Consider the following 139,507-nt stretch of genomic DNA (forward strand, 5'->3'; position numbering starts at 1 on the left):
CAAAGGGGCAGGGGGCTTTAATGGTCTGTTTTCTTTAAAGGTTTCAGTAGAGGGCAGAGGCAGTGCCCTTGCCCCTTTCTCTTCTCCTCCCTGTGAATCAAAAGGCCGGGGTGGGGCTGTGCCGAGCTCCAGGCCAAGTACTTCTGCCCCTTAGAGACCCTGGGCCCACCGTTCACAGCTCTGCAGGCTGAACTGAGTTTCAGAGCCCTGAGGAAATCAAGGTAAAGAAAGTGACCTCAGGCCGCAGGAGAGACCCCCGCATCCTGTCTGTTCCTGGGCCTCTGACGGCTCATCTGCACCAAGAAGACGTGGATTGCCCGTTTCTCGGCTCATAAGCCCTAAAAGAGGGTGCGCGCAAGTGGCACAACTGGGCATGGGAATCCGTGGTGCCCATCCTTTTTCCAGACCCGTCTGGAGAGGAGTCGGCCTCCCAGAGGGCCTACAGGGAATGGAGGCCTGGGCTGCCACTCCCCCAGCCCCAGGTTACCCGGGTCCTCTTGTAACTAACTTCTCTACCAGCAGGCCAGATTCCCAGAGAAAGGCTGCCAAAGACCCCACTAATGTCAATGCCTCCAGCCTAGTTTGATTTTATTTTGAAGAGATAAAGGACCTCTGTGAGCAACGAGTCTGTGGTATAGTCCGTAAGGGGTCTGGGCCAGAGCCAGACTTTCTGGGTTCAAGTTCTGCTCTGCCACTCTCTAGTTTGTTAACTAACTAGTTAGATTGCTTGACCTTTATAATTCAGCTCCTCATCTGAAAATCTGGGATACCAAGGCCTCCCTCTTGGGAAGTAGGGAGAATTAAATGCTTAGAGCCAAGCATACATCAAAGGCCCAGGGACGCGGGCCCTGGGATCGCCTCCAGGAGGAGGGTAGGAGCCCACAGGTTTCATGTGGAGGGCCAGGCTCAAGTCACCAATGAGAAGCCCACAGTCCCTTGAACCAACAGGGAGGGAGAGGATCCTGGAAGCTACTGGCGAGGCATGCCAAGGCCATGACGTTTACACAGCAGGAGGGAACGAGGCAACCTGCTGGTTTGAATTAGGCCCCCACCCCGGCAGCTGTAGCCTATTAGTGTGGCGCTCAGTGGAGGCAGAACACAGGGGCAACACCCCCCGACTCCACACTCGGAGCTCTGTGCTCCCGTCCCTGTAGGGCCCTGGGTCAGCCTCTGGTGGCTAGCTCGAACATCCCTTTCCATCCCACCGACTTCACGCTGTGTTATCCCCTTCGGTTTTCTGACACTGTCCACTCTTGTCCTTCCCCATCCCAGCTACGGCAGCTACACAGCCTCCTGCACCCCAGGGAGGCTGGGTCCTGTGCCGTGCAAGTGTGCGTGCGCACATCCCCCCAACCACCTCTGGGCTGTTTGTTCTCTCCAGGATCAGAAGAGGTGGGCCTGGTGTCCCCAGCCAAGCTTGGGGACTGCCCTAGCACAGTTTGGGTGGCCCCATTTGAGCCCACCATACCGGGCTCTTCAAACAGCCCCTTGCTGCAGTCTCATGTGACCCAAGTGCCAGTAGCCTCTCCCAAAGCTGGTTGCGCCCTCCGGCTTCCCCAGTAGATGGGCTGTAGGCCAGAGAAGCAAGAGGGAAACAGCTGTGGTCTTCAGGGAGCCTGAGCCCCCATTCCCTCTCTTCTCACCCCAACTCCAGCCCCTCCTTGGCTTGACCGCCACAGCCAAAGCCAATCCCAAAGGGGCCAGGGGCCCCACCTTCGTTACTTAGGCTGGCCACACCCCTTGCCAAGCTTTGGCAGAAAGTGGACCCATGAGGGTGTCTCGTGCAGTCCTCTCTGCCAGGATCCTCCCAGCCCGAGGGGAGGCCACACTCTCCCAGCCTCCCCTTTCCCTGGCTCCTGACACTGGTGCCTGGATGCATTATCGGTACTCCTCTGGGCCTCACTGTCCTAATCCAAGCAATGGGTACACAATCCATCCCTTGCCCCCTCCCAGGTCAGTGCAAGGACCCACTGAATCAGATGAGGAAGCGGGTTGGAACCGAGGAAGAGGCAGAAAGCAGCCCTGAGGTGACCAGCTGGTCCCACATGCTGGCCAGCTCTGGCCTGGCCTCAGCCTGAAGCCTCTGGGAGCTGAGCTAGCTGGCTGTGCACCCACCATGGCCACAGAAACGCAGGGTGTCTGCAGTGGCCGCCTCTGGGGGCATGTCCCCAGCTGTGCCCCCACCTCTCCTCCCGTGTCTTTATTCACTTGGGGTCTCTCCCACGCTGCATCTAGCTATGTGCATCCCTCCCCTTCCTCTTGGCACTCTTTGGTCGCCCCCATCTTTGCCCCTGAGATGTCTTCTCCCTGGCCCCAGCGTCAGGAGGCCCTTGCAGGAGGTCTTGCAAAAGGCCATCAGACTTGTTGACGGTGTCGCCCTGGGATCTTTGCCTCTGTTCCATTCCCCCTCCCGGCACCCAGAACCAAGTCAATCTGAGCAGGCCCCAGAGACCCTGCCCACTCACGAGGAAGATGGCAAACCCAGGGGATACTGCGACAGCTGGGCAGGGGCTGCTGTGTAAGCACAAGGGCACATGTGTGAGGGGTGTGGGTATTGCCAGGACAGGGGCACTATCACAGTGACCCAGACGGGGCAGCAGCCAGCTTGGGGTGGGGCGAGGGCACAGAAGGGCCCCTGAATGATGACATGGGCCACACGAGAGGCCCACAGAGGCCCCCTCTCCACCCTGGTGGCCCAGCCGCCACCTGGGCCCTGCCAGGCCAGCGCCCTGCGGTCCCCACCCTGCCGCCTGCTCAGCCTGGCAGCGTTCCTTTGCAGCCTCCTGCCAGCACAGCTAGCCCCCTGCCCCCACTGGTGTCCGTGCCAGAGCAGCATTCCGCAGGCCAGCAGAGACTGAGCAGGGAGGCTACTCAGCAGTGGTCAGGTCACACGGCTGAGGGGCACAGTGGGGCCTGGGCCTCTGGCCCCACTCCTCTCATCTTGCGTTTCCCTAGTAGCTGGGCCGGCCACCGTTAAAGGCTTGGTCGCTGCAGCTGGGGTCGGGTTCTTGCATCTCCTGCCCTGGGCCCCTGCCCCGTGGAAATCCAGAGGAGGCCACCAGGTAGGTATGGGCCAACCAGCACAGAGTAAAAAGAGCTCTGGGATGCCCTGGGGAAGGGGGGTGTGGGGGGCAGGGCTAGCTGGAGATCCTAGACTCACCCTCAGATCAAAGCAGCTCAGGCCAGAGGGTGGGGGTGGTGAGCGCGGCTGGGGTACGGGGGTTCGGTCTCTCAGCTGGGGTCGCTCAGGGGAGCAGGTGGAAGCATTTCTGCAGCTGGTTGGGGAGTGGGCGCGCCCAGCTTCCCCATTTCAGGGCCGCCTCCTACTCCGACCCCGCCTCTGTGGCGCAGCTGGAAGGCACCGAGATTAGACTCTCGGACGAACTTCCCGGCAAGAAGGGGGCTCGGCGCGAGAGAGTGAGGCCGGGGCCCATCCGCTAGGATGGGAGCAGTGGGACCCGGCTGGGGTCCCCTGCGGCCCGAAGCAGAGCAGGCTGCACCGGGACCGCGCACACCACGCGTGTCCGCGCCCCCCGCCGGCACGCAGGGCGGCCTGGCCCTTTAAGCGTCCAGACGGCGGCCCCAGCTGACGCGCGGGCTCCAATCGGCGCCCCGCGCCCCCCGCCCGCCGCGCCCGAGGCTCTGGGGCCGCAGCTGCTCGGCTGCTGGACTCGCCGCGGCCCTGCGCCTCCGCCCGCCCGGCCGCGCCCCCGGGGGCCATGGTCGCGGGGCCCTGCGCGGGGGCGGCCCCCAGCGCGGCGCTTCATGGAGCGGCCCCGGCCCGGCCGCCGGGGGCAGCGCGATCCCGCGGGGCCCTGTGAGCCCCCAGCGCCACGGCACCATGGTACGCAAGGCCCTGCCTGTCCCCCCGCTTATCCGCCCACCTGCCCGCTCTGCCCTCCCGAGCGCACGGCCCGCCAGCTCAGGGTGGAGTTGCTGGAGGGGTCTTCCCCCTCGCCGGTCTCCCCGACCCCTTCTCCCGGGTCCCCGCGGGCCGGGAATGCGGCGCTACGGCGCGGCCCTCGGCGGGGAGGGGGTTAAATTCCTGGGGTGGGGGCCCAGGCGCGAAAGGCTGAAGTCTTGCTAGGCGCGGGCGGAGGGGGGCGCTTCTCCGAGCCTGGGACGCCGCCGCCCTCGACTGGGTGATGGGGGGGAGGGGGGAGGTCGGATTCCCGCCTGGGCCTTGGGCCACGTGGGCGCTGGAGCCGCCCTGTTTGGGGATTTGGGGCGACTGGGCCAAGCCGGGTGTGTTGGGGCGGGACGTCCGCAGCTCCCGTCCAGACTACTGTGTGACCTTGGGCCAGTCCTCTGCCCTCTCTGGGCCTGTTTCCTGGGAAAGGAGTGGGGCCATGAACGCAGAAGAGGCTGACACAGACACCGCCTCTCCAAAAAGAGGAGCCTGGAAGTCATGAACCTGTGCCCCCTTGCTCAGTCTGGGCCCCACCTATGGTTACCCGGCAATAAAGATTGTCGTGGGCGTTTGGGGTGTGTGTGGAGGGGGTGCCGATGCAAGCCCAGGTTTCATCCCGGGGCCTCCATGGAGGTCAGGACAGGGAGCCAGCGGCTTCATGGCGCTGAGAGAGGGTATCCCTCAGATGCAGAAGGCTCTGGCCCTGGTGAGCAATCTCAGCAGGTGTCCCTGGCACCTGGGCTCCTTCCCTTCCTTCCCCCCCCCCCCCCAATCCCCAGCCTGGCTTGCCGGGAGAGTTTGAGGGCAACAGGAGTGCCTGACCACTTCCCTGGTCTTGTATCTTAAATAGGCTGACCTGGTCTGGACTTGAGGATGGAGTGCACCTGGCTGCAGCTGGCACAGCCAGCGGGGAGGGATGTCTGCAGTTTCAGGGAACTGGCACATCTGGCTGGGGAGGCAGGCGCAGCTTGTGGGCCTTGCATGGGAGGTGCCAGGCAAGGGGGTGGCCGAGCCCTGCCGAGGTAGTTGACGGGTTATGGACTCAGGCTGGTTGGGTGTGCCCTGCCAATGAAGTCCAGCCAAGGTTCCTGACTGTGAGATTCTCGGGCCCCTCAAGGGTGCAGGGTGGTACTGGCTTGGGAGGGGGGGTACTGCCGTGGGAATAGCGTCTTTAGGGGCACCAATACCCTCCAGGCTAGCCCCTCCTTTCCTGCGGAGGCCAGAGGGCCCTGGGACCAGGTCTGTACATGGGAAGGTCGGGCACTGCCCTTTTTCCCAGTGCCAGGTAGGCACCGGAGGGCATTCTGGGAAGGGGGATGCAGAGTGTACTGGGGCCCTTGTGGCCTAGGATGTGCTCCCCTCAACAGGCCTGGCTTTAACAAGCCCTTATCCAAGCCACTTCTGCCACTGTCTGGCCCCTGGTGGCCCTTAGGGGCCCTCTTACAACCCAAGTTGCATCCTGACTCCTCACTGACCTGCAAGTGGTAGCAGCTCTGGGGAGGAGGCCACAGGTTGCAGAGGGTAGTGGTGGGGTCTAGGGAAGCACAGCTGGTCCCCTGAGTCTGAGGTTCCCCAGAAGCCTCTTAATGCTCTTTAAGTCATTGCAAGCCGAGAAATCCATCCACATGGAGTGGCGTCCAGTCCAGCAGGGAAGGGGTGGCCTCAGCAAGGAGCTGGAAGTCCTGGGGCTCTGCTGTTGTTCACTTGTGGGATCCTTCCATTCTGAGCCTCGGTTTCCCCATCCGTGCGGTAGGGTTTGGTCCCAGAAGATGAATCAGGATGAGTCAGAGGAGGGAGATGGGAGGGACTTGGCACCATCTCCCTGTTAGATTGGCCAGGCCTGGACAGGCCAGCAGTCCTGAGACAGAGGGGCAGATGGTTGGCTTCTTGGCTGGGAGGCAGGAGGCGTGGGAGAACTTGAGGAAGATGGTCTCCATGGTCAAGAGTCTGGCCAGACTGGGATCTGAGAGAGCATGGGGTGGATGCTGCCCTGGATATGCAGGGTGGGGCCCAGGGCAGATCTGGAAGCAGGTTGCCCCTGTGGCTCCTTGAGGTTCATCCTGACGCCTGGAGCAGATTCTCATAGGTGAACATAGATACCACCCCTGAGCCCAGACTGGGCCCACCCACTGCTGCCCTATCAATGGAAGGACTGTCCTGGGGCGTTGGGGCAGGCTCTGGATAGACGGAACCAAGGTTTCATCCCAGGGCTTTCAGGGAGGTGCTTGGGGGAGAGGAGCTGATGGCTTGTCGGCAGTGGGGCAAGGTAACCCTCAGATACAGGCGGCTCTGACCCAGCTAAACGGGGCCTGAGGAGGGCCCCGAACTGGAACCTGTGGAGTTGGTCCGGCCAGGCAGGTGGTCGGCAGATATTAACTGAACATCTGTGCACTGGACCCATGCACGGGACTGGGCAGCCTGCCTGTGTGCTGTCTACCTTTTGGGGAAGCTGCTGTGGCGGAGCCAGGGATGATTAAGCCAGCCCTTATTCTGGACAATTCACAGGTGCCGGATGTGGCCCAAGGACCTGATAATCTGACCCTTCAGACTTTGAGGGCCTCTCTGAGGCTTCAAAGTAGTGTGACTTCCAAGATGGGGCCATCCTAGAGCCTCCGGGCCTGGACGGTACCTGACCTGGGGTCTGGGGGCCTAGAGGGAGGAGGGTCTAGGACAAGCCCTGGGGGGCTCCTGTCTCTAAGCACAGTGGACAGGTAACGCAGCTCTGTCCTTCTACCCCCACAGAACCCCTGTGTGAGGGGGAGCTGCTGGCAGCCAGGCCTGAGGCCATGGGCAGCAGACTGGTCCCGTTAAGAAGGGGCTGGCTGGATCCCACCAGCCTCCTCCAGCAGAACAGTGGGACCAGGCTCTGGGCCTGGATTTCTTCACAAGAATTTCCACCTCTGCAAGGCCTCAGGCCCAGACCCTGAGGCCTTCCGCTGGTGAGGTGAGGGGTTTCTGAGGTGCTACCCCCAGGGCGCAGTAGCAGCCAGAGGCTGAGCGGTGAGCTAATGAGCCTGACTTTCGTTCTTGAGGTGTCTGGGCTTGGGCAGGCATGGTTTATTTCTACATGTGAGTGAGTATGAGGGAGAGAATCCACGGAGCTCAGGAAATGCTGAAGCAATGCTTGTGTCTGAGGTGACCACCTCGCCCCAGTTTGCCCAGATCGGCCCTGGTTTTAGCACAGAAAACCCCCACGTCCCAGGAAACCGCTAGGTCCCAGGCACTCCTGGACAGTTGGTCACCCTAGTCCCTGTTACTTCCTCTTTCCTTCTCTTCCCCTTCCCTGTCCAGGATGACTTCCTGTTTTGCAGGGAAGAACCGGGGTCCCAGAAAAGCTAACCTACTAACCCAGGAGCCAAGTCATGATTGGAGTCTGAGCTCTAAGGGGCAGCTGGCTCGGGGCTTGAGTCCTGGTCCCGCCCCCCACCCCCACCAGCCCCGCCCTGCATCCTTGCTTGAGCCTCAGCTCTTTCTCCCTAATGTGGAGCCGGGAGTGATGGGCAGGCTGCCTCCCCGGTGGTGGGTGCTGCCCGGGTTGCTGGCCTTGACCTGACCTGTGCCCTGTGCCCCGCAGTTGCTGGTTGAGAAGACGACAGACTCACCGGCGGCCGAGTTCTCGCTGGTGGAGGACGTGGCATTGCACTTTGCCTGCTTGATGGGCCGCCTGAATGAGCAGCGCCTCTTCCAGCCTGACCTCTGCGACGTGGACCTGGTGCTGGTGCCCCAGCGCAGCGTCTTCCCGGCACACAAGGGCGTGCTGGCTGCCTACAGCCAGTTCTTCCACTCCCTCTTCACCCAGAACAAGCAGCTGCAGCGCGTGGAGCTGTCCCTGGAGGCGCTGGCGCCCGGCGGCCTGCAGCAGATCCTCAACTTCATCTATACATCCAAGCTGCTGGTCAACGCGGCCAACGTCCACGAGGTGCTCAGCGCCGCCTCATTGCTGCAGATGGCTGACATCGCCGCGTCCTGCCAGGAGCTGCTGGATGCCCGCTCCCTAGGCCCCCCGGGCCCCAGCGCTGTGGCCCTGGCCCAGCCGGCCACTGGCTGCGCCCCGGCCGCACCACCCTACTACTGTGACATCAAGCAGGAGGCAGACGCCCCAGGTCTGCCCAAGATCTATGCCCGCGAGGGCCCTGACCCCTACTCTGTGCGTGTCGAGGACGGGGCAGGGGCCGCAGGTGGCACGGTGCCTGCTGCCATTGGGCCAGCCCAGCCCTTCTTCAAGGAGGAGAAGGAGGGCGGTGTCGAAGAGGCCGGTGGGCCCCCTGGCAGCCTGTGCAAGCTGGAGGGCGGGGAGGGGCTGGAGGAAGAGCTAGGGGGTTCTGGCACCTATAGCCGCCGGGAGCAGTCCCAGATCATCGTGGAGGTGAACCTCAACAACCAGACTCTGCACGTGTCCACGGGGCCCGAGGGGAAGCCGGGCACCACCCCGGGCCCGGCCACCATGGTGCTGGGGCGGGAAGACGGGCTGCAGAGACACTCGGAGGAGGAGGAGGAGGAAGAGGAGGAAGAGGAGGAGGAGGAGGAGGAAGAGGAAGAGGAGGGTGGTGGCAGTGGAGGGGAGGAGGAGGAGGAGGAGGAAGAGGAAGAGGAGGGTGGCAGTCAGGGAGAGGAGGAAGATGAGGAGGAAGGGCACAGCGAGCAGGAGGAGGAAGAGGAGGAAGAAGAGGAAGGGCACAGTGAACAGGATCAAGAGAGCTCAGAGGAGGAGGAGGAGGAGGAGGAGGGGGAGGCCGGAGGCAGGCAGGGGCCGGCGGGGCGTCGGGGCAGCAGGGCAGAGCCCCCTCCCCACGGTCGCATGGCCACTCGGTCCCGAGAGAACGCCCGGCGCCGGGGCCCCCCTGAGCCTGAGGAGACCAGGCCACGGGGTGGGAAGAGGCCCAAGCCCGCGCCGGGAGCCTCTGTGCCGGCCCGAGGGCCACAGGCCACTGACGGGCTGGGGGCCAAGGTGAAGCTGGAAGAGAAGCAGCACCACCCATGCCAGAAGTGCCCTCGCGTCTTCAACAACCGCTGGTACCTGGAGAAGCACATGAACGTGACCCACAGCCGCATGCAGATCTGCGACCAGTGCGGCAAGCGCTTCCTGCTGGAGAGCGAGCTGCTGCTGCACCGGCAGACAGACTGCGAGCGCAACATCCAGGTGGGCCCCGCCGGCTCCGTGGGGGGGGTGGGGCAGGGCTGGGCAGCTGACGCCACACGGCCACTGAGGCCAGGCACCCCGCGTCGTGCTGCCTGCGTTGCCCAGACAGACAGGCTGGGGAAGCCGGACTTACCCCTGGCCCCTGGAGCTGGCCCAGGCCCAGGGTGGTGGGGATAATGCCAGTGCCTTCCTGGAGGAGGCGGGCGGAACCGGGCTTGGCCTGTGGAGACACGTGCAGATAGGACTGAAACAAACAGTACCCTTGGCCAGAGGGGCGAAGGGGAGCATGGGCTTTGGAGGATGAGAGGAGGGAGTTGTCTGAGTACTTGAGACTGGCGGATAGCCAGCTGCCAGGAGGGATGAGTCCGTGTTTTAGTAAATCCTACGGCTGCTAGAGGGCCAACAGGTCCACCACCATTTATAGTTTCACAGACAAAGCGGGGCAGGGTTTGCCCAGAGAGGGCGCCATTTCCACTTGCCACAAGGGCTGAATGGAGCAAGGGGTGACCGAGCAGGAGAAAGCCCCTGCTTGCTGTCAGCGCTTTGGAGATGCCAGCTGGCCTGGGCCTGGAAAGAGGGATTGGATGAGAAATTTGGGAAGAGCAGGGGCTGCTGGGGCCAAGCAGGGGAGCTGGGCTGGTGGCCAGGCCCCGGGTCAGCCTGTGTGCCAGCCTGGCCTCTCAGGGTGTGGGCAGCACAGGGCCAGCCTGGCTGCTTTTGGCTTGTTCTGACCTGGGAGGGGATTGATGGGGCAGCAGGTAGGCTGGCGCTAATTGCCTGAGCTAATTGCTAATTGCATGGCCCCGTGGAGAAAGTGTTACCCCGGGGGTTACCTGGTCTCCTGCCCCACCCTCCTGCACCTGTTCCCACGTGCCTGCCTGCTGGGCAGCCCTCTGACTCTCCACCTGCACACACCTGAGCCTTCCTCCTGAAGGGGAAAGACGCATGTGCCTCTTCTGAGCTGGGCGCCCTGACCCATTTCTGCCCAAGCCTGACCTACTCCAGCCCTCTGGAAGAGTGTCCTGCAGGGATGTGTAGGACAGGAGGAGGAGGGGGGGCCCCCAGGGTTCCCACCACCCTCCGTTCCCTCGTGGGGCCTGGTACCTCCCACAGTCTCCCCCACCTGGCCCTTTGGCACCTATCTCCTCGAGGATCCACGGGGTCAGGGCCTGGGTCCCCCCAGGGGGAGGCAGCAAAGATAGTGCCCCAGCTCCGCCAGACCTGTTACCATGGCCCCTCAGTAGAGAGATGCTTTGTTAAAATGAGCACCGAGGAGGGGCTTCCTCGTGTAGGTGGGCCCTGACCCTAGTTCGGTTCAAGGGTGGGGGAGGGCCCCAGGCTGCAGCCCTGGGTGGGTGGATTACCATCCCCAACTCCCAGAACATCCGATTTGGCTGGTCGCTGGACATCCGGGGCTCTCTCGCCAGCACAGGTGAGGTGAAGAAATGGAGGTCCAGAGAGGGGCAGCTTGTCCCAGGTCACACACGGTCCTGACTCAGGACCTGGGGCCTAAAGTCCTCTTACCCCACAGTGTGTGACCTGTGGTAAAGCTTTTAAGAAGCTCTGGTCCCTCCACGAGCACAACAAGATCGTGCATGGCTATGCGGAGAAGAAGTTCTCCTGTGAGATCTGCGAGAAGAAGTTCTACACCATGGCCCACGTGCGCAAGCACATGGTTGGTGAGTAGGCCAGGAGAGGATGGGGCCCGAGGTCAGAGCTCGGCCAGCTGCTGGCTGTGCTGGGAAGGACTTCCCATCCAAGGGTGGTGTGAAAGCGTGAAAAGGCCCCTCTCAGCTGTGAAGCCCGGGGAGCCTGCTTGCAGTGGCAAGCGTGGCCTGGACAGGACTGCAGAGGTCAGGACTACCATGTATAGTTGGGCAGGTTGCACGTTGCACCAGGGTTCCTGGACAAGATGGCAGATGGGGACCAGAATCCAGCTGGCACGCTGCTAACCGGACTATGTGCCACAGCATGGGGCTGTGGCCACCAGGGAAAGGAGCGCCTTTTCCTAAATCACGCAAAGTGACGTATGGGCAGACATAGGCCCTGTTTCAGGACAGGTGTGCCTCTCATTTTTTTATCACCTTCTTTCTGGCCCTCAGGGCTTCGGGCTTCTCTGAACGCAACCCATGATAATGCGACACAGTAAGGAGGCCCCCCCCAAGTGTGTGTTGGGTTACTCTGCCTCGGGCATGGCTGTCCCTCCCCTCTGTGGGCCTGGCTGGAAGTCTGGTGTCCAGGTGCCCCTCCTTTCTTTGCCCAGTTGGGGCCTGGGGCTCAAGGGAGATATGGCCCTAGCCAGGCCCTCCCCCCCTTTCTCCAGCCACCTGGGAGCTGGGGCCCCAGGCTCCAGGTCTCAGCCAGGAGCATGCGGAGCAACCCAGAACTGGTAGTCTTCCTGGGCTCGAGTTTCCCAGCTCTGAGCTCTGGCTCCAGTTATTTCCCCCCAGATCTTCCTTGAACAGTTCGTTAAGTCCTCACCTCTCCGGGGTTTTAGGGGAGCACAGCTAACTCCCTCTGGACTGCTCGGTGTCACCCCTGTAAGGCCCACCTTTGAGGTTCAGTACCACTCCTAGCCTGTCTTTATAGAAGGGCATGCTTGAGGCCCACAGAGGCTATGCAGGGAGCCAGTGGCGGGCCAGGGTTTGAGCCGAGGCCAGTCCTACTTGGGAGTCCTTCAGTCTCTCCCCAAAGCTTTGGGAGTGAAGCAGCCTTGGCCAGAGGCTGAAGAACGTGAGGGCCTCCATGCTAGTCTGACCAGACTTGAGAGCAGACAGACAGACATAGCCCAGAGGGAAGAGCCCTCACCCTGAAGTCAGCCCCAGATCCTGGACCGAGGCTCTGAAGCAGACCTTAAAGTAGGTGGGCCTCCCGGGAGGCCCTTTGTGGGAGGTGGTCAGGCAGCGAGCCCCTGGGAGGAGCCATGGGGGTCCATCCCCCCGAGACATAATGGCCTGCCCCACAGCCCACACCAAGGACATGCCCTTCACCTGTGAGACCTGCGGGAAGTCCTTCAAACGAAGCATGTCTCTCAAAGTGCACTCACTGCAGCACTCTGGGGAGAAACCCTTCAGATGCGAGGTGAGCTCCTTCCTCTGCCTGCCCTGGGGGCCACCTGGACGGACAGGGAGCAGGAGCGGCAGCTGCCTAAAAACCTGGGAGTTGTGGGGAGTGGAGTCCGGGATTCAGAAAGAGGGGGGGGCCCACCCTGGTGTCTGCGGCCCCTGCCTCCCACTCCATCTTTACCTGGACGCCCACCTGCCTGCCCCCCCCCCGGCCCCCACCCTCTGCCACCCCAGCTCCAACGCAACCCGCACGCATTCAGGGTGGGCAGTCTCCTTGGGCTGGAACGGTACATGGGGTGGGCTTTCTGGAGAGGTGGAGAGAGGAACATCTCAGAGCAGAGACAGGGCTGTGGACGGGGATGAGGGGGGCAGGTCTTCCAACAAGGAGGAGGGACGGAGGGGTGGGCGGGGGGAGCTCAGCTTTAAGCATGAGGACTCCCTCCATTCTGTGGCCTTTTTCCACTTCTTGACCTCCATTCCCGCCTGGGCCCTGCCTGCCCTTGGCCTCTCTTCTGCCCGTGTGCTGCCCCACCCCAGGACCCCCTCCCGGTGTGTGTGTCCTCCCTGGGCCCTGCGGTCACAGGCAGGTGCTTCCCTTCCTGAAGGCTGCTCCCTCCTCTGCCCCTGGGCCTCACCCTCCCCCCCACCCTCAGAACTGCAATGAGCGCTTCCAGTACAAGTACCAGCTGCGGTCACACATGAGCATCCACATCGGCCACAAGCAGTTCATGTGCCAGTGGTGTGGCAAGGACTTCAACATGAAGCAGTACTTCGACGAGCACATGAAGACCCATACAGGTATGGCGGCCTCCAGGGAGGGACCCCTTCGCAGTCCTGCTCCGGAGGCCTGGGGTGGCCCCAGCCATGCCCCTCTTCTCAACTCTGGGCCTCAGTTTGCCCTTCTCTATGAGGCTCGGTGCCGTCCTCCCTGCCTCCCCGGGTAGGGAGGCCCTGCGGATGCCGGGACTGGGCCCCGCTATGGTTCTCTGGGCGTGGGGAGGCTGGTGCAGAGCTGGGGTCTGGGACTCCTCAGTGACTCCCCGGTGCCCGTCGCCAATGCCTAGGGGAGAAGCCATACATCTGCGAGATCTGCGGCAAGAGCTTCACCAGCCGACCCAACATGAAGCGGCACCGGCGCACGCACACCGGCGAGAAGCCTTACCCCTGCGATGTCTGCGGCCAGCGCTTCCGCTTCTCCAACATGCTCAAGGCCCACAAGGAGAAATGCTTCCGCGTCAGTCACCCCTTGGCCAGCGACGGCCCCCCTTCTGCCCCAGGCCTGTCCCCCACCCAGCCTCCGGCTCACGCACTGCCCCTGCTCCCGGGGCTGCCCCAGACCCTGCCGCCCCCGCCCCACCTGCCGCCCCCACCGCCACTCTTCCCCACCACTGCCAACTCCGGCGGGAGGATGAGCGCCAACAACTGACTGCCGAACCGCGCGTGCGCGGGGCCTGGAGCCCGGGGGGGCGGCGCCTCTGGGAGGGACCCCCCCCCCCACCCCGCCCTCTCGTCTTTCCTGTGGGAGGGCAGCAGCACTGGCCTGGCGCTGCCGCCCTCACCTCCAGAGGCGGCCGGACACCTGCTGCTCAAGGCCCCTGGCCCTGGGAGTGTTGCAGGCTGGTGGCCCCAGCGTGGGGGAAGGACACCTCACTCCCAAGGGCCCCCCCCCCCCTTCAGTGACTCCTTGAAGCCTTTACTTTTTTTTTCTTGGAAGTGAAGGAAAAAGAAAAGAGAGGAAACTATTTCCAGCACCGCCCTCCAGGTGAGGGGGGTGCTGGAGCAGCAGGTACAGCAGGGAGGGAGGGGCTGGGGAGCAGGTGTGACGGGTCACTCTGCTGATGCCTAAGCCGGAGGGGGGTTGGCCAAGCCAAGCCTGGGTCAGCTTCGGTGGCTCATCTCTGCCGCCCTTGTGCACCCTAACTTGCCCCCTCATCCTGGGGAGTCTGGGGAAGAGTTGGAGTGCCAGCCACCCCCCACCCCCGGAAGGAGTCGTGGACCCAGTCTGAGGGCTGTGGACACTGAGGCACAGAGCTTGAGTCTGGATGCCTGTGAGCGTGTTGTGGAGGGAGTGGCGGAGTGTGAAGGCTGCAGACCCAGCTTTGCACCGTGTGCAGTGGGGTAGGCAGGGGCTGGACCCCAGGCATTTGCTCTCCCGCCCACCACCCTGGCAGCAGGCACAGGGACCCTGAGCTGTACCAGGCTGCATTGAGGTCCCTGAGTCCAGGAGAGGACATCCCCAGAAGCCGCTGGGCCTCAGGGGGCTGGGGGCTAGGCCCTGGGTGGGCAGACGGGCTGGCTCCCGCAGTGCCAGATCCCAAGGGCTGCAGTCGAAGTCCCTGCAAATGGGTGAACACCAGGGGCAGGGCCCTGAGAAGGAGGCATAGACAAAATGTTTTAAGGTTTCAAGGTGCTATCAGTGGGGCAGGGGGCAGGGCTGCTGTTCACAGAGCACCCCGTCCCTCACCAGCTGCCCTGGTCGTCTCTCCCACACCAGAGATGTGTGTGTGTCTGTCCCCATCCCTGCTCTGAAGGCAGAGGCCTCATCTTCCTAGGTCTGGCCACAACCCGGCATCCCTGTCCCTCCTGGGCCTCTGCGGTGTGGGCAGGGCACCTGTAGCACTGTGGGCGAGAGGAGCCTGCACATTCAGGCCCCAGGGTGGGGGCAGGAGTTCTGGGGAAGCCCCAGCCTGTGCCCAATGCTTGCCCCCACGAGGCTGGCACTAATAGGACACCCTTTTTTGTTGTCATTTAACGTCTTTATTCCTGCCTTTAAAATGGGGAGGAAGGTTCCATAAGCTACATGTTTCCTAGTTAAGCTCTTTCCCTTTGTGTTTATACGGTTTTGTTTGTTATACTCTGCACCTTAAACCCCCACGACTACCCCCACACCACCACCTTCCCAAGCATGGCTGGAGTGGGTAAGCCCAAAGGGGGACAGGGGCAGGGGGCAGGGGGGGAGTGGGCCCCATCAGCCCAAGGGCTGAGGGGGTTGGAACCCCTCTGACCTCCTTGTGAGGCCCATGGCGCTGGGGTGGGGGCTGGGGACATTTTAATCATCAATAAACGAAGCACTTTATTCTGTACAGATGTGGGCAGCTCCAAGAAGCCCGAGTGATTTGAGGATTCGTAATCCAAGCTACACAGCCCTGATTGTTCTCTGGGCACAGAGCGGGCAGTGCCCTGGCCTAGTTGCATTTGGGGCCGTGGCAGTAGTGCAAGCCAGAGCCTACAGACATGCCCTCAGACACCTCTGCTGTCCTCTGGAGAGAGAAGGTGGGCCCCTCACTGAGGGAGGAAGGCTCCCTGTCAGGCTCCCAATCGTGTAGCTCCCTTACCCCAAGGCTGAGGGTTCCAGGCTCCTGCTTTATTATAGCTCCCTCTCCTCTACCCCTTGATCTCTGGGCTTCCATGACGTCCTCAGGGTCTCCCCCCCCCCCTTCTGTTTCCTCCTCTTCCTTGCTATTTCTAACCTCTGGACCCAGTGCCTGGCAGCTCTTCAGAGCTGGCTCATGTTTTCCCCAAAAAAGTTGATCTCCCCCAATGTGCTGTAGGTCGGGACCCCTTTGGGTTCCCCCAACCCCCCGTCGCTGACACCAGGGTCTCCCATGGGGACTGGTGGTCTTGTCACCAGCTAGCCCCACTACAGCTTTAGTGAGTGAGCTGGGTGGGGAGAGGGCGGGGGGGATGCGGGGGCTGGCCAGATCAGGTCCCCGTGAGGCCACACTTTGATAAGCAGAGGCTGGAGATGGCTGTTGTGGGGGGAGCTGGTGTTGAAACCCTGTCCCAGGATTTGGGTTTCCTGTTCTCATACACCTCTCCTCTGAGGGTGGGGATCCAGACAGCAGGCAGCCTGGGCTCTGGTCAAAATGGTCCTTGTAGCTGTGGGTGGGCATGGCCAAGCCCTCTCTTGGGAGGCCCCTGTCCCAGTGGGGTCAGGAGTCCTGGTCCCTGGTGCTAAATGCTCTCTTCCCCTCAGGCCAGTGTGGGTGGGAGCTCCTTTCCAGCCAGATCACAAGGGTCTGAAGCAATAATGGAACCTCAGCAGTGCCAGTATGGGTAGGGGTTCTTGTTTTACCAGCTTTTCCTTTTCCTTTTTATTTTTAAGACATTAACAAGCACCTGGATATTGGAGTAAGGGGACTGGGGCGTCATACCCACTTCCCAGGGCCTGTGGGGAAGGGGGCAGGGGATCATCACATCCCACTAGAGATGTACAGGGCGGAGGGGGTGGGGGGGTGCCCCTCAGTCCAGATGGACTTCTCAGCCCATTTGTCCAGAACTTGGGTCTGGAACCTGGGCCTGCCCCCTCCCCAGCTCCCCCTGGGCTCCCTGGTCTTGGGCCAGCTGGAGGTGAGCAGAGAGATGAGGTGGGCCTCAAGCCCCCTGACCACAGGCTGGAGTTAGAGCCTCAGCCTCTGAACTTGGCAGGTGCTGCCACTGCACTCCTCATTGGGGGCCCAGAGGTAGCTGTGTCAGGTGTGTGTGTGGACCCTTGGTGTCTGGGGCCCGAGTGCGTGGGGGATAGCAGGAGGGTGAGGACAAGAGTGAAGGGGAATAAAGTCAGTACAACTGTCCCTTGGCCCAGCCTCTTCTTTACATGTTCCCCGCCCTGACTACTGGCTGGAAAGACCCAGACCAGAGCAAGGGCAGCACGGAGCCTGGCCGCTCAGCCGCAGACCGCACGGATAGCTGTACCCTGGAGCAGCTGCAGACCCTGTGTCTCTCCCTTAAGGGCGGGCTGGGCTTTACGAACACCCAGAGTCAGGAGCTGAGGCAAGAGCAGAGATGTGCCCCCAAACTGGTGTTTGGTCTTGAGCTGGATGCAGAAGGGGATGGAGAGAGGAGAGGTCTCGGGGTAACTGATGCCGAGGCTCCCAAAGGAGTGCCCACAGGAGGCCAGGCCCCCTCCCGTATGGTTCTGCGTGAGCCCCAGGACAGCAGGGACAACTCCGGCTCATGTGCGCAACACTTGGCAGGCAAGGGTGGTTTGAAGGAGCCAGCTGTCAGAGATGCTGACGTGGGCACCAGGAAGACGGCTAGTGGCCTCCAAGGAGGGAACAGATGGCTTTCTCTGGGGACCTCTAAGAATTATTAATATCATTGCACAGGTAATATACAGAGCCCTGGCTCTGCGCCAGGTGGAACTCTAGGTCCTGGGGGGACACGGCGAACAAGGCCCCTGTGTTTGTGGCAACTGGCTCAGGATACGGGAGGAGGGGTCTGACCCTGAGCAGCTGGGTGAATTCATGAACCAGAGAGGAGGTGCAGGTTCTGACAGGCAGAGGCTGGAGATGGGCGTGGGGGAGCTGGTGGTGAAACCTGTCCCAGGACGTGGGTTTCCTGTTCTTACGCACCTCCCTTCGAGGGCAGGTCCAAAGAGCAGGTCCCAGAATTTGGGGGCCGGTACCTTTCCGCACAGCCCTCCTTCTTTGAGCAAAAGGAACAGGCTCACTTAGGTCGCCCTGAAAATGAGGCTTGCTGATGAGGTCGAGCTGAAAATGAGGGCCTGGCTGCTCCCCTGCTCTCTTGGTATTCTGCCTCTCTGGTTCTGCTCTCCACCCCCTCTTGTTCCCCATCTGTGTGCCTGATGCCTCTCTGCACATCTCTTCCTTCAGCCCCACCGCCAACCCCCTCATTCTCATACCATTTCCAACTTCACATTCTGTCCAGAGCTGCTCAGGCATGAGTCACGCTGGGCTCGGAGGAGGACGTTGGGTGGCGGAGGGCACCATGGCTGGCATCTCTGGAGCACTCATTCTTCCCCAGTTTTGCTCTTTGGGACCAAACTGCTCATTAACACATCGCGTCCTGGAGTGCAGGAGTATTTATACCCTAGTTGCAAGGGAGGCTGGGAAGGTGAGCATGTCTGGTACTTCAGGCAGGTAGGACTCACAATCAGAAAACGGCTGTCCAAACACGCTGGGTGGCCACAAAGGGTCCCTCTCCCACCCCGATTCCTGGTCCTGGGACCCAGCCATCCTGAGAGAAACCACGGCCCACGCATACACACCGGGCACAGGTCTGGAGTGGACACTGAATCCTACAGGAAAGCCCCAGCCTGGCAAGGCAAATCTCTGTGCTGGCTCCATAATTGATTCTTCCCTAGACAATGTCACCACTCCACAGCATCAGCTGCTCCTGGGCACTGGGTGAGACCAGTGTGTGCTGTGAGCACCAGCCCAACACCACACAGCATTGTTTTCTGTAGAATCCCTTTTTTACAGAATTAAAATTTTTCAATTAAAATTTTACAATTAAAAATTTTCTGGATGTTTAAAAAACCAAATATTTCTGGAAGGCCCTTTAAAAAAAAAAAAAACAAAAAAGCAAGGCTTGCAGTTGCCTGTATCTCTTCCTTTCCAACTCCCAATGGGCAACCATTTCCAATTCAATTGGTATTTTTGGTGTTTACCCTCATGCCTATGAAAATCACGCCTCCGCAGCGTTAGGCATCATTTATTGATTTCTTTAACACTCCCAACACACGCACACACACACACACACACACACACACACACACACTACACACGGCTTCTCTTCCCCTTTCTCCACGTATAGTTGTAGTATTATTTTGGGTGAGATTAACATTCAGTGTATATATTATTACGACTATTACGACCTCAACAAAGTCACATCATAGAATATGATTCCATTTCCTTTCTTGTACAACTTCTTACTTTTGTCACTTTTTAACATGTTATTTCAGTTTCTAGGCATTTATCACTTCTGTGTACCCAAAGTCTGCCGTAAATGCAACTCTCCTGATATGTGCACACCCATCAATTTCCTCTTGGCACTGTGTTTCCAGAACCCTCGCTCGCTCGAATCTGGGCTGGTTGATTTCCCCCAGCTGTCATGGTGGGATCTCCCACCCTTCTGAGGATTCCCTCTGCTACTTCCTACACAGATCTCCCATTTTCCTGAATCCTCTGTCTTCCTTTATCTGGATTTGTTTCCTTGATTTGGTGAAGCACATCCACAGGGGGCTTCCTGCAGACAGGCTCCTGGGCACGTGGAGACCTGTGGCCAGGCCCAAAGTGATCGGTCCTCCCCAGACCTAGTAACACAGGAGGCAGTGGAGCTAGTGACCGTCTTCACGAAGCTCCATCCTCGTTATAACAAGTGGCCAGTGTGGCAGACAACCTGGTGTGCACAAAAGTGAAGCCATCTCCCATAAGGACACTTACTGCTTAACAACATCCCCAGGCCTCTGTTCCCTGTCACACTTTGCTGAGACCGTGTCCCTTGAAGTTTCCTACAGAAAACTAACTTCTAGAAGGTTTATGACTTGGTGGACCACTTTTTTCCTAACCCTAAAATGTAGCTTCTCTTCAGAACCACTTCAGGGAATGAAATTCTGAAGGTCTTGACTATTTTTATTCTAGTCTTATGTAGGGATGAGTTTGCCTGGGTAACAACTCTGGGTGGGAATTCATTTGCCGTCAGAATTTTAGATGCCAGTGTTTCCCCATCCCGTTTTGACTCCCAATGCTACATGTGTGCTGTGCTTCCTCCCTCTCTGAAGCCTTCAGGCCCTTTGCTTCACCTCCAGCCTTGTGAACCTTCAAGCCGATGATGTACTTGGTGTGAATTTTTCTCACCCACTAAGCTGGGTACTCGGTGAGCTCTGTCAGTCTGGGAAACTTTCCTGAATTATGGCTTTAAACCATTTTCTCTCCAAGTTTTTCTCTGTTCTTAAGCTCCTGTTATTTAGATATTGGACTTCTGGGCTGCTTGTCTCATTCTCTTACCTCATCTTTTTTGTTCCTCAAATTTGAGATTTCCTCAAATTTCTTTTCCAACTCTTCTATCAAGTATTATATTTTTGCCATTATACTTCTTAATTTCCAAAAGTTCTTCTTAATTTCTCTGGAATTTTTTTTGTGGTGTTTGCCGCTTTATTATGTAAGCATTTTTTGGACATTATTACTAGCAATGTTTGAATTTTTTCTGCGTCCTGATGTTTTTTCTCTGTTTCCTCCAATTTCCCTTCCTTTCATTTGTTTCTCATGAGACTTTCCTTAGATATTGGGTAATCTTTGATCTTTTTCTTAGTGGAAATTTTTATCAGGATAATTACAGATTCATACACAGCTTTAAGAAATAATAGAGAAAACACTTGTACATTTTACCTAGTTTCCCCCAATGATACCAGTTTGCAAAACTAGTACAATATCACAACCAGGGCATTGAAAATGACACCCCACTGCTCTTATCCAGATTTCTCCAACCTTACTTGTCCTCATTTGTGTGCATATTTGGTTCTATAGAATTTTATCACATGTGTATGTTCACGTATCCACCATCACAATGGAGACAGAACATTCCACCACCATAGGGTTCCCTCTCTTGTGCTTTTATAAATAAACAGAACCCCCCCCCACCACCCACTCTGTCCCTAATGACTGGCAGCCACCAATCTGTTCTCCATTTAAAAATTTTTGTCATTTCAAAATGTTATCTTAATGTATATGGTATGTAATCATTTGGGATTGACTTTTTTCACTCAGCCTAATCTTCTGGAAATTGACCCAAGTTACTGTGTATATCAGTACTTCACTCTTTTGTGTTGCTGATTAGTATTCCATGGTTTGTATGTACTACATTTAAAAAAATTGTTTTTAATGTTTATTTATTTTTGAAAGAGAGAGAGAGAGAGAGAGAGAGAGAGAGCACGAGTGGGGTAGGGGAAGAAAGAGAGGGAGACACAAAATCCTAAGCAGGCTCCAGGCTCTGAGCTGTCAACTCAGAGCCCTACACGGGGCTCGAACCCACGAACAGCAAGATCATGACCCAAACTAAGGTTGGACACTTAACGGACTGAGCCACCCAGATGCCCCTGTATGTACTACATTTATTCATTGAGGGAGAACAGTGCTGTTTCTCATTTTTTTGCTATTACTAATACAGCTGGCATGAATATTCCCGTATCACTTCTGTAGGAACATAAGTTTTACTTTCTTGGGGATAAATGCCCAAGAGGACAATTGCTGGGTTATATAATAGTTGCAGGCTTAATTTTACAAGAAACTGCCAAGTGTTACCTATGAGGCTATGCCACTTTACGTTCCCACCAGCGATGTATGAGGGATATGGTTTCTCCTCCTCTTCAGCATTTTGGTGGTGTCATTATTTTTTATTTTAGCTACTCTGATAGCTGCGCAGTGATGTAGCTTTAACTTAGATTTCCCTGATGAGTAATTATATTGGACATCTTTTCAGGAGATGATTTGCCATCTGACATCACCTTTGATGACATATCGGTTTAGGTCTTTTGCCTGTTTTCCAGTTGGATTGTTGGGGTTTTTTTTGTTTTTTGTTTTTTGTTTTTACTGTCGAGTTTTGAGATTTCCTTGTATGTCTAGATGTTGCAAATATTTTCTCCCAGTCTGTAGCATATCTTTCCATCCTCTTCACATGGGCTTTTGCAAATCAAAAGTTCTGTACTTTGATGAGGATTAATTTGTCAAACTTTCCTTTTAAGGATCGTGCTTTTGATGTTGAGTCTAATAACTCTTTCCCTAGCCAAATGCCAAAACTACTGTCCTGTTATTTTTTTTCCCTAGAAGTTTTATAGTTTTGTTTCACATTTTTTAAAAAGATGCTCACTTACTTTGTTCTTTAAGAGCCAAGTCCAGGGGCGCCTGAGTGGCTCAGTTGGTTGGGTGTCCAACTTCAGCTCAGGTCATGATCTCCCAGTTCGTGGGTTCAAGCCCCGTGTCGGGCTCTGTGCTGACAGCTCAGAGCCTGGGGCCTGCTTTCGATCCTGTGTCTCCCTCTCTCTCTGGCCCTCCCCCACTCACACTCTGTCTCTCAAAAATAAATAAAAATGTAAAAAAAAAAATTAAAAAAGAGCCAAGTCCAGTCTTGGACTGACAAAGCTCTCTCTTTTTTTTTTTTTTTAAGTTGTGGTAAAATATACATAACATAAAAGTTAGCATCTTAACCAATTGTAAGTGTACAGTTAGTGACATTAAGTACATTCACATTGTTGTAGGATACCGCCACCATCCATCGATAGAATTCTTTTCAATCTCATAAAACTGAAACTCTGTGACCCACTAGGCACCAACTCCCTATGCCCTCCTTCCTACCCCCAAGCCCTGGAAAGCACCTTTCTCCTTTCTGCCTCTATGAATTTGGTTATTCTAGGTACCTCATTTCAGTGGAATCATACAGTATTTGTCTCTTTGTGATTGGCTTTTTTCACCCAGTATACTGTCGTCAAGGTCCATCCACGTTACAGCGCGTGTCAGAATTTCCTTCCGTTTTAAGCCTGAATAATGTCCCATTGTACGTATATACCACATTTTATGTATCCATTCATCTGTAGATTGACACTGGGGTTGTTTTCATCTTCTGGCTATTGTGAATGATGCTGCAGTGAACACTGGTGTACTTGTTTTTAATACCTTTGGGTATATAACCAGAAGTGGATTACTAGATCATATGGTAATTGTATTTTTAAGTTTTCGATGAACCGCCATACTGTCTTTCACAGTGTCTGTACCATTTTACATTCCCACCAGTGGTACACAGAGTTCCAGTTTCTGCACATCCTTGCCAACACCTTTTTGGTGTTTTTTTGTTTGTTTTTGTTTGTGTTTTTTTGTTTGTTTTTTTGTTTGCTTTTTTGTTTGTTTTTGCATAGCGGCCATTCTAATGGGTGTGAGGCGGGATCTTGTGGTTTGGGTTTACATTTCCCTAGTGATGAGTGATGCTGAACATCTTTTCATGTGTTTATTGGCCATTTATACACCTTTTTGCAAAAATGGCAAGTGCTTTGGCCATTTTTTAATCAGCTTGTTTTGTTATTGTTGAACCTTAGGAGTTCTTTATATTTTTCAGATAGTAACCCTTTATATGATTTGCAAATATCTTCTACTATCCGAGGGGCTGCCTTTTCTGTCAGTTGTGTCCTTTGATATACAGAAGTTTTAAATTTTGATGTAGTCCAAGCTGTTTTTTCTTTTGTTGCCTGTGCTTTTGGTGTCATATCCAAGTAATTGTCAGTTCCGGTATCATGAAGCTTTCACCCCATCTTTTCTTCTGAAAGCTTTCTGGTTTTCACTCTTATATTTTGAGTTTATTTTTTATATGGTGTGAGATAAATGTCTAGCTTCATTCTTTTGGATATGGGTATCCAGTTCTCTGAACACTGTTTGTTGAGAAGACTGTCCTTTCCTCATTGAATGGTTTTGGTACTCTTGTCACAAGTCATTTGACATATATGTGAGAGTTTATTTCTGGGCTTTCTATGCTGTTCCAGTCGTCTATATGTCTGTCTTTATGCCAGGACCACACAGTTTTGATTACTGTAGGTTTGTAGTAAGTTTTGGAATAAAACTGTGTGAGACCTCCAACTTTGTTCTCTTTATCAAGATTATCTTAGATGTTTTACATTTAAGTTCACTTTGAGTTAATTTTTGTATAAGGTATGAGATGTAGGTTGAAGTTCTTTTTTTTTTTTTCTTGGCCTATGGATGTCTGATTGTTCCAGAACCATTTGTTGAAACGTCTCTGTCCTCCATTGACTTGTTTTTGACCCTTGTCAAAAATCAGTTGAGCACATTTGGATCTATTTCTGGATCCTTTATTGTGTTCCATTGATCTGTGTGTCTGACTCTTTGCCACACAATCCTGATTACTAGAGCTAAACAGGAAGGCTTAACGTCAGGTGGAATGATTCCTCCCCCTTTATTCTTCCTTGTCCAGATGGTTTTAACTTTTCTAGGGCCTGTGCCTTACCATATACATTTTATAATAAGCTTATCTATGCCAATTAAAAATGTTTCTAGGATTTTGATAGGCATTGAATTAAATCTATAGTTCAATTTGGGGAGAACTGACATCTTTACTGTGCTGAGCCTTCCAGTTTATGAACATAGTATGTTTTTCCATTTATGTAGGTCTTCTAGAATTTCTTTCATCAGCATTTTGTAATTTTCAGCATAGATCCTGTACATGTTTTGTTAAGAATATTCAATTTATGGGGCACCTGGGTGGCTCAATCAGTTAAGCATCTGACTCTTGATCTCTGTTCAGGTCATGATCTCACAGTTCGTGGGTTCGAGCCCCACACTGGGCCCTGCACTGATGGTGCAGAGGCTGCTTGGGATTCTGTCTCTCTTTCTCTCTTGGTGCCCCTCCCCACTTGTTTTCTCTCTCTCTCTCTTTCTGAAAATGAATTAACTTAAAAAAATAATATTCAATTTCTTTGGACTGATTATAAATAGTATTAAGTTTTATTTCTACATGTTCATTGTCAGTAGACAGAAGTGCAATTAATTTGGGTGTGTTGATTTTATACCCTCCAGCATTGCTGAGCTCATTTATTAGCTCCTGAAGATTTTTTTTTTTTTTTTAGATTCCCTGGAGTTATTTACCTTTCGTTCCTGATAGTTTCATTGGATATAGAATTTACCTCTGACCATCCTTTCAGCTCTTGAAAAATGTGACACTTTCTTTTGGCCCTATGGTATCTGATGAGAAACCCACCCTCCTTTGAATTAGTGTCCCCTATAGGTAATGTGTTTTTTCTTTCTGGCTGCTTTCAAGATTTTTTTTCTTTGTCTTTAGTTTTAAGAAGTTTAATTATGATGTGTCTTGGCATGGGTTTCTTTGGGTTTATCCCTGTTTGAGGTTTGCTCGGTTTTTTGAATTTGCAGGTTTGTGTCTTTCACCAAGTTTTGGAAGTTTTTAGCCATTCTTACTTCAGTTACTATTTCAGTAACCCTCTCTCTTTCGCCACTCTTTCTGGGACTATCATGATACAAATGTTGGATCTTTTGTTATTGTCTCATGGGCCCAAGATGACATTATTATTATTTTTTTCGCTCTGCTCTCTTTTTGTTCTTCCGATTAGGTAAATCCTACTCATCTACCCTCAAGCACACTGATTTTATCCTCTGTCATCTCCCTTCTATTGAGGCCATCCAGCGGGTTTTTATTTCCGTTTTATATCTATTTTATTTCCGTATTTTTCAGGTCTATGATTTCCATTTGGCTCTTCTATATAACTTGTATTTCTTTACTGAGATTTTCTTTTTCAAATGTATTTTCAAGAGAACTGTATTGATTGTTGAAGCATTTTAATGAAATATTTCATGAAGCTTTAAAATCCTTGCCAGATAATTTTTTTTTTATTTAAAAAAAAATTTTTTTTTCAACGTTTATTTATTTTTGGGACAGAGAGAGACAGAGCATGAACGGGCGAGGGGCAGAGAGAGAGGGAGACACAGAATCGGAAACAGGCTCCAGGCTCTGAGCCATCAGCCCAGAGCCTGACGCGGGGCTCGAACTCACGGAACGCGAGATCATGACCTGGCTGAAGTCGGACGCTTAACCGACTGCGCCACCCAGGCGCCCCCTTGCCAGATAATTTTAACGTCTGATTAATCTCAGTGTTGACATCAGTTGATTCTTTCCACATTCAAGTAGTGATTTTCCTGGTTATTATTATGACAGGTGATTTTTTTTTATTGTATCCTGGACATTTTGGCTTTGTGTCAGAAGACTCTGGGTTCTATTTGGTTCTTTTTTTATAAGGGGTAGTTGCCCTGTTTAGGTTTGGCATGCGGGTGCTGGCCTACTTCTGTGGGCTGCGGTTCCAATGACAATTTAATTTTCAGAGACTTTGCCATGTTATTTTCACCAGCTTGGGTTATCTGGTGCTGCTGGGGTTCCCACCTGTTCCTGCTGCTGCTGCCAGAGAGAGCAGAACGAGTTTCCCCAGGCCAGGTCGCCCGGCGTCCCTTGGCAGGGAATGTGGGTCTCAGGCCAGGTGTGGAAGGAGAGTGTTCCACTGCCCTCCACCGGCTGCTTGTTGTTGGTGGGCTTCTGATGAACTCCCCTTGCTGGCGGGGCTGCATTCGTCTGGTGTCAGTGGGACTCCTGTGCAAGTTGCGAGAGGAGTAAGCCTACCTGGGTCATCCTCTGTTGGGTGGGAGTATATCATCCTTCCCTCACTTTTCAGAGTTACTCTCTAATCGCCTCTTGCATATTTCCATGGTTTATCATTGTACTTAACAGGAAAGAGCAGGGAGAAAGGAGTCCCACATTGTCTAAGCCAGAAGTCATCTTTTCAATAATTACAAAATTAGTGTAATAATGGCACTGTGGGTTTTTGTAAGCTTTTTTTTTTTTAACGTTTATTTATTTATGTTGAGAGAGAGAGAGGGGAGAGAGAAAAAGCACGCAGCAGAGAGCGTGCTGGGGAGGGGCAGAGAGAGGTTGAGAGAGAGGATCCCGAGCAGGCTCCGTGCTGTCAGCAAAGAGCCCAATACAGGTCCTGAACCCACGAACCGTGAGATCATAACCTGAGCCAAAATTAAGAGTTGGATGCCCAACCAAGTGAGCCACCCAGGCGCCTCTCAATAATTTTTAAAAAGTGGAGCACCAAAAAACCCAATGGCAGTCAGCATGTGTGAAAGGACTTGTGAACTGGAGGGCCTCACTGTCCACTGTCTCCTTGAGGTCCCTCGGTTACTGGTATCTTTTTTTTTTTTTCCTTCTGGTCAGTGAGGCTGAGAAAATAAGTTCTGGCTTCTACCTTGGGGAAGGACTATAGATGTGTGACTATCCCACGCATAGAAAGACCATTTAGGAGATGTGAGGAGACTACTGAGCGTGACAAGTATCTTGTCATACAGCACGACTATTCCAGCAAATACTCGGCGGCCGAGGTACAGTCCCAAGTCTACATCTGGGTGAGGCCTGCTCATACGATGAGGCTTGCAGGCATTGTTTGGTTTCTTGGCACATTTGCAAGGGGTTTGTTCTCTGACCTTGGTGAAATGAGTGTACATTTTCTCAAGAATTTTCACTTGGCCAAAAAAAAAAAAAAAAAAAGAATTTTTCACTTGGCATTTTTCTTAAATAACCCTTGTGATGTGCTAAGATTCCTAATGAAGGCAGGACATGAGTAGACAAACTGGATGAAGTTCAAAATAGTTGTCTGAGTAAAAGAAGTCAGAAGAGAGAGAGAGAGGACATACTACATAATTCTGCTTCTATAAAACTTTAGAAACTGCAAAGGAATGATAGTGACAGCAGATCTGTGACTGTCAGGCTGGGGGTGTTGTGGGGAGAGATGAGGGAGGGATTAAAGAAGGGCACAAGGACACGTAGATCTGTTCTCTAACTTGATTGGGCTGCTGGTTTTGTGGGTGTATATATATGCACATCAAAACTTACCAATTGTTGGCTCAGTCCTTTGCGCATCTGACTTTGGCTCAGGTCATGATCTCATGGTTCATGGGCTCGAGCCCCACTTCAAGCTCATTGCTGTCAGCGCTGAGCCTGTTTTAGATTCTCTGTTCCCCTCTCTCTCAGCCCCTCCCCCACTCAGGCTCCCTCTCCCTCTCTCTCAAAAATAAATAAACTTAAAAAAAACTTCTCAAATTGTACACTTTAAATATGTGCAGTTCATTGTACGTCACTTATGCCTCAACAAAGCCATTAAAAAAAAAAACAAAACATGAGGGGGGGGGGCCCTGGGTAGCTCAGTCGGTTCAGCATCCAACTTTGGCTCAGGTCATATCTCATGGTTTGTGAGTTCAAGTCCCACATCGGGCTCTCTGCTGTCAGCACAGAGCCCGCTTGACGATTCTCTGTCCTCTCTCTCTGCCCCCCCCCACTTGCATTCTCTCTCTCTCTCTCAAAAATAAATAAGCATAAAAAATAAAAAAAAACATGATAAGACTGATCCCTGTTTGCTGGCCATTTAAATTTCAGCTTCTATAAGGGGGGGGGCGGGTAATTCCTACCTCATAATTTGGGGTAAGACTAAATGAGTAAAAATTTGAAGGATGAAGTGAGATGACATCCTCCCTGATTCAGCTGAAAGCCATGTGCTTTGTCCCACTCTGTCCTGTACTCGCGTCCAATCCCCGGACTTCTCCCTGAGTGACTTGCAGACTGGCTGGGGCAGATGAAATGGGATTGGCCGCAAGTTGGTGACTCAATAGTTGCTGAAGTGGGGAGATGGGGACATGGGAGACTGGCATGGGAGACTCTTTACTTGTGGGTAAGTTTGCATTTCCCACAATTATCATTAAGAAATAGGGGCGCCTGGGTGCCTCAGTCAGTTAAGCACCCAACTTTGGCTCAGGTCGTGATCTCGCGGTTAGTTTGAGCCCCGCATTGGCTCTTCATGGACAGTGTGGAGCTTGCTTAGGATTCTCTCTCTCTCCCTCTCTCTGTGTCTCTCTCTCAAAAATAAATAAACTTTTTTAAAAAAAGTCCTCTTTAAAAAAACAAAACAAAACAAAACAGTGGCTCCCCATTTCACCAAAGAGAAAAACCAAAGTCTGAACACTGGCCCACATGGCCCTACTTGATGCCCCCACCTTACTCCTCTGCCCTTATCTCCTCCTACTCACCTGCTCATTCATTGCTTCAGCCTCACTGGCTTCCTCCCTGTTCCTGGAACATGGCAGGTGTGCTCCTGCCTCAGGGCCTTTGCTCAAGCTATTACCCCTGCCTGGAATCCTCCTATCCCATGGCTTGAACGTGCTCAAATGGAGTCCTCTCAGTGAGTCGACCCTGACTTATCTACTAAAATTATTACCACTGCCACCTGTCCCTTCCCATGACCTCTTCTCTGCTACTTGTCACTTAGCAGTTATCATCTGACATTCCGTATAACTGCTTGTAACTGTCTCCCCCCAACCGCCCACTTTGGCTGCACATAAGCTCCATAAAGACAGGAATTCCTGCCTGATGTGTTCACTGTTGAATCCTCAACACTGAGAAGAGTGCACAGTGGGTTCTCGATGAATGAATGAGCCACATATAAATATGCTAGCGGAATGCCTGGTAGGCAGTGAGCACTATGGGATTCATCATAATCTAAAAATACGTCATTGAGTCATATGATAAACATAAGTTAATTGTTTGGTATGTACTTTCTGTCCTGGTCTTTGAAAAATGAAGCTACCACTAATTTGTTGTTGTTGTTGTTGTTGTTGTTAATTGGCGGGAGGCAGTTTGGTGGGGAGGGACTCCCACAGCCTTTGGAGGTGGGCAGATCTGCCTTGAGCCCTGGCCTGGCCACTTGCCAGCTGAGCAACTTGGCCAAGTTGCTCAGCCTTGCAGAGCCTGGTCTCTTCACTGATGGTGCTTGTTGGAAATGCCCTGCAGCCCAGGACCGTGCTGGGAGCCCCGGGGTGAGACTTTGCCCTTTCTGCAAGATGGACAGGACCACCTCCAGGACGTGCCCGGCTGCTGTGCCTCTCTAAGACCTGCCGGTGGGGTGAGCAAACGATCGTTGAATGCGCTGCTCAGGAGGGACAGGAGGTGGCATCTCTGAGATCGCCAAATGGGAGGTGACTCAGCCCTGGCCTATCCTGAGGTCCCCTCTCCAATCCCTCTGCCCCTCAAGCCTGAGGTTATAAACAAGTGACTCAGAGGAATGATGGGAGAATGCCCCATAACAGTTCACACCAGTGTCCTGGGGGCTAAATTTAACCCACAGCTGCAGCCTCTGGCACTTTGGGAGCAAGTTAATCTTGGTGGCTGAGGCTGATGTGTGTGTGTGTGTGTGTGTGTGTGTGTGTGTGTGTGTGTGTGTATGTGTGTGTGGTGGGGGGGGAGGTTGCTAAGGAGGTCAGAGAAGGCTGGGCATAAAGACTGGCTATCCTTGGCCTCTACTCTGACCCCCTAAATGGTAGACAGGGTACAAGGGCCCCAAGGCCACGTAGGCTCAGGTCAAGCTTAGTATGGACCAAAGACGGTGAGCATAGACAGCTGTCTTGGAACATTAAACTCTTAAGAGTGTTAACGTTTTGAACACTAGAATCCACAGTGTCACTCCTCTAGAATGCTAAAACCCTGGGAGTTTTTATACCTAGAATAGTTGAATCCTAGGAAATTAATTTTCTAGCGTGTCTGACGCCTTACAGTGTTAAAACCCTGTGATAGTGTACTCCCAGGAACACAGAACCTCAGTGCTTCTGAGCCTCAGCAGAACTGTAATTGTGGCCCTTAGAATTGAACTCCTCCAACGCCTCATGTGTAGAAAGGGAGACTGAGGCTCAACAGAGCCATGTGACCTGTACAGGCCCTTCGGAAAGATGGTGACCTTCTTGCTTCCTTGCACAGTCTAAGGAGGGTCTCAGATCTGGAGCAGAAAGGGGGAAAGGTCCTCCCATTTTAAAGATAGGGCACCAAGGTCCCCAGTGAGTGAATGCCATTCCCAAGTTCATTGAGCAGGAAACCCAAGCACACTGAATCCAGGGGTGGCTGGGGTGAGATATACTCCAGGGAAGAAGATGGAAGCACCCAGACAGAAAGGCCCAGAAGTCATGAAGGAAGGGAGACCCTGGAAGAGGGATACCAATGCTTCTTCCTCCCTGGACCGAGGGGCAGAGCTTGAGTCATCCCCTTCCTTCAGGGGTATTGCCTGACCAAGGAATGCAGCCTTAACTGCAACGGAGCCTCGGTGTGCTCCATTTAGAAATGAGGCAGCGAGGCTCTCCTAGGCCCAGACACCCCACCCCCGTCCCATGAGCCCCTGGGGCTGAGTCAAGGCTGCTCTGGGAGGGGGCCTCCACCCAGCTGTCCCCTCTGCGTCATGTGCAGGAAGCCAGGCGGCTCGCCTTACAGGGTCTTGTCCACCTCTATATATAGCTCCGTGAAGACAGCTGCGTAGACTGAGAGTGGCCCAGAAGGAAAGCAGAGGAATAGAAAAAGGAGGCCCCCCTGGCCAGGCAGCGGCACCCCAAGCCACCCACCATGGCGCTGGGCTTGGAGCAGGCGGAGGAGCAGCGGCTGTACCAGCAGACGCTGCTGCAGGACGGGCTCAAGGACATGCTGGACCACGGCAAGTTCCTCGACTGTGTGGTGCGGGTAGGGGAGCGCGAGTTCCCGTGCCACCGCCTGGTGCTGGCCGCCTGCAGCCCCTACTTCCGGGCGCGCTTCCTGGCCGAGCCCGAGCAGGCCGGCGAGCTGCGCCTGGAGGAGGTGTCCCCGGACGTGGTGGCCCAGGTGTTGCACTACCTGTACACGTCGGAGATCGCGCTGGACGAGGCTAGCGTGCAGGACTTGTTCGCAGCAGCGCACCGCTTCCAGATCCCGTCCATCTTCACCATCTGCGTGTCTTTCCTACAGAAGCGCCTGTGCCTCGCCAACTGCCTGGCCGTCTTCCGCCTCGGCCTCCTCCTCGACTGCGCGCGCCTGGCCGTGGCCGCCCGCGACTTCATCTGCGCGCGCTTCTCACTCGTGGCGCGCGACGCCGACTTCCTCGGGCTCTCGGCCGACGAGCTCATCGCCATCATCTCCAGCGATGGCCTCAACGTGGAGAAGGAGGAGGCGGTGTTCGAGGCGGTGATGCGGTGGGCGGGCAGCGGCGACGCCAAGGCGCAGGCGGAGCGCCAGCGTGCGCTGCCCACCGTCTTCGAGAGCATACGCTGCCGCCTGCTGCCGCGCGCCTTCCTGGAGAGCCGCGTGGAGAACCACCCTCTTGTGCGTGCCCAGCCCGAGTTGCTGCGCAAGGTGCAGATGGTGAAGGATGCACACGAGGGCCGCCTCACTGTGCTGCGCAAGAAGAAGAAGGACAAGGGGAAGGAGGCAGCCGGGTCCAAGGCTGCTGACAAGGGCACAGGCGAAGCCAAGGCACAGGAGGAGCAGGTGGAGGAGGACGAACGTATCATACCCGGGATCCTCAATGACACTCTGCGCTTTGGCATGTTCCTGCAGGACCTCATCTTCATGATCAGCGAGGAGGGAGCCGTGGCCTATGATCCAGCAGCCAACGAGTGTTACTGTGCTTCCCTCTCCACCCAGATCCCTAAGAACCATGTCAGCCTCGTGACCAAGGAGAACCAGGTCTTTGTGGCTGGGGGCCTCTTCTACAACGAGGACAACAAAGAGGACCCCATGAGTGCTTACTTCTTGCAGGTGCCTGCCCAGCCCTGGGAGGGGCAGCCAGCTCTGGGTTCTGGGAATGGAGAGGGGCAGACTTGGGGCCCAGGAGAGGCTTGTGTCTACTTGTTGGGAGTGGCCATTGGGTCTAGGATGAGAAGCACCCCGGGCGGGTGGGGGGGGGGGGTGACTGAGCCACTTGCCTGAAGGTTGAAGACAGTTATAGGCAATTGACAATTAGTTACATAACTCCGATGTCTCAGTTTCAGGGGGATGTTGGCCCCAGGATGGTCTGATATGTTGGAGGCTCTATCTCTGCCCAGGAGTTGAGGTCAGACACAGTGAGAAGGGGGAGCAAGGTCAGTGTAGGGGTCTGGAGCCAGGGCCTTTGCATGAAGCCAGGACTGGAATAGAGAACAGAGTGTCCCAAACAAAGGGACTTTCCTGCCTAGTCTTTTCACTGTACAGATGAGAAAATTGAGGCCCGCAAAGGGCCAATAGAGTGGGGTGTCCAGTCCAAATGGTAGTGTAGTGCGGGATCTCGGAGGGCAGAGATGACGGTTTCCTGGTGACTGGCCGTGTAGGTTTGAGTCTTGCTATTTGGGGGGGGATTTGGACGCGTGAAGGGGAAGTTAGGGTGTTTCTGCCTGGGGAATGGTAAGCAAGGGACAGAGACTGGAATGAACCTAGCCAGTGGTGTGCTCAGCGAGGCCTGACCAGGTGTGAGAAGGGTGAGGGGCAACACGGTGCCAGGGTTAAACCAGGGGCAGGGTGGGGGCACCGGGGGTGGCTCCACCAGTTACCAACCAAGGCATATGGCGGGCACATTGTTTATTTTCTCCGGGCCTCTGTTTGTAAATGGGGATATTATTTTGCCTGCTTGATAAGGTTGTTTGAAGGTTACTTGATGGTGATAAAGCGTTCATCCTCACACCGCTCAGCCTTCAGAAACTTTCCAGATAGATGAGCCTCTGATACCATTGTGTAAGACTGTGGAGGTGGTCGGGGCCACAGATTTACACTGTAGATCTTAAGAGATGAGTGGCAGAGCTGTATTTGGAGGTTTCCTGTACAGTGGGATGTGGTGGAAAACAGGGCAGGCAGGCCTCACTTGCAGAGTTGTACTGGGGAAGGGACAGGACTTCGCGTGGGGTGCCCCATCCTGGCGCTGTAATGGTGGTTTCCGGGCGCCTAACCTCCGGAGGCCTCAGTTGTTCTTCGCCTGGTAGGAAGAGAGGGCACTGTCTCCAGGGATGACCTCCAGGCTGCTCTGGCCCCACCTGGAGGCCCGGGGTGGCTGGGCGGGGTGGAGCGGGGCCGGGGACGTGGGGGCCGGTGGCTGACTGGACGCCCGGCCCCGCAGTTTGACCACCTGGATTCCGAGTGGCTGGGAATGCCACCGCTGCCCTCGCCGCGCTGCCTCTTCGGCCTGGGAGAGGCTCTCAACTCCATCTACGTGGTCGGCGGCAGGGAGCTCAAGGACGGCGAGCGCAGCCTAGACTCGGTCATGTGCTACGACCGGCTGTGAGCGCGGGCCGGGGGCGGGGCGGGGCGGGGCGGGGCGGCGCTGAGGGGCCCGGCGGCGGGGGCTCGAGCGAGAGCCGGGGCTGCGGGCGGGCGGAGGCGGGGCGGTCGGCAGGGGGGTGCGAGAGGGACCGTGGGGTGCCGGTAGCGCACGGGGTGCGCTCCGAATGTGTGTCGGGTGGGCGGGCGACTGCAGAGACGCGGACCCAGCGCACGCCTGACCCCGGCGCTCGCCCTACTCCCGTCCCCTTCAGGTCGTTCAAATGGGGCGAATCGGACCCGCTGCCCTACGCTGTGTACGGCCACGCGGTGCTCTCCCACATGGACCTGGTCTACGTCATTGGCGGCAAGGGCAGTGACAGGTGAGGCTGGGGCCTGGAGCGAGCGCACGAGCGGGTTTGTAGGTTAGAGCGGGAGCACAGCCTCCCCAGGCTCTCCAGGGCTGGTGCGGGCTGCAGGGACCGAAGCCGAGGCCGAGGAGGGGCGCTGTGCTCCCGAAGCCGAGGAGGGGCGCTGTGCTCCCGAAGCCGAGGAGGGGCGCTGTGCTCAGGCTCCTCCCCTCTCACTCAGTGTCCCCCACCTTCCAGGAAGTGCCTGAAGAAGATGTGTGTCTATGACCCTAAGAAGTTCGAGTGGAAGGAGCTGGCACCCATGCAGACCGCCCGCTCCCTCTTCGGGGCCACCGTCCACGACGGCCGCATTTTTGTGGCCGCTGGGGTCACAGACACGGGGCTGACCAGTTCAGCGGAAGTATACAGCATCGCGGACAACAAGTACGACTGTTTCCTGACCCCTTCGGCTGGGCAGCCAGGGACCAAGGGCCCCACTGTAACTGCCTGGCTGTGTGGCTTTGGGCCTGTTGGCCCTCTCCGTGTCTGTCCTGGCAGGACCCATAGTTGCTGCCCCGGGCGTCTGCTGTTGAGCTTGGACGTCAGCACAGACATAGCCTCTCTCCCCTGATCAGCAATGAGGCGGGCTTCCCCCACGAGGTGGGGCAAGGGGTATGGCCAGCTTGCTCTGCAGGAGAGAGCTCCCAGGAGTGGGGTGGGAGGTGCCAGGTTCCTCATTTAGAGACTCATACCAGGCAGTGGCCTGGTGCCAGGGATACAACGGTGACCAAAACAGATGCCGCCTGGTCCTGGGAGGTCGGGAGAAAACTGAGTTGGAAGTCCATTTGGACTTGGACCACGAAAGGGATGGTGGGAGAAGGATGCCCCAGGCAGAGGGAAGTTGGTGCCAAGTTGGGCCTTGGCTCAGGTATGGTGGGTGGGCTGGAGAGGTGGCGAGCAGGGCTGCGGCACTTTATCCTGAGGGCGGTGAAACGCCTGTGATGGGTTTTAGGCTCACATCTGTGTTTTATTAGATGACAGCTGATGTGGAGAACAGACGAAAGATTTCCCAGGAGGCAGGGGTGCAGCTGTATAGCAAGGGAGGGTGGTGGCCTGGAGATGAGGGCACAGCAGAAATGGGGCAGAGGGGATGCACTGGAGAAAGACGTAGGCTAGGGCATCTCCCACTGTAATGCACACACGAATCTTCCAGGGATCATGTTAGAATGCAGATTCTAATCCTCAGGCCTGGGGAAGGGCCTGAGTGTGTCTTTGTAATAATTCCCCCTCCGCCCCCAGGTGATGCTGATGCCTTCTGGTCTACAAGCCACACCTTGAGCAGCTAGAGTTTAGGAGACAGAAGAAATAGAATTTAGAGACTGATTGGATGTTGGGGATAAGAGGGAGAAGTGGACGCCTTGGAGGCAGGGTGGGAGGCCATTTATTGGAGAACAGTTGGCATTAGATCAGAAACGTGAGGGTCCACTTAGGACCTGTGGATTTGAGGGAACTGGGGGCATCCAGGAGGAGCCCACCAGGGCAGGGAGAACGCTGAGCAGGAGTCAACAGAAAATGGAGGGGACGAGCTCCCTCGGGAGAGAGAGTGTAAGAGGGAGAAACTGAGGCCCGAACCCCAAGGGATGGTGAGGGCAGATACATCATCCAGGAAGGAGCCTGAGGACAGGAGAGGGTAGGCAGGGGGGAGGTGAGAAAGGCACATCAGCAGAGATGCGTGCTGTGCCTGGATTTTATGCTCTGTGGTGGCTGGGGACCTAAGTGCTGTTTTGGAGGGTAGGGATGAAGGCCCAACTTCAGGGCCAGAGGAGGGGAGTGAAGACACCCTGAGAATAACTGGGCAGTGAAAGGAGAAGAAGGATGGGGCAGGGGCACCAGGAGAGGATTGCTCAGTGGCCGCTGAGGTAGCGAGCAAGCAAGAATTAGTTCAGGAGCAAAGGAGGGATAATGGGGATATCTGTGGTAGATTTCACGGGACAGGCTGGATGCAATGACCAGGGGTCCGTGAAGGGAAGTGGCAGGGGCAGGAGAAAGGGGAAGACCGGCGGGAAGTCCTGGGAGGGTCAGGACACAAGAGGTTGTGCTGGGAGCATGGGTGTCTGGGATTCAGGTTTCAAAGAGGTGCAGCTGAAGCTATGGGCACTGGGGCTCCTGAGGCCCCTGGGTGATGCGCCTCTTCATGCCCCCTTCTCCCCACCAGGTGGGCACCCTTTGAAGCCTTCCCACAGGAACGCAGCTCACTCAGCCTGGTCAGCCTGGCGGGCACCCTTTATGCCATCGGTGGCTTTGCCACACTGGAGACCGAGTCTGGAGAGCTGGTCCCTACAGAGCTCAATGACATCTGGAGGTGAGCCTGGCCCAGGGAGGTGAGGGGAAGCCTGAGCAAGGCTGATGCCCCACAGCGGGACTGGCAAGCTCATTTGGGAGTGGGGCGATTCCTCTTCCAGGGAGTCCCATGGAGAAGGGGCAGCAGACACACCCTGCTCGGCCCCTGGAATCAGGTACTCCAAGAGTCAGTCTCTCTGTGTGGCTGGCAAAGTCTGGGTTGACTCACAGGGTACCAAGTCCCACTGTGGAGCATCAGCTGTGTCTCAGTCAGGAACTGACCCCAAGCTTAGGGCAGAGACCCACAGAAACAGGCCCCAGGGAGTAGAGGGGGCCCTGAAGAGGCAGCCAAGCTTTTCTTCCCTGCTCCATCCTGGAGAACTGGGGCCAGGATTGAGAAGAAGCTGGACCCCAGCTTCTCAGAACCATCACTTTCCATCTGACCCTTCCTGGGGGTGGAGGGAAGAGGTTTCCGTGCCTGGAGCACCTGCTGCCGGCATGGGGGTGGGTGGAACTTGGGGACCGGGGCTTCTGGAGTGCTGAATACAGAATTGTCCAGAGGAGGGGCCGTGGAGATGCAGGCCTTCCTGGAGGAGTGTGGCATTCCTTAAGAGGTGACCCTTCCTGGAATGTGGGGTGGCTGTTCTTTAAGGGTGGGCCTTGTGGCAGCCCCCTTTCCCAGGGCATGAGAATTCTCCAGGACCAGACCTTCCTGGAGATGGGCCTGGGGCCGGAGGGACAGTCCCCAGGGGTGGGCCTAGCATACCCAGCCACCCCTCCCTGCCGGGGCCCACTCTGCACTTGGCTGACCAAGCTCTGCGCTCCTGTCCCCAATCCCTCCCACCCCCAGATATAATGAGGATGAGAAGAAGTGGGAGGGTGTCCTGCGGGAGATTGCCTACGCAGCCGGTGCCACCTTCCTACCTGTGCGGCTCAACGTGCTGCGCCTGACCAAGATGTGACCAGCCCGGAGGGCCTGAACTTAGCATCCCTCCTGTCCTGTGGCCACACAGGCCCGCCATGTGGGGACTCCCGAGAGGAGGCTGGGAGAGGCCAGAACCCACCTGGATCCCGTTGTGCCGCCCGGGCTGCTGCTTTGGCAAGGGAGGGAAATTGCTGCCCAGTCCTAGCCCTTCCGGGCAGGGATGAGGAACTTAAGGGCTCATAGGCGTCTCCATATCCTTGGTGTCCTTGTTCCACGAGCCAGAACCACAGGGAGGTGTCCCAGGCTGCATTCTGGCCCAGTCCCAGCTTGCGTGTGTGCGCGTGGGGAAATTTCCCCACGGGAAGCCATCTCCGTACCTGTCAGATGGGGAGTGTCCCCCTCAAGCACACCCTGCGGCCTGGATAAGTCACCTTCCTTAAGAAGAATAAAGTGCCTTCTGAGCAAGTAGCTCAGGGTCTGGAATCAGGTACTCCAAGAGTCAGTGACCAAGTGGTTGAAGATTCTGGGCTTCAACGTTCAGCTGCTGGGCTGGCCAGGTCAGCGGCCTCTGCACTGCACACAGGTATCTCCTCCACAGTCTGTGTGCACCAAGAGCCTGCCCCCCACTCCCTGGGGCCCAGAACCTCCACCCCCTCATCCAGCATGGACAAGGAGCCAGGAGACCGCTGGGGGAAGGGACAGGGAACAGCCAAACTGTGGTAGAAAAGTCTTTTATTCTATCGGTCAGGCCCCATCTGGCCTGGTCTGGGCCCGGGCCTGGGAACAGCTGAGCAGAACCCATCCCTCTCCCCTCTTCCTCCTCCCACCTACTCGGGCTTCTCTTTGTCCTGCTTCTGCTCCTCCTCTAGTGCTAGGGTTCGCTCTCGCTCCTTCACCAGCTGGACACCACAGTAGGTGACAAACAGGATGGCCAGAGTGGTCTGGGGGAACCCTGTGTGGGAAAGAGGTCATCAATGCGCAGGAGCAGGACCCCGTCCTCAGTGACTCTTCTCATGCCTGTCCCCACTTGACTAGCCCTCCCTCTGAGTCCCCAGGGTGTTGGGTTGGGGTGGGGGCATTTCAGAAGGGCCAGAAGGTCACAGTCCTCAAGGTTGATGCCTGGCATTTTTTATAGCCACACCCCCCTTTCCCTCACCTGTGAGTAGCAGGCGCCTGGCAACCAGCTCTGTGAACTCCAGGCTGTTCAGGCTTACAAGGTTGTACATGATGATGGCCCAGAAGTTCATGGCCCCAAAGAGGGCCCGGACCCTGCGAGACATCTGCTCCGACAGAGAGGCCTGCCCAGTCCAGGAGAGCAGTGGCAGTGGGGCAAGAGGGCCAGAGGAAAGAGGACATGGTTGGCCACAGGTCTTGCCCACATGGCCATCCCAGGTCCTGGGGATGGGCTTGGGTCTCTGAGAGCCCCCAGGTCAGCTCTCTCTTTTTTTTTTTTTTTTTTTTGATGTTTGTTTATTTATTTTTGAGAGAGAGACAGAGCATGAGAAGGGGAGGGGCAGAGAGAGTGGGAGACACAGAAGCCGAAGCAGGCTCCAGGCTCTGAGCTGTCAGCACAGAGCCTGACGAGGGGCTCAAACCCACGAACTGTGAGATCATGACCTGAGCTGAAGTTGGATGCTTAACTGACTGAGCCACCCAGGCACCCCAGCTCCCCCTCAGTGTTAAAGATGAGGACACAGATGACCAGAGAGAGGGGACGGTCTGGCCCAACACAGCCTGGTGCAGGTGCCCACTTCTCATAGAAGGAAGTGCTAGATACCCAAAGGGGGAGCCACTGCCCTGACAACAAGGAGGGTGTGCTGAGAAAGTTCTGGACGGCGGGCCACATGTGGCTGGAAGACTCTAGAGAGCAGCAGTGCCACCCCCTCCAATGACCCAGCCAACCGCTACCCCAGACCTTCCCCACTCACCTCAATTTGTGCTAGGGGCCCCAACTCAGCCAGCTTCTGCACCCAGAGCTCAAAGTTGAGGCCAAAGCAGTTAAGGAATGACCACAGGTAAACAATATCACAAGGTCCAAGCCACAGAGTGGTGATGGCAAATGTGGCCACAGTGGCCCCCAGCTCCGGGATCACCTCGGAGTGCTCCCCACCAATGTGATCATACACATACCTGCAAGAAAGGCAGGAGAAAGGACAAGCAAGAGTGTGGGTGAGGGCAAGTAGGAGAGGGGCAAAGGATATGCAACAGGGGCAGCCCTCCTCAACGCTATCACCCCGGGCACATTTTACCCAGAGGAGGCTGCCTCTCCTCTACCCGACTTCAGAAGGTGCAAGGCTCAGCTTTGAATTCCCTATCTCCTATTCATTCCCTAAGTGATCCATCCAGACCCAAGACTTTGAACACTGCCTCTATGCTGATGAGCCCCAAATCTGTGTCTTTAGCCTGCTCCCTTGATTCATACAGCTCCCTGTCACTAGACATCTCACTTGAATGACTGATTCCCCCATCCCTGTCCAAACCCGCTGCATCCTTATCTCAGATAATGACACTTCCATTCATTCAGTGGCACCCAGAAGCCTCGGTGCCATTTTGGACTATCAAGTCCCCTCTCCACGTCCAAGCCAGCAAATTCTATAGGCTCCACCCAGTCCTGACCACTGCTGCCACCCCAATTACCACCCTCATCCAGCCGATCATCTCCTCACATAGATTATTGCAAGAGCCTCTTAAGCCATTTCTCTGCTTCTCCCTTTGGCCCCCTACCGTCCATTCTCCCCCTACAGCAGCTAGAGGTATCTTTTAAGAGTGTAAGATCACATGACTTCCGCGATCAAACCCTCCCCCAGCGGCTCCCCATCACATTTAGAATAAACCACCTCTCTACTAAGTCTAGAAGATCCCTCCCTGACCTCATCACCTACCATTTCCCCCCTCATTCATGCATGCTTTTGCCTTACTGGCTTTCCTGCCCCTCAGATAAACACAGCTGGATCCTGCCTCAAGCCTATGCACTTGTTCCTTCTCTCTGGACTTCTCTTCCTCAGATTTCCTTATCACTCAATACTCTATTCAAATAGCTTCTCACAGAGGCCTGCCCAGACCACAGCTGTAGAAGCTTCTATCCTGTGGCCAGCTTCTATCCCATTACACTTGTTTTACTTTTTTCGTAACGCTTACCACTCTCTAAAATTATCTTATTTATGTGTTTGTTTACCTGTTTATGGTCTGTTTCTCCCCACTAGACTGTAAGCTCCATGAGTTCAGGGTCTTTGCCATGTTCACTGCTGTATCCCCAGTGCCTAGAACAGTGCCTGGCACATAGTAGGTTCTCAATAAATATTTGTTAAACAAATTCAGTAGAAGACCCCTTGAGTAACTGGCCTCACCATGCCTTGACCTCTTCATTGCCAATGGCTTCTTCTCCACATCAACTCAGCCACCCACTCCCATGGACAAACTCCAACTTTGTCACCTCTTGAAATTTCACTCCTTCCTAATTACCATTCTCGACCAGCCCCTCCTGATGTGGCCTCCCACCTCCACTTCTTCAATTTCACTGACCCCTCTGCCCCTTCCTCATCTTAAGACCCTATCTTTACCACCATCTTTAATGGGCTTAAATTCAATGAGTCATCATTATAAATAATCTAAAACCCTGTATCCTTCACTTCTTTCTTCTCACCCGTCTGAGAGAGCCCAATCCCCCACTTTCTCCTCACCCGCACCCAAGAAGCTAAGCCCTAATAAGGAAAATCTCACACCTTCACGTATTAGTGTCCAAAAATCCACTACCTTCAACCCCACCTGGGCTCTCAGCGCCACGGTTTCTCTGGTCAGCTTCGTCTGCCGTGCTCTGCAGTGGCTATGCCACCCTTATCTCTCCCACAACTTGAATGGGTGTGGTGGGCGAGCTAGGCAGGAGGAAAGCAGACACAAAGATGCTGCCTCCCTCCATGCCCAATTCCGCATCTCTCAGCTGGTGACCTTGCCTCCCACTTCATGGAGAAAACCAAAGCCTTCAGGTGGATCCCTTACTTCTCTACACTCATCTGCCATTCTGCTTGCATGATGGCTTCTCTTCCTCCTCCCTGTGCCAAAGCCAAGCTGCTGCCTAGCTCTGGTTCCATCACCTCCCAGAGACCTTACGCTAACAATCACCCCTGTATTCTGCCTCCCCAGCTTATACTTCTAGCAAGCAAGCATGTCCCATGGTTTGCTGTCTTAAGACACCTCACCTCTCCCTTTAGTCACTCCTCTGTGTTCCCCCCTCAGTAGCTTCCCCAGCAGCATCTCACCCAGCTGCCCCCACAATGCCTGGTTGGTCTCCCTTTGTTTCCAGGCTGTCATGTGGTCTTGACTGTTCTGCTCCTCTGACCATGCCTTTCAGTCCCTTCTACGGTTCTCCCTTTTCCCCCAACGGGAGTCCTTCCAGCTCCAATCTCAGCTATGCTTAGTCTCCTCTTCTTTGCTCTCTCTCCTGGAGACTTAATGCACTCCCAAGGACCAAAGACTACCCTCCCACATTCATGACGCTCAGAGCTGCATCAGTTGGCCAGACTTCTCTGGACCCCAGACCCTCAGACCCAACCACCTCTCTGAACCTCCACAATGATGTCTCCCAGACCTTACCAGACATTTCTCACACAGAACCCCTCTCTGGATGCCGCACCTCCCAGATAGGAATCTGGGAGTCATCACCCTCTCCTTCCCAATCCCTCAATCTATGGCCAAGTCCTGTCCAGGCTCCCCCTGGTGTGTCTCCAACCATTTCTCACCTCCAATGCCCCATCCACGTCCAAACCTCTTTCACCTAGACCTCTGCGACGACCTCCTCCTTGCTTCCTCTGGCCCAGGGCTGATCTTTTAGAACGTGGACCAGTCTCTGCACTGCCCTGCTCAGACACCTGGCAGTTTGATGTGACCATTGCCCCACCCCACCCCAACTCACTTGCAAAGCCAGTCGTTGATGCCACGGTCGAAGTGCCTGAGGGAGAAGAGTGGATGGGTGTCATCAGCCAGTAGCAGAGCTCCAGGGGAGTGGGGGAAAGAGGCTACGGGAAAGTGGGGGTCCCCGTGGCGTGTCCCCGGGATCTCGCACTCACGTTTCCGCGAAGACGTAGAGTGCGGTGATGCACTTGGGAGGCTGGGGCGGGTCCAAGTGGTCAAGGCGAGCCACGGTGTTGACCACGCCGAAGAGCACGGCCGCCTTCACCCAGTCGTACACCAGGTTTGAATAGGCTAGGCCAGCTGGGGACAGGGTGTCGTCACTGCCTGGGGGGCGTCGCGCGGGTCTTCGCTCCCCGGATCCCCAAATCCCAGGAGGGGGTGGCGCAGAGCCAGGGTCTCCCCTACACACTTTCTCCACAGTGCGTAGGGGAGGTCCTTGCACCCGGCCAGCCCGCAGAGACCCCGTCCCTACTTCCTGGGGGAGGAGCTGGACTGGGCCCGCCCAGGGGAGACCCCTTCCCGGTTGTGGAAGTCAACCCGAAGGCCCAGTGGGGCGGGCTTTAGCCCCAACCGCTCTGGCCTCGCAGAACAAAGCTATCTCCAAGTCCCCCGCATTTCAAAGAATAAGTCCCCGTCCCCCCACCCTTGGATAGGTGCTGTGCCCTCTCAGGGTGTCAGCTTCCCCAGCTGTGACGCCATGGGGGCGCAGAGGGTCTTTTTGTCTTTCCCAGCCCCTGTTCTGGCCCCACGCGCACCCACCGAGGGCGCTGTCCGGGAGGCGGTTGGCAAACTTGAGGTCGCTGGGGATGGTGAGGATGTAGAAGAAGTGGAAGAAGATGTCCACGGCCATGACGGCCACCACGCTGAGGCCGGCCTGGGCCCGGATGCGCCACAGCTCACCCTCGCGCCTCACCGGCTCCACCTGGCTCATCTGGGGGATGCCAAGTGTCTGAGTGGGGAGGCAAGCCTTGCCGGAGGAATCCTTTCTGAATGAGGAGGCACCAACTGCCCGGGGATCCGAGGCTGAGGGGAGACGCGGCTTCATCCTGGCAGCCTTGCCCGAGAGTGGAGACACTTCTCCACCCGGTGATCCTTGTCTGAAGGGGGAATGTGGCCCCGTGCTGGGGTCTGAGGAGGCAGGCCACTACGGCTTCATCCTGGGGTCATGCCTGAGGATGGGGACACAGCCTGCCCTGGGAGTCCTATCTGAGATGGGAGCCCCTCTCTGAAGACCGGGCCCCAGCCCTGCTCTGGGGGCCCACAGGGTGTCCTCTCACCTGGGTGTGGAAGCGATCAAAGGTCATGATGGGCCCGAAGAAGAAGAAAGGCAGGTAGAAGTTGTACTTGAGCAGGTCAGCTAGGGAGTAGCGGCGATCGGGGTGGGCACAGCTCTCCAGCGCAAAGCTGGTACAACGCAGCACTGTGAAACCGCTGCCCCCGTGGAACAGCACCTCTTGAAGATCAAAAGTGCCTGTTACAAACCCGCTCTGGATGGGAGAGAATAGGCCGCCAGCTCACCAGGTGCCCCTGTCTCTGGGAAGCCCACCCAGCTTCCCACAGGGGCCCAGCCTTGTCCTGCCCCTTCCTGTCTTGCCCAGAGTCAGTCAACACTGGCCACTGAGGGCTAATTCATGTTAAGTGCTTGGACAGAGCAGGAAACCACCTGTCCCTGCTGCAGTGGATGGGGCCACTTTGTGGGCAGGTCTATGCCACAGTCCAAGGCTTGGAGACAGGTGGGAAAGTGAAGGAAATGCTTGGGGAGACTCAGGAGGTAAGGGCTCTGGATGGAGTGAGAAGTTTGGGGTTCTATTCCTGCACCCTCCACCCTTGCTGCTCCCCATTGCACACCTGCCAGGAGATTAGAGGATCAAGCTTGAAGGAGGCAAGGCTGGCCAGGCCAAGGCCGAGACAGAGCCAGGGCTGGCCCAAGAGTGAGGCCACATAGAGGCTGACACAGTGGCCAAGTAGCAGCAGCAGGTACCAAGGACCCATCGTGCCCAGCACAGCCAGGGCCCCATACACGGCATACATCCAGGAGCGGAGCTGTAGACAGGGAGAAGGAATGGCTTATCTATCCATACAAATGGAGGTGGGACCCCAACCCTTGTAGCTGAGGGGGAGTTGCAGGGGAGGCTAGGGTGGCCCAGTCCAGCTCACCTGGGGGGCAACCATCGTGCAGAGTTTAGCAAACAGCACATGTCCAGAGAGGGCGAAGATGATGACATTGCGGAAGGAGGTGAACCACATCACCCACTCGAAGTCAGCCACGTCCTGGGGCAGGCCCGGGCAGGTTAAGGAGGGTCAGGGGGCAGGATGGGCTGGCACTTTGGCTGATCAGAGTCCCAGCACCTCTCCAGCCCCTGTATTCTTATGCAGTAGAGGACAGCAATAGCTGAGGTCCTTGCCTTCCCCAGCCAGGTAGGTAGAGAGGAGTGAGGGGCACCATGTGAGCTGCCCTGCCCCTCAAAGCTCCCCTTCTGTCCAGCATATTGCCTCCCATTACACCATTATTGCATTGTTCCTGGGAAGGGTGGTGCTGGAGGCCCCTGCTGAAGCATGTCTCAATTTATTTGCTAAACAAACAGTGTCTGGGTCAGGCTTGATGTGGCCCCAGGAGGACACAGGATGGGCCAGTGGAGAAACTGAAGGCATTGAAGCTCAAGCCACAGACCCTCCCCACTGTGAGTCCTCTGTTACATGGGAATATCTGGAATAGGAGAGTCAGGAAGGGTCTGGGATGGGAGAGACATGCCAAGGGTAAGGGACCTCAGTCAGGGATCCTGGGGCGTGGGACCTACCATCTTCCGGCCAATATACTCCCAGCCAGGTCGCACAGACTCCCGGAAGGCCTTCCGGTGGGCCCCATCTGAGAACGGAATGCGGCCTTAGTGGGGGCTGGGGAGGACTCCACACACACACACACACACACACACACTCACGCCTGCCCCTACAGCAAGGCTGACTCCCACCCTAGAAGCAGGGGAATGGGTCTAGGTCAGTCTCTCTCTCTCTCTGCCTCTGCTTCTCTCTGGGTCTCACTGCGTGTCTGGGGCCAGGTCTCTGACTGTATCCCCGAGTGTCTGAGTCTCTCTCTCTCTCTGTGGCTCTGTGTGCAGGTCTCTGTAGTGTCTCTGCATCTGTCTCTCCCTGTGACTACGCCTAGCTCAGCCCAACCCCCTGGGCCTAGGGAATATGTTGGCCTTGCTGGGTGGAACCCTGAGGCCCCAAGGGGAAGAAGGTTCCCACCCTCTGCTCCAGAGCCCGGCTGTTACCTTGTGAAGCTTCTAGGAGGCCCCGGCCAGCATAGGCCAGAGCCCCACTCAGCACCAGGGAGTACAAGCCCAGCTCCGCCGCGGGCAACGCTGTCTTGATGCCCATAGCCTGGATGGTGCTGGGGGAGACAGATCGAGTGAGGGCACTGCTGCCCCCCTGCCCTGCCTAGCCCCATCTCATGGTGCCCCACAAAGGTGATGGGGATCCCATTCTGAAGACAGATTGCCCCTCCTGCCCTTCAGAGATCTCATGCTATTATCCTCCCCTCCCCTCTCCCCATTCCTCCCACACCTGCCAACATCCTGTGTCCCTTCCTAGCTGCTACTCCCACTCCCACCCTGCCCATTGAAGGCTCTTGAAAACATAAGCTTCACTCTCAGCCTGTCTGCCTCATCTTCGTTTAATCTTTCAAACCTCTCAGGGAGACCGGTCCCCACTTTTTGCTCAAACTGCTTCTGCCAGGGCCTCAGATAACCTTCATGTGGAAGAACCCGATATCACCTCAATCATGTTTCTGGCCCCAAGGGTCCCCACACCCCTCAGTAAGCCTCCTTTAGCTCCTAACAATGCCCCACTCACTTCAACATCCCCTTCTCTGATTCCCACACCCCTCCAGAGCTGCCTTTACTTCCCTGAGAGCTCAAGACCCCCAAGGTCCTGTCCCCAGCATCAAGCTTCCTTACCTCTCATTCAGCCTCCAGCCTTTCACTGACTCCCATTGCCCCAACCAGCCTCTGAGCCCCAGTCTGCCACTTCCCTGGTCCCTGCCTGTGTCCGTGGCCACACCAGCCCCACTCTCTCAGTACTTGTGTATTCAGGCCCTGGATACTGGCTGGAGGCGGTGCTATTTGAAGAGGTGCCCCAGGGTAGTGGGTGTGGGGCCAGGCAGGGCCAGGCGGGCACCAGGGAGCGTGCTGGCCACTGTCCAAGGTGCTGACTGGTATCGGGCTCACGGTGAGCCTAGCCACTCCCTCCTTCCAGGGCCTAGTTCATCCTCAGGAGTCCTGCGGGGCCATCCTTTCCTAACCCCTCCTAGACTGCAGCCTGGCCTGGGGCCTTCCCAAGGGTGCATTGGTTAACAGACCCAGGGCCAAATTAAAGGGAGAAACATGTATAGGCACCTTCTTGGCCTGGGCTGGGCCAAGAGGTGGCTGGCATGACCCTGTCTTCCACCCTTGATCCTCCCCAAATCTTCCTTACCAGCACCACAACCAGCTCTCCTGGGCCCCCAGAGTTGGCGTTCTCCCGACTACATAGATAGAGGGGTCATGGACCAGAGCGGGACAGAGACCTGTCAAGGTCACACAGTGAGCCTGGGACAGGATTGTGTGTTCTCAGTGAGCTGTCTGGAATCTCAGATAAGAGAAGAGCATTGCTGCCCCTGCCCATACAAGGGGGCTTCCCGGCCTGACTTCTGCACTGTTGGGCTGAGGGCTGAGGCAGCTCCTCATCGGCCAGGTGGGGGTAGGGAGGCCTGGAGGATCGGGTTATTGGAGCAGGAGCTTGAAACCGGAGCAGAGTGAAGAGCCCGCGAAATAGCTTTGTCAGCTGCCTCCCACTTGCTACTTTCCAATTTTAGCTCCCCATGGCCGGTGCAGGGTGTCTCCAGTGAGGCCCCTGTGAGCAGGGCCAGGGCTGGCCCCCGGCCTCGGACCTCTTCCGATAGACCCCTGGAACCTAGGCTACCCTGTGGACACAGGGGTGCCCCTGCCCCCCTGGTCCTGCCTACCTTAGGTACACCTGGGGTAAAAGATTGCTTTGGGGCCTGAAGTCTGGGATGAGGGGCCTGAGGTGGGCTCCACAGGTCTCAAGGACCCCAGAGTGGCTGCATCCCCAGATGGCACTGACCTTGAGGAGGTTGTGAGGGACCCTGGCACACTGCCCACCTCGGGCTCCGGGGTCCTGCGTCCGACCTTGCGTCCGTCCGACCAGCTAGGCTCTGGGGCCACGGTGGGGTGTGTCCAGCCCTGGGGTCCCCACCCCCTCAAGGCTATGAGCGGTGAGTGGTGACAGCAGGAGGAGGGTGGAGGAGGGCAGGGAGGAGGTGGCCTTCCTGGAGCGGAGCTGAGCAGAGTGGAGCAGAGCCGAGCGCTGCAGAGCTGCTGGCCACAGGGAGCCGCAGGGAGGATTGTGGGGGGGGCAAGGGTGGGGGAAGGGGTGGCCAGTGGCATAGGCTCCAACAGGGACACCTGGGCCTCACTCCAACCTGCCTCTTCTGGTCTATAGAGCCTGTGTCTCCCTCTCACTGCTATCCAGGACTCCCCTCTTCCAGGAAGCCTTCCGGACAGCCCCTACTGGCCTTGTGCCCTGCCCCATTGCACACACACACACACACACACACACATGCACACTTCCTGCACAGCTCTGTACTCTAGCCTGCACCTTTACATGTGAACTCCCAAGGGCCGTCCCAGGGCAGATCCATCTAGCCCCCTGCCCTGGTTCATTTCATCATGCCAAGAGTCCTAACTGGCCAGGCATCAGTGCCTGAGGCAGGACTGGCTTAACTAGTAGGGCTGGAACTGGCATGAGACATGTGGCAGAGGGGGCCATACTTCAGCCCTGTCCCACAGGTAGTTGCCCAAGTGGAGGGGTGCTGGCAGGGTCACTTGGCAAGGCTTAAATATGTATGTGGAGTGGCTGGCATCCTCTTGAGTGTCCCTGACTGACTGGGAGCTCTCTGGGGGCAGCAGGACAGGGCCCTCACTCACAGAAGGGGCAGCCAAGGCCTCAGCCCAGCCTTCCCAATGCAGAAGGGTACCCTGAAGAACCCACAGAGAGGACAGGAACATCTGCTAGTCTCCCTTTAGGATGAGAGCCTCGAGTCTAAGGGAGCTGTATATACTTGTGCCGTGTCTGTGGGGGCCTGTCCAGGCATGTGCAGTGAGGAGGGTCTGGGGTCAGTGGAAGAGTGGCGTTGAAGGAGCTGTGTGACTGAAACAAATCACAGGACAGGTCCCGGAGCTCCTGCTGATCTCTGGACCCCAGCCACAGGCTCAGCTGAGGATGGGGAAGGAAGGGGCTCTTCCTCCCCCCTCCCCCAGCAGGGCAACTTCCAGAGCCCGACCAAGGTCTGGAAAGGGGAGAGAGAGTCCCCTATCCTCCCATAATGCCCTTAGGCAATGAGCTCCCTCCCAGGCAGACACACTGGCCCAGAGGAAGAAGCAAGGAGACCCCCGCACACACACCACACAGAATGACACAGTGGCCTTCGTCATGGTGCCTGGACCTGAGAAGTGCACGTGGAGATTACTGCACAGTATAGGGGCTGGGTGAGGGCTGCAGCTGGGATCATGGGTCACACTGGAGGAGGGATGGATACCTGAGCCAGACTTCAGGGCTTAGGGAGGGCTTCCTGGGCAGGGGTGGGGTGCGGCACACCCAAGGGGAGTCCTGAGGTAGAGTCAGTGGTTGTTAGAAGGGTAGTAAGTTAACCCCAGTAGCCAGGCACAGTTGTTAAGGCTTTACATGGACTCTTTAATGTCACTATAACCCCTAGGGAAGGTGTTCCCATTTCCCCCAGTTGATAGAAAAAGAAACTGACACCCAAGGAGGTCAGCCCCATAAGCTTCTGGAGCTGATTGCTCTGCAGAGGCAAGAACCCCGTTCACCCACCCTGGGTGCAGGCCGAGACAAGCCTGGGCATGCCAGCCAGTTCTCACGAGGCTCGAAGAGAATGGCTCAGAGACGCGGATGGGTGGTTTGGCTGCACATGCAGAGCACGGGCTCAGCTAGCTGACTTGAGCCTGAGCCCAAGATCTGCCTCGCTGGTGGGATCCACTTCTCAGAGCCTCAGATCCCCATTTGTAAATGAGCCTGCTCTGTCCTTATCGGGCTTTGGGGGGATTCCATGACTCACTCCATGAAGGGCCTGGCTCACTGAATTGCTCGTGAAGAGAGCCACAGCTCCCTCACTCCAGAGGCCCAGAGAGGCAGAGCTCACCCAGCAGGAGCTGTGCGCAGCGGGGTCTGCAGGGAGCCTGGCATGTGGGGAGGGCAGGCTGGATAGAGGGCTAGAGAGGCCTCTTGGACGTGGCACTGGACAGTCCAAAGCCAGTCTCACCCCGTAAGAGGGTGGTGGCAAGGGAGGGTGCCTGGCGTGGCCAGCCCACAAAGCAAGGGCAGGAAGTCGACCGGGCTTAGATCAGGACAAAGGCCTGGGTCAGCTTCCCAAATGCTGCAAGGCCCACTGGGAAAGATACAGTGGGCAGGGGGGCCAATTCTCTCAAGTCCCAGCGTCCCCTTTCATTTCCCAGTGTATTGTTACTCAGAGTAAAAATGTGTGGGAAGTATCCTGTGTGTCTATAATTGTGTTTTGTGTCTGTTGTATGTGGGGTCTGTGTATGTGTTGCCTTGCATGTTGTTTGTGGTGTGTTTGTTGTGTGTATATGTATGCCGTGTGCACTTTGCATGTGCATGTGTGTTATGTACCTAGTGTGTGACGTATGTACTTTGTGTGTGTGTGTATGCAAGGCTCAGGGACTGTAGGCAGTGCCTGGGGAGAGGAGGTGGGGTAGCTTGGGCTTCGCTGGGGATGGAGATGGAGAGAAGAGGCTGGTTCTGGCCACTGCATATGGGGGCGCAGAGGAGGACCCCCACTGCAGGCCACCTTGCCCTGAGCTCCTGAAAGCAGGGGAGGGGCCCCATGGCAATGGAATGTATTGGGGGTTGGAATCAGCCTGAGCCAGGCTGCGACCTTGTCCAGCTCAGCTGTAGTGCCCCAGAGGCCTTCACAGGGACAGTGGCCAAGCCACACCCACAGCTCAACCAGGTCTCACCTGTCAGTGCCGAAACCTGAGCACCCAGGCTCGCAGCACCTGCCTGGGGTGCGGCCAGGGAGAGTCCTCACGTGAGGAGAGGCCTCACGTGAGGACTCTCCCCAACCCAGCCTCTTCACTTGTCCTTGTCCCTCCGCCCTCCAAGCACCTGTCTCTCTCCTCCCCCTACTACTTTTCAGCCCCAGGAAGGGACCTCAGCGTTGTCATCTGTGAAAGGCAAGTCCAGCCCACCGGCTGCCTACCTGCCTGGGGGCTGGGGAGTCCCTCCTCAGGGTCCCAGGGGCAGGTGGTGCTGCTCGGGAGGGGCCACGGTCCCTAAACTGCACAGACTAGGCCGCCCTACCCCCCACCTGGCCCACTTGCATTAGATCCTCAGGGCCCCAGTCCTTGGCCCCTTTGACAACCCCTCCCTTCCTTAAAAAGCCTGCTCCCAGGCTCTCCTGGGCCTTCCCCTTCCACCCTCCACCTCCCACTCCTCAGGGAAGTATGGACAGCCCCCTCCCCCGCAAACCCCAGATCTGGACAACGAGCCTGGAAGCCTCAGCAGAGAAGGTGAGAGGCTCTGAGGGGCTGCATTCTGTGTGCATCCCACCCCCACCCCACCCCCTCCCACTCCGTCCCAGCCCTATTTGCCATGCCTCTGACTTGACCAGGGGCTCCCCGAAAACAGCAAGTCAGATCTACCTCTGGACCACTCACAGGCCTGAAGAGGCTGGCATGCCGGTGGCACTCCCCACCTGATGGCCGGCCGGCTGAGTGGATGGCGGCCTGTGAGTCTGTCTCCCCCACTGGCTGGCAGGGCACTTCCTAGAGCTCAGGGGCCATGTCTGTCTCACCCGACACCCCCCGTGCCGGGGGCAGTGGGGCGGCTCAAGAGGTAACTAACAGCGGTAAGAGGTAATGCCAAGGGCTAACATTTATTAAGTACTTACTGTGTGCCAGCCACTGCTCTAGCACTCGACCCTTTTTAACTCAGCGACTCCTGAAGAGGGATTCTGACGGAGGATGGAGCAGACTTGGTCTAACTAAGCTGGGGTGCTGATGGCAGGTGCCGCAGCACACAGCTCCGCAGCAAAGCTCTCAAGGCTGCCTGTAGAATCTGTAAATGGAGACTGTTGTCTTTATGTCCACAGGCGGCCTAAGCAAGGAGTGAGTGCCCAGACTGACCTCTGCAAGATGCCAATTAGTCAGTTGACCCCAACATGAGCAAACAAGATTTACTATGCCCGATGGCAGTCTTTTCTGGCCTCTCTCTCTCATATAAATCCTGTTTTATCTTTGTGGAATGAAATCAATCTATTGATACATGTGCCTTGTACAGAAGTGAATGGCAACCGAATAATCAGCTAAATGTCTTTGAGCTGTTCTTTGACAGCTCAATAGCCCTTGACGGAGGTTTCTAGTTCTGCCCCCATTTTACAGATGAGGACGTGGAGGTTCTGGGAGGTTAAGTAACTCGCCCAAGGCCACACAGCTGGTGAATTGGAAGAGAGATCTGCCCCAGGCACCACCCCCATTCAGACCCCGTGACTTGACGCACTTTCCTTTCTCAGATGCACCCTTGACCCAGGAAGGGCAGCAAAACCACCCTTGAGCGGTTAGAGTGTGGGTTATGCCACCCTGTGCTTCCCCGACGTGACCACTCTGTCCATCCCTGAGGAAGGGTAGTTGGTCCTCTGCCTGCTTGTCCCTCCTAGGGACTTCCCCAGGGGCTGGAACCTGCACACAGCCACTCAGACCACCCTCGGGGGCTCCCCCACGCCTGCAGGGGAAGGTGCCGATCACTTGGTCTGGTGTCCTGACTCTGCCTTGGGCCCACTCCTCACAGTCACACAACGTCCCCTCCCAGCACAGACCCTCTCAGTCCCTCCGGCGCTGCCTGGCCATTTCCCTCCACCAAGAACTGGAGGAGAGCTCTTCCTTTCCAGGGACCCTTAGGATCCCATCAGGACTGCTGCTTCATCCTGTTGGCCTTCACTTGCCGAGGAGCCTCTAGACCTGTCACTCCAGGCAGGGTCTGGGGCTTCCTGACTGTGGGGCAACACAGAGTACCTCCACGGCCCCATCCCCGAGGAAGGGCCTGAGCAGACAGGGTCCCAGGGGCCCCAGGTGGCTTCCCTTCGGGAGGAGGTATTTGCACGGCATGTGCCCCCACATCTGTGAGTCACTGTGCTAGTGACTGGTCTTCACGTGTGGGAGTGTGAGCACAAGCCCGTGTCTGGGGGTGTGAACGCCGCTCACGTATGGCTGCGTACTCCCGGGTGTAGGTATTTGTGTGCATCTGTGCCTTTGTGTGGGCCTGTGTGCACACGGGTGTGGCCAGGGGGTCTGGTCGGTGTGTGTGGCTGTGGATGGCTTTCCTTAGGGCCACCCCTCCCCATGGCTGTAAGTGCAGTGAAGCAGGGAGTGACCCTGTGACAGTTCCAGAGGGACCTGGGGGCTCTCCTGCCGCAGCCCTCCCAGCGCTCCCCTGTGTGGTCGTGAGGGAGGAACACCATGCCTTTGCCTGGGCTCGCTGCCTCGGAATCCTCCTGCCTGGAGCTCCTGCCCAGCTCCGCACCTGCCCTCCACCACCAGCATCCACTAGAGGCAGCCTTTTTGGAAGCAAACGGAGGCGACCCCCGGAGCAGCTGGCTGAGGGTGGGCACTCCCGTCCTGGCTAATTGCTCAACTGGAGGGTTAAATGTTAGCCCAGCTTCTTTCTATCAGCCTCAGTTTCTTCATCTGCAAAATAGGGTTACTATTAACCTATTAACCCTACAAAATAGGGTAACCCAACAAATCCTTGGGTTACTAAAGGACTAGATGGGGTCAGGTTTCCACAATAGATGCTCACTCACTAGGACCTGCGGCGACTATGAAAATAATCATTATTATTACAAGTCTGAGGGTCTGCATCTAAGGAAGACCCCTGAAGAGCGGGCTGACAAAGTGGCTGGGAGCACATGTCCCCAAGGCTGCAAAGGTTGGGGGTGGCCACGGATGGAGCCATGGAGGGGAGAATGGGGGGGATATGCCCTGGTGAGGGGGGGTGGGGTGGGTGGGGCTGGTTGGCCTGAGGGACGCTCCCAGCTGGAGCACGAAGGGCTCGCCTGTGCATATGGAGCCATGTGGGCAGACAGGGACTCCCAGCTAGGTCCTAGGACAAGGGTGGTGAGCACCTGCCCAGGGGACCGCCGTCTGTTCACAGCCGGCTTGTGTCCAAGAGCTCACGCCGGTGCTGAGCAGGCAGCTGGGCCTCCTCCCCTGCCGTATCCGCGCCTGTCCAGGGTCTCCGGCAGGGCTCAGCCAGGGTTTTTCCTTTGCCCTCCTGGTCTGAGATGTTGGCTTTGGTCACCCTCGGGGAACCTCTTCTGGGAGAAGGGGCTGAGCTGGTTGCCCCAGGTTGGCTGCTAGAGCAGATGGAGTCGACAGAGCCTCCTCCTCTCAGAGCCCAAGGCTGCCTCGTCCAGCCAGGCTGACACTGAGCCACCGTCCTAGTGCTTGTCCGCCTTCTGCTGCCGCAGGGCCTGCAGGAAGACCCCTTTCACCTGGCCCAGGGTCTCGTGGTACACACGGAAGTCCTCCTCCTTGCCACGCAGGGCGCTGCCCAGGGCGGCCTTCAGCATCTCATTCTCCTCCGCCTGGATGGCCAGCCTGGGCCACATGAAGAAAGGGCTTAGCGTGGCCGTGCGGGCATACATGGGGGTGCGTGCATGTGTAAAGGGCGCTGGGAACAGGGCTGCTGGCATGGTTGTTCTTTAGGCTCAGGGTTCTCCTGGACCCGTCCCCTCCTCCCACAGACCCTTGGGGGAATACCATGTGGGATTGTTCTCTGGGCCCACCCACAGCCCTGGGCCTGGCACCCAGTATCCCCCCGAATGTTGGCTGCCTCAAGGAGGAGGACTACTTTGTAAAGGTCCTCCCCATCCTTCTTTGAATACCATGGTCTCTGACCCTGAAAAGTTTGAGTGAGAAAAGAGGGTTTAGCAACCCACACTTGGTAAAACTTCTCTTGGGACTTTGAGGTCATCAGGGATATGGCTGGGTCTCTCTGCCCTCTGATTGCCAGTTGCTGAATCGCAGGCCCAGAACCCAGGCAGGCCGACCTCGGGGCAGACAGAAGTCAAAGGGGGAGGGACACGATCCTTCCGCCCATCGAAGCACCTCCACCCAGACAATGCCACCCTCAGGAAGGTGGGGCAAGAGAGCACCTGGTGGTCAGCTCCTCCATCTGTGATTCCACGGGCACGTTGGAGAGCTGGGTGAAGGAGGGGTCCTTCCTTTCACTCCCGTTCGGGTTGTGCCTGGTGTTGGAGGTGGGCAGACCTGTGGGGCAGTGGCAGCCACCTTCTGTGATGACGCCATGGCCCTGTGTAAATGCTCTCCTTCTCCCCTCCTTCCCCACCTCCACTGCCTATTTCCTGCTTTTCCATTTGCTGAAACATACTTCCTCCAAGATGAAGGACAAGGCATAGCATAACATATAAGTTGTCAAATCACTATGTTGGACACCTGAAACTAACATTGTGTGTCAACTATACCTCAATTTAAAAAAAAAAAAAAGGGTTTGGGGCGCCTGGGTGGCGCAGTTGGTTAAGCGTCCGACTTCAGCCAGGTCACGATCTCACGGTCTGTGAGTTCGAGCCCCGCGTCAGGCTCTGGGCTGATGGCTCGGAGCCTGGAGCCTGTTTCCGATTCTGTGTCTCCCTCTTTCTCTGCCCCTCCCCCGTTCATGCTCTGTCTCTGTCTGTCCCAAAAATAAATAAAAACGTTGAAAGAAAAAAAAAAAATTAAAAAAAAATAATAAATAAAAAAAAAAAGGGTTTTTTAAGATGCAGCACGAGGGCTGCCTCCCTCTAGAAGCCCTCCTGATGCCTGCTCTGCGTTCCCTTGGACTCAGGCTGTGCTGTCTGCTACGGCCCTGATTCTGCTTGCCTTGTACCAGGGTGGTTCCTCTCGTTATTGTCTCCAACTTTGCACTTCACAAGTTTCTGGAAGGCAGCTGGGACTGAGATCTGCCCTGCACACTGAGCCTGAGTCTAGACCATCACTGCCTCTGATGCCCTCACACCACTGGACCCCCCACCTCCAGAGCCAACCCTGACTAGCAGCTCCCTACATACCTACAGGGGATCCAGTGTGGCCAGGGCCAGAGGCCACAGAATGCTCAGAAAAGGAAATCAAAGCCAATTGGTAGGGAATTTGGGCACAATCACAGCATCAGAAAACCAGTGCTGAAAAGGCCCTCAGAGGCGGTGTGGTTCTCAGGGATAGTGTGGCCCAGGGAAAATCGCCTGGAGTCAGTAGACTTGGCTTTCACCCCCTTGCTGTGTGGCCTCAGGTAAACCATCAACCTCTCTGAGCTGGTTTTCTCATCTGTAAAATGAGGATGATAGTTCTTGCCTCTAGAGCTTTGTGAGGCTGGGTGAACTCACATTTATACCTCAGGACCTATGTGATCCGACCACCTCTTTAGTACCTTGTCACTTCTTTGACCTTGCCTCATATTCCCCTCCCCTCTGGCCGGCTGTACTCCGGCCTCACTTGCTGTTCCTTCAAGCCTCCAGCTAAGCTCTCGCACAGTGCCCTTGCACTTGTCTTCCCTCGGGTATCTGTATGCTCATCCCCCGTCCCTGCCATTGTCTCTGCTCAGATGTCAAGTCTTCCGTGAGGTCTTCTCTAGCCCCCTGGTTTCCCTGATGGAAACCAGCCGCTCTCAGCACCTCCAATCACCTCCTCTGACTTAGCCTGTCTTTTAGTGGCTTGTTTGGTTATTATCCATCTTCCCCACTGGAGTGGAACTGCTGTGGAGGGACCACATTCCAGAATCAGGTCTCCTCATTCTACAGATGGGGTGGTGCTCTGCCCATGTCACAGGCCAGCAGGTGGCAAAGGCCACACGAACACTTTTTCTCAGGCAGCTGCCCCTTGCTATTTGGGCAGAACCAAAACGGTTTCTCCTGCCGTGGCTTAGCACCCCCTGGTTAGGTTACTCAGGAGGTAAGCCCAAAGCCTAGAAATACCACCTCCCTAGAGGACCTGTTCCTGAGGGCCCAGGAGAGTCAGCAGGGTAAGTTACAGGGACCTTCCCCAGCCTGGATTCTCAGCAGCTCCTGGAAGGCCCCTTGAGTCCTGGGCCCTGCTGGTTGGAGAAAGGAGAAGGGTACAACTCCTGCTTTGTGCCTCACTTGTGGCACATCCTTCTGAAATGTTCTCATCTCATCTGGGCTGGGGACAAAGGTCTGAGTGTCCTTGCTAGGGGACGGCTGGGGGATGTAGTGGAGTGTTGAGAGACAGGGCAATGGGGGTAGCACCTCACTCCAGAGCCTGTAGGAGGTTGGGATGGCGACGTCAGAGGGAGGCAGGCCTAGCCCCTCCACACTAACGATTCTTCCTTCTTTGGCTTCTGGTTCTGGCATCCCGCACCCCCATCTGGCCAGAGCCTCACAAGATGCCGATGCTGCTGGTTCAGGGACGGCACCTTGAGAACGACTGGGTTACGGCGCTAGATCTTTTCGTTTAGGACAACAAAACCTCCCTGTGCAGCTAGGTGTGGTCAGGGGGTGAAGGCAGGAGTGACACGAGCAAACTTAGGACCATGCCCTTAAAAGGTAAGGAGCAGGACGTCCCTTCCCTCCTGCCCTTCGTGCTGCTGGTGGGGAGGCCGAAGCGGCCACCTTAGACCATGGAAGCTGCATGTTGAGCATGACGGCACACAAGACAGAGAAGCCTGGTCCCCACGCCTGCGGAGAAGCCACTCCATCCCTGCTTATGCTCTACTGCTGTAGCAAGCAGAGAGGGATTCTTCTCCCGGTCAGCCACTGCTGCTGTTCAGGCCTCCTCAGCAGGCCAACTTTGCCTCCTGACCAACTCTAAACAAAGTCAGCTGGGGACAGAGGGTTAAGGGCTGGGGTGGGGGTGACAGGCAGTGGTGGTGGTAGCTGAGAGCGTTTAGCAGAGGCCCTGCCACTTTTATGAGGGCTCACAGCCACGTGGGCCGATGGCCTTCTGGGGCTCCTGGCTCTGAAGAGGAGGCCTGGGGAAGAAGACGCCCAGCAGCAGGGGCAGGCCGAGCTCCGCCCCGATGGAGGCCTCCGCTCCCCCATGCTTCTGGACGGGGCTGAAGTGGTTGCCGCTGGCGGGCTCTCCCGTTAACGGCAAGGCCACCCCCTGCGGCTGGGGGCCCTGGGCCAGCCCCTACCTGCTTTGCTCCTGGCGGCTGCTCTCTGACAGACTGACGTCCTCCCAGGCTCCAGGCGCATCTTCTCCAGGTGTTGCTCCAGCACCACGGTGCGTTGCCGTTCTTCCTGCAGCTTCTTCTCTGATTCCAGAAGCTTGCTGTTGCTCTCCTCCACCCTGGTGATGAGACAGGAGGGGCTGCCGTCCATCCGCCGGGGGCAGGCAGGGGCAGCCCCCGCCCCACCTGCTCTGGCCCTCAGAGAGGCAGGCGCATCGTGCCCTGGCGGTGCTGTGACCGGTTCTTTATTTTTACCGCAGGAACCGAGGAACGTGCGTTTGAAAACCATATAGTTCTCTCCAAGGCTCAAAATGAAAAGCTCGCCAGCCTCTCGCACTCCTGCCCACTCCCGTTTCCGGCTCTCCAGAAGCAATCACTTAGAACACTTTTAGCTGTTTCTCTGAATATTTACTGCCATGTTTCTACAGATGCCCACGCTGCTATTTTTAAGGTTTCAATATAATCTTTCAATTTCCTGTCGTGCAACATGAGAATTTAGTTTTATTTTGGCCTTCTCCCCTTACCAAACAGAATTACCCCTCCGCTTCCCAGTGTAGTTACATTACCATTTCCCAGCTGAATTAATAGTAGGTGGCGTATTAGTTTTCCATTGCTGCTGTAACAAATTACCACAAACTTAGCAGCTTAAAGCAACACACACTTATCACCTCACAGTTCTGTAAGCCAGAGGTCCGGCAGGCTCTGTTGGTTTCTCTGCTCCAGGTTCTGGTGTTGCCTGACCTGGGTTCTTACCTGGAGGTTCTGGGGGGAAAATCCACTTCCAGGCTCATTCAGTTATTGAAGGGATTCAGTTCCAATGGAAGGACTGAGGTCCCTGTTTCCCATTGGCTGTCGGATGGGTGATTTTCATGTTTCAGAGGCCACTTGGGCCTCTCCATCTTCAAAGCCAACCAGACACCCCTTAGCATGCTGTGACTCTCTCTGACTTCTTCCACGGCATCTCTCTCTCTGACCCCAGCTGGAGAAATTTCTCTGCTTTTAAGGGCTCAAGTGATTAGATTGGGCCCACCTGGTAATCCAGGATAATCTTCCTATTTTAGGGCCCATAACTGTAATTGCATCTGCAAAGTCCCTTTTGCACATATCATAAAGTAGTCCCAGGCACAACAGCAGCAAGCAAAGGGCATAGGGGACAAAATCCTGTCTACCACAGGTTACATTAGAGCGATTATTTAGACATGTGGCACGGTAATGATCACGTTTTCTTATTTAATTTTTTGCTTTCCTTGGGGTTAGTGATTGCTTTCTGTTTATTATTTATTGTTATTACTCATTGTTATGTTCTGTATGTCTATCCTGAGTTCTTGGGACTTGAAGATATTGCTATTCGGCCATTGCACCTGAAGGATTTGTTTAATCCGCTGGGGCTGGGCCTAAGGTCTTTCCTGAGTCTAGGTATGGCATTCCAGACTTTTGTGATATGATGATATGAAAGGCTCAGCTAGAAGGCCAGCACTCCTGAAATTTAGCCAAAGCAAAGGGTTGTATACACATATGCAAATCGGAGTGGAGGCCTGGAAATTTACAGTGTTGGAGGAAGTGGTAAGAGTCAAGAAGGAGCAGAATGGTGACAGTTATGAACAGTATACAACTGCTAACACAAAACTTTACAATAACACAGTTATACAGCTACTAACATGACTTGTTCAAGCATGTTCCTTGAGACTTAATTTGCAAGAGCAAAAAAATTAAAAAAAAAATAACCTATAGGCCCATCAACAGGGGGAATACAGAACAAGTGGCAAATATTCATACCACGGAATGTGACGGAATATGACAGATTGTCCTGTTCAACACAGTGCAGCCTCATGTCCACATGTAGCTGTTTTAAGTTGAAATTAGTGAAGATGAAACAAAAAATTCAGTTCTTCAGTCACACTAGCCACATTTCAAGTGATCAGAGCCACATGTGGCTAACGGCCGCTGCATTGGACAGCCGAGCTGCAGAACACCTCCGGCATCAGAGAAAGTTCTAACGGACAGCACTGCTCCGGCAACAAGAAAGAAGGAGGCAGAGCTACGTGTATAAACACGGATCTCCAGACTGTAGGACTGGTGAAGAAAAAAACAAGTGCCACAAGAATATATACAATATAATGCCATTTATGTAAATAAAGGATAAATAAATCATAGTGGATTCGCGCAGTAAAAAAACTCCTTAACCATAAAAAGGATGTGTGCTGATATGAAGAGGATGTCTGAGATTTATTACTGAGTGAAATAAGTAGCAGAAGATTATGCATAATATATGACCTAATTAAAAAATTTATAACAGATTAAAAATTTAAAACCAAATAGATACCAGTGCTAACGAAATTCAGCCAGTGAGCTGAAAGCAGGGGTCTGCAGCAGTCACTGACTGTCGTCCGTGGGTGAGGGGCCTTCATTTTCCTGCCGTGTATTTCAGTAATGTTTGCATTTTGTTTAGGTTCGTGATAGGGGAAATAAGAAACTAACAGCCAACACCATATAAATGGTAAAGCACTTTATGAAGTCTGACAACGTTTAGGAATGATCGAACTTTTGGTTTCTCCTCCCAAAATGTGCCATCCTCGAGGAATCTTGATAAATGTCACCACCGCCCATAGAGGTGCTTGGCCTAAATACCTGAGCGTCATTCTTGCCTTCTCTCTCTTCCTCACTGCTCTCTGCTTCCAATTTATCAGCAGGCTCCACAGCTTTTCTTCTAAACACACACAAAAGCTCAGATCCTTCTCATTCCTCCACCTGCGGCCTGGTCTGGGGCTGCTCCTTCTCCGGCCTCTGCAGGTTTCACTTTCTACTCGACACTTCTCACTGGTATTCTGAGCATTCTCTTTTGACTAGTCTGCATTCTCACCGATTTGTTCTTCTTTAATCATTTACTGGGCTAATTCAGCTAGATTCTTGTTTGCCATGGCTTTCTAACAGCTCCCTAACATCGTGGGCATCAACCTCATGACGTGCCAGATTTTTTGTTAATTTGCCTTTTTACTTTGTAATTGATTTTCATTATATTTTAAGAGTCTGACCAAAGTGACCCAATGGCAGTGTAAAGTGAACAATGTTAAGTAAGGCAAGTCATTAGTGAATGTTTTCATGTTAAAAATTTTGCTTTCGGGGCGCCTGGGTGGCGCAGTCGGTTAAGCGTCCGACTTCAGCCAGGTCACGATCTCGCGGTCCGTGAGTTCGAGCCCCGCGTCGGGCTCTGGGCTGATGGCTCAGAGCCTGGAGCCTGTTTCCGATTCTGTGTCTCCCTCTCTCTCTGCCCCTCCCCCGTTCATGCTCTGTCTCTCTCTGTCCCAAAAAAATAAATAAAAAAAACGTTGAAAAAAAATTTTGCTTTCGTGAGGACTTTAAATGTGGGGATGCTCAGATGAGGAGGTCCCCATGCCCAGGAACTAATTTAATATAAATGAAATAATACCTTTATGGAGACAAATGTATGTAATATTACATATTACATACATAATGCTATATACATAATTCATAAAAAGCTCTTTACAGATGTAAAGAAAAAACATAAACAACTCTTTTTAAAAATGTGCAATAGTATGAATATATATTTAACAGAAAAGAACATGTGAAAGGCTGGAAACATGTGAAAAATATGCTCATCCCCACTTTTAGTTATAGCAAAGGAGCTAAAAACAACCATGAGATAATAGTGTTCCTTAATTAGCTTGGCAAAAACATTATGCACTGATAAAACTTTGTAGACGTGACGCTATGGGGAAATGGTGGATAGTTCACATCATTGGTGGGAATGTAAATGAATTCATTTTAAAATGGTGATCTGCCATTATTTGTAAACATCTAAATGTACACATTCTATGACCCAATGATTCCACATTTAGAAACCTAACAGTGGTATACTCGTAACAAAAATGTAAAGATGTGTTTAGTGTGAGTCCATCTTTTAATAAAAATGTATGTGCATATATGTGCACATATGTATACACATATATTTGCATATACATTGTTGGATGTGCAAAGAAAACATTTTAGAAGTTCTGACAGTTCTTTTCTATGAGAAATGGGGAGTGGCAGGTTGGAAAAGGAGGCTTTTTACAATAAGTAAGTATATGTTTGTAATAGAAAACTAATAAAACTTCCAATCACATAAAGCAAGGATTTAAAAAAATATTTATTTATTTTGAGAGAGAGACAGCATGAGCAGGGGAAGGGCAGAGAAAGAGAGGGAGGGAGAGAATCCCAAGCATGCTCTGCACTCGGTGTGGAGCCTGACTCGGGACGGGATCATGACCTGAGCCAAGATCGAGTCCGATGCTTAACCGACTGAGCTACCCAGGGACCGCATAAAGCAGGGTGTTTTGAGGCCAATGTTGAGTGTAGAAGCTGTAAACGTGGGCTCCTATAAGGCAGCAAGCTGCAAGGAAGCTCCCTGTATAATTCTGGAAGCCTCAAAAGAATCCCTTGTTTGCAATAAGAGACTTAGACAAAATCCATCTGTAAGCTGGGGAAGTGGTAAGGAAGCTTGCAATCTACTGGGTCTTAAATGTGTTGGTGGGGAAGCACCGATCATGAGAAAATTGAAACACAAGGCCAGCACTTCAGGTGCTCAGGAAATCCTAAACCAATAAAGTACCACTCAGAGACCACTGACACCCCCAAAGCTCCACAGAATCAAAAGCAGAACCATTCTGTAGGAGCACTTTCATAACCCAAGAATTCCCACAAGAAGGAAAAAACAATAGCATCGAAGAAAAGCTTACAGAAACAACACAAAAATACAAAACACATAGAGAAATAATTCACTGTGAGGGGGAGGTAACAGACGTTACTTAGGGTCCCAAGAAGTAATGAAGATGATAGAGTAACTTTCAAGGGATGAAGTAGGTTTCATATTATTACAAGGAGAAAAGCAAGAAATCTTAATGAAAGAACAAATAATATAAGAAAGAGAACAGGAGGGGTGCATGGCTGAGTCAGTGGGTTGAGCATCCAACTCCTGATTTCAGCTTGGGTCATGATCTTGTGGTTCATGAGTTTGAGCCCCACGCCAGGCTTTGAGCTGACAGTGTGGAGTCTGCTTGGGATTCTCTCTCTCCCTCTTTCTCTCTCTCTCTCTCTCTCTCTCTCTCTCTCTGCCCCTCTCCCTGTTCACTCTCTCTCAAAATAAATAAACATTAAAAAAAAAGAAAGAGAACAGGGGGTTTTACACAAAAAAAGAGCTGCTAGAAATGAAAATTATAATTATTAAAATAGGTTTCACGGCAAATGAAGTGTAGCTGAAGAGGTTTAATGAGATGGAATGCAGATTTGAAGAAACTATGCAGTTATCAGCCCAAAATATTGAGAAACTTTAACAGTTGCAGAGGAAAGAAGGTCTAACATAGGCTGACTAGACATTTTATTTTATTTTACTTTTAAAGTTCATTTATTTTGAGGGAGAGAGCAAGTGAGCATATGCAAGCAGGGGAGGGGCCGAGAGAGGGGGAGAAAGAGAATCCTGAATCCCAAGCAGGGTCTGTGCTCAGCAGGGAGCCTGACGCAGGGCTCGATCTCACCGAACCCTGAGATCAGACCTGAGCTGAAATCAAGAGTCAGTTGCTCAACCCACTGAGCCACCCAGGCTTCCCGATGAGGCATTTTAGATGAAAGGAACTGAAACAATGGGGAGAGGCAACACGTGGAGTGAGTCCTTGGCAATGTATAGACTGAAGTCCTCAGAAAGAAAAGGCACACCAGTTCCTAAGTAGGAAAAATAAAGCGAAATACAATACCTAGACACATCACAGGGAGACTTCAAAATACCAAAGACAAAGAGAATATCTGAAAAGACTTCTAGAGAGAAAGGACATAACTAGGAAGGAACCACAATCAAACTGATAGCAGATTTCTTTTTGGCAACAATGGATGTTCAATGACAATGGGCTTTCATGGCCTCCAGCTACCAAGAATTCTATGCCTAGGGAAATTGTCCTTCAAGAGAAAGGCAGAATAAAGATTCCAAAGTAAATAAAGACACAGGGAGTTTACCATCCACGTAGTCTTATTGGACTAAAGGACGCATTTTGGTAAGAAGGAAACTGAACCCAGAGGGGAGATTGAGATGCGAGAAGGAACAGTGAAGGAAGACATTTTTAAATACGTTGGCCGAAGTAAAGGGATATTGACTAATTTTTTAAAAGGTGAATTTGGAGGGTTAATTTTGGAGGATTTTGTAAAAAGAATGTGCTGTAATAGACAAATATTAGAGTCCAGTAACATGGAAGACACAAAAAGGGGAATCAGAATTAAACATTCTCAACTATTCGAGGTGCCTGGCTGGCTCAGTCAGGAGAGCAAACGACTCTTGATTTCAGGATTGTGAATTTGAGCAGAGATTTGCTCTGCGTTGGGGGTAGAGATTACTAAAACAAAACAAAGCAAAACTTTAAATGTATCCTATTGCTCTAAGGGATAATAAAGAATTCTACTGACTTTAGACTTGCTGAAACTCTATGTTAAAAGAGTACAGGTGACCACTAAAATAGAAGATAGAATATATAACTTCCAAACTTGTATAGAAGAGAGGGAAATAAAACCTGACCCAGCCAATATAAAGGAGGAGAACGGAGAAAAAGGAGCAAAGAAAAATCATGGCAAATAGAAACTATTAATTTAGCTGATCAAAATATTCCCAAATATTGTAAAAATTAAAATGGGTTAAAATCACATCCTCAAACACAAATTCACAGATTGAAGTTAAAAACAAAGTAGGGGCGCCTGGGTGGCGCAGTCGGTTAAGCGTCCGACTTCAGCCAGGTCACGATCTCGCGGTCCGGGAGTTCGAGCCCCGCGTCAGGCTCTGGGCTGATGGCTCAGAGCCTGGAGCCTGTTTCCGATTCTGTGTCTCCCTCTCTCTCTGCCCCTCCCCCGTTCATGCTCTGTCTCTCTCTGTCTTAAAAATAAATAAACGTTGGAAAAAAAAATTTAAAAAAAAAACAAAAAAAAAAAAACAAAGCCAACTATATGCTTTTCAAAAGGAGACAAATTTAGTGACTTCTGTCATGGCAGACTAAGCCGACTAGCCCCTCCTATTGTGTAAACAGCTAGAAAAATGGCTAAAACGTATGAAACATACTGTTTTCAGACACTGGACAGCAGGTCAAGAGACACAGAACACTGGACACAGGATTTGAGAGAAGGGAAACAGATGACCAGCTCTATTTTTATCTTCAGTCTACCTGCACCAGGTGAGGGGGTGAGGGGATCCCAAGCAGAGCACAGCGGTTTCTCCAGGATGCGGACACAAGACTGGGGAATTGCAGGGGGCCTGAGGCAGCTAGAAGTGATAGGGCGTGTATGAGAGGGGGAAACTCTGCCTCCCCGCACGCCCCCCGCAAGACCAGAACAGACTCTCCAGATAAAGAAAGGAATAGAACTGGGGATCTCAGAGAAAGGCAGGTCCTGTACTTTGGGGTGAGAAATCCAAATAAGTTTGGAGGGGATACGAATGCAGAGGGAGCTTGGGCCCTGTTTCCTAGTTACAGCCCAGGGAGACAGCAATGCCCGAGAGTAGAAATGGCCACGTGTCTTGGCTAACAGGCCTGAGAGAGCCACAGAGAGCTCCCTCACACCCTAAAATGACATAAAGCCGCAGAGTGAACCCAAAAAAGGTCAGGGGTATCAGCTGAGAGAAAAACACATGTGCATGACTCTGAGAGTGAGTGCCTCCTTAAATTTTGTGCTCTGGGTACCTTGCTCACTTCACCCTAATCCCAGCTCTGCATGGAGAGAGGCCTGACAGATGAAATACCACACGGAAAGAGAGGCCAGTAAAGGGAACCGAGGCACCTCTGTCTACCTTCCAGCTGGACAAGGTCATATGAGTGATCCTGGCTGGCGTTATGTGGAACAGAATTACCTAGGTAACCCACAGAGCCACGAGAAAGAATAAACCATTGTGTGCGAAGCCACAAACTTTGGAATGGTTTGTTACACAGCAATACATAACTAAGTCACTTTTGTTCACAAAATCCCCCAAATTCAGGTGAAGCTCGAGAGAAATGGGAGAGAAATCCTAAATTGAGTATGTTTCTTCCATTTGATAGACTAGAGACTTGTGCTATCCATTATATTTCAATTACAGAAGAGAAATTAATGTGACTTTTCTCTTATACCTGAGTATATCTGAAATTCGTATCTTCTCTATGTACTACATGAAAACAATTATAGCTAGTCACTTCTCACTACTTCGGGAATGGCCATTCATCGACCACTTCCCAGCACCGCTCACTCCTTCTTTGGTATGGTACTCGATTTTTCCCTGTGGCAAACTGCCCCCCCTCCATTCTGTGAGCACCTGGAGGTCCTTCTAGTCAAGGTGCCTGGCCTGTGTTTAGGGATGGACATGAGAGCAACCCAGGCCATCTAGACCTCCTCTCCCACAACCCGCTGGCAATAAGAACTGGAAGCCGCTGGGCCTGTGTTGTTCCAGTGCCCCAGGAGAGACCACCCAAGGGGTCCTGCGACCAAGATTCCCCAACCAAGATTTCCAAGCCCCTCCTTGGGCTCCTCTCCTGCCCTGCCCCTTAAAATCTACCCACACCTTCCAAAAATCTGCCTTTCCCTTAACTTACCAGAAGTGGTTTCTACTGCCTGTCACCAAAGAGCCCTGGCTGCCTGCCCTGTTGGGGTAAGAAGTCCATGCTATCCTTTATATTTTCCACTGTGGAGGTCACATGGTTGGGCCATGTGTTGGCCTGAGTACCTGCAATTCTTGCCAAAAGGGTCACTTGAGCAAGGAGCACTGATTTATCTGAATGGAAGTCTGTCGACAACCCCTTGGAGAAAACTATACCTCCTGGTCCACTGCCTTGGGTGACATGCTTCCTTCCTCCCCAGAGAAGTTTCAGCTCCCATCTATGAGCGGCTCTCTTGCTCTCTGTAATTCAGACATCAGTCTAGCCTCTGTCTTGCCACCAAATTTCCCAGTGGTGCCAAGTACGGTGCCATGTTCGTCAGAGATTTCAATAATTTGTGGATTCATTTGACTGATTTACCTACTCCAGAGAGCCTCTCCCCTGAGACTCCCACCACATGTCCACATGCACATAGCAGTCCCACTGGATACACATAGGACAGGACAAACCACAAGAATGACAATAGGGCCCCAAAGCTGTGAAGCACTTAGTTGAGCACACAAGTGATGACTGGGAATGCCCTAGACCAACATTGTGGGAGCCAAACTCTCGAGGAAGGTGGGCCCAGTCACAGATGAGGCCTGGCCCCTGTCCAAGAAAGATGCCCTTGTGTCAGGCCGTCCACACCCCCATCCACATAGGCCCATGACAGCATGTCCCTGGGCGCCATGTGTTACCGTTTCTGTAGGACAGTGACAAACTCGGTGAGCCGGTCGCGCTCCACCTCAGCAGCCTGCCAGAGGGCCTTGAACTCTGTCACTTGTGCCTGCCAGCCCTTTTGTTCTGGGGAGTCCGAGAACCTGGGGACCAGGGTGGGTACAGAGGGCAGAAGTCATTTGAGGGGCTATCTGAAGACACACACTTACCTCTGATGGTAGGAGGGACTGGAAGAACATTCAGGGATCCTCAGAGATAGCCACAGAGAAGGAAGCCAACCCCATCCGTCCTGGCCCTGATGGTCTTCCTCCTCCAGCTCCTTCTCAGCCCACTATTCCTGTACCTGCTGAAGTCTCTAGACCTCACTTAGCTGGCTGCACAGCCAGATCTCACTAAGGCTAGAGCTGCATCAGTATCTCTGTCCATCCAGTCCCTGGAGGGGCCTGGAATTAGGCTGGCTGCTATGGAATTTGGCCCTTGGGGGCCTGGGGTGTCCTGGGCACCTGTGTGGCCAGTGGTCTGGCTACCATGCCCAGCCTCCATCTCCCTATCAGCCTGTCCCGGCCCTCCTGCATCTCCTGGCTTGGCCTCAAGCCCAGCCCTCTTTGTGACTTGGTCAGTTTTCTTCAGTGCTGATCTAGCCCGTCACTGCTCCCCTCCTGGCCACTGGGCCTGCCTACTAGCCCCTCACCTGCTGGCTGGAGCCCAGATGGAAGGTGAACTCTGCCCGCAGCCCAACCCCCCAGAGCCCACTTGTGAGTCCCAAGCTGCTCTCTGCTTTGCCCTCATCTTTCCCCCCGAGGCCCTGGTGATCCTCCGTTTGCTTTTCTAGCAACGCAGGACACATGGAGAGCTGGGCTGGGCGGGGTGCGGGCCCAGGGGCTAACTTGTTCTGTGATCTCGGGCAGGTCTCTTACCCTGTCTGGGCCTGGGTCCTCCCTCTGAAAGTTGAGGGGCTCGGATGAGATGGGCCCTGAGGACTGTAGACTCCTCCGTGTTCTGACTCCTAAATGTACTTTAAGGCTTTGCTGCTCAAACTATATAGCCGCTGAATCAGTGCCTGTGGATCCAGACCTGCCAAGTCAAAACCTGCATCTAACCTGGCAAATGCCCAGCTGACCTGTGTGCACACTGCAGTCCAGAAAGCTCTGGTCAAAGCCACCTCCATGATTTTCTTGTGAGGGGGTGTGTGTAGGAGGGAGCTGCAGGAGAAAGGGGACTGACCCCTCCCCCCTGCCCTCCTCCCAGATACCCCATCACGGTCACCACGCCAGCCCCGATAGACACGTTCCTCGTCCTGTCACTGTGGGAAGAGGTCTGTGTGCTCCATGAGGGTAGGGCCTGCACGTGGTTGAGTTCAGTAAATATTTGTGTAACGTGCAAGAAATAAGTTTGAGAGTCAGCAGTCTGGACAGCTGAGGAGCACGTCTGCTCCTGCTTCCCCGTGGAGCGCAAAGGTGACGGCCACACAGGCCTGGAAGGGATCTTGAGGGCCGTCTTGTCCCTCTTCCCACTCCCGCTACTGTGACTAAAACCTCAGAGAGACGGAGCCTGTCCATTCTCCCTGTGGCCCCAGGAGGCCTCCCACACTTGGAAGTAGTCATCTTGTCACTCAGAGTAGCCCACTCTCCCCCAAGTGCCCTTGTGACCCCAGGCTGATGGGTGGGGCCGCTGCAGGGCTGGCCTTGGCCCATGGTCCCTTGTGCTGCCAAAAGTCAGGCTAGAAGTGTCTCAGGCGCTACTTAGGAAACAGCATCTCAGAGAGGAGGAAAGCCCGGAGCCATAGAGCAAGTCATATGTGGACTAGGGCCACTCAGAGGCCTGGCCCGGAACCCGAGCTGACCTGCCTAAGGGGCGGAGATGGGGGCTGACGCCAGGAGCATGGCTCCAGTGGACAGTGGGCAGGGCTCACGACAGGGCTCAGAGGCAGGACAAAGCTACCATTTGTCTGCGAGCTGGCAGGAAAACAAAGGAGCCATTTAAGTACTAGGCTTGATTCTAACAACAAAGAGGGGCCAGAGAGCTGAGGGGATATCAGTGACTTAAAGTGGTAACCCGTATGACATGAAATTCTCGCCCTAGAGACTGAGTCTCAGTGGGGAAGAGAAGACAAGGAGAGGAGCTGGGCTCCAGGCCCTGGAAGTCCCTGTGTTAACTCTGTGGTAGCAGGAAGGGACACTGAACTGCAAGCCAGAGGCCAAGACTCAAGTTCCGAAGCCACCTGCTCTACCACCTTGGTTAAGGCACTGGGCCTCCCTGACCCTCCATGTCTTTGTATAAACTTGGTAGAGTCCTTTGACTTGGCATGGCCTCAGTTTCCCCTCCTTATGATGGGATGGCAGAACTGGCCGACCAATCAAGGATGGGAAGGACTGTGAGGGCTCTGAGATCCTGGGTTCATACCTGGCTGAGGCCCCATGAGGACTGGGCAGAGAAGGCCACGTGAGAGCAGATTCCACCAGCGTGTGGCCCAGGCTGGTCACCGAGCTGTGTGAAGGCAAAAGGGGCTCATCACCATGGGAAGGCCGGCTGGGCCCCACCTGGGAGGAGAGCAGGGGCCGGCCGGGATCCGGGGAGCCCGAGGAGGTGGCTGGTGCTGGTCCTCACAGCAAGCCTGGCGGGGCAGTCCTGTGGATTTGCTGCCCTTCTTCCCAGAAATCTTGCTTGCTCAAGACGAGACAGAACCAGGAGACATCATAGCCTTGAGCAATCCAACACAGGTCTGTTTGAGAATCCTAGAAGCAGGTGCGTTTCAAGGCCAGATCAGAGAGGATATTACAGGGAGCTGCAACCAGATGTTCTCGCAGGAATAATACCTGGAGCCTAACCGGCTCCTCCCTGCAGACGCAGGGCTAATGGAATAGGAGAGGCCCGCAGACTGGAAGGACAACGGATGGCACAGTCATCTCAGAACTGCACCCGTGGCTTCCCAGCAGAGGCAGCCTTTTTTCTGAATAATTAATATTCACTTACCAACCCCTCTATCCCACTTTTTTTCTTACCGAGAAGATCCAAGCCTGCCAACGTGATCACCTGCTGAGGCCGGGGACTTCGTCTGGCCCGGGTCCTCCAGGAACTTAGCGTAAGCAGGGTTGACCTCAGGCCCACCGGACCCCTCGCCCACTCCTTTATTCCGAAGATACTGCAAGGAACAGACATGGGTTCGACGCTCAGCGCTTTGGCTCAGAAGCCTGGAGAAGGCAGGAGGGGGGCCTTGGCTTGAGTTCGGGGCTTTTAGGGGATATGAAAGAGGCTTCTTTTCAGGAGAGAAAAGGGAGGCTGTTTGGCGAAGGCACTCGTTGCATGATAATGACATCTAATAATGCCTCTCTTCAGAAAGGGAGCTACATGGAGCGAGGTGGTGACCGGGCCAGGAAGCTGTTCTACATTCAGGTCCCAAAGGGAAGTGCGTGGCCTTTGATTCAGGCCAGATCGCAGGCTGACGTCTTTGAGTGGGCCCACCTCTCTGAGCAGCCCCACCCACACAGGGTGAATGCCACGTGTGACCTGAGGCTGGCTGCCTTTGTCAGCTGGAGACGCTTGGACTTTCCAGACACCTGGGGCCATAGAGGGTGGCAGGGCCACAGCAAGGGCCAGAAGTCTGGGAGGGAGGCTGGGCTTCCCGGGCCCCCTTTCCCCCTGGCACCTCGGGCTTCTGGATAGCTGGTGAGGCCAGAAGAAGGAGCACTGGAGGACCCCCAGCAGGAGGTCAGGCCATCAGGGGTGGATAGTTGGGGGTGAGTCCCAGACAACCTGGCACGTCCCCCAGTCCTGCCCATCCTGAGATGTGTGCACCAACTTCTCTTGTGGCTCCCAATTAGCCGATGACCTCTGAGGTAAGAATTGGTTCTGTGTTGTGTGCCTGGAGGCGGGACAGTGGTGGAGTGAAAATACTGGAATGTTCTCACATGCTCCTTGAGACTTCACTTCCCACTGGGAAGCAGGGTGAGGACTGAAAGGCAATGCCCCCACTCACGGCCACACATACTCTGTCCCTAGGCCTTGGTCAACCCTGGGCTCCCTGCCTTCACCCTCAGGGGCTGCAACATTTTCTACCACAGCCACTTCTGAGGTCCCAGGCCACCCTGGCCTCTGCGGATGGACGGCTGTGAGACAAACCACCAAGCCCAGGCAACACCACACTGAGGCTGGGGCTGAGGGGCTCGTGGGCTCCCACGCTTTTGATTGGACCTGGATCCCTGGGAACGAAAGGCAGGGCTGCTCTGTGACATGCCTTTGGCTGTCCCAGTCACCCTGGCTGTGAGGCTTCTCTGCCACGGGGAGACTTGTGTGCCTGTCATGGAATCCTTTTCCCCAGAGGCCACCGATTCCCCTCTCCTCTGAGCACCACCACCACAGGAACGAGTCACAGACAGTCCACGGTTCCACGGTGCCTGACCCCTAGCAGCCCAGGCTGTGCCAGCAAGGCACCCACCAAGGTACAACTCTAAGGAACCCCCTCATTAGACAAGCATTAAGCGCTTTTCAGCACACTGGGGGCTCAGTCTTGTGCCAGGCAAGGAGGCACCATGGTGTGTGCCCCCTCAGGAGGAGTTTAGAGGGGGAAACAGGAAGATGATCACATAGGGTGACAAAGGTTTGGCCTGGGGGTGCCCGGGGAGTTGGGAGAGTGCCCAGGAAGGGCATGGAACACAGAATGTGGGCCTTGGGGCTCCCTGGAGAGGCTCATGACTGGGTAGGGCCTAAAGGCCGGGGACCACTGAACAGGCAGTGGTAGTGGGGGAGGGAAGGGAAGGCATATGCTTCAGGCATGTGCACAAGCCTGGAATGGGGACAAAGCAGGGCCACGTAAGGAGCTAAATGGTGGCCACGTGGCCAGAGTGTGGGGGAAGGGAAGGGTGAAGAGAAGATTCAGGGGGTGCCTGGGTGGCTCAGTCTGTTAAGCGTCAGACTTCGGCTCAGGTCATGATCTCACGGTCCGCGAGTTCGAGCCCCACGTCAGGCTCTGTGCTGACAGCTCAGAGTCTGGAACGTGCTTTGGATTCTGTGTCTCCCTCTCTCTGCCCCTCCCCTGCTCATCCTCTGTGTCTTTCTCTCTCTCAAAAATAAATAAACATTAAAAAATTTTTTTTTTAAAAGAGAAGATGCAGGAGGGGGGTAGCAGCAATAGCTGCTTATCACGTGGGGCCTCGCAAGTTGGATGGAGAGTGGCTTCCTTTCTGCCATCCTGCTGCCTGGAATGGGAATGTAAAGCCTGGCACTGTAGCCGCCATCCTGGATCATGAGGGTGAAGGCCACAGGTGGGGAGGGGGAGGGGGGGCTGGGAGGAGCCTGGACCTTGGAGGATCGAGTGAGGCCAAGGGGGACGCGGAGCCCCAGACAGGTTTTATGCAGAGAAGGGAGACCATCAGAGGAAGGAGAGGAAAGGTGTGTGGGGATGGGTGGGAAGCCAGAGGGAAGCAGCGGGCCAAAGTGGAGCCAGGTAGGGCATGGCGAGGCCTGAGGAAAGGCAGGTGGAAAGTGGCAGTTGCTGAGCTTTCTCTGGATGGTGGATGGACTTGCCAGGGCTTGGAAATGGATGGCGGGCCGAGGCAGGCCAGCGCCCTACTCACCTGCACGCCCAGTTGCCCGATCTCCAGCTCCAGCTGCTGCACCTTGGCCTCCCTCTCGGCCACCATGGCCCGCAGCTGGGCAACAAGGCTGCTGCTCTGCTGAGCCTCACTGTTGACCTGCTGGTTCAGGAGGAGCTGGGATGCCCGTGTCTTTTCCTCCTGCAGACTCAGGCTGCCCAGGATCTCCTGCAGCTGCTTCAGCTGGTCCTGGTGGGGGCCAAGCAGGAGGGAAGATGACAGACGGGGTTAGCCATGACCCCTGGGCAAGGCAGGCAGGGAAGACCGCCCCCCACCCCCATCCATTCCCTGCTCCTGCAGGAACCTGATAGTGGGATGCTCCCTGTTCCCTTAAGAAGCAGGAAAGGCACCTTCCTTGCCTGCCTTCAGCGGGGCTCAACCAGGCAGGTGGGAACCATGGCCTTTTCCTGTCCTCAACTTCCTTCTCTGAGATTGGGCCAAGGACATCCAAGGGGCTCTCAGGACAACAGAAAGCAGCTTGGAGGGTGGCCCCTCAGCCAGTGTGGGAGATACCTGGGTAAAAAGAAACCCTATCCCCCTGCTGGGAGATGGCCTTGAAGGTAGTACCTGCACCCCTCGCCAGGGATCCCTCAGCACCTGACCAAGGCCCCGTCCCCTGCAGAGGCTCCCAGGAGACTACTGGGGTGGGGGCTTCACCCGAAGGCCATCAGAAAGGACAGGTCAGTGATTGGGAATGGGGAAAGGGGCCGCTGTCCTCAACTCAGAGTGGAGGAAACTCAGGCCCAGAGAGCCCAAGGGCACACTGCTCTGAACGGCAGGGCTGGGGCTTGTCTGCAGCTTTCCTCATGCCATCTGCAGTAACATATGGTGGCACACAGGGACCTCAGAGGACATCCAGCTCTACACCTTATTTAAAAACTGGGAGCTGAGGCTCAGAGAGGAGGTGCAACTGACCCAGGGTCACACAGCAAAGTGTCCATAGATGCGGGCCTAGAGCTCAGGTCTTCTGTGCTCCACCTACCACCCCACCTGGTGAAGTTATTATGGACGAGGGTGGTGCCTAAGCAGCCCCTGTGCCCCCACGCACCCCGGCCAAGCCAGGCATGACCACCTCAGGGGCCTGGGGCACAACTTGGGAGCCAAGAGACCAAAACCTCTGGGTGCCTCGGTCCCAGAGAGAAAAGACCAGGCTAGAATCAGGAAAGCAGTGCGGACTTGCTAATCAAGGAAGGCTTTATGGTCAGACCAACCTGGTTTGCACTCAGGCGTATAGTCCCGGAAGACTTTGCTAACTGGAATCTTAGTTTCCCCGTGTGGGAAATGGGATTATAAGCTACGACCCTAGGGGCTGACTTGGCGGCCCACCATTATGAACCACGTGTACCCCGGGTGCCCAGAAGGGGAGGGGCTCTACGCTGCCACATGGATAAGAGTTTCTTGGCCTCCCGCTCAGTTGCCCCTCCCATTCCTCGTTGAAAAAACCACCCAGGGTGTAATATGCCATCTCCTTCCTCCCTGTCCATGTCTCCTTCTTTGGGCTCCACAGCTCCAGCGGCTGGGGCCGGCTCAGACACCACAGCCCGCACCAGCACCGTGCAAAACGACCTGTCCACATGCTCCGGCAGCCTCTGTTGCTCCTGTCTCCGGGGCGTGGCTTTGGGGCTGGGACCCACGTGGGGGCGATGGGCTTCTGGGTTACGCAGGTGGCATTCTGGGGCAAGAGAGGGCTCACTCTGGCTGCGGCTGGGCCATGGGTTTCTGGGCAGGGTGGGGGCCGTGTTTGAGGGACCTGGCCTGGCTCTCGCCGGGCCCGAGAGGCTGGGCCGTACCATGAGGGCGTCGATGAGCTCATCGTCATGCCTGCCCTTCTCCACCAGGGTCCCCATCTGACTCCTCAGCGTCTTCACTTCGCTTGATAGCACCTTGTTCCGGGACCTCATGCCCTCAAACTTCTTTTTCAGTTCTTCAAGCTCTCTCTGGAGGCCATCCCGCTCCCCCACAAGTTTCTGTAATCAGGAAGTACAGTCATGAGCAGTGGGGCTGAATGGGACCTCGGCCACATCTGGTCCCTGGCTCTCGCTCACAGGTGAGGCCCAGAGCCGGTGCCCTGGCCCCCAGCCCTCGCCTCTCGGAGGTGTCAGGTGGGCCCAGAGCCTCCTGCCCTTGCCCTGGTGCGTGACAGATGTCACTAGTGGGTGACAGCACTCCTCCGTCAGCCCCAGAACACAGGTGTCCAGGCAGCTGCCCTGGCTCTGCCTGGGTCAGACAGGAGAGGAAACACTCGCCAGCTCTGGCTGTGTCTTCCAGAGAGCCTGGCCGCCCCCGCCTCTCACTCCCTGCTTGAGCTGAGGAAAGAGAAAAGCCATGCTTTAGTGAACAGCACCAAGCCCAGGGTTCAAACTGAAGTGGCTTCACCCCACCGAGAGCTGGATGAGTAGGTGCCGCCCCACTGCATTGCCCCACTGCTCCGCGTGTGACCGACCGTAGGCCTGGACTGCGCCCCGCTCGCATGAGCTACAAAGTGACAACTCAAGTGCTGCCCACGCCTTTGGAGTTTTCCCCCCCATCCCCTCCCCTCCCCCACTCCCCTCCCCTCCCCTCCCATCCCCTCCCCTCCCCTCTCAAACATTCCCTGCGGGCCTACTATGTATTTAATATTACTATAGGTGCTGAGGATACAGCAGAGAACAAAACAAAGTCTTTCTCCCGAAGGAGCTAACATCCTAGCTGGGGAGACAGATGTCAAATGGTGACGGAGTGCTTATTGAAAAGTGGGGAAGGGAAGAGGTGGGGGGCAGGGAGACAATGGCATGGTCCAGGAAGGCCTCTCTGAAAAGGTGGCGTCTGAGCAGAGACTAGAGGAAATGAGGGTAAGAGCAAAGGCCCCGGGGCAGAACATGTGTGACTAGAGCACAGCGAGTGAGGGGACAGAGTCCAGATTAGATAAACCGTCAGGAGTCGAGATTGTGACACTGAGGAGGGTTTGGGCATTAGGTGGCATAATCTGCTTTGGTCTTGAGGGTTAATTATCACTGGGAAGGTGTTTTCAGATCCCTGTGGACGTGATTTACAGAAATGACAAATAGTAGGAGATGATGGGCCTCAGATCTTTGCAAGGAGGCAGCCACTGTTCACCTGTTGCTCTGCTGCCTCACCTCTAGCGGGCATCTGGCAGAGGAAGTGCACACGGGGAACAGATTCCTTCTACCCGCATCGTGGCTTGTGATTGGTTCAACAACTACAACATACTCTGCTCTGGGTGAATGTGTAAGTCTGAGCTAGGTGTACCTCCAACCCAACATTTTCAAATCTCAGCTCCCCATCTCCCTTGAATCTCCTCCCTGTCTCCTCTACCCGCCTGTGACACTCACTGGAAGTCCTTCATGACCCTTCTGCTTCCCACCCCCCATCCCGTCACTGAGCCCTGTGAAGTCGACCCTCAAACATTGCAGGTGTCTGGCCTTTGGCTATAGTCTTACTGCCTTGGCTCAGGTCCTCAGTCATGTCTCAAGTGGATTATTGCTTCTGCCTCCCATACCTCCTCCAACCTAGCCCCCTATACCTGACCACGTGACCTTCCCCAAATGCATAGCAATCTGCGTCCCTCCACAACTGAAAACCCTCTGGTGGTTTTCCACCTCCTTCAAGACAAAAGCCTAACCCCCCGGCCGGCACACAAGGTCCAGGAGGACCTGGCCCTGCCTGCTTCTCCAGTCCCACTGTTCCCTCCTCACACCTGATGATCTAGGACGCTGGGGGTATGACGTAGCGATGGTCACAACGTTCCTAGCACAGGGCCTAGCCCAGAGTTGGCACTCATAAATGGAAGTCTCCTGATGGAAAGGTAAGGCCTCACTGTTAAGAAGCCCATGGCCAGTGCCGAGGAGTGGGCGTGCCCAGCCTCCCAGCACCTGCTACTTCCTCTACTTACTTTGAGAAAGCCCCGCTCGCCACTTTCACGCCCACTTTTGAGAGGCTGACTCATCTCTCAGACCCAGGGGAGGGGATCTATCTGAAGCTGGCCGGTCAAAGCATCCTGTACCATAACTGCCGTGACTGGCTCGGGGATGGGGACATGGCCTAAGCTAGCCGAGTGACATTTAATTCTGGGACTTTGTTGGAACTACTGGGGAGGAGAAGCCCTTTGTTTGTGGGGGATGGGCTGGAAGATAGAAACTAGGACTACCAGGAGTCCCCACAGGAGAGAATGAAGCTTGTCTGGAAAAAGTAGTGTTAAGACCAAGTCCCCAGGTCCCCGGATCCATCTGTGCCTGAAGCTAGACCACCTCTAGACTGTTCATCTACATGGGCCAATACATTCTTTGTCGCATAAGCCTGACAGAGTTTGGCTTCTGCCACTCCCAGCACAGCCAGTGAGATGCGTGTGGTGCTGGTCCCAGCTTGCCCGCCTCCCCACGGCTTGGAGCTCTCCTCCCCTGAGCCCCACCTGATGCTGTCCCTGGGTCGTCACTCTGGGCCGTGACATTCTCCTCTCGTTTTACAGTGACAATTTCAGGTCCAACATCTCCAGAACAGCCAGGATGGGGCCACCTAAAGCTCATGAAATGGGCTGAGGGTGTCAAGCTGGATTGACAGGATGTGAGGAACATGCACTAAGGTGCCCCAAACCCCAGGTGTCTCCTGCCTGTAAGGGGTGACTCAGAACTCATGAATGCATGGGCCTCAGAGCCCTGCGGAGGTGGCTATGTTCTCCCGGTGCCACGTGCCCGACTAACCTCCTCCCTGGACGTCATTACCTCCCAGCCCTCCTGTTTTTCCCTTTCCAAGCTGCGGATCCTCAGCAGGTTTTTCTCCTGTGCAGACAGCTTCCTTGGGTCTGGATAGACAGACGGCTCATCACTGGATGTTCCTGCAGACTGGCTCCGGGTCTGTCCCAACTGCTTCTCAAGCTCACGAACCTGAGAGCGGTAAACTAGTCATTCCACAGTGGGTCTGCACCCACAGACTCAACCACTCAGGGGCTGTCCTGCGGCGCAACAGGAAATCCCACTAGGGGAGGGTCTGATGGACGCAGAAACCCCATATGAGGGGCACTGAGGTGGGGGAGGAACCTGAGGCGGCATCTTGAGCAAAACAGGGGAGGACGCGAGGGGGATTTAGTTGGACAATGAGAAAAATCACTCCATCCCTTAGAGGCTATTTGAGACCAAGAAGCAGCTGAGTGGCTCCAGGAACCTTGGAGAGAGAGGTTGGAGGATCTCAGTACAAGGAAGAACTCTCTAACAGACAGGTCACCCAAGACTTGGGAGGCCACGGGTTCCTGGCCACTTGCAGGAGATGTTGCAGAGGGAGGATGGCGTTTAAAAGCTGAGAGACCCGCTCAGATCCTAACTGTGTGAATGTACACAGCTTGCTTAACTTCTCTGAATCTCGCGTCCCTCATCTGTGAAATGGGCCTAAGGGTACACCCCGTATAAAGTTATAAGGATTCAGTATCCTGAACTTGTCCGAGCCTGGGAACCCCTAAGATGCTCCTTAGAGTGACAAATCTTAGGGCCTACTCCAGACCAACAAGTCAGAACTCCAGGGGAAGGACCTGGGGACCTGCATTTTAATCACCTGCTATGGGTGATTTTTAGGATTAGGCAACATTGAGAAACCCCAAGTTGGCCCGGGTGGGCCACTGCTCACAGTCCAGCACTCATAGGCTCTTGGCCAGTGGCAGGTAGAGGTCACCCCACAGAATGATGGCTTTGTTGCACTGGAGTTGAAGTGAATAATGCCTAGGGTCCTTCTAACCCTGCTTTCCATGTTGATACATAAATGATGGAACACAGTTGGGTAAACCTATGCTGGGGCAAAATTGACTAGGATTCCACAGCATGCTTTTGAAAGCACACATCAGCGCCCTCGTGTGGCAATGTGTGGTAATTCCAGTTAAGCATTAGAGAACACAGTATGAAACTTTTAATCGTTTATTTATGCAGCTTAACAATGGTAACGACAAACGTGCTGAGTGCTTATTATGGCCAGGCACTGTGCTGGGTGCTTTACAAATGTTATTTCATTTAATCCACAACACCGTCCGTTTTACAGGTGAGGAGAGAGAGGCCCAGAGCGAAGAAGTGATTTACCCAAGGTCACTGAACCTATAGACCAGCAACTGAAGGCAGACTCAAACTGGGGTCTTTTGAACCCCAAGGCCACGCATTGGTCATTAATTACAGTGTTTTGGAGACTTTCCGCACCTTCGTATTGGCTTCAAGGATCCCCATGAGGCCCTGAGGACAAAAGCCACCCAGGAACTGTGAACTTGAAAGTCCCTGGGGATGCAGGCCATGTGCTTGGCAAATAGTAGAAGTTACACACCTACTCCTGTGTTTTTTGGTTTGAAGGCAAAAAAGGAAAATAGCCACAGCTAACCTTTGTACAGTGTTTCCTCCATGCCAGGCACTGTGTTGGTCATTTTACACATATAGACTCATTCAGTCCTCCCAACAAGCCTGTGGGGTGGCTCCTATCCTTATCCACAGGATACAGATGAGGAAACCGAGGCACAGAGACAAGAATGAACTTGCCCAAGGCCATTACAGCTGGTGACTCAAGAGCTGGGATTTGAAGCCAAGCCAGCCTGGCTCTGGAGTCGCAGCTCTTAGCCTCCAGAGATGCTCCAAAATATTTAGAACATAAAGAGGGGGGTAAGGCTAAGTCTTTACTGGGTAACTGAAACTTTCAAAAGCCCTCAAGCATCTGGACAAAACTGGAAAAAGCCTGCAAGGATAACAGTCACGCAAATTTACATGAACTAGGGAAGAAAATATGCCTAGGGTAAAATAAATCAAAGGTTTTGGCATTTGTTAAGCGCCAGTGCCTGGCACATGGTAAGTGTTATATAAATGCCTGTTCGTTAAATAACAAATTAAAATCAGGCTGGTGGGGGAGAATGGAAGACGACGCAGCCCTGCAAGCATGCTCTGTAGTGCCTCAAGGCCTTTTTAGGGTTCTGTGCCTCTAATGTGGGTCGGCGTCAGCCTTTCTGGGGCATTTTGAGCCCTCTGTTCGGGCCCAGAGGAAGCGCACTCACCTTGCTTTGCAGAACGAGAATTTGTTGAGCCCGACCCCTCCAGGTCCCAGGAGAGGACAGGAGCTGCTGGACATTCACATCTTCCCCAACCTCACTGGTCAAAACCTGAAAACGGCAGGCCCTTCGAGTGAGGCCAGGAGAGAGGGCCCCACAAGAGCCCTAATACTGCTGCCCTACTAAGAAGCAGTGCAGGGTGCACGGGGCTCCCAGAGGGCCTGGCCCCCGCCTACACACCTTCCTACTAAGGAGCAGTGCAAGGGTGCATGGGGCTCCCAGAGGGCCTGGCCCCCGCCTACGCACCTTCCTACTAAGGAGCAGTGCAAGGGTGCATGGGGCTCCCAGAGGGCCTGCCCCCGCCTACACACCTTCCTCCTGCCTCGCGGGCCAGCTGGCCATGTTCTCAGAGCCGCTGTCCCTGGGAAAGCAAGAATCCCACCGGCCCCAGCATTTCCTGGCGATGCTTACAGCCGACAAGGGACTGCCAACAATGCCCAGAGGCGGCCCTCTCTGCTCTTGACATATTCTGGGATGAGTGAACTGCAAAGTTGACCAAAATCTGCTTCCTCAATTTGTTCACCTGTCACTGAAAACTGAGATCATTCTGCATAGATACAGGAAGTACATGGCCACAGGGCCTTGACCTCTGTAAGAAGCCACCGACGAGGGGCCATGTCTGAGCACAGCAAGGAGGAAGACTACCGAACGTCAGTTGGGGGTGTTTGGTTCCAGAAGGGCCCAACATTGTAGCTGTTGAACGGTGGTGTGCAGGCCCTACCTCAAGGCTTTGAGGTGGACACAAAACACTCCAGCTGGTGCCCAGAGCCCCTCTGAAGCCTGTCACGGGAACCCAATCTAGCGCACCGGTCTCCGGCGCTTGTTTCCACAATAGAACACTGTTTTGGAAATCTTGGCTAGTCTGAGTGGTTCCAGCAGAGAAGACAAATGCCAGAGAATTCACTATGTAAATAAAAATAAATGATGAACCAGCTGGGCCTGCATCCCAAGTCTAAGTATTTTTCTTTGAAAGGGGCCTTTAACACACAAACAACCTATTCATATTCTAATATCACAGACAGCAGAGGGCAGGAGGCAAGTCTTGGCAGGCTTCCAAGTCCAAGGTGGCTTATTAAGGAGAGACCCGGGATCTACTAGGGTGCACGTAGCATAAGGAAAGTCTGTAGCACTTTCCCTGGGTAGAAGGCACTGTCCTTCTCTGTCCAGGGCAGGGAGAGCACCACGAGGGCACCACGAGGGCCCCTCAGGCAGCCAGCAACCCCACTCACCAATGGTCAATATCAAGGGCCGACAGAAGGAAGTTACTGGACCTGGAACCTGACCCAGAGCAAGCAGCATGATGCTCATGGGGCCAAGCACTTGCTGCCCCTGAATGGAACCCATTGTCCTGGCCATGCTCTTCCCAATCCCAGCCATACAGGAAGACCTGACTGCTGGCTCTGAAATACCTTCTGGGCCATCCGGAGCTCTTGCTTCACCGACTGGATCTGGTTGCGGAGTTCACTCATCTTCAGGTTTGTGGCTGCCAGCCTGTCCTGCAAGACCTTCACCTCTGGGGTCTCTGGCTAGTTGGGAAGGACAGAGGAGAGAGTAGTCACTTGTTGCCTAATAGTAGCCATAATCATAGCCTCCATTCAGCCAGGTGTGTGCCAGGCACCGTGCTGGGTGCTCAACGTGGGGCAACTCATGTAATCCCCGCGCACCCCTGTGAGGCAGCTTCTATTGACAGGTGCACAGGCAGAGGATGCTGAAGGGGCTGGGGAGACCCGGTTGGGGAAGGTGGAGCGTGGACGTGAATCCTGGCAACCCAACCCTGGGCGCCAAGCCCTTTGCTCAGAGTACTGCACGTCCACGGACACAGGCAGTGACCACAGAAGGGGGAGCCCCTGGAGGAAGCCCGCAGGCCGCACACCTCCCAGACACCTCCTAGGTGTGGGCACTCTCTGCTGTGCTCCAAAGACTGGCATTGCAGCTAAACCATCTCCACTCAGAATAAAGAGGGGACTAGTTCATGCACAGAAGGCAACCTCAACTTGGCAGGGGGACGGTGACCATCCTAACTCGGGGCCTCCTTCCCCCGGAACCATCAGCTTGGGCCTGGGGCTCCCTTTCCTGGCAATGAACTCACTAAACAGAAATAAGGACCCAGTTTGACCCCCAAAGACTCCATTTCTGTGGCTTGCAGAACTGCAGCAACCATGAAAACTGCCTGCTGGAACTCTCAGCAGTGTCTTTTATTTATTTATTTTTTTAGTAATGTTTGATTTAAACCATTTGGATGCAAAATTTTCTCAAATGTGCTGCCCAGGGGCACCTGGGTGGCTCAGTCGGTTGAGTGCCCACTTTGGCCCAGGTCATGATCTCACGGTTTGTGGGTTCGGGCCCTGCCTCAGGCTCTGTGCTGACAGCTCGGAGGCTGGAGCCTGCTTCAGATTCTGTGTCTCCCTCTCTCTCTCTGCCCCTCCCCAGCTTGCACTATTTCCCTCTCTCTCTCTCTCTCTCTCTCTCTCTCTCTCTCTCAAAAACAAATAAACATTAAAAAAAATTATTAAAAAAATGCGCTGCCCATTTCTCTGTCTTCAGTATAAGTTTCTGAGACTCAAAAAAGTTTGGCATTAAAGGGATTCCATGGTCAGCCCATCCAAACCCCTTCCATAAGTAGTGAAAATGAGGCCCAGAGAGGGGGAGTAACTTGCTCAAGGGCACAAAGCCGACTGGATTTGACACAAGTCAGATTAGAAGAAGACTGGTCCCTCCCCTGCACTAGCTGATTCTCCCACTTGAAGCTGTTTCTGGCGCCCACGCATCACCAGTGGGCTGAAAGTCCCATCGGGCAGTGATGCCAAGACCATCTGCTCTTGCCCCAAAGACCAGGTGAGCTGGACTTCTGGGAAGCAGGGCGGGGGCTGCAGTGGACTTCTGATCTTTCCTCAGCAGCCACACACAAAACCTCCTGTGAACACTAGCATGGAAGGCAGAGCCACGCAAGTTGGGTCTGGGAAGTTCCCTGGACCCCAGAGGTTCTGGACAGCCCAGGTGAAAACCACTGGTGAAGGAAACAGGAATTGGACACACAGCCCGAGAAGTCTGGCCTCATCTGGTTTCCTCGTTTGTGGAACGGGTATAAAAATACTTCTTTGTCCTGCTTCTTCGCAGCTCCACCATGAGGCTAAACAGAGTAACAAATGTGAACAGAGAATAAACCGGGAACTTACATAGAATGCAAACGTACCTTTTTTTTTTTTTTTTTTTTTAATTTTTTTTTTTCAACGTTTATTTATTTTTGGGACAGAGAGAGACAGAGCATGAACGGGGGAGGGGCAGAGAGAGAGGGAGACACAGAATCGGAAACAGGCTCCAGGCTCTGAGCTATCAGCCCAGAGCCTGACGCGGGGCTCGAACTCACGGACCGCGAGATCGTGACCTGGCTGAAGTCGGACGCTTAACCGACTGCGCCACCCAGGCGCCCCGCAAATGTACCTTTAAAAAAATTGTGTGTGTGTGTGTGTGTGTGTGTGTGTGTGTGTGTGTGTCCTTCCCCCTGTCTGGCTACTTGCCATCCTTCTCCCTGCTTGTGTGCTGTTTTACATCTGCCCCAGGCTGGCAAGTGATCCCTGCCTGTCAGGTCTTGGGTGCCATGACCCCCACTGGCCCTGGTGGTGGTGCAGGAGCTCTATTTATGAGTGTCCCACGTGATGGCTGTGACCCTGCTCAGAGCATGGAAAGAGGACACATCCTGGACCCAGATCTAGAACCCAGGCAATGACAGACACCCCTCCCCAAGCCTGATTTCCTCATCTGTAAAATAGGGCCATACAACACCAGCCTCCAGGATGCCATGAGTGTCGATAGGATAATGCACGTAAAGGATGCTTTCTGGGGCAGATTCTGACAGAGAGCAGTGTGAGGGCTGGCGGCCTAGCCTGGCTTGAGGGGGCAGCTGGCAAAGGGGGCTGAGAGCTAGATAGTGTCCTAGTGAGGGCTGGGCCCGCGTGCATAACAGCCTTCACCCCTCTGCTCTGCCAAGCCCCCCAGTCCTCTCCTCCTGGACAGCTGCACCCCCGCCCCCTGCCATTTCAGGGCTACTCAGGCCAGAGTGAAATTCCACAGGCTTTGTGGGGGACTTGAGTATGGGTATAAGCCTCCCCTTCCCTGGGCTATTTTCTTTGAGGGAATAACTGAAATGTAGTCCGAGGGGCACAGCCCTTGAAGCCCCATGCTGACTGTGCCAAGTGGAGACAAGGCATTCAGCTCCACTCTGGAATGTGCTTTGGCACACGGGGGCCAGAATGAGGAGTGAGCATGCAGGCCTCTGGAGTGTGGTTCAGGCTGGGGCTGCCCCAAACAGTCCAGTGAGGGGGGTGTTGCTTTTGTCGTCTCTCTGATCAGAGGTACCCTGGAAAGCACAGGCTACTGATGAGCTGACGCTTGCGGCCCACCACCCACTCTTGTATCAGAAGCCCACAAGGCTCCCCGCGGCCACGGAGCAAAGCTGAAATTCCTGCTCCAGCTGCCAGTCAAGGCCTCCCTCCGTGGGTGACCCCACGCTAGCCTTGTTTGGCTGACATTCCCCTTGCCCCTCTCGGGCTGTGGGCTGCAGCCAGACGTTGTCCAGCCGACACCCAGCTAGCAAACAGAACAGGTTCTCGGACTCTCAGCCTCGGATTGCACAGCTCCTGCTGGAAGGCCCTCCTCCATCCTCCTTCTCCAGCAAGGCCCACCTCAGGAACTTTCCTCCAGCCCACCTCCTAGCTGCCTCGCATGGTGTGCTCTCTTTGTGAACTCTGAGCCCCTGGGACTCTTTCTGAAGGCCCTGTCCCCCTCCTTCCTTCAATATGGCTGCTCATCTCCCCTCTTGGGCTCCCCTGTGGACAGAGGCCGTATCTTTGATTCCCTGTGTCACAGGGCTCAACAAGTGACCAATCAAGCAGTCCTTCATCAGTGGCAGACTAGTCAGGGACGTGGAAGTGCTCAGTGTTCTGGATAAAGCAGGAGAAGCTGAACAGTGTCCCTTGGGGCCAGGAAAGGCCCTATAAGCACAGCCCCTGCCAAGGGCAGAGCCCTCCCACCAATGAGACAGGTTTATACAAGACTAGCCTTCACTCTACTAGGTTCTACTTCTGGAACCTAGGGCCCTACCACTATACACTGAGGGCTTAATTCTCCTCAAGAAAGGCATGAGGTGGCTTTACTCTGCATTGTAGGCAAAAGGGAGGTGAGACTAGAAAAGGAACACTGGACAGGGAGTCCTAAGGCTTGGCTCCCTCTATCTCCCACTGGTCTGGCTTCCCAAGAAAAACCCCTGGAGAGGCCTCCTGGGTTGTTCTTGAGACTCTGATGGTATTTATTATCTGCCTTGGGCTCCATGCTCCCCCCTGGTAACCCACAGGGTCAGACTGCCTTCCTTTCACGGGCCTGCAATTTCCGTTTCTTGGGTTTCATGCCCTACACACTGGTTGAGCAAAATGGAATCTGAGGGACAAGCCGCCATTCCCAATAGTCACTTTTACTTTGTACAAAGGGAAGACTTCTCACAATATGAAATGTCCCCCCCACCAACACACAGTGCTGGGCCCTAGTGAGCTCCCTGTCCCTCGGGTAAGATGGAGGCTGGATGTCTCCCCAGTGAGAATGCTGTAGAGGACACAGCTGGGCTGAGAGTGGGAGGCCAGTTGGACAAGGCCTTCGTTGCTGGTCCCCAAATTCTAGGGTTCCAGGGTCCTCAGACCCCTCCTGTTCTTTCTAGGGACTGAATCAGAATTAGACCTGGCCTCCACTGGGGCATTCTTGGCCTCAGACCATGGACTTCATTCCCTGATGGCTGCTCTGAGGATGCCACAATGGTGGGCATTGGCTCAGCAACGGAGGTGGACCCTGGACACAGGCGCCTATACTCACATAGAGGACGGGAGACCCAGGCCCACGGCTGCCTCCCAGACTCCCCAGCACAGAAGAGAATTCATACCAAGGCTCTGTCTCCCATCTGAGCCCTCGGCGCCTTGGCTCCCACGTCGGTGGCCGCCTTGGCTGGTAGCCTAGCCTGGGCCGCCTGCAGCTGAAAAGTAAATCTCGCACTTAATATTGGATTCTGCTTGGCAACTGCCGTGCCTGAGTGCAGTGCCCTGGTGCCGCCACGGGTGTGTGGTTCACCTTTCAGCTCACTTTAGGACCATTAATGGAAGAACTCTCCTCTACAAACTGCTGTGATGAGAGAGGGTTTAATCGATTGTCGGCCTCACTGCCCAACCACACACTAGAGTAGCACCAAGATTCACTAACAGCTTAACACATAATAATACTGCAGCCGTGGTCTGTATCCCAGAGTTCTGTCCACAGTCTGGGAGGCGTACCATAAAGGGACTATGGACTTAATGTGACTGACGAGGAGACAGGGTCAGAGACGCAAAGAAACCTGCCACATGGGCTCATGGCCTGTAGCCAAGCCCAGCACTGCATACAGTCAACTAACCCTTCAATGCTTTCCCAGTTGTTCACACAAACACCGGACTGTGTCTGGCAAGGCTGGGGGTGTGGTCTCTGACCTCATCTTGCTTCACTCTTGGCCACATGGGTTTCCTCCCAGACTTTCTTCCCCACTCAGAGTCTTGGTATCTGCTGGGCCCTTTGCATGGGGGCCCATCCCCCCTTTCCCAGTGTGGCCCCTTCCTACCCTCCATGGACCCACTGTGTGTACCTACTCCTCTATGAGGCCCTCGGTGCTGGGTCTGTCTCTGAGGAGGCAAGGCCCATGCCTATTTTGCTCCCCCCACGGGGCCTGGCACAGAGCCTGAGATGGATCTCAAACAAATTGTTATAGAATAAAGAAGCTCTCATTCAATGCCTTACCACAACAACTGAGGAGAATTTCGGGGGGCAACAGAATTGGATTTGCGATGCACCACCACCACGTGCTGTATGACTTGAGAAAGCCCCCTAACCTCTTTAAGCTCCAGCTTCTTCAGCCATATAAGGAAGCTACGTAGGTTTTCTCTAGCATATGGATTCCATTCCAGCTCCTAAGGGACCATGAACTGCTTGGGCTGTGTCCTTGCAAGACTGGAGGGGTCTGTGACTAGCTGTGGGAGGGCAGGGGGCAGCAGAAAGAGGAAGATGGGCAAAAGTGAGACCAACTGCTAGAGTGCCCTGGCACAAGGTTCCCTGTTAATTCATTTAACAGACATTTATCTAGTACTTGCTACCTGCCAGGCACTGGTCAAAGCATTTTACACTTAATCTTCAGAAAACCTTAGGGTGAGTACTCTTATTACTGTCATGTGACACAGTGAGTTTATAGCCTGCTCAATGTCACAAAGTAAGGCAGCTTTGGAGCTAAGATTCACCTCTAGGTGGTCAGGCTCCGGGTCGGCGTCCTAACCGCCATGCCGGCTGCCTCCCCGTGCCCTGTGCCCCCCTTGCTTCCTGACACACTTTCCCCTCTCAGGACGTGACAAAGACTGAGGAACTCTTAGCGAACACTGACCCACAAGCCCTTCAGAGGGACCCAAAGCATCTAAGTGTGGCTCCCTCTCTGGAGGAGTGGCCCAGGGTCCTGGGAGTCCCCTCCAGAGGCGGCAGTGACCAAGGCTCCTCACTTCCCGCTCCAGCTCCCGGATGCGATTGTTCAGCTGCTTCGCTCTGGTTTTCGCACCCTCTGACTCTGCCATCAGCGCCCGGTTCTTTTTGGACAGCTCGACGATTTTGGTGGCGATCACATCCCCGGCCAGACCGGCTGTCCCTAAAGTGAAAGAAAACTGGGAGGTCAATTAAAAGCACAGGCCCACACATCAAACTCATGCCACACTACCAACAGCCCTGGGGTCTGAAAAGCTGAAACCCTCATGAAAGGGCAGAGGCTCGGGGGAGTGACTGCACATGTAGGCACCCTGAAACCCCACTCCGATGAGTAGAAAGGCAGCCATTCAGGAAATTACAAAATCCGGAAGCAGAGTTTTAATTCTATGGGATATCAGTTTATTGCCCCAATTGTCCATGCCCTCCTCAGTGACACGGTTACACAGCCATACCCTGTGCTCTGTGCCTTCCGGCAAATCATGTGTGCCCCCCTCAACCCCCTTATGCCTGTCTGACTCTGGGCTCAGCCAATGACTTGTTTGGCCATGGGCTGTTAGCAGATAAGGCACAGGTAGAGGCTTGAAAAGCACTTGTGCAGTTAAAGCCCCCCCTTTTTCACTCGTGCCATCTCCACAAGAACACAGCCAGGCCAGCTGGCTGGGCCCAGGACGAGGAAGAGAGACACGTGGAATAAAGCTAACCCACCCTAGTCAAGCTCGACCTAGATCTGCTGAGCCCCAATTAACCCCAGATGTTTGAGCTCAATACATGCTTACTGCCGAATGCCGCCAAGATTATGTGGTTGTTTCTGACACAAAGCTTTGTGGTGACAGCTAACCAACACAGAGGCATGCACCCATTTAATAAATATTTATTGAGTTTCACCAAGTGTTGGGCACTCTCGGTACTAGGGATTCAACAGTGAATAAAACAGACGTATGGAGTTTACATTCCAGCAGGGGAGACAGATAATAAAAAACAAATAAATATGCATTCCAGTGCCTGGGAGGACTGCCTGCTATGAAGCTGGGCAAGGGGATGAGAGGGATGGGGGTGATGCTATTTTAGACGGAGTGGTCAGGAAGGAAGGCCTGTCTGTGGAGATACGTGTGAACAGAGACCTGGATGAATGAAAAGTGAGGGATCAAGCCATCAAGAAGAGCGTTCCCAACTAGGAAGGGTATTCTCAGAAAAGGACACAGCAAGTGCAAAGGTCCATGTTTGGAGGAAAGGAATATGTTTGGAGAATCTGAGGCCCATCGAGCAGGACAGAGTAGCTAGAACACAGTGGGCAAGGGCAGGAAGCTGCTGGCAGGGTGTGAATGTGGGAATCTGAACCGTATGGGGCCGTGCAGATGGCAGGCAATGGGAGCTAGCTCAGCTCAGCTCCTGACTGACGGGGTAGCCTCACAGTCCCCTGTCCACGTGCGCAACGCAGGTCTGGTCAGATGGTCTGCAAGTTCTCTGAATGCTTCCGACATTCCAGCAGTGGGTAACCAGCAGGGACACCTTCTTAGGCCTGTTTTTTTTAACACAACTGTCATGTGCCTTAGAACGGACTGAGAGTGACAACTGGTGGAAGGTATACAAGGGTGCTTGATGGTTTTCAAACTGACTCAGCCCAGGCCTGCAGCTGCCCCTGGCCTCCTCCTACCTGCTGCAGAGGCTAGGGACACTTCAGGAGAAAGGCTCAGAACAGGGATGGAAACCAGACCTGGAAGGACACATGGTCCAGCAGTGAGTTTTCTGTGTTATGCTTTCCTTCCAGGACTCAAAAGCAGCATAAATCCTGGAAGTAGATGTCATGAAGAGGTCCAAGAGAAGCCCTTTCTGGTCTAAGGGGCAGGAAGGGGCACTCAGAGAAAACAAGAAAAATCCTCTGCTGTTTTTTTTTCCTTCTTTCTATTCTTTCCCAAGCCCCACTCTTGAAGCTGCAATCCCATGATAAGGGAGCAGCAGTGAATGGGCAAGGACAGAAATACTAAATGTCTGGGTAAATATAATAGATTATTTTTGTCTCCTTAGGCTCTGTAAGATATGTGTAATGATTGAGAGCAAATACTATAACATTATCTGTTGGGATTTTCAATATATAGAGATATAATACATATAAAAGTTGCACTATTATGGGGGACGGTAAAGGGACCCATATGGTGGTAGTTTCTTTGTTCCACTTGAACTAGTAAGATGTTAATTCTAAGTAGCCTGTGACAAGTTATGTATTTTGTGATTGCCTGAGCAATCACTAAAAAATTATGCAAAGAAGTGTAGTTAAAAAAAAACAACAGAATTGGGGAGCCTAGGTGGCTCAGTCAGTTACGCATTCGACTTCAGCTCAGGTCATGGTCTCACAGTTTGTGAGTTCGAGCCCCACGTCGGGCTCTGTGCTGACAGCTCAGAGCCTGGAGCCTGCTTCAGATTCTGTGTCTCCCTCTCTCTCTCTGCCCCTCCCCTGCTCATGTTCTGTCTCTACCTCTCTCTCTCTCTCTCAAATAAACTTAAAAAATAAAAAACAAAACAGAATTAAAGCAATCACTAAAAATCCAGCCAAAGGAAAACCAGTCTGTCAGCTGTCAGCAGACTGTCCCTTGAGGCCTGGTCTAAACACACACGCTGGGCCACTCAGACCTTTCTCTTCAAAATTTGACACTGGAAACCAGAAATGGTGACTGCATAGCATGGACTGGATTTAAGAAGTCCTGAGGAAGAGATGGGGCTGGCAGTCAGACGAGGCCTTGAGCAAGCTGGCAGAGACAGCAAAGAGACGGCACGGGGCAGGCTGGGCGAGAGGGAATCACCCCTGTGTCCACAGGCTCCTGGGGAGGGGAAGGTCTCCTGCTTCCCCCTGGAACTCATCAGCTTCTCTATGGCCCTGCCAAAGGGCAAGCTGCCCCTTCACATCTGAACCTCAGCCAGGCTGGGTGTGTTTTTCTATTCCTCACAATACAAGTCCTTCCCTTCAGTGTCGTTTTTTGTTTTAGACAGAAAAGGCCAAAGAATGGAGTGAGGCACAATAGTGACCAAGGGCCTTTGGGACACCAAATTCCCGTTGGCTGTTAATTCCCTACTGGTCCTCTGCATGTACCTACCCTTAAATACACTGGCTCTCAAAAGGCAGGGAGAGACACTCTGGCAGATGCCGGGTGAGGCCCATTGTTATCTGTGGTTGGTTACACTGGCTTTCTGGTTTAGTCAGCTACCTGGGAGTTGCTCAACGGGTGTACATGGAACAGAGGACGATCAGGGCCAAGGTCCCCACCAGATCTGCAGGGCCAAGGTCTAGCTCATAACCACAGAGCCAATGTCCAGTCACACCCACAGAACTGAGGTCATCCCCAGACCCATATGGCCAACGTCCCTACCAACAGAGCCAAGGTCCAGCCCAGACCAAAAGGGCCAAGGCCCACTCTAGACCCTACTAGGTCCCAGGAAATTCCCTCAGAACAGCTAACTTCCCTGTCTCGTCCACTTTTCTGGAGCAGCAAGTGCTGTAGAGTGAATGCCTGCTTCCACCGGGGTTTTTTCACATCCACAACACGATGGCTGAGCCAGAGCACCAAGATAAAACGGACCGCGCTGGCCCGACAAACGTGCAGCAAGAATCCACGGAGAAGCCCTGTCATGAGTCCTAGCCAGGTCACCAACACTGCCCAGAAGGCCTGCCGACTGTCCCTGCTGCTCCTGTGCTCCCATTTCCTGGCTCACCGGCCTCCTTGGCCTGCTCTCTTCCTCTACCTCTCCTTCATTTCCAGGACTCATCCGCATGACCTTGACCATGGCTGACCCTTGGCGCTCTCTCTTGAGCACGTGTGCTCTGGGACCTGCTCTTTGCCCTGCCCCGGGGGGCTCCGTGGCAGCTCGGCCAGCTACCTGGAGATCAGGGCAGGCACTGCCACAGCAATGGTTGAGCTACCTGTGAAGGCAAATCTGTCCTCTTCTATTTTCTTTTTGAGATGTTTGATTTCAAAGTCCCTTTCCTTCAGCAGCTTATACAATCGCCCATTTTCATCCACTGTCTCCCTGAGCTGCTCTCGAAGGTGTGTGATCTCCTCTTCAAGCATCCTACAAGGGCAAAGGCAGAATTATAGGGACTGATGGGCAGGAGTCAGGCCTCCACTGCCCAGGCTTGTTGTACCTGGTTGGGCACTAGGTGGTGAAAAGAACTCGTCTGTACAAAATGGAAAATGTCAATGAGCAGATTTTAACACTCTGTTCTCAAAACCGAGTGACTATGCACGCATACTCACACACACATGCACACACATGAAAAGAGAAAAAAGGTTTGAATTACATTGTTTACTATGGATTTAAGAAAGGGCTATATAACTGACTGCCTCTCTCCAAGAATTCATACTCGTTCAAGCATCCATGGAACATGGATAAAAATGTATCATCTTATAGGCCACAAAGGCAATCTTAGCAAATTCCACATAATGGACATCATACAGACCTTTTTGTTTAATGACAATTGACTAAAATTAGAAATCAATACTAAAAAGACAGCAAAAAAATAAAATAAAAAACAAACCCTCAAACCCATCATACGTTTGGGACTAAAAAAACAACAACAAACCACATGCCTGGGGAACCTGGGTGACTCAAGTCAGTTGAGTGTCTCGCTTTGGCTCAGGTCATGATCTCATGGTTTGTGAGTCTGAACCTCACATCGGGCTTACCGGTATCAGCACAGAGCCCACTCCAGATCCTCTGTCCCCTTCTCGCTCTGCTCCTCCCCCACACACATTCTCTCTCTCTCTCTCAAAAAAAATTATTTTTTTTTAAGAAAAACACATTTCTAAATTATTTATAGGTTGAGAAGAAATCATAGCATGTATCGTGAAGCATTTAGAACAGACTGACTGCAGTAGCAATATATATAAAAATGTGTGAGGGGCGCCTGGGTGGCGCAGTCGGTTAAGCGTCCGACTTCAGCCAGGTCACGATCTCGCGGTCCGTGAGTTCGAGCCCCGCGTCGGGCTCTGGGCTGATGGCTCAGAGCCTGGAGCCTGTTTCCGATTCTGTGTCTCCCTCTCTCTCTGCCCCTCCCCCGTTCATGCCCTGTCTCTCTCTGTCCCAAAAATAAATAAACGTTGAAAAAAAATTTTTTAAAAAAAAATGTGTGAAATGCAGGGGAAGGGTAGAGAGAGAGGGAGACAGAGGATCCAAAGCGAGCTTAGCACTGAGAGCAGCAAGCCCGAGGCAGGGCTTGGGCCCATGAACCGCAATATCATGACCTGAGCCAAAGTCAGATGCTTAACCGACTGAGCCACCCAGGTGCCCCAAGATACTGATAGTCTTAACTGCATGTGTATATACACATACACATACATATTAGAAGACCACACAGGAATTGTCTAAGCCTTAAGTTGAGCCTAGGTCTCTAGGTTTCAGGTAAACCTGACAGAAATCCGAGCAGGTGGTTGGTTTTGTTCATCATGAGTTGTCTTGCAAGGTACTCTCCAGCACTTTAAAACACGAGAACCACATGATTGATGGGTCTGTGATCATTTCTACCGTGAGGCACAGAACAGGCTCCCTAGGGACAGTTGTGTGGGAAGTGAGTAAGTTATAGACGTTATAGGGAACGGTTATTATTAGTTAACAGCTGATATCATCATTACTGCTGTTATTCCATCAGTGGCTCGGGCCTCCACCAACCAGTTTCTCCAATTTGGGAAAAGATCATGTGGAAACATAGGTCTGGGGTTAACTTAGAGCTAATATCTCGGAGCCACAGGAACTTTTCCAATTATTGCACAACCTGTATGTTTTTCCCTATTAACATTTTTTAGTGGAACATTTTGAAAGTTGAGAAACCATAAAAAGTACCCATCTGAGGATGGGTAAGATAGATTCTGGGCCAAACCAGAAGCAAAGAGACAACTCAACAACTATTGTGGAGTTTTGGGTTTTTTTTTTTGTTGTTGTTGTTGTTTTTTTACTATCAGAGAATTTTGTTATCAATATAGACTTCTGCTTTGACAACCAGTATAAATCAACATGCACTGAATTTAAAACAAAATGAGAAGATTCCAGACTACTTTCAACCTTCTCACCAATGTGAAAAACCAAGGAACCCACCAAGAGCTTTCTTAGGACAGGTATGTTTATGGTTGTTATGTGTCAGGAAGGGGAATTGGCATAGGAGAACGATCTCAGATGAGAATTTGCAGCAATCATCATTTATGAACCATCAGAGTTAGCCAACCACCTCCTCAGAAACCCAAACACGGTTTTCATGAAAGAGAGACGGAATAAGAAAATCCAAGTGAATAAACTACACCCTGATGAGTTTCAAATTTTCAATTTGACTTTGAACAATTTTTATACACATTTCATACCAACTTATATCCACGGGAGCACAGATCTATCAGAGGCAAATCTTCAGTAACAACCTCTGTGTCAAAATCTCTGTGGCCCAACTTATATACACACATCTAGTCAACCTGATTGTCTAGCTGTCTGTAATCATTTCTCCCCCACCTTCTCTACCTCCCTCCAGTGCTCCCGGGAGGGTTCAAGTTTGCATTTACCTCTGCTCGAAGCTGTTTTTTGAGTTTTGCTCCCCAGCTTGGAGAAGGCTGAGGCCATCCGAGATCTCCAAGGGCTCTTTTTGGTCATCAACTTTGCTTTCGAGGCTCAGTTCCTTTTCCCTCTGTTTCTCCATCTGCTTCTGCAACCTTTTGTGCTGCATCTCCTGCATGGCCTTGAACTGGAGCCGCAAGGTGTCCCGTGCACCTTCATCTGCTGCCATCTTGCCCTAGGAGTAGGAAAAGAAGCCTGCGCAGAAGCAAACCCCAACAAGCACACATTTCCCAAGAGTACTCAGCACACAGTCAGCTCTGTCTACAGCCTCCAAGTCTGCAGTACCCTGCTTAGCCTTGTATGTATCCCTATGGAAGCCTGGAAGACCCAGCCTCACCTCAAATCCCCTGAAAGCCAAGGCTGAGCTGAACATCCTCCTCCTGCCCTGAATGTGCCACCAGACTGCTCCCCGTCGCTCAGACTCAACACTGCTCTCCTTCCTGTCTCCAAAAGCAATGGCTCTCCACACTGGCTGGATATTAGAATCTCCTAAGGGCTTCTAAAATATAACAAAGCTTGGACACATCCTTGAACCAATTAAATCCCAATTTCCAGGAGCGGGGTTCAGACATCATACTTTTTAAATTCTAAGTATAATTTACACATGGTAAAGTACATAAATCCTGAATGTACAGCTCAATGGACCATTACATAAGTATACATCCCTGGGGTGACCACCTGGATCAAGGTATAAGTACTTCCTGTCCCCAAGCAGACTATCTTGTACCCTCTCCAGGCAGTCATTCCCCCCAAGAAACCACTGTTCCAACCTCCGCCATTGAAGATGAGTTTTATGTTTTCTTTTTAATCTTTAAATTCTACCGAAGTATAAGTCATTGACAATAAAATAAGCCATTTTATGTGTGCAAATGAGTCTTGACAAACACATATACGTGTGTCAGCCACGAGCAGCAGCACTGTAGAACATTTCTATCACACCAGAAAGGTTCCTTTGTGCCCTTCTGCAGACAATCTCCCTGCCAGTCCCAGTCCCAGGCAAACTCTGATCTGCTTTTGATCCCTTACATTTTGTCTTTTCTAGAATTTCATATAACTGCAATCATACAGTAGGTAGCCTTTGTGGTTTGTTTTTGTTTTGTTTTGTTCGTGTGTGTGTGTGTGTGTGTGTGTGTGCTTAGCAGTACCTTTTGGAGATTTATTAATATTGTTGCATGCATCATTAGTTCATTCCTGCTTATTGTTGGGTAGTATCCCATCACATAGATATACCACAGTTTGTTCATATATTCACCTGTTATTGGACACCTGAGCTGTTTCCATTTTCAGCTATTATGAATAAAAACTGTTATAAACATTCATATACAAGAAAGTCTTTGTGTGAGCATATGTTTTTATTTCCCTTGGGCAAATACATAGAAGTGGAAATGCCAGCTTATATGGTAAATTTATGTTAGCTTTATAAGAAACTGCTAAATTGTTTTCTAGAGTGGCTGTAACATTTTACATTCCCACCGGCAGTGTTTGAGAGTTCCAGTTGCTCCATATCCTTGCCAGCACTTAGTATGGTCAGTCTAAATTTTAGTCTCTCTAGTGACTATGAAGTAGCATCTCAGTGTGGTTTTAATTTGCATTTCCCTGATATCAAATTATATCGAGCATCTTTTCCTGTGCTTACTGGCCATTTTCATATCTTCTTTTGTGACATGTCTATTGATATTTTTTGCCCATTTTTAAATCACGTTGTCTGCTTATTATTGAGTGGTCAGAGTTCCTCATACATTCTGGGTATTTTTGTCTACTTTTGAACTTCAGGTAAACAGAATAACAGAGCACGGACACTGGAATTTTTAAACGGCCTCCTCATGTCTGGTGTTAAGCACCCCTGCCTGAAACCAAACTGAAGTCACAACATCCACCCACCATCCAAGTAGTGATAAATCTTGTTGATCCTCCATAAATGTCTTTACATAAATGTTCGTGTATTTCCAGCCCCACTCTCATTATGCTCACGACCACCTCAGGGCATTTGTACTTGCCATTCCCTCTCCCTAGAATGCTCTCCCCCCAGACATCCACTTTACTCACTTCTTTCAAATGTCACTTTATCAGAGAAGTCTCTACACCATTCCATTGTGGAAAACTTTCTTATTCTCACTCCCCACACTCCTTACCCTGTTGTATCTTTCTCCACAGCACTTAGCTTCACCTGACACACTGTATGTTTATTGATTGCTTCTCTCCCTCTCTGCCAGTCCTACAATGGCAAGCACTATCTGATGTTCACTGTTGGATCCTCAGTGCCTAGAACAGGGCCTGGTGTGTAGCAGGCAGGAAATGAGTATTTGATGAACAAATGACAGATGGTTCTGTCCTAGGACTGTTCAAGCAGGTCCTTACTGCCCTGGCTGCCTTCTCCTTTTTCCTACTTGTAGTCTACCCTGCATTGGCTGAGGGAATACTTTATTTAAAGCACAGCTCTTAGCCTGACACACTCCTGCACCAAAGAACTTCAGCAGATGCCCATTAGCTGCAAAACCAAGTCCAAAGGCATTAAAGGTGTTGGGGGATTAAGCCTCTGTCTCTTCTTCCAGCCAACTTCCCCTTTCTTAAGGCCAGTTCTAGTCTCACCTTGCTGCTCTGTCCCTATATGTCCTTCTCCCCTAGACTTAAACCTTGCTGGTTCTCCCAGGCCCAGCACAAACACCACATCCTTTCCTGACCCCCCAGGAAGAACATGCTCCCTGCCTGACCACCCCCAGCTGCTCCAGCAACACCTTTCCACTGTACTTATCCGTACCCTGTCCTCAGGGGTGGTCCCAGAGCCTACACCCAGAGCTTCTTAAAGCTGTCTTAATATTGAATCTGCAGGGATACAATTCAAAAGTACTGATGTCCAGGCCCCAGTCCTGGAGGATTCAATCTAATTAGTCTGGGGTGGAGACCAGGCATGGGGCTGTGTTAGTGCTGCCCAGGTGGTTGGGATGTGCTGAGAACTGAGCCCACGGTATAGCCTTTGAGCCTGTCACAGCAAAAGAGGAGCTGCTGGTACCTTGGAATTCCTCACTAGGTAGCTCTGCCCTGTTAGAGGAACTATATAACCATAACTGTAACTATAACTATAACTATAACTATAACCATAACCATAACTATAACTATAACTATATCGCTCTGTCCTGTTAGAGGAATTAACTCAGCAAGTCTGGGTTGTCCACACCCTGCACATTCCAAAGGAAGGTTTGGCCCTTGACCTGCTCTGAAGGAGGTAACCTCTAAGTCTTAGGTATATCCTGCCTGGCAATAAAGCCTTTCTTTACCTGGGCTTGGGCCACTCAAGATGGCCTATGCTAACAATGTGATTTTATGATGGAGACCTTGGGCCATGCCATATCAGCTTTACCTCTGGAAGGGTGGGAAATTGAGTGACTAAGGTCAGCCATGTATGCAGTCAGCCATGCGTGTGTGACTGACCCCCAGTAAAACCCTGGACCCCAAGGCTTGGGTGAGCTTCCCTGGCTTGCAATGCTCCATGCATGTTGTCATGCATTGTTGCCGGGAGAAGCAAGCACCGTTCCTGAGACTCCACTGGGAGAGGACAACTGGAAGCTTGTGCCTTGTGTCTCCTGGACTCTGCCAAATGTGCCTTTTTCCTTTGCTGATTTTAATCTGTACTCTTTCATCAGAATTAACTGTATAACAGCTTTGCTGAGTTCTGTGAGTGCTTCTATCAAATCGTGGAAGCTCAGGATAGTCTTGGGGACCCTCAAACTACAGGAACCCCTGGACACCTCTGCTGAATGTGTGACAGCTATAGATAAGCCTCTGCTCAGACTTCATTAAAAAGCAGACAAGCAAAAGGGTTTTTACAGGGGGCTCAGTCACACAGGCACGGCTGACTGTCTGCACAGCTGACCATAGTCACTCAATTCCCCGTTCCATCTTTTGGGACACCTAGGGATATAATGTAACTTAACAATCAGACTCAATGTTATATAAACAGGAAAATCAGACTTTTTCTGTAAAGGGTCAGATAGTAAATATTTTAGGCTTTGTGGGCCATATGGTTTCTGTTACAAGTATTATATTCTGCTGTTGTAATGGAAAGCAGCAACAGACAAGACAGAAATGAGTGGGTGTGGCTGTGTTCCAATAAAACTTTATTACAAAAATAGGCAGTGAGCTGGATTTGGACTGTGGGCCTTAGTTTGCCAACCCAATTTAGGGGAATTTCACCTGAAAAAGTGCCTAGAGATTGAAGAAAACCCTATTGAGCCTACTATTTGAAAATGTAACTGGAGAGTTTAAAAATAAGTTTATCCTGTGATTCCCTATTTTTTGTAGATTATAAGAAGGGACCATCATATACTTCATTTTCCAAATTGGGTCACCTTGGAGACTGAAAGGAAGAGCTATTAATAATCATTCTAGGTCAACAGCAACTTGGAAAAGCAACTTGGAGGCTGTGACTAGCATATAAAACAGCGGTTCCCACCCCTGCTACACACTGAAAACACCCGGAGCTTTTAAGATACTGGTGCCTGGGTCCCCCACCCAGGGATCCTGATGTCATTGGTCAGGGTGCAGCCTGGATGTTGGACACTGCTGGTCTGGGCTACCATACAAGTAGCTTGGCCCAAGCTGAGACAGCACCTGAGTTTCAGGGTGAACTTGCTCTATACCAGCTGTGTGAGTTAGAAAGTTTCTAGGGGCACCTGGGTGGCTCAGTTGGTTAAGCGTCTGACTTCGGCTCAGGTCATGATCATGGTCCGTGAGTTCGAGCCCCGTGATGGGCCCTGTGCTGACGGCTCAGAGCCTGGAGCCTGCTTTGGATTCTGTGCCTCCCTCTCTCTCTGACCCTTCCCCCATTCATGCTCTGTCTCTCTCTGTCTCAAAAATAAATAAACATTAAAAAAAAAAGAAAGAAAGAAAATTTCTAGACCTCTTTGGGCCTCAATCCCTCTTCAGTAAGCAGGAGATGAGAAGGAGACCATAGATGTGCTGTAAGGGGCAAATGCAAATTGGGTGGTGGTGCATGAAGGTACTTTGTCAGCTATGCATGGTAGGAACAAAATACTATTTTTTTCTCCCTTTCTGGTGGTCTGTCTTGGGGAATCCCTTCCTCCTTCTCTTGCCCCACATACAGAGGCTTCCAGGCCCTCACAGTGATTCTTGTGACCCATTAGCAGAAAGCCTTCTTGGGCTACTGGGCCCACAGTGACCCAGCCCCATGACATAGCTCTCTCTAGCCTCCACAGCCACTCCTTCACATCACAAGGTCACCTCCTCTGCACCTTATCTCCTGCCCGCTCACTCCAATATTCCCCTGGTGCCTCCCCATCTCTCTGGCTGCCTGCCTCCCACCTTCCCTGGGCCTTGTCTGGGTACTTCTAACCTATACCGCACCTGATCATTTGGGATCTTTTTAAACCAGATCTGAGTGGCTCCTGCCTTTCCAAGACCCGGCCAGGACTCATGGAGGGCACTCTGGCTGGTCTGAGAGCTGCATCCATCCCACATTTTTCTTTAACTTGCTCAGAATGCTCCGTGAGGATTTGAATTTGTTGTCAACATTCAAACATCTGTAGGGGCACCTGGGTGGCTCAGTCGGTTAAGCGTCCGACCTCGGCTCAGGTCATGATCTCGCGGTCCGTGAGTTTGAGCCCTCTGTGCTGACTGCTCAGAGCCTGGAGCCTGTTTCAGATTCTGTGTCTCCCTCTCTCTCTGACCCTCCCCCGTTCATGCTCTGTCTCTGTCTCAAAAATAAATAAACGTTAAAAAAAATAAAAAAAAACATTCAAACATCTGTAGATTTCAAGTAAATCCAGATTTCCAGCTTCTTTTTGACAAGTTTACAGGTTTGGCCGTGCTGGGTCCCTAGCCTTACACGGACAGCAGCTTCTTAGCAGAAGGAGTTCCCTCTGGGCAGGCTATGCTCTTTCCACTCAACACCATCCCTACCACTCCCAGATGCTGCAGCCGGCACATCCACATCGGCTGTCTGGTATCGTTGCTTATAAATGGTGTTCTTTCTCTCACACCTGCTGGATTCACTCACTTGCATTTCCCATCAGTCCTTGAGGATGTTTGGTTTTGTAACTCCTCCCAGTGCTCAAGCCTGGAGGCATCTCAGAGGCTTGTTTCAGCCACTCTACCTTCCTGGGATGCCTTCCTCCCCAGGCTCTTCCCTCCTCGCCTCTCCTCTTTCCCCAAAACTCCTGTTTAGCTTGAAGATTCCCTGGAGACACTCTGCAGACTCCTAGAGTCCCTTGGGCATCCTTTGATCACTAAATTTACCTTAATGTATTATAATTATCTATGGCTTTATTTCTATTCCTTTTACTAAGAGGACTCTTAAGGGCAGGGATCTTAGGTCTTATTTCCTAATTTTCAGCATCTTTCCCAGAATGGGCCTTCAATTAATATTTTAGAATTGTCACTAAATATAGCAGGTGCTCAAAGATGAAAGAAAAAAAATGGATGAATGATACAGACAGCAAACTGGTAGTTGCCAAAGAGGAGGGGGTGGGAGACGGGTAAAATGGGGGAAAGGGAGTGGGAGTTACCGGCTTCTAGTTATAGAATGAATAAGTCACAGGATGAAAGGCACAGCATAGAGAATATAGTCAATGGTACTGCAACATTGCTGTAGGTGACAGATGGTGGCTACCCTCATTGTGGTGAGTACAGCATAACATAGAGATGTGGAATCACTATATTGTACACCTGAAACCATTGAAACATTGTGTGTAAACTCTACTTCAATTAAAAAAAATTTTTTTTAATGTTTATTTATTTTTGAGAGACAGAGCACAAGCAAGGGCGGGGCAGAGAGAGAGGGAAACACAGAATCCGAAGCAGGCTCCAGGCTCTGAGCTGTCAGCACAGAGCCCAATGCAGGGCTTAAACCCATGAACCATGTGATCATGACCTGAGCCAAAGTCAGACGCTTAACCTGAGCCACGCAGGTGCCCCTACTTCAATTTTTTTATATAAAAAAAAAACTTAAAAAATGAATGAGTAAATAAATGAATAAAGAATAACTTGTAGGGGCGCCTGGGTGGCTCAGTCGGTCGAGCATCCGACTTCGGCTCAGGTCATGATCTCATGGGATGATAATCGTTATATACTTCACAGGGTGGCTGTAGGGATTAAATGAGAGAATGCATGGAAAGTGTGTATTACAGTGCCTGGCATGTGACCACTCCTGACAGTTTAGCTATTATCATCTCTCTCATCATATGAGATGGGGTGTCCTCAACCCAGTCAAGTCTGTGGGAGACAGACAGCATGTCTGCACCGACGGGGCACCTTTGGTCTACATCAGCCGCCAGGGCATTAGCATCTGCTCTGTCAGGGATTTGGATGTCGTTGGTCTGGGCTGTGGCCTGGGCATCTGTCTATTTTTATTTATATTTTAAATTTTATTTATTTTTTGCATCTATTTTTAAAGTGTCCCAGGTGAGTCTAATGATGAGTGAGGCCTGAGAATAAGGGGGGGCAGGTGCTCTGAGAGGCTGGAAAAACCTGCAGGAGAGGGAGGCACTGAGTCAGCCTGAAGTTGAGTGCTAAAGAATCTGGCTCCAGTGGAAGAAGAGGGCGCCAGGGGTGGGGGGCAGAGGGCTGTCCTGTCAAAAGAGAGCATTTGCAGAGAGAATGTGATGAGTGTGGGGAATCGAGAAAGGCTCAGGATGGACAGAGGGCAGCGCAGAGGTTTGGGGAGGGACTGGAAAGAAGGCCTTATCTGGCTCAACTAAGGAGCCTGAACTTCAACCTGAAGATGATGGGGATGTTTAGAGGATGCACACAGGATCGCACCTGCATTTTGTGAAGCTGGAGGCAAAGGGGCCTAGTTGGGAGGATGCTTCCGGGAAGGAACGTGGTCCTAAATCAAGGCTGCGGCAGTGGGGATGGAGAATGGGGAACGGGAATGATGCCGAAATGGAAGAAATGTGAGGCAAGTGAGCAGGAGAGAAGGAGAGGGGAGTCTAGAAGGTTTGGGTTTGAATGGCTGGGGAGATGGTTATTCCAGGCAGAGGAGTTTTCCAAGCTGCTAGCAAGCCCAGTCCCAGGCACTGCTGAGTTTGAGACTCCCTAGGCTTTCCACATGGAGATGCTGGGTGGGCCTGGGGCTCGGAAGGGCAGCCTGACCTGGGGCCTCAGGTGGCCAAGACAGGGGTGTGGACAAAGCACTATGGGGAAAGGGTGAGCAGGAGGCTAGGTAGGAGGTGGGAGAGAGAAGGGGAAGATGGAGGAAGAAAAGATGCTGGGAGCAGATAAGAGGTGAGCAGATATTCCTAGGCAGAGAGGGGAACAGATGGGTGAGTCTGAAGAAAGAAGAGGCAGGGTGGACTGATCAGGGCGGAGGCTGGGGTGGCAGGAAGCTGCAGATAGGGGCAACTGAAGGGTGGATGCCAGGAACCTTCTGAGATGGGCCCTGACCACATTCTTCTTTCCCTTCCTAAACAATTTAATTGCGAATGGTGTGAGAAAGTGGTCTAGTTTCAACCTTCTGCATGTTGCTGTCCAGTTCTCCCAGCACCATTGGATGTTCTTTCCTGCTTTGTCAAAGATTAGTTGGCCATACGTTTGTGGGTCTAGTTCTGGGGTTTCTATTCTATTCCATTGGTCTATGTGTCTGGTTTTGTGCCATTTAATTGCGAATCAAGGTAGATCCTTGACCAAAGACAACATGGATCTAAGCAGGCGATGCTGATTCCCAGGAAACAGAAAGGAAAACTTTTACTTTTGAAAAACAAAAGAAGTAATGCTAAAGCTAAATTTTTCAAAACACCCGTTGGCCCTGCCTGATTCCTGACTACTTCATGACAGTGTGGTTGGTGTATATTGAAAGCAGGAACAAAGATATGCCTGCCGTTTATATTTGGGGGGGGTCCAGATGAAAGACTGGAAGACTTTCTGTCACCTTCCACCTACCCTCACGGTATAGAAACTGTCATGTTCATCTCTGAATCTTGTCTCTGCAGCACAAGGCAGCATGGGTATGCAGTGGGTGCTAAATGAACATTCATGCCATGAATGAATAAAGGAACCACAGCAGCAATTTCGGCTTTAGAGCAAACAGCACTAAAGACACTCAACTTGATTTCCTTTGCTCGTGTAGGATGTGGGTCAGAAGATCATTCGGCAAATATTTATTGGCATGTGAATAGCTCTCTCCTCATGGAGTTTCTAGTCTGGTGGAGGAGACAGACATTGATCAAATGATCACATAAAAAAGCATAAAATGATAATTGTGATGTTCTGAAGGAGATACATAGTGCTGATAGTCTCTATCAGAGAGTTTGATGTAGCCTGGGGGAATCCAGGAGAGCAATCCCAAGGAAGTGAGCTGCGACCGGAAGTACGAGTAGGAGTTAAGTAGAGGAAGAGCATTTGGGACAGAGGCACAGCATGTGTAAAGGCTCTGTGGCAAAATGAAAAATGGCAATGCCTCTAATGATCAGTGCCCTCTACTCCCCCTGCATAGGTAATCAATCCATCAGCAAATTCTCTTGGTCTACATTCAGAATATACCCAGAATCTGAACACTTCCCACCTCTTGATCCTTACTGTAGCCTCCTAATTCATGTCCATACATCTGCCCTTGCCCTCCACCCCATGGTCTTTTCTCAACACATCAGCCAGAGAAACCCTGTTAGTAGGTAAGTCGGACCATGCTCACCTCAGCATAAAAACAGGGCCCAGTGTAATCTGGTTCCTCTTGCAAACCATCTTTCATTATCAAGAATGCATCAAACTCACAGACTTCCACGCTGGCTGTTCCTCTGCTGAAATGTTCTTCCCAGGATATTTACATTTAGTTCCAGGATTTTTGTTGTTTTTGTTGATTCTTTGGGATTATCTACATAGACAATCAGGTCATCTGAGAACAAGACAGTTTTATTTCTTCCTTTTCAACCTGTAATGGTTACTTTTCCTCTCTCATTGCCAGACAAGTAGACAGGTGTCTACTCAAAGGGGATGTTTTCAGGGAGACCTTCCCTGACCACCCTACCTAATAATGCATTCCCTTCCCTTGCTTCCACCCCTTGAACTCCCTCTCCCCTGCCCAGATTTATTTTTCTCCATCACATTTCTCACCATCTGATACACAGAACATTTTACCTACTTATCACCTATGTTCTCCAACTACCTTGTAAGCTAAGAGTGTACATTTTAATCTATTTTGTTCATTACTGTACTGCAGACCTGTAACGGTATTTAGCACACGGTAGGTGCTCAGTAAACATTTCTGGAACAAATGAATGAATTTGATGTCCCTTGGTCCAACCATCTTTGGTAACCAGCTGCTGTATCTGTGAATATGCTACTCGCATGTAATTGTAACAAATGTTTAGAAAGCGTTTCTTTAAAATCCATCTTAATAACGTTTGTGCCTTCTACATGTGGTGCTCTGAGGGCATGACCAGTCGTCTTGCTACTTGCTCTGGACTTGAGTAGTAGAAGCAAAGGTGCAGAGGGTTTCAAAGGTTAAAGCTGAGCAGAAACTTCTGACCTGTAGAGAGTTTTAGAAGTTATCATTCCTATCCTCACAATAAGAAAAAGATCTAAACTAAAAATCAACAACTGAAAATCAGTGGAACTTAGAATCCTTAGACAATTGAGGTCACAGGGCAAAGTACTGCCCTGAATATTGGAGAGTCAGGCGAATACAGAGAATCACAGTTTACTGGAGCAGAAGCCTGCAGCTAGAGTCAATATCGGTAGAAACACTAATCTCTACCTGATGAATTGCTGACGACCCTGTGTGGCTTAGGTTGCAGTTTTAAAACTCCTCGGGGTTCAGCCCTCATAGTTTTGTGATTTTTATCTCCAGGAACCCTACCAGATTCTCGCTGTGAAAAACAGAGGGAAATCTGCTCCTGTTTCTGACCAACGGAAGAGGAAAAGTAACAAAGATTGGAAAGAAAAAAAATCAAACTGTCTTCTTCTCAGATGACATGATTGTTTATGTAGAAAATCTCAGAGAATCAATAACAAAAACAAAATCCTGGAACCAATAAGCAATTGTAGCAAGGTCGTGGGACAGAGGTTAATATACAACAGTCGATTGCTTTTCTACCTACCAGCAAAGAGCACCTAGAAATTGAAATTTAAATGCAACACCATCTACATTCACATTAAACCATGGAGCTACTTGAGTATACATCTAACATGTATATGTAAATATGTAGACGTACATAAATGTATGCATATAAAAAATATATGTATATAAGTATATGTAAAAAATCTGTATGAGGAAAACTAGAAAACTCTGATGAAAAGAAATCAAAGAAGAACTAAATAAATATTCCATGTTCATGGACAGGAAGACTCAATACTGTTAATAATGTCAATTCTTCCCAACTTGATCTGTAGTTGCAACTATAGGTCCCAATCAAAACCCCAGCAAGTTAATTTGTGGATACTAACAAAGTGACTCTAAAGTTTATATGAAAAGGCCTAGAATAGCCAACACAATATTGAAGGAGAAGAACAAAACTGGAGGACTAATGCTACCCAACTTTAAGACTTCCTATAAAGCTATAGAAATTAAAACAGTGTGGTATTGGGGAAGGAACACACAAATAGATCAATGGAACAGAACATAGAGAGCCCAGAAATAGACCCAGACAAATAGATTCAACTGATCTTTGAAATGAAGCAAAGGAAATTCAATGAAGAAAAAAGTCTTTTTAACAAATGGTGTTGGAACCACTGGACATCATGTGCAACAAAATAAATCTAGACACAGACCTTACACCTTGCACAAAATTACATCAAAATGGGTCATAGACCTAAATGTAAAATGTAAATGTAAAACTAAAAAACCACTAGAAGGGGCGCCTGGGTGGCTCAGTCGGTTGGGCGGCCGACTTCGGCTCAGGTCATGATCTCACAGTCAGTGAGTTCAAGCCCCGCATCGGGCTCTGTGCTGACGGCTCGGAGCCTGGAGCCTGTTTCAGATTCTGTGTCTCCCTCTCTCTGACCCTCCCCCGTTCATGCTCTGTCTCTCTCTGTCTCAAAAATAAATAAATGTTAAAAAAATTAAAAAAAAAAATAAAAAACCACTAGAAGATAATATAGGAAAAAATCTAGATGGTCTTGGGTTTGGCAATGAGTTCTAAGATACGATACCAAAAGCACGATCCATGAAAGAAAAAAACTGATAAGTTGGACTTCATTAAAATTAAAAACTTCTGCTCCGCAAAAGACACTGTTAAGAGAATGAAAAGACAAGCCACAGTCTAGAAGAAAAACTTTGACTGCAGAACACATATCTGATAAGGGACTGTATCCAAAATATACAAAAGAACTCTTAAATTCAACAATATGACAACCCAATCAAAAAGGGAGCAAAAGATCTGAACATACATTTCACCAAAGAAGATATATAGATGGCAAATAAGCATATGAAAAGATGTTCAGTATCATATGTCATTAGGGAATTGCAAATTAAAACAACAATGTGATACTACACACCTATTAGAATGGCTAAAATCCAAAACACTGACAACAGTAAATGTTGGTAAGGATATGAAGCAGCAGAAAATCTTATTCATTGCTGGTGGGAACACAAAATGGTACAGCTATTTTGGAAGACAGTTTGGCAGTTTCTTGCAAAGCCAACCATGTCGTACCAAATGATCCAACAATCATTATTTACCCAAATGATTTGAAAACTTGTGTCTACACGAAAACCTGTAAGTGAATATTTATAGTAGCTTTATGCGTAATTACCTAAAATAAAGAGCAACCAAGATATCCTTCAATATGGGAATAAATAAACCGGTACAACTATACAAGGGAATGCTATTTAGGGATGAAAAGAAATGCGTTATCAAGCCATGAAAAAACATGAAGGAAAGTTAAATGCATGTTGCTAAGTGAAGAAGCCAGTGTGGAAAGGCTACATTCTGTATGATTCCAAGTGTATGACATTCTTAAAAAGGCAAAACTGTAGAGAAGTAAAAAGATCAGTGGTTGCCAGGGGTTGGGGAGAGGGGAGGAGGGATGAACAGTGGAGTACAGGGGGTTTTCAGGGGAGTGAAACTTTTCTGTAGGATACTTTAATGGTGGATACATGATATTATGCATTTGGCAAAATCCATAGAACTGTACAACACACACACACACACACACACACACAACCCATTAATGTAAACCATGGACTTTTTAACTTAATAATAACAGATAGCTTTATCAGTGGTAACAACTAATATGCAACACCAATGCAAGATGTTAATAGTGGGGAAAGGGAGGAGGAGTATATAGGAACTCTCTGTATTTTCTGTTCGGTGTTTCTGTAAATCTAAAACTGCTCTAAGAAATAAAGCCTATTAATTAGTTTTTGTTTTTGTTTTTAAGTTAGGGCTAAGTCTACATGGAAGGAAGTCTGGCTCAGGAAAGACTGGCAGCCAAGGGCTGGGGAGAGTGGCACCCATCCATTACTTTACTTTCTGTAGCAAAGCAAAGATCCCAGAGGACAGAGACCAGTGACGAAGGGCTGAGGCCCCTTCCAGGCATGAGCCTCCTCTGGCCCTACCAGACTCCGTCTCGCCCCCCCCCCCACCCCGCCTTTATTATGTTAGCCTAGTGTATTCCTAGCAACAGCCTAGGGTCCTGGGGGTGGAGAGGAGAAGCCCAAGAGATTGGGCGCCCTGTACACCGACTGTCTCAGGTAGCATCAATGCACGGATCGGTTTGAGGTGGGGTGGGGTGCAAATGTCTGGTTCCCCGGGCGGGAGTCCCGCTCTGAGGGGACTCTCTCCTCGGCTCGGCCCCGTGGGGGGAGGGGGGGGGTCTGGCCCTGACTCGGGAATATGCTGGAAGTGGATGCCACCAAGTCGCGTAGTTCCCATTCCGCCTCTCGGTACTTGTGCGGCAGGGCTCCGTAGCAGATACCAGGACAGTGCGCTGGTCAGACGGACCTGGGCCGGACTTCTGACCATGCCACCTGCTGTGTGACTGTGGGCAGGTGACCCACCCTCCGAACCTCACTAACCCCTGTACTGCATGGGAACTACGTGTCTGCCTGGAGAGGGAAGAGGGCTGTATGTGGAGACTCACAGAATGAAGTGGGGCGAGACGTCGCTCGCCACGCGTGCAGGGAGGGTCAGGCCAGGGGCAGGTCAGGGCGCCCGGGCGAGCGCGTGCGCTCCGGCGCGGCTCCGGACCCCCCAGTGGCTGTGGGCTCCCCCGGCTTCTGCCTGGGACTTCCGTCCTTCCCCACACTTACAGCGGTCACTGCGCTCCTCACTTAAATTTAGGGCCGCAGCGGCTCTGTCTCCTCTGGACGCCAGCACGCGCTGCCCCAACAACCGTCACCAGGGAAACCAGAAACGCTCTATAAGTGACGTCACCACGTGTCTACGGAGGCCGAGCGGGCGCCCGGAGTTGGAAAAGTGAAGAAGGCGGTGGTGGGGCGGGTTGAAGCAGTTTGGGGAAAAGAGCGGTGGGCTGGGTGGGAAGAGGCTTCCTGTGCCTGAGACTTTAAAGTTGGCTCAGTCGTCCGATTCTGGAAGGTAGGTTTTAAAAGTTTCGTGGGCCAAGCATTCTACGCAGAGATACACAGCCCTGCAAGAGAGTTGAAAAGTGAATGGCCCACCACGAAATTTGACACGTTCACAAAGTCTTTGGAAAATGCTGGGGAGGGGCACTTGGGTGGCCCAGTCGGTTAAGCGGCTGACTTAGGTTCAGGTCATGATCTCACAGTTGTTGAGTTCCAGCCCCGCATCAGGCTCTGTGCTAACAGTTTGGGGAGCCTGGAGCCTGTGTCTTCGGATTTTGTGTCTCTCACTCTCTCTGCCCCTCTCCGCTCACACTCTGGTTCTCTCTTTCAAAAATAAATAAACATTAAAAAAGAAAAAAATGTGGGGGAAAATTGTGGTAGTGAAAAAAGCAGAATAGTAATTGCTAAATAAACGTGTTTTTTTTTTTTTTTTCAAACAGAAACAAGTCTGGGAGGAATATATAGAAATATTTTTTTAAAATGGTTATTTTGGGGTGGTGAAGTTACAATGCTGTTTTTATTTTTGCACCTTTGGGCATGTTAAAAATAATGAACATGGTCTATTTTCATCGTGGAAAAACACTTGTTTTTGTTTTTTTTTTAAGTCACTGCCCAATATAAGTCGCTACTATATTCAGGACTATATGCAAGTGGGAGGCAAATTTATATGAAAGAAGATTCAAGGATGCTTTCTAAATATTTATTCAGGCCTTTATAATTTGAAAATCTTCAGACATGTCATAGTTGCTTTTCTTGCTTTTTCTCCCCCCATGAGGCATTCACCCTCAGAGACCTGCATGGACATGTGGCACCAGACCACCTTTTGCAACATCAACCAGAAGAATATTGACAGGATATAATCCATCTATCTTTTCATGTTTTATTTGTATTCATGTTTCTGGTGTATTTTCTTCTATTCGATTTTACAACATTGGTGGTAGTTTGCATATCCACCACCACAGTCAGGATATTGAACCTTCATTCACCGCAAGGATCCCTCTCGGGCTTTTATAACCACACTCACATCCCTTTCCCACCTTCCAGTCCCTAAACCCTGGTAACCACTGATCTGTCTTTTCTAAAATGTTGTCATTTCAACAATGTTATATAAATACACAGTATCTAACTTTTGGGGACTGACTTTTTTACCCAGAATAATTCTTTGGAAATTCATCCAAGTTGTTTTGTGTATCAATACTCTGTTCCTTTTTATTCTGAGTAGCTTTCTACGGTATGGATATGCCAGTTTAACCATTCACCCACTGAAAGACTTCTAGGCTGTTTCCAGTTTGGGGACATTACAAATAAAGCTGATACAAACATTCATGTACAGTTTTGTATATGAATTTTTCATGTACAGTTTGGCTAAGGAATATAAAATGGTGCGGCCTCTATAAAAAAGTTTGTCAGTTCCTCAAGAAGTTAAAATGATCCAGGAATTTCACTTCTGGATATATACCCAAAATATGAAAGCAGGGACTCAAACAGATATTTGTACACCCATGTTCAAATTTTTTTTTTCAACGTTTATTTATTTTTGGGACAGAGAGAGACAGAGCATGAACGGGGGAGGAGCAGAGAGAGAGGGAGACACAGAATCGGAAACAGGCTCCAGGCTCTGAGCCATCAGCCCAGAGCCTGACGCGGGGCTCGAACTCCCGGACCGTGAGATCGTGACCTGGCTGAAGTCGGACGCTTAACCGACTGCGCCACCCAGGCGCCCCTGTACACCCATGTTCATAGCAGCACTATTCAGAATAACCCAAAGGTGGAAACAACCCAAATGTCCATCAACAGATGAATGGATAAACAAAATGTGGTCTATCCATACAGTGGAATATTATTCAGACATAAAAAGGAAAGAAATTCTGACACTTGCTACAGTATGGATGAACCTTGAGAACATTATGCTAACATGAAATGGACCAGGCATAAAAGAACAAATATTGTAGAATTCCATTTATTTTAGGTACCTAGAATAGGCAAATTCATAGAGACAGAAAGTAGAAGAGATGTTGGCAGGGGGGAGGGGAAGAGGGAAATGAGAGTTATTGAAGGGTGTTAAGTTTCTGTTTGGGATGATGAGAAGGTTCTGAAGGCAGATGGTGGTAATAGCTGCACAGCATTGTTAGGTGTACTTAGTGTCCATGAGTTGTATACTTAAAAATTGTTAAAATGGTAAATTTTGTTATGTATATGTTACAACAAATTGTTTTTTACTTTTTTCATTTTATTTTTTATTTTTTAAAATTTACATCCAAGGGGCGCCTGGGTGGCGCAGTCGGTTAAGCGTCCGACTTCAGCCAGGTCACGATCTCGCGGTCCGCGAGTTCGAGCCCCGCGTCAGGCTCTGGGCTGATGGCTCGGAGCCTGGAGCCTGTTTCCGATTCTGTGTCTCCCTCTCTCTCTGCCCCTCCCCTGTTCATGCTCTGTCTCTCTCTGTCCCAAAAATAAATAAAAAAAACGTTGAAAAAAAAAAATTTTAAATTTACATCCAAATTAGCATACAGTGAAACAATGATTCCAGGAGTAGATTCCTTAATCCCCCTTACCCATTTAGCCCATCCCCCCTCCCACAACCCCTCCAGTAACCCTCAGTTTGTTCTCCATATTTAGGAGTCTCTTCTGTTTTGTCCCCCTCCCTGTGTTTATATTATTTTTGTTTCCCTTCCCTTATGTTCATCTGTTTTGTCTCTTAAAGTCCTCATATGAGTGAAGTCATATGGTTTTTGTCTTTCTCTGACTGCCTAATTTCACTTAGCATAATCCCCTCCAGTTCCATCCACGTAGTTGCAAATGGCAAGATTTCATTCTTTTTGATTGCCGAGTAATATTCCATTGTATATATATACCACATTTTCTTTATCCATTCATCCATTGATGGACATTTGGGCTCTTTCCATACTTTGGCTATTGTTGGTAGTGCTGCTACAAACATGGGGTGCATGTGTCCCTTCGAAACAGCCCACCTGTATCCCATGGATAAAAGCCTAGTAGTACAATTGCTGGGTCATAGAATAGTTCTATTTTTAGTTTTTTGAGGAACCTCCATACTGTTTTCCAGAGTGGCTGCACCAGCTTGCATTCCCATGTTACAACAAATTAAAAAAAAAATCAGTTGCACAGATTTCTGTGGGTCTAACCACTCTTTTTTCTAATCCCTAAAAATTAGGTCCTTCCCACAGTTCCATATAGCTCCAACTATAAAGTAGGACCTTTATCTATGCTTATTTATTTTTTAAAAGATAATCATAAGGCCACCAAATAGATTTTCCTGCACTGAAATTATATGCTTGCTCCCACAAATCAGTAAATATAGCATAAGCAGACAGTGATCCTCTTCTTACTATGAGAAGCAAAGTTGAATTGAATATCAGAAGAAGTACCTGGGTTTCTAACTCTCTGACATGAGTCAAGTCACAAACATCAACTTTCTTCTTAAAATAACAACAGTACTGGGGCACCTGAGTGGCTAAGCAGCTGCCTCTTAATTTTGGCTCAGGTTGTGATCTCATGGTTCATGGTTTTGAGTCCCGAGTCCAGCTCCGCGTTGACGTGGAGCCTGCTTGGGATTCTCTCCTCCCTCTCTTCCTGTGCTCTCTCAAAATAAATAAACTTTATAAAATAATTACAATAGTACTGTTTATTACCATGATAATCAAATAGGTCATGAATGTTCTTTGTAAACTGTGAAATACTCTTCAGGTGTATTATTACATATTTAGCTGTTTTTGCCTCAAAATGGAAGCAAGCTTTGCTGCAGCTTAAAACTAAGGCTCCATTAGGCTCTATGCATTTCAGACCTCTCCAATTATGGACTTCAGCTTTGCAGATCCAAAATCTGATTTGGTCATTATACCATAAATGTCTCTTGGGGTTGGACTTAACAGCAGTCATGGTATTAAGTGACTGACATGTAAACCAGAACACTAAGCCACTAGTTTACGTTGGGGAATTGTGACCCATATCCAGGGCCCCTCCCTTCCCAGAATCAGACACCCACGAAACCAAACGAGTCATCAGAAAGATATTGGGAGCATGGATTCAAAGCAACCAGAAGCAAACTACCTTGAGATATTTTTAACACTCATCACAATCAGGAGCCTCCTCCCCCCCCCCCCCCCCCCCCCCCCCCCCCCAGATAAAAATTGTTCATTTTCTCCAGGTTCAAGATCCTTCTGGCTGGAAGGTGCTGTCTCTTCAACTCACCATGGATTTGGGCTTCCTTTGTTGGCTACCAGCCTCTCATAGACTCCCCCTAGTACACTTTTGTTTTAGCATAACACCATTTTGGCTATTCAAGTCTTAGTGTTTGTATGTATGGTGATCTCACCCATCATATGCTGATTTTATTAGGAAACTCAATGTTCTGCCAAGATTCAGTAGTCCTTGCTTCCAAGGGATCTCTCTGATGGATGAGATCTACCCTGCTCTCCTCCAAGCCTTCAACACAATGTATTGGTAATGTATTTTTATATTTTACTCCACATTTCTCAATTTCACTCTTAGCTCATATCATGGTCTTTCATAAACCCTTGAATGAGTCACCTGGTCTCAGTAATTATCATTTTTTTCCTATTGCTTAGGTCCCCAATGCCTTGTGTACTTACTAGTTTTTAATTTACCACCTTCACAGTAAAGACCATTTATATGGGGGGATTTCTTCATCTTTCTTCTCACAAAGGCCAAAACAAATACTGACAATTTTCATATATGAAGAAACCTGAGGAAGAAGCAGCTATGGAATATTGGCGGGGGAAATTGACCTCAGACCTAATTGGGTAATGAATGTGTATATGTGTGTGGTGGAAAGTGGAAATGAAGATAAGAACAATTATTTATTGAACAGTTATTACTTTATATACCTGCCTTCCCTTCCATCATGCAGTTTCTCCCTGTGACCAGGCTCTTGAGTTCTGGGTCATGCTCTGCCACTTTTCAGTTGTATGGCCTTGGGCAAATTACAGCTTTCCTTTCCTATGTTGGTAAAGTCAGGATAATACATACTTCTGCATTTTTGTGAAGAACTAATAGAAAAGACTATTGAAGCATTTAATACACAGCAAAGCAGTGCACAAAAGTATTATTATAGTGGAGCATGCATTGTGTTTTCAACTTGTCATGGCAAGATGTGAGAGAAAGGAAAGTCCACCGTGGCCTAGAGAGTTCAGAGAAGCTTTACCAAAATAGAATTTGGGTTAGGTCTTCATGGTGTGCACTTGAACTGCCTGGGACTGCGGAAAGGGAACATTCAGGAAACAGGTAAAGCATGAGCAAAGATGTTGGGGGCAGTGGTGAGCACAGGGTTTCAGCGCTGCTGGACGAGGTAGCAGAACAGGAGCTGAAGGGCCTAGGTTTAAAGTGGTACAACAGGAGAAAAAGGACAAATCTGAGTGATGGGAGACTCTGCTTATGAAAAATTGGCAGGATTGGTGAGTGCTTTAACAGTGATAGAACAGGAGGAAGGGAAGACATTTTTAAGAGTTTGAGCCCAGAGTGTGATAGGGGGAGGTGGAGGGTGTCACTGACAGCAATGGGTGAGCCAGGAAGGGGCACCAGTGGGGAAGACCGCGAGTATGGCTGTGTGTGGGCTGAGTTTAGGTGATAGGCATGCAAGGCCTCTAGCTTTCTTCACTCTAGCTGAAAGGCACGATGGCATTTCCTCCTCACATGGTAAAATTTTAGTCCATGACACTTCAGAGTTACACTGGGGACAGGAAAAAGACCAAACACCATTAGAAAAAGCTCGGAATACTACAGAGAGGACCTGTTCCTGGGTTCCTCTGAGGGGACCAACTGGACACTGATCTCTAACCCAGAACCATTTATCGTATCACTGCTGAATTTAGAGAAAACTTTTCTAACTTTTGTCTTGCTAAAAACAAATTATTTATTTCAAATAGGATCAAGTATATAAATAACTGACAGTTCTACTATTTGACACAAGAGAACTTTAAAATACCTTATGTTTATTCAGCTTTGTTCTGGCCTAGTAGGTATGTTACAATGGGCTGTAGGTTTACATGGGGATAGAGCCTATATTTCAAGCTCCTGAAACTCTCCAAGTAGCATTTCCTCATCTGTGAGGCAAGAGGCTTGCCCAGCATGACCAATCCCCTACTCCAAAATCCTGACTCTATGATACAGAATCAGAGTGTACCTTGAAGATGTAAGTTCCAACTCTTACCACCAGATGTCACTGTTGCTCATTAGAAATAGATAACTCCAGGGGACAGCAGGATCATGAATGTAGTAAAACCAACAAAACCTACTTATCCCAATTAGTTCAACATTTACTGAATACCTATATAAGCCAGGCACTAATGCCAGGTACTTTAGGTCATCGTGCCCTCAAAGAGACTAGAGGAGACACGGAAACAATCACTCACAGCTCTCCAGTAACCTGCAACATTAAGCCAAGGAATCTCAGTGAAAAATCAACATACCATCTCTTTTAGGTAAAACATTGATTCCTCAAGGATACTTTTTCTGACTCCAACCCTAGGTTAGGTCCCCCAAGCTCGATGTTACTGCTGCAACCTATACTTAGCATTCATCATGCTTTTTGTAATCACTTAATGGCAGCCTTCCCTGCTAGACTATAAATTGAGGGCAGGGCCCATGAATCTCCTGTCCTGCTGCATTCCCAAGCTTATCATAGTAACAAGGTAATAGCAGTCATTTATGGAATATCGATGCATCAGGTGCTATGCTAGTCACCACTCCATTTAACCTTCCCAAAAATCCTAGGCCACTGATCTTGTTTCCATTTTACGGATGAGGAAACCATGGCTACTTGGCTAGTAGGTGGCAGAACCATGAATCCAGGACTGATTCAGTAACACATAATACCACATTCATTTTAGCCACTGTTAAGGACTTCCATTATTTGATGCCAACCTATTTATCTCTTCCTTGGATGAGCAACCCCACCCAATTACATAATGCCCAGTACCATTTCACACTTCAGTCATTTGCCCTATCCTCTGGCATTGGTCTAGATCAACTTCTCTCAAGTTAGCATTTAGCTTAACAGAATCAATAATGTACTCATCTATTAGAACAATAATTTTCTGAAAATTGTTTCCAAATGTGTTTTTCTACAGAAGGCTTATCCTTCATGAAACAATTGTTAGGATTGCCTACCAGGATCTAAGGTCTACTGGAACCTGAGAAAATAGTTCCTAGTAATAGCTTTTATTTTTAAAGCACTTTTTCACAGACTCATATAATGACCTATAAGCTACATAAGACTATATAAATTAACTAGTTCAACTTGTTATTTTATAGCTAAGATTGAGACAACTCAAAAAAGATTTGATCCAGGTTATACAGTCAGTGGTGAGTCAAGCCCATGCTATAACCTCTTGTCTAATTTTATTAATTTACAATAACTGCTGCCACTCCAGCATTGATTTCACAAAGGCCAACTTTTCTAAAACCTGTTGGCACCCACCACTTAACTGCCCAGGTTCTAGTTCCAAACCAACAATCCTCTCTAGCTATGGGACCCTGGGTTGGATATTTATACTGTTCATGCCTCAGTCTCCTCCTGTTAAATAAGAATCATAGTTCCTACCCCTTAGGGTTGTTAGGAAATCTAAATGACATTATACATGAAAAGCACTTAGAGCAGTGTGTGGCACATAATAAATGTTCAATAAATGTTAACCATTATTCCTATTTAGTAAATATTTTTTAACCATAGTTCCTACCAAAGGTATAAGACATTCTCTCTTTTCTTGGAACTTGATCCTTGTGATTTATTTTTTCCAAACTGAAAGAAATACAAGACGACTGATGTGTTCACTTACTTTAATAACACTACATTTACCATGTTATCACCATGGAATGTAAATTCAGGTTAGACAAGAAAATTCCACAAGTGCAATAAAGCATTCTAAAGTATACCAAAGTTTGCGTATAATGTCTGACCAAACCACCTTGCTGATAAATCAATCACTAATCACTTCGATTATAGGTAATTTGTTACATTTATGATTCTTCCAAAGAAAAATAAACAAATTTCATACATTTAAAAAGTATTTTTCATTTACCTTAGAATTAGTACTTAAAACACACATTTCTATTTCAAGATGACATTTAAAAATTATTCTAATACAACAGCATAAATATAATTCTGCAATTATAAAAAAAGCTAAACTGGGACTCATACTTAAGTAATTCTCATGTTTACATATGATGCTGAAATAAATACTACTTCTAAGCAGCTGTTATCAGCTTTTTAAGTTTGGTTTAAACACACACACACACATGTTCAGTTGTGGGGAAGCATATTCCATGCACTGCTCTGAAAGGGGTCTAAGAGCCAACCAGCCCTAAAAACTGAAGTACTCAACCAGTCTGCAAAACAGGCAGAAAAAAGTTAAACAGGATTCCTACATAACATCAAAAGCATGTGATAATCTGCAGCAACTGGGAGGACTTCAGGATTGCCAAGTTGTTCTCTTTACAACTCATTTCATCAGAAGGCTTTAAGAAGATGCATGTTTTACCACTAACAAGTACATTTAAAAGTGACATGTTTCTTTTGTGCTAATTTGACTCTCCGGAATGACCTAGCTAACTAGTCATTAGTAATTTGGTTACCAGGCAAATTGAGCCTGCAAGAAAGGAAAACAATATTTAAATTACCATGTTATTGTCTGACCCATTCAAACCATTTATTTTCAACATAAACATATAAATTCAACATGAGATGTCTGGAGCAAGCACCACCAACAAAACCAAGACAGCTGCTCATCTTCTAAGGTTTAGGTTTTGCCCAGAATTCCTTATACATGGAATAGCCCATACCTAAAGAAAAAGAATGCTAGTTAAGCATTTAAATATTTCCCGTGACGTTAAGAAAATTGAAAACAGTTCATAAAATAGCTAAAAGTAGCATCCTGCTACCATGCGATATTTACAAGGGGAACAAGACCCTAAACTGCTTACACTCCTGCCTTCTTAAACTATTTACACTTCTAAAATTCTTTTATGTAGTTTCCCAGGTAGCTCGGACTATTGAAATACTTGTTTTAAAGAACAATCAATGTTTATCTTACAACTTTAAAAGGAGTCACTCTTGCTATGTAACATCAAGTAAAGCCAATAAAAGAATGTAATACTTATATTAATAAAAATCTTTCCCACTGTCAAAAATTCAGTGAAATAACAATCATATGTCTCTCCCAGATAATGGATCTTACTGCCAACCTATATACATATCTAGACTCCTCAGTGAAATTATAAGTTCTGTGATGCACAGAATTATCTTTCTTTAAAATATTAGTAAGATATATTACAGACAGTAAAAATAGGTCACTACTTGAACTATTTTTATTAATCCAATTTTTATGTGAAAATAAATATAAGTGACATTTACAAACTACTTCAAAGTCAGCTACAAGCTGCCTTGTTTTATTTACAAAGAAATCTATTAATGGGAATTACAAACTTGAAAATTTCCTGTTGGAACCTACCAAGAGTCATTGCTCCCACAACAAAGCCTTGGGCTGCCACGCGCATGTGGATCAGATGAACAGACATTTTAGTATTTCCCCTGCTCTTCAATTTATATAGTCCATACGCAACGATTGCTGCAAACCCTGCCATTCCTGTAAAACCAATCGTCACAAGCATGTCATGCAAGGGGGCAGGGAACCAAAATGACTTTACTGTCAATCAATGTACTTTTGACTATTTTTATAAGGATGCTTTATGAGATCATTAATTAACATACAAATTGAGTTTTTAATTTTCCCCCCTCAAAACCAAAACTCCTTAATTGGCAGCAAAATAGTAGCAGGTTCAGAAAGTTAAGATCATCTTCAAAATGTGGGCTGTGGAGCCAGCAGATGCTTTAACAGTGTCAAGGGAACTTCTACTTTCAGTCCTATTTCCCTTCCTGAAGGGAATCAGTTAATATAGCAGAGACTGTAATAAATCATAACTGTGAGTATAAGAGGTTTTTTTGAGTCTTGTGAGTCTTTCTAGCAAATCACTGGACTGAGGGTGATCTTCAGGTCCCCCAAAACAGTCATTGAAATAAGAGTCAATAAAAGAAGTCTGAATACACACAGAAGAACTTTTTATAGAGAGTTCTATCAAGCCAGTCTTACATAGAGAGTTCTACCAAGCCAGTCTTACATATTTCAACAACATATGAAAAAAATATATGAAAATAAATGCTTTCAGGATATGCTTGATGAACTGACCACATTTCTACTGCGCTAAAGCTTACAATAGACTGATTATTAGAACATCACAAGCTTACCGATGGGAACAAACGGTGCCTCCCTAGCTTTTCGGATAAGTTTAGATCCCTGATCTTCATCATATGAAGAAAGAGAAACATCTGTGCCGGTTGACATAGTGACTGAAGAATCTGAAAGAGAGTTTCCAGAGGTTCTGCAATTAAAAGGATCTAGAACACTGAATGGCTGGATGTACTTAAAATACTTAGTTTCTACATAAAAACCTAGTGTGTATCCACATGAAGTTTAAGAAGGATTTTTTAGAAACTAACTGTATTTTTAACCCATAGCTACCTTTAGGGAGGGCTGTAGTTATTCCCACCTACTGTTTTGATGTTTATCCAACACAACCAATTCCTTTTTAGCACCACGTCACTGATAACAGTGAAAACTTTTTTTTTAACTGAAATAACTTTTGTCAATTAAAATAGTAGCTATTAATTTTCTGGCTATTTTCACCCTTAAACAACTTCAACTTAACAACTTCACTCAAACCAAACCAACAGTCCTTACTGCCTCTTCAAAACATGTTGAATATCCTACTAAGCACTTCTAAGTGTAATTTTCACTGCTTTCAACTGAGACTGACTTACTGACTCCAACATGCTACCTGGTTCAGTTCTCACCTCTGAATAGTTTCCAACCTATTACAGTAATCTCTATTATTGATAGTGGCTGTTTTGGGAAAAAATGACAGTCTGAATAACCAAAATTTCTACTTTAGCTCATTATTAAGGGCAAAGCTTTTTTTGTTTTTTGTTTTTTTTTAGGACAAAGCTTTTATTTTAAATACAACTGCTAGAAATGCCTCTTTTTAAGCATAATTTATGTTCAATTGAACATAACATAGCCTTTTAGTTTTCTACTTAGGGTTATCATTTCTACCATCACTGCAGCAAATGAATAACTGCACTGGCCAAAAACTGAATGCCCCCAGGGCTGTTCTTAATTCATCTATTTTTTAATGTTTATTTATTTTGAGAGAGAGAGTGAGCGAGGAGGGGCAGAGACTGAAGGAGAGAGAATCCCAAGCAGGCTCCATGTTGTCAGTGCAGGGCCTGATGCAGGGCTCGAACTCACAAACTGTGAGATCATAACCTGAGCTGAAACCAAGAGTCTGATGACTAATGGACTGAGCCACCCAGGACCCCCTTAATTCATCTTCTTAATGAATGAATATCTCCTAAGCTTCAGTTCTACTTCCCTTTCCATACCTTACATTTCCTGGGCCTCCCTCTTAAAAATGTCTACCTTCTTTTATATTACCCCTGTAAGTGGTACCAAAAAAGGCAAGATATTAACCTGATCATTATATGGATAGGGGAGGGGGGGCAGGAAAAAAAAGATTCACTGCCATTACCACAGAGACCAAAGACTCCATTCTCCCTTTTTCAGTCATATCCCTTTACACAGGAAGCTATTTAATAGGCGTTTCATCACAATGAGAAAGTAAAAAATTCAGTTTCACCTTAGTCACAGTATACATATACTTCCTTCTTCACTGAACTGATTTAAATTGCCTATAAACTTTACCCAAGATAAAATAAGGGAGTCAAACATAGTATGCAAGTCTCTGATTAGTGTCATTTACAGTAAAGTCAAAAGTCAACTGCCCATCCCACTACCCATATAACATCTCACCTTCATTTCTGGGTTTTTCCAGTGCACCATACTCCCTTCAATAATAACTCTCACTCAACACTTTGCTATTCCAGGGGATGTAAAGAGTAGGTAAGACCCTCAAAGAAAATCCAACTCTAGAGGGGGGCGTAGTGCTTAGTTTGAAAAGTGAAATCATCTTTCTAAACCCTCATCCCCATTCGGAAGAGTCCAATTCTGTCATCTGACAGAGAAGAAAACCTTAATCTAGAGTTGTGCAGCATCACACTGCTAAATAGGAGGAAACTCAGATTAGAACTAGACTTTCTCTTCTTTTTTTGTACTCCATCACCTACTAATTGAATAAATCCCTACTTACTGAGCTTTTATTATATACAAGGTTCAACAAGCTCTAAGTTCAGGACGCTCACTGTATATGTGAAGAGTTAAAACAAACACTGAAACAATTAATGGTTAAAAATTAGATTTTTTTTTTTAAGGGACACGAAAGAGCATGATTACTTGCCAAGAGCATAACAGAGACAATGAGAAATGAATTTAGAGTGTGGTATCTTTTAAATAAAGTAGGTTTGGGAACTTTCAGAGAAATATTTGAGACTGGCCTTCAAGAAACTACATAAATGGACTAGATGGAGAGATTAAACATTATATTTTAGTCCAGTATACGCTTATTTGTTGCTTTCAAAACTAACTATAAGCTTCTGAAAGGCCTAACAGCTCATCACAGATCCTCCTTCCACCTTTCTTGCCAACAGAATCCCACATTATAACCATATTAAATTTCTTAAAGATGTTCTCTATACCTCAGTGTCTCCGCACAAGCTGATTTCTCTGCCTAACACTTTTCCTTCCTTTCCATCTCCTTCAGATATTTTTCCTAGCTAACTCCTCCCATTTTTCGAGTTCTAATCTTTAAAAAAAAAAGTTTATTTATTTTGAGAGAGAGAAAGAATGAGCCAGGGAGGGACAGAGAGAGAATCCCAAGCAGGCTCCATGCTGTCAATGCAGAGCCGATGTGGGGGCTCAGTTCCACAAAACATGAGATCACAACCTGAGCTGAAATCAAGAATCAGATGCTCAACCAAGCCACCTAGGCTCCCCTCAGGTTCTTATCTTAACTGATGGCCACTGGAAGTCTTCGACTTTCCGAGTTTATGATAATTGCTTCGGTTATGCAGTCCTATAGGACCTCATGCTTTCTCTATAAAAACTTTCTTATAAGTATCTGTTTCTCTTGCTAGAATCCTTGAAGTCAGGAGGCTAATCTGCCCTGCTTATATCTATCTTCACTGCCTCACACACTTGCACATAGTAAGCATACCACAAAATATTTGTTGAATAAATTTAAAAATAATATACTGCAACAATTAAAGTTATTCTCGGGTATATTTTATCTAGGAATATTTAGTGAAAGCAATAACAATTATACACATTTGTAGAGTTTAATTGGTCAGTAAGAAAAATGCCAAACTGTATGTACCCAGGTGCTTATTTAATTCTTAAAGAAATGATAACATGAGTGGGGCTTGGTTCCTTGCAACCACAGGAACCTATTCTATAAAACTATTCTATAACACAATCCACTTTTAAAAACTAGCATCTTCTTTTGCAGATACATTCATTTTTTTCCTTTTGCCTTATTTATTCCTAAACTAAGAAGTCATTTGGGAATTATCTCTAAAAGCAAGAAAGTCAGTAATCTTTCCTCTAATCTCTCACATCTGGATCACTGTAATTGTTCAACAGGTCAATGGAGCAAAAGTTTTTTGTCTCCCTCTTTCAGGAGAGAGGGGATGGCAGTCTCTCTCCTGTACATAAAAGAAGAAAATCCATTGATCTCCATTCCTCACCTATGATGGAAGGTCATAGACGGGTAGGACATTTGATCTGGTTTTCAGAAAGTAATCCCTAGGGTAAGAATACGGGTATGGGGGAATAATTTGGTCACTATTTGCTTTAAGTGACTAATAATAACCTGTCTCTGATCAAGAACACCTTGTGTGCACATCTGAGGATAAAATAAAGAGGAATATTAAAAACTCAACACTTATACCAGATTTATTGTACTATACTTCATATTACATTTTTAGATCATCTTATACATTCTAATATACTACATATTCATAACACTCCTTGCAGGAGTGTAAGATTTTGATAATTCTCTTTCTAATTTTCATCTGAAAGTTTCCCAAATATTTATGATTTACAGCACATAAATTGAAAATGGCTAACTTTTAAAGTATCAGGATCAATAACTATGGGTGATATAATTTGAGAATAACCACCGAGATGATTAATCCATGCCAAAAGCCTAGCTTTACACACGTAAGAAGGGTTATGAAGGGTTATATGAACTGCTCAACACCAAGAATACATCTCTGGCAGGGTAAAATTAGAACCCAGATCTCCTGATACACAGTCCAGAGTTCTTCTGATTGACAATATATTGCCAAAGCATCAATCTTATGATGCTGGTAATATAGTTAATCTGAAAAATATTAAAATCCATTCCCTAACAAAAGCTTGCATTTCTTTCTTTGAATTGTAAAAATATGCAAGTCATGCATAAAATTAAATGGAACTTCCTTCCCCAGTGACTTGACTCTTCCAACAATTTGAACTGTGCTTTGAATAGATTTTTTTTTTCACTAGCACCACTTCTAGATTTTCCTTTATTTTAATTTTCTCATCTGCCCATAGCAATGAACCCAGATCTGTCAAAAAAAGCTGAACAGGTACAAAAAGAGCCATTGATGACCAAATAGTCAAAGTCAGTTCGAAAACACTACTGTCTAAACTTACTAAGATACTACCAAAGACCTTTCCAAATGCATGGGAACCTAGAAAAGACATCAGGGAGATGATGTAACAGACTGAAGGATCTTCACAGCCCGTCATTTGGTCACAGGAACTATTAACAAGGGCTTCAAATTTCGATTTTTCATCGGTTACCTGTCAGCTCGCTTAAAATGGCTGCAAAGGTCCCACCCTGGAGATTCTGATTTACTGAGTCAGGGGCAGGGCGCAAGGAATCTGCATTTTAAGAAGCCCTCTTCAAGTGATTCTGGGGCACAAGGAAGTAAGAGATTCCCTGGTATACATGACTCAAACATGTTTGTGCTGCTAGGGCCTGGTACCACTTCAATCTGTCTGAACTTTTCAATCTAAACCGGTCATACTCGAAAGTGCTTGGGTACTTCCCGAAGCACAGATTCCTGCGGTGGGGATTACCCCATACAGGGAAATAGCTGCTGCCCACACCGGTACTAACAAGAGAAAGGAGACTAACACCGCCGAATCATTTCAGCGGCTCCCAATTCTAAACCCGCGCTATGTTTTCTAATCTCTAACCGGCAGGCTTAACTTTCAGGAAGAAATTTAAATTCCTTCACAGATGTTTATACAGGGCCTGAGGGCTTCTTACCTCCCTAGGGTAAGAGAGGATCGCCAACGGTGGGAGGAAACACGGGGTCGTAAAGAAGGGTAAGGTCGTGTGGTTTTACGCTCTCAACCTTTAGAACCTCCTCCCCTGTCTCTTCCCGTGACCTTGTCGGGACTCTGCGGGCCGGAGCGCTCGCCCTCCCAGTTCCTCCTCACCACCTCGCGGGCCCACTCTCCAGAAGGCTCCCTGCTCCAGCTACCGGCTCCCTGAGGTCGGCCCCAGGCCTTTCCATGGGTCTCTCACTACTGCCTCTCCCCGAGTCTTCCCTCTCGGCCACGATTCACTCCACAAGCTTTGGTTTCATCCTCTCGTTGGCTCCGTATCCCCTCACCAGACAGGCCGTCAGGCTTTGTCTCGGGACCCCCAACTGTCCCTGAACCACGAGGTCGGGCCTGAGACCCTCCAATTACACCTCGTCCCGTTCAACCTGGACATCGCCCCTTCCTCCCAGCCCCGCGGCCCCCAACACTCCCAAGGCGCTCTCGGCCCAGCCAAGCGCTGCACCACTTCTTCCCTCCCCACGGTCGGCAGTCCTCCGCTCCCAAGACTCCCTCAAGCTTCACTTGCCTGCAATGACTGGAACTCTTAAACTCCAGACGGTTGTCAAGCTCCAACCGGTTTCAGGCTCTCGCCCACGCCCGCTGTAAAGCCGGCTTCTCTTTGTCCCGCCCACACCTGATCCTAACCAATCAGAAACCAGCGGCCGGCAAGCGAGGGTCCCGGTAGGGGCGTGCGTGTGCGCGGTGGGTGGGGCAGGTCCCGGATTGGCTGGGGGTGACGCGCGCCGGCTGTGGCTCAGGGTCCCCGGCTCTCGCGTAGGGATAACGTCAGGGGTGAGAGTTCGCCGTGCGAAGTTCACGCGAGGACTCCAGCGTCCCTGGCTCTTAGGCTGGCGGGACCTCAGATTTCTCTCGCGTTTTTTCCCTCGTGCGGCGGCGGCTAACTCCTCGAAGGCTGTATCCCGAGCGCGGGCCTGGCGGGGACGGGCATGAGGGGTTTCGGTCGCAGCCAGTTCTTGGGAGGCTCGGGGGAGGACGTTCCGGCTTTCACGCGCGCCGACGGCGGCGGGGCGACGGAGCGCTCGATCCTTTCCGCTCGTCTGGTGGTTATCTGCTGCCACGAACACGTGCTGTGGAGCCTCTCGTGGAGCCTTTCTTGGGGCTTGCACTCTGGTGGGGGCAGCCATTAGTTGCAAGCATGGGGTCACTAGAGCGGTGGTCTGACCCAGAACAGGGGAGGTTTCTCTGAGGAAGGCAGTGTCTTGAGGTGACAGTGAACTTCCAGGGAGGGAGCCTCTAGTTTGTTCGTATGATAGATAACCAGTATCTGGCGAGCTGATGCAAAGCGTCAACTGTGCCGTAGGGAATATATCTGTGACTAAATTAGAATCTCTTAATGTTGCCGTGAAGTGAGACAGGTTGCCCATGTTGTGTATCACACAGGTAGGAACCAAGTGCCGTGAGCTCCGGATTGTGAAACTCTTTTTGTCTCATGATTGAGTTAAGACACACGTAGGAAACATTCGTGTTATATATGTTGAATTAAAAACGTCATACCTTGGTTTTATTATGGTATGGTTTTCAGCTACTTGAAGGCACATACTTGGTTTGGTTCACGCCCATACTTCCTGGAACAGTCTTTGAGCTCAGCTGAGTAGGAGCCCAGTGATGTTAAATGAAGACATAAGTGATGCAGTGATTGTAGGGTTTCAAAAATAAGGGGGATAACCAGAGACTTATTTAGGATAATTAAAATGACAAAAGAGCCTGAGAGACTTGAATATGAAGGTAAACCCGAAGTCATTAAGCCCTGTGATTCTGGAAATACAAAGGCTAATAGCAGCAGGGAGCTGAGCGTATTCATTCCTGAAGGGGATTTGTACAAATCAAAGGAATGTTAGCTTCCTTTGCACATTTCCAGAGAAAGAGATTTGGGATCTGGGAGACTTGAGTGCCAGCCTCAGGCTAGCCACAAAGTAGTCTTGACCCTGGGTTTTACTTCTCAAAACTTCACTTTCTTCATCTGTAAAATGGGGGTAACAGTGGTGCGGTTAATGAGGAAAATGTAGGTAGAGTGTTAGCACAGTGCCTGCATGAGAAGTGTGCACTCTTACTTTAAAAGTTCCTGTGCTGTGCATTGTGTGGAAAGAGGCAGACCCTGCCCTAGTTGTATGAGAAATTATCTCTTTCTGATTGGTATATAGAAGCCAGATCTTGGTAAATGATAATGATAAATACCTGAAATAATCAATGCAGAAGATTTTTTAATGGAGGTTATTCTGTTATACTTTTTTCCGTGTTGTGTTACAAGAAAACAGCAGTGACAGCTGACAAACCATTACATCTTTCATCATGCAGACCTAATTGATAGCAAATGTACATCATGTATTATTCTCCTTACTCTGTCATTTAGAAGTATAATTGATGCAGAAGACTTTAAAAAATTATTTGGGTTCTCATGCATTAAACTAACCTACTTGTGATTTATAGAAGGAAAGACAGCACAAGAAGTGTCTGCCTAATTTGCTAATTTCTGCTCTTTGGAGAGCCTTTGTAACTTCTTATGTTCTTAAATTTTTTTTTTTCAGCGTTTATTTATTTTTGGGACAGAGAGAGACAGAGCATGAACGGGGGAGGGGCAGAGAGAGAGGGAGACACAGAACCGGAAACAGGCTCCAGGCTCTGAGCCATCAGCCCAGAGCCTGACGCGGGGCTCGAACCCACGGACCGCGAGATCGTGACCTGGCTGAAGTCGGACGCTTAACCGACTGCGCCACCCAGGCGCCCCACTTCTTATGTTCTTAATAGAGGTTTACACACGATCCATTGTATCTACTGTAAGAAATGCGCTTCTAAACTCATGTCTATTTAAGCTGACGCCCAGTTTAAAGCTACACTACTCTTTTTTATATTCTTAAAACTACTTTGTGATCTTTATGGAATTTTTTTCTAAAATTTTGAGAAAATTGGTAATAGCTACAGAAATTTTAAAACCAGAGTTCAAAGTCACCTTCAGCAATTATATTTCTTGGTGTGTATATTTTGTTGGGTATTGTACTGGATTTAGAAGTTAAAGACTTAGTCCTTTTCCTGAGATGATTTACAGTCTGATTAGGTAGAATGAAAAGATACAGAAAAACACTAAAAACAGTCTATGATAGGTGGTTTCAACACAGCCTCAGGTAGATACAGTGAGCGAGCAGTTTCAGAGAAGGCTTCTTGGGACTGGGGTTTGAGTGATTAAGCTTTGAAGAATGACTAGCTTGTAAATAAATTGGGAGACTATTTCAGAAAGAGAAAACAGTGGGCAGAGGAATAGCAGTAGACTATGGGATTGTAGCTCTAGCATGGACAGTGAATGGGGAAATGGCAAAATTTGTGACTAAAGGAGAGTCAGAATAATGGGAAGTAGGCTTAAGCTACATTGGGAAGGACTTTAAATTTTTTTTTTTTCAACGTTTATTTATTTTTGGGACAGAGAGAGACAGAGCATGAACGGGCGAGGGGCAGAGAGAGAGGGAGACACAGAATCGGAAACAGGCTCCAGGCTCTGAGCCATCAGCCCAGAGCCCGACGCGGGGCTCGAACTCACAGACTGCAAGATCGTGACCTGGCTGAAGTCGTACGCTTAACCGACTGCGCCACCCAGGCGCCCCAAGGACTTTAAATGCTAATTAAAGAAGTTGCACAGTATTCTATCAGGTGGCCCTTGAAGGTTTGGAAGTAGGATGTTGACCAGAATAGTTAGAATATATTTGAGGTAGATGATAGTGTAGTAGAATGGTTAGAAAGGGAATATCAGAAAGTTAAAACCCATTCAGTGTTTAGCTCATTATATTATTTGTATTGAAGCCGTATCTGTGGTCTTAAGGATATGGAAGGCTGCTACATGCAGTGGCCTCATCCCTCTACCTCCTTGACAAGAACCACTATTTTGAAGCAACAATAGTTCTTACAAAGCAGTTCCCAGGCAGAATTGTCAGGGGCCCAGACCATCTTAAAATCCACATTAGAGGACTGCCCTGCAGGGCTACTCAATATGTCACAGCTCTGTACATCTTACATTTTGTAGATTCATGGAATACTACTTAAGGTGTTTGTTTTAAACAAAAGTAAACTTCCCAGGCACATTAATAACGTTTTAAAGTTTATTTATTTATTTTGATAGAGAGTGGGGGAGAGTCAGAGAGAGGATCCCAAGCCAGCTCCATGCTGTCAGCATGGAGCCCGATGCAGGGCTTGAACCCAGGAACCATGAGATCATCGCCTGAGCTAAAGTCAGAGGCTTAACTGACTGAGCAACCCAGTGCCCCAAAAGTTTTGTTTAAAACTAGGTAGGAACTTTTAAATAAACCAAGATTCTGTGGCAAAAGGTAATTGGGCCCCTTCCTGGACTGCTTATTTAAGTCTATCAAGTGTTTTATAAGAAATGCTATTTTTCCCCCCAGAAGGAGCAGCTGCTAATCGTATCAGGCCACCAGGTTCTGCTCAGGTATGATAGTTTCTCTTTTTCACAAATTATATATGCCAGAACATTAAGTCTGAGGTACCTAGTCCATCACTCTGCCCTTTAGGAAGAATAGTTCTAAAATGCAATCTCAAAACTCTCCACATGGGGGGAAGTCAATGTCTCCTACTTTTATATCATTGGTTTCACTCAACTATGTAAAATATTTTTCTATTAGTAACGAGTATGGCAGTAGGATTTGTGTGTTTAGATAGTGATATTTTCTGTAGTGAACAAAAATATTATACTTGAAACATTTTAGTCTTGAATTAATTTTTCCACCAATGCACTAGGTATTATTATTGTTGTTCTGGGCAGCAACATTCTTTTAATTTTTTTTTTTAACGTTTATTTTTGAGAAGAGAGAGAGCAGGAGAGGGGGAGGAGAGAGAAAGAGGGAGACACAGAATCTGAAACAGGCTCTAGGCTCTGAGCTGTCAGCACAGAGCCTAATGCGGGGCTCGAACTCACGGACCGCGAGATCATGACCTGAGCCGAAGTCAGACGCTTAACCAACTGAGCCACCCAGGCACCCCCCCCTTTTATTTTATTTTATTTTATTTTATTTTATTTTATTTTATTTTATTTTGGGCAGCAACATTCTTCTTAAGAAGTACCAAGGGGGGAAAATGTGGTGGAGTGGAAAGGGGACTGGCCTGTGTCCCCAGGACTGCTACATGCATGTAGTTGAGAGACATGGATTTGAATGCTGCCTTGAATGCTTATTACCATTATGACCTCAAACAAGTCATTTAGCCTGTTGGAACCTCAACATTTCATCAACAAAATGGGGATATTAGTAAGTTCCTTAGATGCATTGTATGATCTAAATAACCCTATTTAGATCTAAATAACCCTATTTACCAAGAACAGTGCTTAGGATATATCAGACACTCCGTACATGTTAGTTCCCCTCTCTAATGCAGTCCCCTTCCTCTTGCTGCCATATTCCTAAGCACTAGCCAGCAATGCAACCTTAAATCACTTTTCTTCTCTAGACCTCTAAATGTCCTGAACTGTGCCATTAAGTCACACTTTTCATTTATCTTTGCTCAGCCTCACCTTCCATTCCCCTGATATCCCCACTAACCCTTTTCACTGAGAGCACTGAGAACTTCTCTTACCTCTTCCTTTGCTCCCACATCTGGACTTACCTGCATCCACCTCAGTCATTTCTTCTGGTCTTGAGTGCCTTCCTCCCACTGAACACCAATTCCTGTACTGGATTCCATCATTTCTTGCCATGTCCGCTATCAATTGTTTGCTCTCTCATCTGTAATTGTGTTTGCTCTCTCTTGTTATGGGCTTCTCCTACCCAAGACTCTTCTACTTCTAGAAAAAGTCCCTTCCTAGCTCCTTCATCCTTCCTGTAGTTATTTTTCTATTTTCTCTCTCCCTGGTTTAGGAGGAAAAAAATATGTGTGTTATTTCCATATCACTCTTTGCTTAACCCACAGGTCTCTGTTACTGTCACACTACTGAGACTACAATAGTGAAAGACATCTACTCTCTTTTTTCCTCTTGGGATCATCTGATGTACCCTCATGGTTTTTTACTGTCATCTGTATACTGATGCTCTCTTCTCTCTCTGCCATACTTCTTACCTGAGCTGTAGAACCCTACACTCAGTTGTGTGTTGGACATCTCTACCTCAGTATCCCACAGATTCTACAACATGTCCATAAGTGAGCTGGATTAATCATCTCTTTCCCCTCCTTCCCCCTGCTGTGGACACTCCCCTCCCAATAAGCCTGCACTTTCTCCTAAATTCCCTGACTTGGCTGGTGGAACGGCTATCCATCTCATTAACCAAATATGAAACCTGGGTAAATCCCTGACACGACTTCCTCCTTTCTCCACATCCAGCCCATGACATCTGAGCAGAGGACTGAACGACGAGGGGCCAGTCCTATGAAGCTCTGGGAAGATCTAAGGTAGGGATGGCACTCTGCCTTTGCTCTCATGGTATTCTGCTCTGACCAAACTGGCCCAGATTTGCCTGACTGCTGTATGCAGTGATGTTAAGAGGATTATTTATACAGGAAAACTTTAAAAAAAAATTTTTTAATGTATATTTATTTTTTAGAGGGGGGAGGGGCAGAGAGACAGAATCCAAAGCAGGCTCCAGGCTCTGGAGTGTGAGTGGGGGAGGGGCAGCCTGCTTCAGATGCTGTGATTCTTCAGATTCTCCCCTGCTTGCTCGTGCTTGCACTCTCTCTCTCAAAATAAATAAACATTTTAAAAAATTTATATAATTTTACATTCCATATAGTTTGTTGTTAAATATGCCCTTCAGTAGAGAATATTCGGTTTTATATCTTGATTTTTTAAGTTAGAATACTTACAATCTTATATAATCTATATAACTAAAAAGATTGGCTTATTTTTATGATCTGTATTTGCACAGGTATGTTAATAGGTTATACAAAAACAGAATTAATCACTGGAAGCAAAAGCTTTCTGTTTATCCCAGGCAAACAACTCTTTCCACCAGGAGGGATAAACATAATTTTCTGCATGGCTCCCTAGCTGCTTCCTGGCACTCGATATGATGCTGAGTACTGTGGTCACATGTGAACATTGGGTTACAAGCACCCTGGCAGGAGAGCCTCTGTTACGTGTATCTTTGTACCGCCCACAATGCTAACCTAGTGGTGTCCTGAACATAAGCCTCCAGTAGATACTGGCTGAATGACTCACTGTTGTCTCTCTGCAGAGGTCAGTTCCTCAGTTCAGTGACGCAGGTTGCATTTCAGCTACTGGGGCTGCAATATCCAGGTGGGGGCTGTGGACTCCTGTAGCCTCTTAATTCTCTTGATCACCCACCGTTTACACAGTCGCCCTTTCAGAACCCTCCTCCCTTCTCCCCCACTGCTTTGGATGGTGATTGCTTCTCTTCTTCCTCTTACTCTATATCTCTCAGCAATGATTTAGGGCCATTTTTACAGTCTGCTAATTCCCTGAGAATGAGGTGCCTCTTCTGGGAGATACTGCCATCCTCAATGGCACTGCAGATAGGTTTGTGTTGACTGATCTCCAGGCTCTCCAAGTCATTTTGCCCTTATCCTGATTACAAGGCACCATCTGTTTGTCTCCATGGCTTAATGAATCGAGGGCTCATAAATATAGCTGATATCTAAATTAGATCCAAATCACAGTGAAGAAAGGATAATAGTCTCCTTCGCCAGAGATGGGTGGGCAATTACTTTTATAGCTTTGGAGAAAAATGGATTATGTAGATACTTCACTCAAATTGGTGGCCCTGAGTCACTGTCCCTATATGCTGATGCTTTTGCTCAGGGACAGTAACTTGCCTGCCCTGTTTCAGGAGAAATAGATTATCTACCTGACCCAAGTTCACTCAGTGAATCAGCAGTCAGATTCTAGCCATCATAGTCCTTCTGCTACTTTGGCTTATGAGGGTCAGAAGAATTTTTCAAGCATGAAGAATATTAAAATAACCATTAAAAAACTGACCTAGTAACCTTGGCCTGTTGCCTAATGCAGTATGGCTGATGAGAAGGAAATCCCTTGCAGTGAGATGGCTGAGTGTTAAGTGTACTACACAGGTTGTGATTTTTCTAGAAATTGCGGGGGGGGGGGGGGTGGCTGTTAAACAGTTTTAAAAGATCTATTGCCACTTCTGGTGAATTTGTTCTTACAGTCAGTGGGCTCTGGAATCCTTGAGATCCATGGGCTACAATGAGTGAGTTGTCTCTGGCCTCCCCCTTACCTGCAAGTATTTTACACCAGAAGGAAGCAGAACCACATGCAGCTACCCAAACAGCCTGTGCTACACCAACACATGTGCTCACTGCCTACCATTCTCTAGGCACATTGCCATACACTTGACATATCCACGTCTCTGATCATTAAAGCAGCTCTATCATGTAAATATTATTATCCCCATTTTATACGTGAGGAACCTGGGGATCAACATAATTAAATAATTTTCATGGGTTTCCATTGAGGCAGAGGCAGGATTTGAACCCAGTCCTGTTTAGCTCATGTTGTTTCTGCAATGCTTCGTTGCCGTTCAGTGCATTTTTTTGCCCTCCCTATGCTTATTCTCTGTCTCCTCTTCTGTTTCCCTTTCAGAATCCTTATCAATCACAAGGGTTTTTTGAAATATAAAAATGTGTGTATATATTATATGTACATATATATTCACAACACATGTACTTTTATATCTATATACCCATATAGATGTAGATATTTATAGACAGATATAAATAGATATATAGATGTATATAACATTAAATGAGGAAAGATATACCCCTCAAATGTTAATGGTTGTTTTATCTGAGTAGTAGAATAATTTGTGATTTTCATTTTTTCTTTGTGTTTTTGTGTCTTTCTCAAACTAGTATTATTGTCATCAGGAAACAGTTTTTTAAATCTTTCACATCCTTTCAAATTCATATGATACTACCTTTGTGAGTAAAATCTTTCCTGATCTCCACACTAATGCTACTTTCTCTTTTGAAACACACTTTCCCCAGCACTTTTTTTTGTAAGATTAGTTATTTATTTTGAGAGAGAGAGGGAGGGGGAGTTGCAGAGAGAGAGGAGAGAGAAAACCTCAGGCAGGCTCCAAACTGCCAGCGCAGAACTCAGTGTGGGGCTCAGACCCATGAACTGTGAGCCCATGGCCTGAACTGAAATCAAGAGTACGATGCTTAACCGGCAAGAGCCACCCAGGCGCCACTCCCCAGCACTTTTATTGTCTTGGGTCATTTCCAGCATTTTGCTTTGTATTCTGTGTAACCACAGGTCCCCAGGTCCCACAAACTGATAGAGGAAAGGAGTCGGGGAGGCGCAGCTAATGATAAAAAAGATAACGGAATAGCTGTTGCTCCATTAGGAAAGCTAGAATCTTCCTGCTGTATCCACTATATCCCAGACTTTTTGGTCTCATCCCCTCCCTGTGGTCCTGGCCATGTCTCTTCCACATTGCTGTTCCTATGACCTGAGTCAGCCATGATGGTCACTCTGTGTGTGATGCTGTCCCCTCTCCTTCACTTGGTACCAAGCTAGGCCCCATTATTCCATCAGCCTCACACCATCTAGGCTGTGCCTCTACCCTTCATCACTTTGCTGAAGTGGGACCATCTCCCACCCAGGTTGTACCTTTTAAAAGTTATTTGCCCTCCCCTCATTTTCTTAATCTCTGATATAACCTATTGCACGATGACTCATGTTTTCCGGCTCCTTAATACATCCCCTCCCCAGCCTCCTTGCCTAGAAGAACCTGCCCTGAGATTAGGTTGGGAGCCAGAGAAATCTGGTCCAATCCTTCCCTCTCCTTAGTCAGGGGCCCCAGATGGAAGGGTGCACAACCACTCTCTTGTCTGGGAGACCGAGCTGTGATTTTGTTCTATAATTTATTCTAGTGTCTCTCTCCTGGGTGGCTTGTTAGCCTTCATCTCACCAGTCATTCCCTTTCCAGGAAGGCCTGTCTGCAGCAACCAGAACTGGAAGCCTGGTGGCCCGCTTGACATGCCCTGTGCTTGGGTAGACAAGCAGAAGCAACCCTGCTTGGGCTGTCATCAGTCCACCGTGTCCTCTTCTAAGCCTCTCCATTAACTTCTTGGACAGGAGCTGAGGACCAGTCAACTTTGTACACTCTGTGCACTCTGAAGCAGCTCTTAACATAGGATGGTAAGAGCTCCATAAACTTTTGCAGAAGGAATTACTGAAATCTATTGAATTTTGTGCTCTGCTTTTCTTTCTTAACATTATTGCAGCAAACAATCAAATAAAGATGATTAGTCCCACTTTGTTCTATACTAAGTATATCACACTTATTCTAATTCCATGACTTATTTGAGTTTTAAAACATTGAGATATAATTCATATACTGTAAAATTCACCCCTTTAAAGTTTACAGTTTAGTGGTTTGTTTTTTTTTTAATGTTTATTCATTTATTTTTAAGGGGGGAGAAAGAGAGAGACACAGCTCAGGGAGGGGTAGAGAGAGGGAGACACAGAGTCCAAAGCAGACTCCAGGCTCAGAGCTGTCAGCACAGAGCCCGACGCAGGGCTCGAACTCACAAACCATGAGATCATGACCTGAGCCGGAGCCAATGCTTAGCTGACTGAGCCACCCAGGTGCCCCTGGCATCCTTTAACTATCACTCCCTCTTGCCCTCTCTACCCCAGAACCCTCCAGTGACTATCAATCTACCTTCTTTCTCTATAGATTTGCCTGTTCTGGACATTTCATAAAAATGGAATCATGTGACATGGACCTTTGTATCTGGTTTCTTTCACCTAGCATAATGTTTTCAAGGTTCATACATGTAGCATGTATATGTGTTTCATTAATTTTTGATGGCTAAATAATACTCCGCTGCATGGATATTTCACATTTTTGTTTAGCCATTCATCAATTGATGAACATTTGGATTGTTTCTGCTTTTTGGCTGTTATGAATAAAGTTTTATTTATTTAACATATACATGTTTTTTTTCTCGAGACCTAATGATTTCAATTTTGGGGGTATATACGCCTTGGTGGATCATATGGTAACTCTATGTTTAACTTTTTAAGGAACTGCCAAATTGTTTTCTAAAGTAGCTGCATCATTTTACATTCCAAAAGCAATGTATGAGGGTTCCAGTTTCTCCACATCTTTACAAACGTGTTATTGTTCATCTTTTTATTATAACTATCCCAGTGGATATGAAGTGGTATCTCATTGTGGTTTTGATTTGCATTTCCCTGATGGCTAATAACGTTGAGTTTCTTTTCATGTGTGCATTGGCCATTTGATATTTTGGTAGAACAGTAGAACATCCTCCAGACTGATACAAAGGGCCTATGTAATCTATTGGCCAGTGAGAAACAGGGCATGCAGTCTGTCCCGTATGCCTTGGGGTGTGGCCCAATAGCCCTTGCCTGAGGTGGCAGTAGGGACAGTCCTTGTCAGCAGCTGTGGGTCGGAATATTTTAAAGGCAAATGTAATCTTTTTAGTATTTCCCAAATACTTCCGGGACCTCTGTGTCCTGGTTTACAGTGGACCTATTCTACTGCATCACATGGAGTCCACATTTCCTTCAGCAGAAGGCCCCTGCCCAGGCTAGTGCACCTGCTCCATGCTCGCCTGGCAGTGTGGGCGGGGAGTGAGTGGACGTGTGCCATACTTGGACAGCTGCGTCAGGTTTAGTGCGTACGCCCCAGTTATCTTTCCATAGGTCTGCTCCCCACAAGGCTCTATTTCACATAGCCCAGCTTCCTTTGTGCCTTTGCAGGACCCATGTTGTCAACCCTTTTCATGCTGCCCAGCTGTCAGTAGCCAAATTGGTGAGCATGGGTTCATGCATCAACACAATCCATAATGACCTCAACTCTGCCCAGTGACTACTTTGTCTAGTTCCTACTTTAAAACAAAGTACATTGGGTCTAGTTGGATGGCAGAGGAATGCCAAATTGGCAGGTTTCCCTGGCAACTGCCATCAGTATACCCTGTGTCCTCTGAAGGCAAGCCTACCCTTTTCTTTACTTAGCGGAGGGGACACATAATGGCAGCAACTTCTGGAAGTTGGGCTGGATTGACATAAGTGACCAGCCCTAGTAATGAGTGCGGTTCATGAGACAGTAGGCTGGTATTGAAGTGCTCCTCTGCAGTAAGTAAGTGTGCCATTTCTGGAAGGTGCTTACCTGGGCACAGGCACTCTTAGGTTTGTGGAACATGTCCTAAATCCATCCTCCTATTGGCAGAGAGATTCGTATCACCACAGGCAGGTCAGCAGTCAGTCCTTCCCTGTGTGCAGTGCAAGATAGACAGCTTATAGTTGTTTCTCAATGGGACTATACCTTGTTTCTTTTCAATTTCTTGAGGCTTGTTGTATGGCCTAACATGGTCTGTCCATGTTAGAATGCTCCATGTGCACTTGAGAAGAATGTGAATTCTGTTGTCATTGAGTGGAGTGTTCTACTTATCTGAGTTTCTAGTTACTCACTTTTCACCTGATAAAACACTGGTCATCCTTTCAGTTCCAGGTCCAAAGGATCTTGTCGGTCAGGCCTTCCTTAATACATCTCACCACTTAAAACATACAGTTTCCTTGTTTGAACTTCCATCACTCATAACTGTGGTATATGGATAGGCCAACACCATAACGGTGTTATAAATTCCATCAAAAGTCAGTCTTTCTGTACTCGGATGTTACAGGTTTCTTTTGTGCAGGGACCATGTCTTAACTCTATCTCCATATCCCTGAAAACTTTTTTTTTTTCAAGAATTAAATTTTTTTTCTTCTAAAAAAACGGAAGCAATAAATCACAAAAATATCCTTGAAAAAAAAGTCTTTGAAAATAACTTTTCATCTCTTCCAGGGGAGGAAAATCCATCACCTGGTTAGCACCAGGTGGTATCAGTAGTTGATTGATGTTTTTCTTTTTTTTTCTTGATTTTTTAAAATTTACATCCAAGTTAGTTAGCATATAGTGCAACACTGATTTCAGGAGTAGATTCCTTAATGCCCCTTAGCCATTTAACCCATCCCCCCTCTCACAACCCCTCCAGTAGCCCTCTGTTTGTTCTCCACATTTAAGAGTCTCTTAGGTTTTGCCTTTTCCCTGTTTTTTTTTTTTAATTTTTTTTTTCAATGCTTTTTATTTATTTTGGGACAGAGAGAGACAGAGCATGAACGGGGAGGGGCAGAGAGAGAGGGAGACACAGAATTGGAAACAGGCTCCAGGCTCCGAGCCATCAGCCCAGAGCCTGACGCAGGGCTCGAACTCACGGACCGCGAGATCGTGACCTGGCTGAAGTCGGACGCTTAACCGACTGCGCCACCCAGGCGCCCCTGCCTTTTCCCTGTTTTAATATTATTTTTGCTTCCCATCACTTACGTTCATGTGTTTTGTATCTTAAAGTCCTCATCTGAGTGAAGTCATATATTTGTCTTTCTCTGACTGACTAATTTTGTTTAACATAATACCCTCTAATTCCAGCCACATAGTTGCAAATAGCAAGATTTCATTCTTTTTGATTGCCGAGTATACTCCATTGTATATATATATATATATACCACATCTTCTTTATCCATTCATCCATCGATGGACATTGGGCTCTTTCCATACTTTGGCTTTTGTTGATAGTGCTGCTAGAAACATTGGGGTACGGGCGCCCCTCTGAAACAGCATACCTGTATTCCTTGGATAAATACTTAGTAGTGCAATTGCTAAGTCGTAGGATAGTTCTATTTTTAATTTTTTTTGAGGAACCTCCATACTGTTTCCCAGAGTGGCTGCACTAGCTAGCATTCCCACCAGCAGTACAAAAGAGATCCTCTTTCTCTGCATCCTCACCAACATCTGCTGTTGTCTGGGTTGTTAATTTTAGCCATTTTGACAGGTGTGAGGTGATATCTCATTGTGGTTTTGATTTGTATTTCCCTGATGATGAGTTATGTTGAGCCTTTTTTCATGTGTTGGTTGGCCATCTGGCTGTCTTCCTTGGAGATACTTATCCATTTCTTCACTGGATTATTTGTTTTGGGGTGTTGAGTTTGATAAGTTCCTTATAGATTTTGGATACTAACCCTTTAACTGATACGTCTGTTGCAAGTGTCTTCTCCCATTCCGTCCGTTGCCTTTTAGTTTTGCTGATTGTTTCCTTGGCTGTGCAGAAGTTTTATTTTGATGAGGTCCCAATAGTTCATTTTTGCTTTTGTTTCCCTTGCCTCTGGAGACATGTTTAGTAAGAAGTTGCTGTGGCCAAGGTCAAAGAGGTTTTTGCCTGCTCTCTTCTCGAGTATTTAGATGGCTTCCTGTCTTACATTTAGGGCTTTCATCCATTTTGAGTTTATTTTTGTGTATGGTGTAAGAAAGTGGTCCAATTATATTTTTCTGCATGTCACTGTCCAGTTTTCCCAGCACCACTTGCTGAAGAAACTGTCTTTATTCCATTGGATATTCTTTCCTGCTTTGTCAAAGATTAGTTAGCCATACGTTTGTGGGTCCATTTCTGGCTTCTCTCTTCTGCTCCACTGATCTGTGTGGGAGATAGAGGAGAGAAGCATCAAAGGAAAAGACTTCAAATTGGAAGGGCTGGAGAAGATGCAAGGCCTTAGGACATGTTTACACAGCTGAACGTGGCTGTGGCTCCTAAGGAACACCTAGAGCCATTAACATTGTCCAGAACCAGATCCTCCTTCACACCTGACCCTTCCTAGTGTTATAGAAACCAATTAACTTGAAATTCAACCTTGAAAAGCTAAACCATTAGATTGATTAACACACTTGCTTAGCTGATTTTATGCACATAGTCTTTAGCAATTATTCTAATAAAAAGAAGCTTCATTCTGGAGTTGGGTCCTCATTCCCACTGGAGTATGAGGACCTTCACTTAACTGCACTTTGTTTGCGGACTCATCTTTTGCGACTCTGGCCATACTCCCTGCAACAGATCTGAGTGTTTTTGTGCCAGTACCATACTGTCTTGATGATTACAGCTTTGTAATACAGCTTGAAGTTCGGGATCTTGATGCCTCCAGCTTTGGTTTTCTTTTTCAAGATTGCTTTGGCAATTTGGGGTCTTTTCTGGTTTCATACAAATTTCAGGATTGTTTGTTGTAGCTCTGTGAAGAATGCTGGTGTTATTTTGATAGGGATTGCATTGAATATGTAGATTGCTTTGGGTAGTATCAACATTTTAACAATATTTGTTCTTCCTATCCAGGAGCATGGAATCTTTTTCCATTTGTGTGTGTGTGTGTGTGTGTGTGTGTGTGTGTGTGTGTGTGTGTGTTCTTCAATTTCTTTCATAAGCTTTCTATAGTTGTCAGTGTATAGATTTTTCACCTCTTTGGTTAGATTTATTCCTAGGTATTTTATGGTTTTTATGCAATTATAAATGGGATTGATTCCTTGATTTCTCTTTCTGTTGCTTCATTACTGGTGTATAGGAATGCAACTGATTTCTGTGCATTGATTTTATATCCTGAGACTTTGCTGAATTCATGGATCAGTTCTAGCAGTTTTTTTTGGTGGAATCTTTTGGGTTTTCCATATAGAGTATCATGTCATCTGAGAAGAGTGAAAGCTTGACCTCCTCCTAGCCAATTTGGATGCCTTTTATTTCTTTGTGTTGTCTGATTGCTGAGGCTAAGACTTCCAATACTATGTTGAATAATGGTGGTGAGAGTGGACATCTCTGTCTTGTTCCTGACCTCAGGGGGAAAGCTCTCAGCTTTTCCCCATTGAGGATGAGATTAGCGTTGGGTCTTTCATATATGGCTTTTATGATCTCGAGGTATGAACCTTCTATCCCTACTTTCTTGAGGGTTTTTATCAAAAAAGGATGTTGTATTTTGTCAAATACTTTCTCTGCATCTATTGAGAGGATCATGTGGTTCTTGTCCTTCCTTTTATTAATGTGATGTATCACATTGATTGATTTGCAGGTATTGAACCAGCTCTGCATCCCAGGTATAAATCCCACTTGGCGTGGTGAATAATTTTTTTAATGTATTGTTGGATCCAGTTGGCTAACATCTTGTTGAGGATTTTTGCATCCATGTTCATTAGGGAAATTTGTCTATAGTTCTCCTTTTTAGTGGGGTCTTTGTCTGGTTTTGGAATCAAGGTAATGCTGGCTTCATAGAAAGAGTTTGAAAGTTCTCCTTCCATTTTTATTTTTTGGAACAGCTTCAAGAGAATACATGTTAACTCTTCTTTAAATGTTTGGTAGAATTCCCTTGGAAATTCATCTGGCCATGGACTCTTGTTTTTTGGGAGATTTTTGATTACTAATTCAATTTCTTTACTGGTTATGGGTCTGTTCAAATTTTCTATTTCTTCCCATTTCAGTTTTGGTTGTTTATATGTTTCTAGGAATTTGTCCATTT

The 139,507-nt window shown here is 50.2% G+C and overlaps 5 protein-coding genes and 1 non-coding gene across 12 annotated transcripts; 3 read left to right on the forward strand and 3 right to left on the reverse strand.

The window, feature by feature from the left end:
• The first annotated feature begins 2,898 nt into the window (after window positions 1-2,898).
• Window positions 2,899-18,118, forward strand: ZBTB47 (zinc finger and BTB domain containing 47). Of its 2 annotated transcripts, none has more exons than XM_030328563.1 (6): window positions 2,899-3,062; window positions 7,485-9,050; window positions 10,582-10,729; window positions 12,016-12,131; window positions 12,769-12,913; window positions 13,180-18,118. In XM_030328563.1, the coding sequence occupies exons 2-6, from the start codon at window positions 7,566-7,568 to the stop codon at window positions 13,539-13,541; spliced, it is 2,256 nt and encodes a 751-aa protein (XP_030184423.1). In that variant the 5' UTR covers window positions 2,899-3,062; window positions 7,485-7,565; the 3' UTR covers window positions 13,542-18,118. The 2 variants fall into 2 exon arrangements, with proteins under 2 accessions (XP_030184423.1, XP_030184422.1); XM_030328562.2 differs by lacking the exon at window positions 2,899-3,062 and adding an exon at window positions 3,784-3,844.
• Window positions 18,119-28,388: 10,270 nt separating this feature from the next.
• Window positions 28,389-37,564, forward strand: KLHL40 (kelch like family member 40). Its single transcript, XM_032594656.1, has 7 exons — window positions 28,389-29,369; window positions 30,746-32,014; window positions 33,342-33,502; window positions 33,757-33,864; window positions 34,090-34,275; window positions 36,047-36,193; window positions 37,022-37,564. Exons 2-7 carry the CDS (start codon window positions 30,851-30,853, stop codon window positions 37,131-37,133), a joined length of 1,878 nt encoding a protein of 625 aa, XP_032450547.1. The 5' UTR covers window positions 28,389-29,369; window positions 30,746-30,850; the 3' UTR covers window positions 37,134-37,564.
• A 247-nt stretch (window positions 37,565-37,811) lies between these two features.
• On the reverse strand, window positions 37,812-51,031 carry HHATL (hedgehog acyltransferase like). Of its 3 annotated transcripts, none has more exons than XM_030328569.2 (12): window positions 50,988-51,031; window positions 45,277-45,395; window positions 44,803-44,870; window positions 44,162-44,275; window positions 43,853-44,047; window positions 43,282-43,491; window positions 42,764-42,935; window positions 42,160-42,304; window positions 42,006-42,041; window positions 39,025-39,226; window positions 38,253-38,394; window positions 37,812-38,048 (listed from the first exon to the last, which is right to left on the reverse strand). In XM_030328569.2, the coding sequence occupies exons 2-12, from the start codon at window positions 45,380-45,382 to the stop codon at window positions 37,924-37,926; spliced, it is 1,515 nt and encodes a 504-aa protein (XP_030184429.1). In that variant the 5' UTR covers window positions 45,383-45,395; window positions 50,988-51,031; the 3' UTR covers window positions 37,812-37,923. The 3 variants fall into 3 exon arrangements, with proteins under 3 accessions (XP_030184429.1, XP_030184427.1, XP_030184428.1); XM_030328567.1 differs by lacking the exon at window positions 50,988-51,031 and adding an exon at window positions 47,126-47,394; XM_030328568.1 differs by lacking the exon at window positions 50,988-51,031 and adding an exon at window positions 45,961-47,107.
• A 2,038-nt stretch (window positions 51,032-53,069) lies between these two features.
• Window positions 53,070-107,631, reverse strand: CCDC13 (coiled-coil domain containing 13). Of its 3 annotated transcripts, none has more exons than XM_032594654.1 (16): window positions 107,549-107,631; window positions 93,300-93,546; window positions 90,680-90,828; window positions 86,787-86,929; window positions 85,160-85,249; window positions 80,643-80,759; window positions 79,180-79,284; window positions 76,892-77,053; window positions 73,964-74,140; window positions 72,156-72,362; window positions 69,585-69,724; window positions 68,986-69,069; window positions 66,603-66,725; window positions 57,239-57,393; window positions 54,249-54,363; window positions 53,070-53,691 (listed from the first exon to the last, which is right to left on the reverse strand). In XM_032594654.1, the coding sequence occupies exons 2-16, from the start codon at window positions 93,518-93,520 to the stop codon at window positions 53,532-53,534; spliced, it is 2,148 nt and encodes a 715-aa protein (XP_032450545.1). In that variant the 5' UTR covers window positions 93,521-93,546; window positions 107,549-107,631; the 3' UTR covers window positions 53,070-53,531. The 3 variants fall into 3 exon arrangements, with proteins under 3 accessions (XP_032450545.1, XP_032450546.1, XP_032450544.1); XM_032594653.1 differs by having other exon boundaries at window positions 53,071-53,691; window positions 93,300-93,526; XM_032594655.1 differs by lacking the exon at window positions 107,549-107,631 and having other exon boundaries at window positions 93,300-94,680.
• A 7,988-nt stretch (window positions 107,632-115,619) lies between these two features.
• HIGD1A (HIG1 hypoxia inducible domain family member 1A) lies at window positions 115,620-123,805 on the reverse strand. Its single transcript, XM_030330088.1, has 4 exons — window positions 123,710-123,805; window positions 118,101-118,211; window positions 117,307-117,441; window positions 115,620-116,638 (listed from the first exon to the last, which is right to left on the reverse strand). The coding sequence occupies exons 2-4, from the start codon at window positions 118,195-118,197 to the stop codon at window positions 116,589-116,591; spliced, it is 282 nt and encodes a 93-aa protein (XP_030185948.1). The 5' UTR covers window positions 118,198-118,211; window positions 123,710-123,805; the 3' UTR covers window positions 115,620-116,588.
• A 3,599-nt stretch (window positions 123,806-127,404) lies between these two features.
• Window positions 127,405-133,879, forward strand: LOC115523415. 2 transcript variants are annotated; one of them, XR_003971723.1, is made up of 5 exons: window positions 127,405-127,633; window positions 128,244-128,447; window positions 129,515-129,582; window positions 132,422-133,309; window positions 133,851-133,879. It is a non-coding gene; the product is annotated as an uncharacterized LOC115523415 (transcript). The 2 variants fall into 2 exon arrangements; XR_004344074.1 differs by lacking the exon at window positions 133,851-133,879 and having other exon boundaries at window positions 132,422-133,592.
• The last annotated feature ends 5,628 nt before the right edge of the window (window positions 133,880-139,507 follow it).

The sequence above is a fragment of the Lynx canadensis genome, chromosome C2, assembly GCF_007474595.2.
Source record: "Lynx canadensis isolate LIC74 chromosome C2, mLynCan4.pri.v2, whole genome shotgun sequence".
Taxonomy (NCBI): Eukaryota; Metazoa; Chordata; class Mammalia; order Carnivora; family Felidae; genus Lynx; species Lynx canadensis.

Excerpts from the sequence above, each read along its gene's own strand:
- KLHL40 (XM_032594656.1), top strand. The coding sequence starts at position 30,851 with ATGGCGCTGGGCTTGGAGCAGGCGGAGGAGCAGCGGCTGTACCAGCAG. Across the intron at positions 33,865-34,089 it reads GGCGGCAAGGGCAGTGACAG|GAAGTGCCTGAAGAAGATGT; the intron begins GTGAGGCTGGGG and ends CCCACCTTCCAG. Across the intron at positions 36,194-37,021 it reads GAGCTCAATGACATCTGGAG|ATATAATGAGGATGAGAAGA; the intron begins GTGAGCCTGGCC and ends TCCCACCCCCAG.
- CCDC13 (XM_032594654.1), bottom strand. The coding sequence starts at position 93,520 with ATGGCAGCAGATGAAGGTGCACGGGACACCTTGCGGCTCCAGTTCAAG. Across the intron at positions 90,829-93,299 it reads AAAAACAGCTTCGAGCAGAG|GATGCTTGAAGAGGAGATCA; the intron begins GTAAATGCAAAC and ends TTGCCCTTGTAG. Across the intron at positions 53,692-54,248 it reads ATGGAGGAGCTGACCACCAG|GCTGGCCATCCAGGCGGAGG; the intron begins GTGCTCTCTTGC and ends CATGTGGCCCAG.
- HIGD1A (XM_030330088.1), bottom strand. The coding sequence starts at position 118,197 with ATGTCAACCGGCACAGATGTTTCTCTTTCTTCATATGATGAAGATCAG. Across the intron at positions 117,442-118,100 it reads GGCACCGTTTGTTCCCATCG|GAATGGCAGGGTTTGCAGCA; the intron begins GTAAGCTTGTGA and ends TTGGTTTTACAG. Across the intron at positions 116,639-117,306 it reads TGTGGGAGCAATGACTCTTG|GTATGGGCTATTCCATGTAT; the intron begins GTAGGTTCCAAC and ends CTTTTTCTTTAG.
- ZBTB47 (XM_030328562.2), top strand. Across the intron at positions 9,051-10,581 it reads ACTGCGAGCGCAACATCCAG|TGTGTGACCTGTGGTAAAGC; the intron begins GTGGGCCCCGCC and ends CTTACCCCACAG. Across the intron at positions 12,914-13,179 it reads GCACATGAAGACCCATACAG|GGGAGAAGCCATACATCTGC; the intron begins GTATGGCGGCCT and ends GCCAATGCCTAG.
- HHATL (XM_030328569.2), bottom strand. The coding sequence starts at position 45,382 with ATGGGCATCAAGACAGCGTTGCCCGCGGCGGAGCTGGGCTTGTACTCC. Across the intron at positions 39,227-42,005 it reads ATCAACGACTGGCTTTGCAA|GTATGTGTATGATCACATTG; the intron begins GTGAGTTGGGGT and ends CCTTTCTTGCAG. Across the intron at positions 38,049-38,252 it reads CAGGCGCCTGCTACTCACAG|GGTTCCCCCAGACCACTCTG; the intron begins GTGAGGGAAAGG and ends TTTCCCACACAG.